The 144,179-nt window shown below is 31.6% G+C and overlaps 3 protein-coding genes across 3 annotated transcripts in view; 2 read left to right on the top strand and 1 right to left on the bottom strand.

Annotated features, from left to right (window-relative positions):
* Nucleotides 1-12,201: 12,201 nt before the first annotated feature.
* LOC112685615 (alpha-tocopherol transfer protein-like) lies at nucleotides 12,202-45,168 on the top strand. The gene is made up of 7 exons (XM_025557578.1): nucleotides 12,202-12,817; nucleotides 38,561-38,661; nucleotides 39,134-39,287; nucleotides 39,855-40,048; nucleotides 42,517-42,627; nucleotides 44,636-44,786; nucleotides 44,868-45,168. The coding sequence occupies exons 1-7, from the start codon at nucleotides 12,646-12,648 to the stop codon at nucleotides 44,900-44,902; spliced, it is 918 nt and encodes a 305-aa protein (XP_025413363.1). The 5' UTR covers nucleotides 12,202-12,645; the 3' UTR covers nucleotides 44,903-45,168.
* A 22,254-nt stretch (nucleotides 45,169-67,422) lies between these two features.
* Nucleotides 67,423-120,511, top strand: LOC112694138 (nephrin-like). The gene is made up of 20 exons (XM_025569561.1): nucleotides 67,423-67,654; nucleotides 90,184-90,321; nucleotides 90,574-90,759; nucleotides 95,223-95,375; nucleotides 96,117-96,299; nucleotides 100,354-100,507; nucleotides 101,292-101,428; nucleotides 106,041-106,340; nucleotides 107,235-107,371; nucleotides 108,206-108,359; nucleotides 110,535-110,840; nucleotides 112,591-112,860; nucleotides 113,243-113,524; nucleotides 113,870-114,042; nucleotides 115,049-115,265; nucleotides 116,141-116,335; nucleotides 117,507-117,686; nucleotides 117,880-118,016; nucleotides 118,187-118,376; nucleotides 119,356-120,511. Exons 1-20 carry the CDS (start codon nucleotides 67,570-67,572, stop codon nucleotides 119,592-119,594), a joined length of 3,816 nt encoding a protein of 1,271 aa, XP_025425346.1. The 5' UTR covers nucleotides 67,423-67,569; the 3' UTR covers nucleotides 119,595-120,511.
* A 21,878-nt stretch (nucleotides 120,512-142,389) lies between these two features.
* LOC112693946 (adenylosuccinate synthetase) overlaps nucleotides 142,390-144,179 on the bottom strand; it is a 10,194-nt gene continuing 8,404 nt past the window's right edge. Inside the window, exons 7-10 of the mRNA XM_025569229.1 lie at nucleotides 144,175-144,179; nucleotides 142,909-143,035; nucleotides 142,695-142,815; nucleotides 142,390-142,501 (exon numbers count right to left, since the gene is read on the bottom strand). The exon at nucleotides 144,175-144,179 is cut by the window's right edge and continues 120 nt beyond it. Of these exons, the coding sequence (XP_025425014.1) occupies nucleotides 142,446-142,501; nucleotides 142,695-142,815; nucleotides 142,909-143,035; nucleotides 144,175-144,179 (309 nt within the window). The 3' untranslated portion in view covers nucleotides 142,390-142,445. The remainder of the gene's footprint in view (nucleotides 142,502-142,694; nucleotides 142,816-142,908; nucleotides 143,036-144,174) is intronic.

Genomic DNA, 144,179 nt, shown 5'->3' on the forward strand with positions numbered 1-144,179 from the left:
GGTCTGAAACGTCATAAATAATACACACGTGTGCAATACGTATGAATATAATATTCTATGATATTATTATATTCCATGATAGTATATCGTCGAAAAGCGTTTTTCTCGAGATTTAATAACACATTCATATGTTATTCGTGTTTATGAAGGTACTCCCAAACCACCTGCAGCTGTACGTTCGCAATCAATTGAAATGTGTTGCCTGCCGTAAACCGTCTGCTGACGATCTATATATTATTACGATATGTTATAATATAAAATTATCGTTTAACGGTCACCTGGGAGTCTATTTGTTCTCGAGCGGGTAAAAAAAAAAAAAAAAATGTGCAGCTACTATGTACGTATACATATATAATCGAAGGGCTACGGGGTGAAACGACAATAGTCAATAATCCTAAAACGGTGTTTAATATTTCAGTTTTAAAGTTTCAGAACTCAAATACTACGAGATAAAGCACGAAAAAATTCAAAAAAAATTCACAATGGTAAGTAATAGAACTAATTGTTGATAAAATCGATAAAAAAAAAAAAAAAAAAAAATTTAATTTACTTTTTAAAACAAACGATAAGATGATATGATTGTCAGACTGTTGTTAGGTACTATTATCGTTTCTCCGCGTAGCCGTTCAATCGTTTCGACGGAGAACGAAGAGGAGACGGATAAGCGATGCGACAGTAGAAAGAACTGAAAACATAAATCAAACGATTTGCAAATCATGATACATAATTTAGCCGCGGGGCTAAAAGTTCATTATGTCGTTGGCCGGGAAACAATGTCGTATCCGTAATAATAGTAATCATAATAATCATAATAATATAACCCGCCAAACCTAACCTGCGTGTACGTGCACACGATAATGTAATCCACGAACGCTGGTGCGATGTTATTATGTATGCGCGTCGTACTTTTCGATTCGGAAAACGACTGGCGCACAACGGTACGTATGCTAAACCGAACGGGGTTATTAAACTTTTCCGACGGTCGGTTTACAGAAGACCGCGGGTTAAACGTGCACCGCGTCATCGGTGACATGTGTTTACCATTCGCCACCCTTCACCCGTCGATCGTTCCCTTTCTTTCTCCGGGCTTCTTAATTTCCATACGTATATCCGATCATTATCGTTTCACTTGCCGCGTGTTACGAACGTTTAACAAGTAAAGTTTCATCACCCTTGCCCCCTTTATTCGTCACGGCCGAAACGCGTCGTACCCCGCTAAGAATGCGTGAACACTGTCTGGGAAATCCCTGAATAAACATCCCATCTGTGCACAGGGAATATCCTGCCTGTAGCCGCGATAGCAATAATAAATAATCATAAAGTGTTACACCGCGGTCGGAGTTAAGTCGTACAACGGAGCTACGCAACGACTGAAATGCACGTAAAAAATATTCAATGATACGCACGTTGACGATCATCACCGCGTTCGTTTGTTCACACACACAGGCCCGGCTCAAGGGGTAGGCGGCATAGGCCCACGCCTATGGCGGCATTTAACATTTAACCTACTCGCATCGAACCATGTGCAGTAAAAATCAAGACCCGAAAAAAATTGTATTGTTTTATTTAAACTACCAGTGGTTTTGCTCGTCTGCAAATGTATTACATCTAATAGATTGTTGACTTTACACAGATAAACATAATGAAGTCGGGATTCAGTCTATTCCAGTATTGTTTGCGTAAAAATAATATTTGATGTAGTATTTGTACATGTAAGGGGCGGCAAAACTTAAGTTTGCCTAGGCGTGAGCAAACGTTCGGACCGGGTGTGTGTACACGTACGAGAATACATTTATTTATTTTTCTACCGCGCGACCCCGATACCGTTCGCAGGGTCCGCGTCTAAATAATGGGTAACCGCGTTACGTTTATGATTATCGCCGGTGACGCGCCGCGCCGGGAACGTTCTCGCGCACCGCACGCAACCGATTATTAATTAATCGTTAACAATTATTACTACGTGCGACCGCGCGTATTGTACCTACACGAATTAATAAAAATAATAATAACAGTAATTGTTTACTCCGCTGTTGCCGGCGGGCAAGGCTGCACGAACCGCACATGCGAAACGGAAAAAAAAAAAAAAAAGCTTTTGTACCAGCGCGAACGTTTCAAAATCGAGTTTTGCAACGTTTCTCGACCTATTCTGCAGCACGCTCGATCGGGCGATCAATCGAGAACTTCGGGTTATTTTTCTTGCCGCGCACACCGGTGTCGTCGTCGCTCATGACCGATCGCTCTCCGATCGCGGACGCAACGCAGTCATTACGAAACGTATAATGTATACGCGATGACTAATGACAACCAAACGGGCATGATATAATATCACGTCGTACACTTGGCAAGCGGTGGTGCCGCGGTAAATACTTTCTTAATTCGTATCTGGAGGTCGTTGGCGATTTGAAACGCCGGAAACGACGCCGGGGGGAAGAAAAAATGTCTTGCCGTCGCGGTGCGGTGAAATAGGCGAATTTCGTTTGTAGTGTGTCTGATAATGCGATGCGTGTAAGACAAACTTATTCTACAACTCATCTGATGAAACCATCAACACAGAGTAAGTCTTGACACGTGGTACCGAAATTAGACGTACTCGTACAGGGATCAATGTCTGTGGCAGATTATGGTTATGATAACATGTTTTGGATTTTCCATAAACGAAAACTACCGTCATTACTTCGACGAACAGCGTTTGATTAATATTTAAAGCGAAGACTACGTTATTATACTACGGGTATTATTTGGTTTAGTGTTATTATTTTCGTTAACAATACGTGAACATTTTTGGACTTGACCTGTACTTCGCAATTTTAAATTGCGCTTTATCCCTCGTGTTTCTGGAAGTGTATACCGCTTACGTGGTATATACGAAAGTACATAAAAAGTCACTTGCGAACGACTAAATCTCGACAAAGAACGGATTTTTTCTATTCCACTCGGTAAATACGAGAGAATGTATTTTATTAAAACTGTGATTTATAATTTTTTTTTTTTTTTATATAAACCATAACCATCGATTTATTTTATCCAGTAAAGTGCATAATGACGGAAAATAAACAAGAACATATTTTTTCTACGAGCACGATCCATTACCGTGTTTCATTAACAACGAAAATACCGGTGTCATATAATTATGTTTTTATCATTACGATGATCTCGACGTAAATGGTTTCTGGTGACGTGCAGTCAAAAATATATATTACACACCGTGACATATTTTTTAATTCAAGACTTAATATTCTTCGTAAACGTTCGCGGTGTATGTACAAAATACATATAAATGATTATTTTTACATTAATACTACCTACGGTAAAAACTAAGTATTGCAGCGCAATAATTATAAAAATTCGTCTACAATTAAGTTCAACTATCAATGATCATAATGTATTCAGAACGCATTTTGAAATCGCCATTAATTTAACTGTGTATGTTAGTAAGTACGTCTAGTACAATATCGCGCGCCCGATGCTAATTGGCTAGCTGCGCGTGTGAAAATAAAAAAGTTAACGCTGGAAACAAACAAGTGGACTAGGTACAGTAGATGAAACGATAACGATCAAAAAAAAAAAAACCTCTCTTTCAATTAAAACATAAAAGTGCCAATAATAATTACCCACGGTAACCGTACCTGGTAATATGAAACCCGGCGAGTTGAAGGTATAAAGTGGCACCAACTATATAGGTATTACACGTTAACATAATTATTATGTACATAATATTATGTATCGTACAGGTACAATAAAATGAATAATGATATTAAATGTTTGTGTACAATTTGTAGTTGCTGCCTAAATAGATTGTACATGATCAAAGAACTAACTTTGTTTCGCAATGATTCCAATTAAACGACAAGGCCTATAAATTGTTTTGTAATTACGTTTTCGATAACGACGCCGTGGAAATTCTCGACGGTAGATACTCGTCGTGTCGTGTAATAACCGTTATTATGAATTCATAATATGCTTTAAGCAATGTATGATCCACGCTGATAGCCGGGCGCGCAAAGCTGTGATATTTATATAGGTACCGCATACTATACGCGTATATATATTTTTTGTACGATGTACCCGGTATTATAATTATATTGTTCCACTAGACGCACCGAAGTCGCGGTGCACGGAATATTAATCAGTTTCCTCGAACGTTTCTAATATTTTCCCAAAGTTGGCTGATACGACATCCTGACAAGCATCGGAAACCGTTTTTGTGGTGTACACACCGTTTTAGGTACATCCGTATTCCGTACGGCTGCAGTGGCCACCGGGGTGACAAAGTTGACACGGATTCGTCGGTTTCGGGTACCAACGTACTTTTTTTTTTCTTTTTTTTTTTTTTATTTGTGAAAATTTTTTCCAGAACTGTAGTGTTGAGTGTATTTTATTTTTATTTTTAGCAAACACGTTAAGGTCTTATGCCGAGAATAATCGAGCGACCGGATTAGAGGACAACTCACCCTTATCTGCGTGACGTGATGATAAAAAAAAAATATATATATATATAAAGGGTTTAAAAATATTTTGCTTATAAATTAATTATAGTTATTTTTCCTAGTCGGTTAAAAGATTACAGTCCGGGACGGTAACGCGTTTATTGAGGTATATGTATATTTTTCCCTACCGTCCACCCTATCACGGTTTTTTCCGCTTCGAGATTGATATACATATATACGTATAGAGCACGTAGGCACGTCAAAGGAAACCAACAAAACGGAAAATCATTATTCCTCTGAAATCCAGTCGAGTTTGTTGCGTCCGACTAGAAAAATAAAAATAAAATAAATTCGAACGCGAACGCGGTATAATTAATAATGTTGATGGAGTTCGGATGTTAAGCGATATTATATAATATGTAATGTGATGGCCATTAACACTGCAAGACGTTCCTTAAACACGGGCTATTATAGATCAATCTATTTATCTCGAGGTTATGATCGACGCCCCGCGAGAGTATATAGGTACGGTCGTAAACAGTTGTATTATATTAATACTTTCAAGTTTTCGACACCTGGACGCGGTTTCCTTTCACGCGATAAATCCACTCCTGGCACAGAGTACTGAACGCTTCTGTACGCGAGAAGAGTTAAGAAGAGATTCACAGTGTAGCTATAATATGTACGTACGTACACATTAAGCCCGACCATTTATAGATAATCGTAATACATGATGTATCATGCTTGCAGGTACGATGTTACGATTATTATTGAAGTGTTTTGATCAATTCGACCATGACCACCGCCGCCGCGCGTTAAATGTTATTATAACATACAGCTGTATCCTGCGTTGTGCTCATTCCGAAAAACAGTTTTCGAGTCGGTCAATCGAAGACCTTGGGTCAACAACCAGATACGCGAATCATCTAACGCTGAACGTTGCTTTATTTTCAACATTGACGAATTTGATGCGGCCAATTTTTTTTTTTTTTTTTTTGCATGACCTTCGTATCGATCATAAACATTTAAATACAATTACACGGGGGACAGGGCATATATATTATTGCATATACGTAATTTTATCGTTTAATACGAGTACTGTATGAGAATATTCGATCGCTGTCTCTGCTCCGTGGGTTTCAATTGATAATACTTATATTTTTTATTTCTCGGTTACACGTATGGTACCTACTACGTAAATCTAAGTTGACAAGAAAACAAAATACAGTCAGAGAGTATTATACATAGTACTTGTAAATGCGACATGTATATATTAATGGAACATATATTTCGATACAGTGTGCAATAAATAATGGTAGACCAAAGTTTGGATATGCTTAAAACGTTATGTAATCAAAAACAAAACAAATACAAAAATCCAAGTAATTATTGATATTGCTTATCATCGATAAATACTTATCGATGAATAATTTCAGCCGTCTTCGATCAACAATGCAACGTAATATTCATTGCCCAATATAAAATCAATTGTTTTCAGATGTTAAAAGGAATATTATTTGATCGACTGTTGTGTTACATAACTGTTAAACAATAGTATAATGTACACATTGATACGAAAATGTTGGAATCGGAAAAATACTAACGACTGTATTTGTATTGTGTCACCTAAGCTCATTAAAATAAAAATATATAAACGTTGAAAAATATTAAACCTGGCACGGAATACAGTAATGCCGGGTGGAGAACAACGACTTTTCTTTGATCTAGACCGCTCGAATCCGAAATCTTGCTGCGGCAAATTAATTTATGACGTCATATTATTACGCTTGCGTCTCCGTCTGAAATCACGGGCTTAACAAGACTGCAGATTTATTTTCTAAAGTTTGAGTAAAACGACGACGAAGGATGAATTATAAAAAAACTATTTTTCGATCATTGTTGCTCTCATTACGTTCATTACCATTTCGTCGTTTCTGAATAACATAAATTGTAAGAAACAAAGTATAAAAAGTCTACGTGTTTTTACCCGTGAACTTGTAATAATAAATAACTGTTGACGTTGAAATTTTTTCTTTACTTTTAGGCTTTGAGCATTGTTAACCTTTTCAAGTGGATTGTAATTATATAAAATATTTATTTTAAATAATAATTTGTATAATACACTTAACCGTAGTCGTCTACCAAGTGATGTGTTATGCTAGTCGTAATATAGCGTAATATTACTTTATTATCAGAGTTTTATACTTTATATATACATTTCTTTCAAGGTTCGTTGATATAATTAATACGTCGTATAGTGATCCCATCGATTACTCTTACATTAAGTACCAGCACTTGGAATGTTAGTTAATCGATTACGCGTTTCAGTTTCAGTGACATATTGAATTACAATTAAAATAGAACGTCTTAACTGCCGGGGGAAAAACCCCATGACAATCATAGGATCTGTGTATCTGTGATATGTATATGTATATGTATCTGTGTATCTGTAATCTGATCTAAACATTTTGGCATTCCAAATAGTGCAAAATCAAAAACTATAAAATAATATTCAACAGGTTTCAAATGGGACTGAAATCCCCGCACCAAAAACTGGTTGAATGTTCTAAAAAACTTGCTAAATTCTTTTCATCATTAAAACATCTCAACCTTCTTAATTTAATTATTGTTTTATAGATTATAAATGATATCGTACACTTTTATCAAGAACATCGTTTTGTATTAATAACGGCGGTACTACCCCACGGCTAGAATTAAATAAAGCAGGTGAAAAAGAACATGCGGAGAACCAAAGCTGCCAAAACGTACAAAAATACCCAAAACTTTACGAGTATTTTTTTTTTTTACCAACCACGTATTACTAATTAAACTAGGGACTGCTATATTTATGGCTTATTGTATTCATTGTTGTATAATATACTACAATGATTTATATTATATTCAGGGTTTAGAACTTATAGTACTTAAAACACAATAAGCGCTAAAATATGCACGGAAAAAATGGTAAAATACGCGTAAAAAATCTAAAAATATGCATTTAATATATTTATTATTAATAATTATTGATTACTAATAACTACAATAAAAGTTTAAAAATAACAAATAAATATTAAATTGTTTAAAAAATTTCTTGAAATAAGTATCTTCCCCGTTTTTTTGAATTTATTTCGAAATAATTTTTCTTTTTTATTATGAAAAAAATGTAACATTTACAATAAGCAAATTTTCAAAACAATAACATAGAATATAACAAACATAAACACATAATAAAGGAGACCATCCAGTGATAGAACCCTTTATTAAATATATTTTTGGGTTGAGTGCGTAGATCAGAATATGACGGCATAAGCGTCTTTTGAGACGACGTGGAGAGTCCTTCGGAAGTGTAAAAGAGTATTGATCTAAAACGATTGAGTTGGAATAGAGAGATAATCTGGAGTGGAATTTATTATAGTATAGTATGATATGGTCAAGTTATCGACTGTCTCAATATTTAGATCCTTATGAAGATAGTGATTGCTGACGAACCAAGGAGCAGAAGTTATTGGATGTAGGCAGATTGATTAGAATGATTGGATATTTTTTTATTTAGGTTGACTTGACATAACTTTAGGTGGATCCAGGGGAGGGCCACTAGAAGCAAGTGCTACCTCCGTTGAAAAAATATAATATTAAAAATAAACTATATTTAGAAGAACAATAAATAATACATTTTAAAAATAAATATTGACAGTTTTAGTAAAATATTGTCACATTATTTCTTGGGGAGTGAATGCCCCCCAAGACACTCCTACATACGTCAGTGATGAGCTATATTGTATTATTATTCTTATAAAGTGCTCCAACCGTAAATAGATGCTGGATCCACCCTTGGGCACAACCTCAAATTTAGCATCATATGCCCAAACGAGTCTTAATCATAGATTTATAAATTAATAATTTATAATTTAGTAGAAGTATAGATATGAGTATTGGACGCAATAGGTGTAGTCTCGATTTATAATTAAATTATTAAATATCCTTACTACTGTCGATCGCCGGCCATTCGAACTATGTTTATCGGGGATCCTTTAGTTTGACATGAACGTTTTATAATTACCTTTGACAATACGGCTGATACAGGCCATCGTATTTTATAAGAATAAAGTTATATTTCAAACACAAAAATTATAACAAGCTGTAAGTTGTATTCTTTAAATAGGTACGATTGAATCGATATTTTATTTTTTCGATCGGTTGAAATTTGTAAAATTTTAATTTTTAAATTTGAATAATTTGTCAAAATATGTGAAATAAGCAGCAAAAAAAAAAAAACAAATTGTACAAATTAGCACTTTCCTGCAAAGTTTATGAAATGTACAAAAATTATTGCAAATAGATTTGAAATCGTATGTATAGATTATGTCTATTATATCTATAATCTATACCTAAATATACCTATCCAGCGATTCAAGAGACTGGTACAATCTTAAAAAAATTATACGTACAATGTGATACAACATCAAATAAATCACAGGTAAGGTTGACTATTTTATCAGAGTAGTATTTACAAGTAATATTAAGCAATGTTTAGACATAATTTATTGAGATTTCGTATTTAATGCAAACATTTGTTATTTATTAGTAATTAATACTTAATTGTCTGATTTTTACTCAAAACCGTTGTATTTTGAAAACGGAAAACGGAGATGAGTATTTTGGACAGGAATACACAGACTAGCTACACGAGAAGATTTATTCATTAAAAAGAAAATATAATTATAACAAATACACTAACAGCAGGTGAAGACGGCGTTTTGTGCCGCGATTCTTGGTAAATATTCCCACATGCACGAAATACCCATCTTTGCATAACTAACTGTATTCTCTGGGTTATCATTTTTTCTTATTATTTTAATTCTTGTTTTAATGTTTTTATAAGCTCATAATGGTCGTTTCTTGTTGATATTTTCATATAAAAGTGATAGATTCAGATCTACTAAAAAATTACGCCCTAGACAGCTGTTTTGTTCATCTCTTTCGAAAAACGCCTTTACAATAAATTATACGAATGGTAATTGATAAAAATGCATTATTTATTTAATTTTCTCATTTTTAAATAGAAGCCGGATGTTTATTAATTTACATATATCTTGTGGAAGGTTAGACTAATCATTGATTCATTAACACTGAATTTAAATTAGAAAATTTAAGTAACACGTTATATCCGCCTCTTTTGACGTTACTTAGCATACAAACTACTTTTAATTTACATAACATTAAACTAGTAAACCCATCAATAATGTGTTTTATTGGTTCAATCATTTCCTTTTGATATTTATGTTTTATTTTCCCAAAATAGATTACCCGTTTTATATATTATTATGAATAATATTATTTCAAGTTTTTAATCAGTTGTACAATAACTAAACGTCAATTATAGCCTATGTAGTTGCGCAAATATTCATTGGAACTATAATACTAAGCACAATAATACATTAGAACGTTGATTAGGTATATAATAATATTTTCAATATTTGTTTAAATAATCCATGTCTCAAATCAATAACACTTTGCGAACGTGATAACAATTTAAGTCAATAGATTTAAACAGACAGTAGAAACGGGCGTATACCGTTTGAGCAAATCGATTCAAAATATAGTCTGTTTGGGCGATTAGTTACATATCGTTTGAGTAAAATGTAAAACAATTGTTTTGTGTAACGTTTTTTACAATTCGTATGAGTACTTTTTATAGAAATTGGTATTGTTTCATCGGTTGGATCTTACACTAAGTAATGCAGTTTTCCGCACGGACTTACCTTAAGTAGGAAAATAATTGTTTGTTTGATCGTTTGATTAATACAGAATATATACCCATAAAATAATTAATAAAAAAATACACAAATATAAATTATGTTCAAGTGAGGGTTGAAATACCACCAAACGATTACCAAATGTTTGATAGATATGCATATTTCTCTTCTTATAGTCGTTAAAATATATTTAAAATTTCTAAATCCATGAGAAATATTGAAATAAATGTTTAAAATGAACGGTCAATTAATTAATTTTTTTCACGAACGACGAACCAGGCAGTGCTATAAAGCGTTATGATGAAAAATTTGTACAATATATATCTGTAATCTTGTTTTTGATAATAATGGTTAATAATTATTAGTGACGATATCGTCAATGTCAAGTCCGAAAACCGTCATCAGGTCCTTACCTCATACGAGTAAAAATAATTTCACTCACTCAAACAGTATAAATAATATTTGCCCGAAAGGACTATTTATTTTTCTGTCAAAATGATAACCTTCGCCCGAACGACCATCGCCCGCAGAAATTCATCCTAAACCAACAATAAAACTTATTAATAATCAGAAAAATGTTTTCAATTTTTATAAAATAAATTTGTTGTTTAACTATATTTGAACACGGGCATTTTATAGTGTTATTCATAGTGTATTTTACTTTAAATCGCTGTATAAAAATATGATAAAATAAGTACACAACAATACATCAGAGTTAATACTAAGATATAATAGCCATTACGTTTCAAAAGCTTTATTTTTTTATATAATTTCTGAAACGCTAATATTTGCATTGTAGTCTTATGGTTAAATTTTAAAGAAAAAAATATGCTTGAATAAAATGTATTATAATAAGTATATATTTCTGTATCGTATATTTAATAATTTAATAATAATAATAAAAACTTTATCTTCATCAAAACGCACTTTGGTTTATAATAATGAAAAGATTATTGTTTTTTTTTTATATTTTTGAAATTTAGGTATTAATATTATAATAAAGAATTAGACTTGTTCTGAAAAAATATCAGAGAAATTTTACAATGCACCATTGTGTACTTGAGAGAATTAAACATATTTTTTTTTTATGTAATATTTTATTATTTGACATTTTTTGAACAAGAGAACAACGATTTACTGTTCGAAGCAAGGATTCGTAAATAAAATCGTTGCATATACAATTTGTGGCCTTAAAAATACATGATGAAACTTAAATTATGTGTATACAGTTATGAAAAATCTTCTTTGAATAACTGCAGTTACACACATTTAATTGCTTTCGAACGATGCGGAATTTTTAATGACATCGTAAAAACTAACGATAAATTTTACAATGCGTTTCGGTTTTTCACGGTGCAGCGATAAAGAGAGCTCTAAGAGTAGTCACGTGCAGCGAAACCTAAATGAAACGCGGGAAAAATGATATCCTTGCCAGAAAGTCCGTGTAAAAGCGCTCGTTTCCAACGAAAACTCATCCGTTGTAGGACGAGCCGACAACGGCACCCGGAACCCTCACCCAGGACGCGGACTTGGTAGGTCTTAGCAGGGCCGGGCGCTTCGAACGTTTGTCCTGCGCTCTCGAAACACCGGTGCCGAGCACCGGAATCCCTTCTCGTCACCCGTACGGCGTTGTTAACGGTTCACTGGGATCGCGGGAAATACCAGGACACGTTATCCGACGGGGCTGCCGTGAACCCCGTTTTACGAAACCGCGTTGTGAGCGGTTGACAGAGTGTTAACAGAGAGCGCGTACAGAGGAGCTCGGCGCACGAACAGAAAGAGAAGGGAAAAACGATTTGAAAACCACGTTCGTTCAAAGGATCACTGTGGACGCGGGCTACGCGCGGTTACCAGCGAAAAACGAACCGTGTTCGTGCACCGGCCGACCGTTAACCCGTCGTCGATCGGTCTCGGGCGACGGAAGAAACCGGTCCGCGCGGCACCCGCAGGCGCTTAGTAGATATATAAGTAAGGCAGGTGAGCTCGGTTAAACGTGTGCGCGTGTGTGCGTTTGTAAGCAAGTGCGTGCGCGCGCGTGTGTGCGCGCGCTCGCGCGTATATATATACGTATTATCACGTTGCGCACAGGTCGTCGGCGTGTCGCAACTATTATTACTACCGTTGTATTCGAACGTTTGCGTGTCGATTCGCTCGAGTCGAAGCAGCAGCGTTCACGCGCGTACACGCAGCACACCGGTTCGTCGATCGATCACCGGGACCGCCGATCGCGTCGCCACAACCGTCGTCGGTTCTGCTCGCAACCGCGTGAACAACCGTCAGTCGTCGTCGAGTTTGCACGCGGCCAGAGACCAGTGGTGGATCTCGGGCGAGCGACGGAAATAAATACGTTTCGAATTCGACCGTCGAACGCCGTCGGGTCCGTTCAGCAGCCGGGACGGGTACGGGACGGAAACAAACGCGTATTACTACGTTTGGACAATCGCCCGCGGAGACGACGTGCGATGGAAGTCGACGCCGAAGGGCCCGTACTGAGAATGGGATCCGGATACGCGCTCCGGTTCGAGGACGATTCGGATTTCGAGGAAGCGTTCTTGGAGCGCGCGAAAAACGACTTGGGCGAGACGCCGGAGCGGCGGGCCGAAGGTCTCGAGGAACTCCGCAGGCTCATCAGAGGTAATACGTAACGGTACACAAGCGTTGGCGAAACGTCGACTTTGCTACGGAGACCGTACAACGGTACAACGGGAATGGGTTCTCGTCGGCCGGTCGGTAAGTTGAAACGCCTAGTGCGCAACAGCATCAACTGCCGGCCGGTCACCCATCCGAGGGCTCCGGACGCGGTTTAACCGCGACGGCGGGATATATAGCTGGCACCCGCTTTGTGCCGCTCGCATTACGAATTACTGTTCGACGCGTGGAATCCGATCACGCGCGATTTTTCCTCCCCTCGCAGTTCCAACATAATAGTATATAATACTCGTACGAGCGACGATATCGTGTACGAGATCCGCGACGATTACGAAATATAATAATAAGTTCGAGTCTGAGAAGAATTTTTCTTTCTCGCCTTCTAATCCTATTAAAATAAATTGGCGTTCTCGGCGAGCGCGACCTTATGGCATCCCGTGTAAGAGTATGCGTTCTAGAACGAATAATATACGCGCGCTTTTACATTCGTTTAACGAACCTGTATCGAGTAAGAAAAAACTTTAAAACGACATATACTTATAATGATAATAATAATAATAATAATGATACAATTTATATTCTAAAAACCTTTGGATATTTCGCACGAGTTTATTTTAATTTTTTTTTTATTTCGTCTAAAACTTTGTCGAAACATTTTTTTTTTTCAACAGTTCTTCTAAGGACACACTACAGTTCACATACAAATATATCACGAGCACCTATATATAATACATTCACACACACACACACACCACAAGAGAACGAATGGTGTTATATATTTATAATATATTATACATGTTTATAAAATTAATTAATTACATTTCGCGCAGGTTTTTAAGTGCGCGAGTAGAACAGTGTCTTAACAACTCTATTAGAATTCATGCCTCGTATACATTTTCTTCAAATGGTAATTCGTATGATTATTAGTATGACGTTTTCGTTTGGGTAAATGTACAAACACACTTTCAACAAGTTTTCAACAACAGTCCATTAAATGTGTATCAAAAGAAAACGCGTTGTATCGGTATGCGTACATACACATATACTCGTACGTACAAGCACACGCACACACACACACCTAATTACGAACAGTGTATAATGTTTCGTGAAGTCTTAATAATAAAGAAGTACAAATTAATTCCGTTTGTTTGTGCGATACAGAACGACTCAACGGCTAATGCTAATTTCAAATATCGTCCGCACGCACAAATGTAATAATTATAATAATACCATCGCAATAGATGTACGCGCAGTCAAGCGTTTCTTGCAGAACGAGCTCGCGACTCGTCAATAATATATTTGTAGTAATCCTAATTACACCTGTATTTTTTGATTTTGTCGCAACAATATAAATATTATTATTGTTAGTTATTACTGTTATTCGAATAAGGTCTTCGACTCCACTTCGTATGTGTTATTTAATGATTTACACACGCGCACGCACACACAGACCCACACACCCACGGTCCAAAGCGATTTCGATTGGCTTTAATTACTTACGCGTACAACCGTATCTTTACATATAGATGTTGGGTGTTCAAACGAAATCCTTCGCAGTTTTCCTACGGTGTTTATAAATAATCCGATGTATAAATATTATACGTGTCAGACGAGTTCTTATTACTCGAACGCGAAAACTTTTCGCGAATCACGCGACCAGAAACGATTGTGTGAATTATTCAATGCGAAAACCGGGACGTTATAAATAATTTAGCGAGCGTATTACTTTTAACAGTCACCGATGTTCGAACGCCCCTGTTCGGAGGCGGCGCGCGGCTGTGCGCACAGATCCCGTGACGATATTGTTTTCTTTTTGGATATTTGTATATTTGAAATTGTTTGATTATCTTTTAAAAAGCGGTGTGTACGGAATAATAGAAATAAAAATGATAATTACACCCCGTCGCAGCCGCGGGGCGAATTTACATTTCGCCATTTTGTTCTCTGCGAACAAGACCATCGTCGTCGGGACGTGACTTACATACGATAGCGGCGGCGGCGGCAGTTGAACTTAGTATTCCGGACTGTTAATGTCGTCGCGATGTAATGTACACTTGACCTTTGTCACGGTTACCTATTTTCGTTCTTCGATTTCCGTATCTGAGCTATTATACGGTCGTTACGTTCGCGTTTTATGCTCTTCGAATTAATTACTATCGAATTCGCAGCACTACCTACATGGACGCGTCGAAACGCACACGTAATATTGTAAGCCGCGGATTAACTTTACGGTCGTCAATAATTCATGTACCGTACGAAATAGGAGAGAATAAAACAAAAAAAAAAAAAATAAAATAAAATAAAATAAAAATAAAACCGCGGGTCACGGCGAATTTACATCATCGGTGCCACACAGGTACTTATGGGTCGTCGGCCAAGTCCACTCGTAACTGCACTCGTCGCGTGCAACGTGTCAATGCACTTGGACCTTTCGTGTGCTGGTCGTTCCTTGTTTCCGGACCGCGGTCGACAGGTATTGACAAAAAATCCCTGCAGTGTAATACACATGCAAATAATATCTGGTACGGTCGACCATAACGTCCGCCAACGGCCGTGGTGCGGGACCCGCCACTTGTCTTTAGAGTGCACGCAACACTTGAACCCGTCAAACGAATCGACCGTCGCGACCGTAACATTACACGCGGCGTTGTATATTTTTAATTTAATTTTTATTATTCCACAGCTTTCCCGACGTTAAATCATCTAAACTCAGGTACATAGATTTAGACATTCGCGTATCATATATCATTGGTCGACTAGTAAAGGCACTAGGTTTAAATTAACAATTTACATTTACAGAGTGCAATAATACGTTTATACATAATACAATTAGGCTAAACAATATTTACAAAATAAATTAACTTATTAATAAACTACAATTATGAGTAAAGTCGACTAGTTTAAAACGTCGTAGGGACGATCGCGTTGGAGTCTGCGCGTTCGGCCCGAAATGTTGGGCACCGTTATGTGTACTGGAGGAGCTAACTGATATAATTGATATAGTTTTTAATTCGCATATATATATATATACATTTTTAACAAATCATTGAGGATTCGAGATCATATGAAGGATTTTAGATCGTAAGACTTGTATTTTATTTGTGTGAGATGTAGCACGCTGAGTCCGGTTCGGTACAACGTATGGAAGTAGAGGACGTAAAATTTGTTTACATAATAGTAATGAACACTTCCAGCATAATTTGAAGGATATGTTAGGGTACCACCAGTGTTTATTTCCCCAGTATTACACTCAGATATTTAATATTATGTGGCCATGTTATGCTTTGTCCGTCGAGTAAAAAAATACGTATTATATATACAAATCGTAATTATATGTAAATATAAAAATGTTATGTATTTTTGTTTGTTCGTACGAACGTTTTTAAATGTAATCGATTTAATGTCGTCAAAACATGATCATCTAGATACTAATCTATTGCCTAGATGTATCGTAAATATAACAGTTATAATAATAATAATGATGATAATAATGGCGACAGTATTTGAACATATAATTTTTTAGTAATTTAAAAAAAAAATATTATTACAATTTTTATAATGGTAACTTTTAGTGAAAAGATTTTTTTTTTTTTCTAAAAACAGGATACGGGAAATTGCACGGGTGCAAAAACTACAAACGCGCAAGTATGTTATAGGTTAATTAATAATCCGATTACTTTAGCCGACGGTTTTAAATCAACGGTCAGGTCGGCTGATAAATATTTTTCGAAACGAATTATGTATGACGCGTATACATAATGTGTATGTACATATCCGATACGATAATTATATACGAATATAATATTTATGCATGTATGTTTCGGATGATGCTAAATTATAAAAAAAACAGACGAATACCATTAAGAATAGTTTATAATAATATAATGTGTCGTCCATATCATTTCGAAACTGCGCAAAGTTTAATGGATCGTGTTCGTGCATCATTGTTATTTATTTATTAATATCGTTATCATACACATTTATTGTTTTGATCTTCCAATACATACCTGCGCATGGACCCAATATACACCCAATATTCATTATTTCGTCCGTGTACTCAATGAATGGAAACTGTTCACAATGTAAAATATATATACACGCGCGCACGTGAAAAAATAATAGAACAATTTGATTTGGTTTACATTACGGTTTATTAATTATTGCGGTTCGACCGACGGAATAACGCAAACGGTGTAACATATATAATAGTATTATGGTTGGTAAACGTTAGAACACTTTCAGGTATTGGATTTTGGATGTACAGGACCGACCGCAATTATTGTAACTGTCGGGGAAGAGTAAAAAGGAAAAGAGAAAAATATGATGATGGAAATCAATTGTTTCCGATTAATACGCCACCGTATTACTATACAACGTGTATTAATGTATGTATTGTTATGTATCCGAGTATTTTTATAGTAAAAATTTTATGTAATAAATCATTGGCCGTGAAATATACCTTAACGTTGTGTACACAATTATAAGGTTTCTACTTCGCTGTAGTCATAAATCGAAAACTCAATTTCAAACAAATTCTCCGAACGTCGACTAAAATGTTTAATTAAATGTTTACACTGTGTTACGGAAACTAGGAGAAGTAACGCGTAGTTCGACCGATCTGCGTACGTGGGTACAATAAGATATCAAACATAAAATTATCGAACTGAAGTAACTAAACTTGAGTCCTGTGCGACTATATACACAGTCTATTATCGTCTATCCGTGTCGCGATCGATTAGAAAAATCTATGATGTTAATTCGACTGTATTGAAATAATTACTTAAAGAAACCGACTAGGAAAAACTCTGAACGCTCAAATAGTTCAATATTATGTAACTTATTTTTAGTGGATGATTTTTCACTTCTGAGGACATACAACTACGATGATTCATTGTAACCTAACCAGCAGTCAACACGTAAGAAAAACGTGCTGTTTTATGTAAAACGAATGCAAACTATATATTGTACATCATAGTTAAAGATTGAACATATTTTATTATTGTATACATTTAAAATTTAATAGATGTTTTATAATTCGAAACTTATATTTAAATTCTTCAAAAATTAAAGGCATTAAATGTAATTCGTAGAATAAGTTATATCGATATGTTTTTCAATTCACCTCACGTCATTACGTGAGCACAAATCACAATACGTATCAACCAAGTATAAATACGAATATAAAATTTTAACAAAATGTGCATGAACTGTTTATACATATATGTTAATATGTGTTAAACTATTAAATTATACACATGATAAAAACCGTATTTATAATATTTGTCATACATCATTAATTAATCAGTTATAACTCGGCCAATAACCGATAAGAAGATACCTGTACACTTATCATTATACTATAATGAGTTCGAAGATTAATGACTATATTTTTGTACTTAAAAAAAAAAATGTAATGATGACCTTATTATAAATGTGTACCAGTAGTTTATACTTTTCGCGCGGTTTTTATTTTTTTTTTTAATCTAACTTTACACAATATCGCTGCATTCTATTTAATATTTATTACGCCTAATTGCAAACCGCGGCGTACTCCTGAAAATAGATGTTAACAAGTTTCGATAAAATAAGTTTATAAAAATACGAAATGTTTATACTTCATAAATTAAGAATGAACTGAAGACAATATTTAAAACAATCCTCCGAACATAATCTGATCGTGAAAATTCGCTCACGTCGGTGACGTGTTTAACATACATTTTTAAAATTATTTCTTAAAATGTTGGTTTACTCGGGAGAAAATAAGACAAGAAATGTATACTACTATGGTTGATTCACCTTCGTTACATTCTTTCTGACCCTGTAATGAGCTTAGCCGAACGTCTGTTATCAAATCAAAGTCGAATGTCTAATCAAAAAATTATAATCGATAAATATGTGACATAAATAATATGTTGAAAGAGTAATTTAAAAGCCAAAAAAGGTTTCACGATGGAGAAAACTGAGCAAATTTCAATGGCAGCCTGGGATGGATGGGGAAATCAAAATCGTTTGCATTTATATTTGTGCTGACCACACCATAGCGCCATAAGTATTGCAGTGGAAACCAAAACTGAAAGATTTCGAACCGCACTCAGACAATTAGAAGTACTATGTAATTGTAATTTATTGTTCTCAGATTATATTCTAAATTAATTATTACGAATTAATATTAATATATTTTAAACGAGTTAATTGTGTTACATTCGAAAAGCTCTTGTGAAAAATAATATTTTTTCAACTAAAATATACTGCGTGTTGACCGTGGCATGAGCGGTATTGATCAGACATGCCATTGATTTGAATAAACCAAATGTCAACTAACGATTTGTTACAAACTGAGTGGGTGTGTTGAGGCTGCAATATTGTATAGCCGAATTACGTCTACAAAACGATTTCAATCAGACATTTTTCCTATAAAAGCACATCGGAAAATAAATAAAATATAGCTGAATGTATTTATAAAGAATTTCCGTACACGGGACTGCACTTATTGCGTTGAGTGGATAGTTTATTCTGAAACCGTTATTATTTTTCATTTATCTCGATGGTTATTATTTTTTATATGATTATTAAGTTTGCGATTGTTTATCGTTCGTGCATAATTTAAACATAATGTAATGTAATCATTTAATTGCAATTATTACACGATCCGCACGCACAAGTAGCGGTAATGTTCGGACAGGAAACAAAAAACGATTTTATCATAAGATGACTATAATAATACTGTAATACTGCATTGACCATGCGTTTCATAATATTATAGTCGGGGACGTTTTTTCAAATTTTTACCAGAATGAGTAGTAGTAAGTTCGTACTATATAATTAAATATCGACTTATTATAAAATAACAATTACAACGATAACACGTAAAAACTCTTTTAACAATAATTTTTCTATTACAAGTTACAATATATTGTAGTATATATATATATATATATCAGGGATGGGCAACTGGCGGCCCGCGGGCCGCATTCGGCCCGTGAGCTTTTTTTATCTGGCCCGTAATATATTTTAAAATTACATCATACAATTTTAAAGTTTATCGTCTATGCTCTAACTTATCAATGTAATAATTGTTATCTAGTATTAAACATCGTTAAATGTCTAAATGTCATATGTATGTATAAGTATGACTTTCAACCATAGCTGTTACCAAACTATTCAACTATATCAGTTTCTTCATACCATTCGGATTATGCTATCGTGTGTGTTGAATTTATTATTTCCATATATATAAATTCTAATTAAAATTCATATTTTGAATAACCTTTTATTTATTTTTTTCTCTATGCTTTGGCCCGCTAGATTTAAATTTTCTAAAAATTGGCCCTCTAGTAACTTCGAATTGCCCATCCCTGATATATATGAACAGTATGCACATAATATAAAATATAAATTAATATTTTCTTTCCCTACGTAGCAAGTAACTTATGACTTTCAAAGGCAATTTCTTAATATTTTTTTTGTGCTGAAATCTTGTAAATGTAAATATTATACTGTTATAAATTTTAATTAATTTTAATTTAATTTATATTAGTTCGATTGTGATTGGGGGGATAAAGTATTCCCTCCCGTTGTAACATCTGATTGTGGCAGTGCTCGAACGGAACGGGTTAACACGGTGAGTGCACCATCGGTTGTGGAAACGGCAGTAGAACACGTCGCAGAACAAATACGTTGTCTGTATATGGGTAAAGGAACGTGTAAAATAATTTATGAACAATATAATTATAACCGAACGATTCCGCGAGAGGACGAAAAAACGCGTAAAAGCAGTCGCACAATCGACGTTATTCCCTTCTCGCGGTGCAATTAGTAGCCATACCAACGACGGTGAAAAGTAGGCTACTACCCACACGCTGGCCGCGATAAGACGTACACACACGTCGTGCGCTCTGTTACATTGTACACTAGTATATTTACACTGTAAACAGTGTCAAACATCTGTCTCTGTCTAACGAAATTGTGTTTGACGAAATCCTCTACTCGATAGGAATTATTTTTTATGAAACCGAATAATTGTAATTTAAAACGTTTCCATTGTACGAATTAATTTTTTGTCGTTATTCTACAACACGTTTTAAACGATTACAATTTATTAAAAAACACTCGCTTAACTTTTCTTAGGTTAAAAGAAAATAACTAGCTTTTCGATACGGACACGCATCACGATCATCAGGTTCTAACATATTCGTATTGCCAATACTATTTTTTTTTTTTTTTTAAGTTATTTTAACATATTAATTATTTGAATACACTTCGTACAGTGAAAACAAACGATTTATTCAGAGAAAAAAAAATATTATTTCTTTTTAACGACATTTAAATTGAACGCATTTTTTAAAAAGAACCGTCAGAGCTTCGACTGTAGATTACACCTAATGTATATGTTTCGCACTCCGGAAAGAAAATAAAAGTTATTGGTCCACGGTGCACACCCATCGTACTGCAAGTGTGTGTTTGTGGGTCAAGGCAACCTTGTGTGGCCGGTTAGGATACAAGACCAGAGCAAACGTAAGTGCACGTATGAGTATGTTTATAGTGCGTATGTGTGTGTAACAATAATCAAAAGTTATATAACGATAAGATATAGTATTACTCGTAACAGCGTAAAGAAACCTTAAGGTATATATCATCATATCGTGCTGGTCGTTGGCACTGCGTTCTACACCGGTTTTATCATAAAACACGTCGCATTTATTGATCTCAATCATTTTTTATTATTAATTCTAATATCTTTGTAAGGTTATGTATTCTGTCCGAATCTGGTACGATTTTTCCGTGAACCCCTGGGGTAACAAGACAACATAATGATAAAAAATAGATAATTTACAACAAATTATTGTGAAACTTTCCCACTGTGGACACTCGTCGTGTGAGCGAGAAAACGGATAAGTTTCGAAAAAAATTTAAAAAGAATTTAAAACAAAGTCATCTGAGAAAAAAAATTGAAAATTATCGAAACGCATTTTGAACGTTTATATACAGTGAGGAAACTGGACAGTCTAAATGTGGCACTTGTAACACCACATCTAAAATATGGTGGAGCAAAGATATGTTTTTGCACCACCAGAAAATTATTGAAATTTGTATAACTATAATATTATTTTCGAGAACTAAGGAAATCAGCATACTAAAAAAAACAATTTGATTGTTTTTTATTGATATTATATTAATAAAGATTTTACTGCTAAAATAATTCAAAATTTATTTGTTATTTAAAGAAATATATGGAAAAATATTTAGCTCATTGAAAAGGATTTCACTTAAAAAATTGGAAAATTGGTGTGTTAAAAATTATAAGTTGAGAATATGTCTCTGCACCTCCAGAAATTGGATCCAATTTACGCCACTGTTTATATGTATAAGTATTTTCAGGAGAAGAGTGTAATGTCATATTGACGAATATGTTTTATTTCGATTCTTCGAAGATTTCAAATAACGCGCCCACTGTACAATGCACAATATACATAATTGATAAGTGCTAGAAATCATATACATTTTTCATTAATTGTTTTCGTTTTTTCACTTTGCAATATTTATATATTTTCTATGAAGTTTTCCTATTATTTTTCTTTTTTCTTCTTTTCGTTTTTACGATCAGGGTTCCTTTGTCAGTTAGTGTAATATAATATATTTCATAGTTTTTCATACCGGCATTGTAAACAGTAATGGGACAACAAATAAAAACGCTTGTATTTTCCTATTATCTTTCTTATTATTCGGGAAAATATTCGAATACAGTCCACCTGTGTTTCGAGATATGACCTACAATTAACAAATGATTGTGATAAATGTGTTGAATTCGTCGACATATGTGTCGTAAGAAAACTATATCTACCGCTAATCGTTTGTTGTCATAATATGCTGTTTACGTGATTGACTAATGCTCTATTAATTTATGTATTTTTTGAACTTTTAACTGTGTTCGGTACTGAACAGCAATTGATTATTTAGTGCATATTCGATTCGTCTTATTTGATGTGTGTGCAAGCCCGGCTCAAATGTTTGGTAACTTGGCAAACTTAAGTTTTGCGCCTCCCCTTATATGTAAATTGTACATCAAATACATTTTTTTTACATAAGTAATACTAAAATAAACCTAATTTTGAGTTAATAATAAGTTAACTATTGATTAGGTCAATACATCTGTAGATAATTAAACCACTACTAATTTAAATAAAAACAAAAAAATGTATAGTTTCATTTTTTACTACACATAATTTCATATGAGTAGGTATAAGGAATTTTAAACTTGTTTTTAAAAATTATCTATAGTATAAAAATATTAAATGCCGTTCTAGGCGTGGGCCTATGTCACCTAACCCTTGAATCAGACCTGCGTGTGTGTCAACAAGGTTTTTTTTCAAATGAGAGTAACGATTTAAAGTAAAATTTTCATAGATTAATGAAATGGTATAAACAAACGTAAACAATTGAAAATCAATGGGAATACATAATATTTGTATGGTGGTGATCAGTCAATCTAACTGACCTGTTAGAACATTTTTAAGGGAAAGAAATATTTTGTCGCATAAATGTTTGTACAAGTTCGTGAAAATCAACAAATAACAACTGTTTCGAATAACTGCATCATACGAATCGGGCGGAATAAGAAAATTTAAACTAGCTTTTGGACGACCATAGAATAAATTAGGAAGGGCAGTGCCCTCTCTGACATTTAACATACCTTGTTTTAAAATAAATAAAAAAAAGCTGATTTAGCTATTACTATACAGTGTTTTTTTTTTAAATCTTATTTTCAATTTTAGCTTATCTAAAATAATGTTAGATAATGAATAATTAATAATTTTTTATAATATTATGTAGGAAGTAAAGCGGCGTTTTTGTTTATAAGTTATAAATATTAAAAATTTCCGTTTTTAATGTATTTAAGTATATTTATTAGTAATTTGATTTACTTCATTACTTAATATTATTGATCACCTTATGCTACTATAAATACAACAAAAGATTATTTTTACATTTATTTATTAACAAGTAATTAATGTAAGGTCAACTATAAAGACTAGTTGATATGTAACTATATATTTACCCCCTCCCCCTAATACATTTCCAAGTTATGCTCATGTATGTTATTATCTATGTTATCTTATAACTAGGGCCCGGATTTCAATGCAAAGTGCGTATTTTTTTGATTGATCATATATAATGCTCTCTAAAAACATAATTCGTTTCATGTAATAAGGGTTTCAAAACTACGAATTTTATTTTGCATTTTTTTGCATACTTCGGCGTTTTTTCATTTTTAGAGTATTTTTAGTATTATTGGGTCATTTTGTTGGGTTTTAATGCATATTTGTTCGATATACTAAACAAATTTAGTCTATTCAAAATAAAATCAAAAGACAAATTATTTTCTTGATATTTAAGTAGGTTTATCGGGGTTTTCCATACACATTATCAATCTTTCATCAACTGTCAATTGTTTCATTTTTCACAATTCATAAATTGTCAATCTATTTTTCGATTCAGTTTTTATCTTATCTTAATTTATTATTGATTATGGAACGTCATTAGTATTCGATCAAATAACAAATAATCAGCTAGTTCGTATTACCATTGATTATAAATACTATTTATAATCAATGGTATTACCTTGTAGATGCTGCTCGTATTGCGTGTGTTTGTGATTTTAATGTATAAAATAGTGTGTTAAATAATGCCCAATATAAAAAAAAATGATGTAATTTTTTCATTTTTAAGGTCATTTTTGTGGTAAAATGCATTTTTTAAGGACATTTTTGGCTATTTTTCAGAGCATATTTGAATGGTTTCAAGTGCATTTTAATTCGGGCCCTAATTATGACTCTTGTATAGCAAACAATATTGTATAAGGACAATGTCCGTTTAATATATATGTGAATAAATTAATAATGGGTCAATTATGGGAGATGATACACGGAATTTACATAATAGCAAATCTCTAATATCTTCGATCACTTTTGGTTTCTCCAGTTCCCAATCGCGTTGAAACCGTAAATTCTATGATAATGATATGTAAATAGATGCGTCGTACGGGGCGCGTCGAATCGGGGGTGTGCGGCTACGTCGGACACTAGGGTACCGTCCGATCGTAATAACACGAGGCCGTGCGCGGGGAAACAACGATGAGCCCCCGGTGGTGCGTACTTATACACCAAAGACTCGCCAGAGATGAAAACGTTCGCACCCACGGCCATCTTTTCTCGAAACCGCCAGTGGCGGTCGCGCACGAAGCATACCTGCCGTATCGCCTGTGCTCAGCAATTATTAGCTGTTATTAAAATATGTAAACACAGACGTCGGTGACGCCCCCGCAACAGTATATCTATACACGCGCGCGCGCGTGTGTGTGTGTGTATTTGTGAATATTGCGTATCGTTATCAAGTGTTGCGATAGCTTGAACTCGATGTACGAAAGAAGTATACAAAAACTGTACTACATCTGAAGAGATCTACAATTTACTTGGATTTATTGCACCATGACTGCGCTCTCTACGTTCTTATTTATACATATAATAATACTCGATGTGCACATTTTCAATTAGGTATTTAAATCTACATCGTCTCGAGAAGAAATTATCAGTGATCAAACGACGGAAAAAAGCGCTCGCAACCGCCACGGTCAGTGGCGTACATACGGGGGAGGGGGTTCGGGTAATATATTCGTAGTTTCATTATTACGCTTTGAACTTAAAATATACAACTATACAAATATTATGATAATTAAATAATTATACTGATAGGTGTTTGAAAAGTTTTGTTAACTATGCTGTTTTTATATTCCAATAGCTATTAATTTCTGTAATGTAAAAGTAAACTGCATATTGGTAAAAAAGTTGTATAAAATAATATTTATTTATAGCAGTTATTTATCTTATTTATCTGTGCAACGAAAAAAAAAAAAAGATAACGATTATTTTTGTTAACCCCCCCCCCCAGAGCAGGATTGAATGTATGCCATTGGCCACGGTACACGTGAGTGGTATACGTGCTGTATAGTGTGCAATTGTCGTTCGTCGAACGCTGAAAACCGTGAAAAATCTCACACCGGATTAAGCGCGCGAATACACCGAGTTCGGGTGCTTGACGACCGACGTGGTCGACAAGGGATACGCGCGTGATCCTGGTATGTCCTGCACCACTTCCGCCCGTCGATGGTTCCGCGTAACACAGTTTTCTTGTGCACACGTGTAGCGTTTTCCTGGGGTACGATTTTTATCCCGGAAAGGGACTACGTCGCGTTCCGCGCGGGCGGTAAACTACGTTACCGATCGGTTGTCGCGCGGCACTCACACGACGGCAACGAGTAATAATTATCACGTCGGCGTTTGCGAGTGCGAAACGTTGAGCGTCACGTGGGCGAAATTCGACGCTTGTAGAGAAGTAAAGAAATCAATATTATTATTTTTTTTTCCTTCCTACTGCCGACGGTGCGAATGTACGCGATTACTGACCATGCTGGAATGAGGGGTGTTCAGTAGAACCAGTGCACTGTATCGCGAAGTAAACTCTTGTCGCAATCGGTCCACCAATCGCTTGATTCGAACACATTTGACGATATTCGCCTAAATGATTCAAGTCAGTTTTCTGACCCTTAAGTCCAGCACTTTATTACTATTACGTTAAGGTCTAGAACTAAGTCGCATTTAATACCTGACTACTTACTTTGATTTCCATTTTTTTTTTTTTTTTTTTTTTTTTATAGTTCTTTGGATTTCAAAAAAGTATGCAATAACGACTTGTACGATAAAGTAACATAATTAAATATCCAGTGTGCACGCGAATAAATAAATATTGTTAATTATTTTTTTTAATTCATTGCGGTTATATTATAAATTAAATGCTGATTTCTTCATAAATTACTCTGTATAATTTTGGATCAGTGCTGTAACGAACAAATGACACGCATGTCGAATGAGGCACGTTGATAATCTATATATCTATATATTATACATTTTTCAATCGATTTACGTGATTTTCCTGAATTAAACATGCTAAAATTATTTTTAATGAACTGTACAGGATATTTAATGATAGGCGAGTTTGTTGAATGACCGCAGTGTGCATATCTGGTCACTACAGCGCCGAAAAAATGTCGCCGACTCTGCTGTACGTAAAACGAAACAACAATGTAACGAGCAGTTAACTCGCGCAGGGAAAACAATTCATATTTTTATACCGCACGAGTTCAAGGCTAGTGAACCAAAACTTGATAGTTTACGCGCACAGCTCTCGGCTCTATTGTTTTCCGGCAAAACGATACACTTAACATATTGTACCAAAAAAATCTACACGGACAATATTATCATATCGATCGATAAATCATAAAAGACGACCGGGTCTTGTGACGCCGTCAACACGTCCTGTCCTTTCTGAATAGTTCTGCTCCAGAAACTTTATTACAGCGTATACTAAGTAGTGGCAACATAAAAAACACGTTTTCCATATGAGCGCAGTGTGTAATAATAATATGTATACCTAAATCTATTCGGCTGTCCGTGCTGAATTCTGTTTTCAACTTTGCTCTAAAAACGCCTTCATCGAATAAGTTCGAATCAGTTGTACACGTTTTATACCTATATTATCGGAACACTATTTTTATCTGCGCATTCAAATTTTTCAACCGTGTACAAGTATATATTCCATATCGTACTAAAATCGTTCAGCCTTCTCGAGAGAGTGAAAGGGTTGGTAAAGAAAAAAAAAATAAAATATTATATTTTTATTTATTACAATTCGCTTTCGTCTCCAGATAAAATGTCTAATTCTGAACCGCACTCGTTTCAATAAAGTAAAATTTTTCGGACCCCTGTCCAAACAAAACTTTACCAATGATAAATATAAAATGTATTATATTTAGTAAATATTTACAGAACGCGCTTATGAATACCATATCCGTTAATAAAAAAAAATAAAAAAAAAACCCGGTTCATAAATTAAACTGTAATGCAGGTATATGCGGAGTTTTCTTAATAATGCCTCAGTGTTTTAACTATATTTTGGCTTAAATTAAATTTAACTCGAGCAAAATCCACAGTCACGATAATCACCTATACCTACATGTACAACGTGATGATGTTGATTTATTTGATGATATTATATAAAATATTAGTTATAAAATATAATTAATCTCTTATTAACTTTCTTCCTAGAGTTGCAAGTTAAAATAATTATACATAACATACTATTAAAATTATTATTATTATCTGTAGGTAGGTATATGATTTTTTTCTTGTTTATTTTTTTGTGTGTACTAAAAGCTTTAAAAATTGTATAATATTCTTCATTATAGATAAAAATTTCACATTATTTATACCATTAAAAGCCTTTAAAAACACCAGAAAGCTGATGGAAATTAATCCTATACCACAGTTTAACGTTTAAAGAAATTTTTTTTTTTTTTACCAACGCATAAATTGACTGCACGGTGAATATGAAAATGATTTTAAACCATCAACAAATTTACTAAATTTGAACCATAATAATATAATATAGCGGAATAGTTTTAAACTATATAAAATGTTCGTAGCACGTCAATGCACATCGGTTTCACATATATGATAATGATTATCGTTGACGTGAATATCTGGTGTGGCTGATGAGGACCTACGCACAGAGAAAACTTAATATTACCTCATTATACCCGATGGCGTTTATCATGTTGGAAATAAAAGCGAAATAACATCGAAACCGCTATTATTTTAGCGTTTTTGAATACAATCAGTGTTCGAACCACATAATGGTGATTTGTGTCTGTGGAAAAACAACTAGAATAGATGATGTGAATCCTTTAACGGAAACGGTGCCTATGATGTATCCGAATACACAATTTTTTTGATTCGTATGACAACAGTTGGTACGGAAAACAAGCAGCGAACGTTCGTATAGTTTGATGTACGTTTGATATACCTAGTTTTATTGTTTTATGGTCTATAAATTAGATCTAATCGGGATCGTAGTGGTGCACTCATTTGCGGTCAAATATCTGACAACTGACGCTACAACATAATACACGTAATAATAATAATAATAATAATAATAATAATAATAATAATAATAACATTGTACGGTTTGCAGTTTGTGGTTTGAAATTACTTTTATCTGACTATCCGAAGGTTAAGATCAATAAGAACCTGTGATACCCGATGGTTTATTTTATTTTCGGTGCATGTATGTTGATAACTATTTAAACATATATTATTTTTATAACATAACGTTCACATACAATTTGTAAAAAAAAAAAAAAAATAATGATTTTCTGTAAAAACACATTGACTATGCTAATATTTTAATATTTTTACAATATTTGTGCATGGATAATAGATATATTTATTGTATAGAAATTTATTTATTTATAATGCTAGAAAAAATATTTCCATATAACTAATGTTATCGTAGTTTTATTTACAAAAATTAATTCACGTTTCGTTTTAAATTTATAATTTTTATTTGCTCTTTTTGTTATAATCTGTCGCCTCATTATTCAGTTTTATTGAAATGTAAAATGTATAAAAGTTTTAATTGATAAAACATCAACCATATTGATTCATTGATACCATCACATTCTAAAATTACATCGTTGTCGTTAAACTATTATTTTTTCGTGAAATATGACACAAACTATTATGTTTAAATTGTGAATTAGAGTTATAACATTATACACAAAGTGGTCTGTAAAATAATAACCCATGCCGGGAGCAAAAATTATTTATGAAGCTTGTGCAGTCTATCTTTCGAATACAACTCCTTTTCCAATCTCTATTAAAAGTTTTAAAAATCGTACGTGTGTGGGTGCGTGTGTGCTTGTGTGTCATATTATAACTTAAATTCTAATAAATATTTTTTACACATTATACTCATTGTTAACGCGGAGCAAAGTGCAGATTTTTGCTCAGTATTTTGCTTTTACTTTTACTAAAAACGCCACGACTGCGTTTCTTTGAGTTTGTTCTACTACAAACACACACACACATACACACACACACACATATATATATATAATAAATTCAAAATAATTAACTTTAAACGATTAACCTTTATTTATTATTATAATATCATAATATCATGGGGGTCTTATAATCATGATTTTCACCGTAGCAGTTATAGCAATCCGTACAATTATGCATTGTAAATCTTAGATATTTAAAAGCGTATACAACATATATTACGGTTAATTTTGTACATATATATTAGGAAAATATCTTACACAGGAAATAATAAGCTTTGTATTCAACCTTATAGACGATCGTATAAAATAAGTAAAAATGCAATTGGTATATTATCTTGTGTATAATATTATGTATTATAAAATAATAATATTGATATCGCGTGTAAAACAACTTTGCTATTAGGTCGTTTTGGTCCGATAAAATAATACAGTATTATAATCAGGGCTCGTAAGTTCATGCATTTGTAAGTTTTTTTGCTACATCTGAAAATATGGTGAGATCGAAAAAATAAAACATTACTTTTAAAATTATGAATGATAATTTTTATTATTTTGCTTGTACATTTTTTTTTTCGTACTAAAACAGGCTAAAACTACTCGCTTGACGTTATCTATAACGTGTCAATGATGTTGTCATTGTCATTAGATTTCATATTTAATGAATGCATCCATCTAAATACACCAAAAAAGTTCGTCTGTTCAAATGGAATTTTTTCATCAGGATTAATCATCAGCAATCGTGTTGTGTTTTCCAAGTCATTGAAAGCATGGATTTTACATGAAATAATTTATTTATTTATTTATTTATTTATTTATTTATTAAGAATTTACGGGCTGAGCACTTTTTAATTAAAATATATATGTGCAGAAAAGATATTACAATTATTATATGATGATAGTAAATTGATGTATTGAATAAAAAAAAATAATTGAATGTATTCAGTAAAAATAATATACCTTTGACAGAAAATAAAGAGCAGTATATAGTTTACGGTAAAAAACTCGCTGGCGATATTTCTTACATTTCTAATTACAACATTACGCCTAGTAATATATAATGCGTTATAGATGTACAGATTTGATTTAAAAATGAACGAATTAATTTATTTGATAATTAATGTATCAAAGCATCTTGGTTTCTTATAATTCCAGAATTTCAAATCTATATAATAATATCGAACGATCACAGGAAATATGTTTAACCAGAAGTAGATCATCCCAGTTCTATCAATACTTAATATTTCATGAATAATTTAATATCTATGGTACATTCTTAAGATTAAATATATTTTTAGCAAAAATTATGAAACATTGAAACTAACTTATTGTACTGATGAACATCGATATATGTTTTTGTGTTAAATTAAATTGTATCATGCAATATAATATTGTTAAAGTTGAATTAAAATAACAAGAGAGAAAAAAACGAATTTTCAAATCGGAAAATGAACACCCAAAAATAGTAAAAAATTACTTCGGGTATTTTCTATCGAACGTGCTGCATTAGATTATGCTTTTGACTAAATTATTCAACTCATTTTAAACTTTCTTACGTATTACGCTTATCATTTGATGAATTAAACGAAACTCACTTACTTACTAAGTGGTGACCTCGATTTCCAATATTTCACATTTTTGGGGGTCACATATAATTATCGTTTTAATCGATACGCACATACGAATTGGCCATACATTCTACAACAGCAGGTAGTTGTTGTGTTCACATTTCAGTGTAGTACAGGTGTAATGTATACAATTATTATTTGTTGGGTGCGATTTGATGTAAAACGTTTCTAACGTTGGAGCTGCATTAATTATTCAAAACGTACTGCGTTACGAAAAGATACGCACAAGTCCTTCTGGTTCTATTAAATCAAGTGATATAAGTTAAAAACCTTTTACCAGAAAGCAAGATTGCACCGAGTGTACTTAAAAATTTTGTTTACCTCACGTAATTACGTTATTTTGTTTATATATTTTTTCTTTTTTGAAAAGCCTGGAAAGTTTCTTAGAAAAATACTAGTATCTCGCTTATATAATTACGCCAATGTTATTGTTGTACAAAATTGTATTGTTAAGTTTGATTCTTCTTGATGTAATTAAATTTTGTAGCTCCGAGTTGCAAAATAATATTTCCATCGACACTTTGAAAATCATTCTTAACGGACGAAAATATTAGATATGATATTGACTTTCAAAAGTCATCGATACACATAATGTAACATATTATACATATAATTATTATATTACTGATCGATGTGTTGCTACAACGTTCGGCTGAGGGATAGAACAATTGTTTTTAGTCGGTGCGCGTTAGGGTCCCGTAAGATTATGAAACGGCCCGGAGGTGAAAACAAAACGAGTTCGGAATTGTAAATTATCCTATCCCCTGCAATTAAAACAGTTTCGATATCGCGACGGTGCACAATTCGTTCATTCATTCATTTCGCTCGTGGAATTCAAACGTATACAAGTGTTGTATTAAAATGCAAAACGCGCGAATCTTTTTTCTCCAATTAAATTACAATGCGATGACACAGACGAGTTTTGCCAATCAATCGAATTCGGAGATATCGAACAAACATCGGTAATTACCGGTGCACGCGCATCGGAGTTTACTGACCGGTTTAATTGTACCCATAACGTACATAATATACTATTTTTATTATTATGTCAACAATAGTGTATTTTTCTCCGCAGCACAAAGGCATGTTTAACGGGGGCTAAATAAGGTATTTTGTCTGTTGAAAATAATATTTTGGAAGACATTTTAAAAATAATGGTCTTAATTCCGAAAGGCGTAACTTATGCGCACCTACGTGTTATTATTTATTTCTGCGATTCATGATTGCAATCGTTTTTCGGAATAACGTTTAATAATTTGTTGTTTTCGTATCTCATGAACTGATCACAAATGCCAACACCTCCGTCCGACACACCTATATATTGTCCGAGGACCGATGCGACGAAGTGTTTATTTTTTATTGTACTCCTTTGATCACAGCATATTGTAGCAGTTTTTTTTTTCTCGTTGCTTTTTGTAATTATCGGTATTTTGGACGGCGGAGGGGGGAGGGGGAGGAACTAACCGGTGGTTGCGAGGCGGCAAAATACGTGCGCCTCCGGCGGCATTGACACCGCACAAAGGTAATTGGGTGTCGGTGTTGTTTACCGAAGCGATCGGCGCGCGCCTAACCCACTCGTGGCGAAAAGTTACGTAAAACGTAATCGCGGCGCGACCACACGAAGCGGTTTTCCGTACGATTATTGTGTTTTCTCCGCGTTTCCCGTCCTCCGTTAAATGCTCGCGACGGATACGCACGTGCCGCGTTAGTAGTGTGTTATTTTTTACCGGATGCGTTCGATCGTTTCGTGCGAATCCCTGCTTTCGATCACTCCGAGAGCACACCGCCGAATCAGTAAACGCGATTGCCGGTGATCCCCAATGGAGAAATTCCGGTTTCGACTCTTACGGTGTACTCATGGTTTCCCCCTTCCCCGGCCACCCGCCGAAGTGGCGGATCTAGGATGTTCTCATAAGGGGGGGGGGATATAAAATATTTTCGTACATATGTATAGGCATATTTATTCTACTAAACTTACTAAACAATTTCTTAACATCAATTTCTTGATGACCGTACCATAAACTGTATGGCGCTGTATCCCGAGTCACGATATAAGTACGAGATGTGTATCCGTAATCTGAAGTTAGACACTAATATTATACTAATGTATCCTTCTTGGTTACGAAATAATAAAAAAATGGTTTTTGTTTAAATTTTGCATGCGAAAATTGAATTGGTTGCAAAAATTTTTTTTTTAACCCACGGCCCCCACGAGGAGGAATCTATCTTCCATATCCCCATCCCGTAGATCCACTACTGAACCACCGATGAACCGCGACGTCGGAACGTGGGACCGTGCGAAACGTGCGGAAACGGAGGAGATACGGCGACGGTTATCCGGGGAACCCTTATCCTCGCCGGTTTCCCGGTTCCGGCCCCGGGAGTGATTGCGGGAACGCGCGCGCACCTATTCGCACGACGGGCGGTCGGAAATCAATGGAAACGTCGAAACGTTCGTCTCCGGGCGCTCGCTTCGCACCCTCGACCATCCCTTGCAACGTATCGCGCACCCGGTTCGGCGTAACGCTACGCGCGTTGAGCGTACCGAAAACTATAACAACAACAACGAGAGCTACACGCACGCGCGATGTCAAACGCAGCAGCAACAACGACAACAACAATAAAAATAATATTAACAAAATCACGGTTTGCAGGATTTTAACGTTCATGGTTTCCACCCCCGCCCGTACTAACCCTTTACCGTTGCGACGGGAGATTAAACGACTACCGGCGTTTTTGACGGCGCTCAACGTCAGGCATACGTAGTACATCTATTACGCGCGGTATGTTTTATTATGTGTTCCCGCGCGCGTGCTAATGCGAAACGATTCGCACCCGTTTTTCGACTACCGTTACGGCGGCGCGCTCGAAACAATAATATTTCAACACGTGTTGAACCGAAATTACGTTCATCCGTCGGCCATTATTCTTACTAGGGGGGGAGGAGGAAAAATCCGAGTACGCAAATAGCTTGGATTTTTCCTCCCCTCCCCTCAGTTTTGCGTTTCGTTCGATGACGGAGCCGTTGAAATGGTTCCAAGATCAAAACCCACGGCGGTACGTATGATGAATGATACGATTTCCATTATTTCTCGACGACGACCAACATCTACAGTTATATTACCCGCGTTATCACGATAAATATTTTTAAATTGTTTTTCACTATAAATTCGAATTATGAACCTGTCGGTATTGAAAACGTCGAATACGTTTCGATAACATTGCACAATACATCAATTGTCGCAAATTATGACTGCGTAGTTCTCGAACGAAATCAATTCGTTTTTAAAATACGATACGACGCGCGTGTCGATGAGATTTGCACAGTTCTTAAATATTTCCGTTTTGTTCGTCAACTATTTTCTTAAACATATAATACCTACATGTGTTGTATACTGGTCGACTTCCAAACATACGTACAAGTATATTTATATATACGCTTAGTCGTGTGTTTTAAAAGTATCTCACTATAGACGCTAATGCGCTCATTATTAACTCGTAAATCGGATTTATCACCAGATTTTTACACGCGCATATCCGTGCGCGGAACATCTTTCAATGATGCCAAAACTATTTTTGATGGGTTGACCATTTAACAACGTGTCGTTAACTTTTAACGAACATCCGTGAGTTCTGACATAATATTGCACTAAAATTGCACTGTTGATTTTATTACCAGTGCGGCGTAATAACACCCCCTCCCCCCCCCCCCCGACCGCAATATGTATATTCTTTATGGTCTATTAAACGGCTCCATGAGGGTTATTTTGAAGAACGTAACTCGTCTATTTTTCAGATGTTTATAAAACGAGCGATTTGTCATATTTGAATGCGAGCGATTTAAAAAATTGAAAAATAAAAGCTATAGTAATAAATATTTATAATATGTTAAACATTTCGGTGTTCATCAATTGGGCCAATTTTGGGACACTATCTATATCAATTTCACTGGAGAATTTTTATCACCTGACCGAGAAGTCGTATAGATAAGTTTATTACAAGAAAATTTATAATTTCGGTAAATAACAATTTCTTTATCACGTTCACTTAAAACAGTTTCCATTATAAATTTAAGCACGAGCCACGACGAATATACGTACAACGCGTAGAGTTATACTAAACAACACTACGAATTTATTTTACAAACATGTAGTATTTATCGACATTTTTTTTCCATCTTCAAATAATAAAGTAATAGTTTTTCAAACGTACCAACGAGTATAACGACGTAAGCCCATGTATTACCGAATTACAACACTGTTAATCTGTAAGTTTTAAAATCAGTAGTAAAATTATACACGTTCGTATTTATATATGTATATATGTAGGAACGATTAGCGCAATTGACGTACAGCATTAGACTACATTCCTTTTGCCTATCCCATAATTTTTCTTTCTTTACTGGCGGTTTTTGGCGCAATTAATACATGGTCAAATATTTACCGATAACGTAAAAAAAATAATTTCAATTAATGAAATTATGTACGATATTATTTTCACTCTTTCTCTCTCTATTTGCGATTAATTTGTTTGTCTTGTTTGAATCGATTATGATTGCGATTTGAAATCAGAAATTCTTCGAATGAGACAAACATTATACAAAAACGTATGCATATAAATACTATTTAATAAACGTTTATAAATGTATAGTATGTTAAAATAAATATTTATAAAATACTAAACAAGTGTTTACATTATGGAGGAAAATGTTTTCTTATATGAAAACCAAAAGAGCGTGTATATTTTTTTGTTGTAAATTAATGATGCAAGATAATAATATTGCATATAATGTTGTATTTTATTTGTTGAATTGTTTTACTTGTTTCTAAAAAATGAAAGAAATAGTTATTATTATTATTATTATTATTATTGGTATTGGGGAGCGTTTGTCAATTAAAAAAAAAAAAAAAAATTATACCTACAAAAAAAAATTATTTATTTATTTGGATAGTTCAGTACATCTGATAAAAACTGTTCAAGTAATATCATTTAAAAATGTAGAAACAAGAACTATTGAAAATAATGTTAATATATAAATAATATAATGGGAATACTTGTAACTTTGGTTAATATATATAATATATATGATAATCAATATGATTAGCTAATTTAAGTATGTTTGAAACTCATTAACTGGTTCACTTTTGGATAATTTTCTTGTTAAATATTTCAACAACATTTAATCTTTATAATATATCGTGTTTAAAAATCTTATTATTTTTCTCTTTGGAATATAATATAAAACAGTGAGAATTTGTTAAGTATGTTCTATAGAAAGTTTGGACAGTTTATTTTAATATATGTTTTTCAAAACCATGTTCTTGTATTTAAAATGTACATTCATATTTTTATTTGGCAAATGGAGCATTCATACCTGATTTTAAAGGGGGCCAAAATTTGTCGTCAATATATAGTTAAGATAAGTTATTGAAAAAAAATTAAATCGAAAATAAAACAAATTAAATTACAAAATTAAATGAATTTTTAAATTTAATTTCTTGTAGTTAACATTTGATCATAACATAAATGAAAAAATGTAATGTATTCTTATTATTAGAGAACGGATTTATATGTAAATGCATATTTTTATTAAAACGAGATATTTAAGATTCGATAAGAAATGTTCATGATTTAAATCATTCCTATTAATATGATGCTACTTTAATTTTACATATTTTTACATATTTCACTAATATGTAAATATTTTTAAACATATTTTATCATTTTATCATTCATACGTCTTCTTCATACGAAAATATAAGAAATTATTTCAAATTTAGACCCAGTAACTTTTATCGCTATTAGAAAAGCTCAAAATATTATGCAAAATGAAACATTGAAAACTAATATAATTTTTATCTCAGTGAATTTTAGTTTTATTGCATATACATTTACAAAATTAGAAACAAAAATATGTCCTTAAATGATAGTATGCAAATTGTCGAATTAACGATTGAAAAATTAAAACTCGTAAGCATACCAATAGGAGATATTGTAAAAAAAAAAATTCATGCTGTTACAGAAAAAAATTCTAGGCTATATTGATTTTAAGTCAATCAATGACATAATGAGTGGCAGACACCCTTCTAAACATTTGGAATTATCGCCTTCTGATATTATGCGTTTCAAATACACTTCAATCAATCGATGTAGGTTGATGTGAAACGATCATTTAGTCGTTTTAAAAATATTTTTAGATCTAATAGGTGTCATTTAATATTTGATAATTTAAAATATTTTTATTTTATTTTTTTTCTACATATTTGGATGGTTTTAGCACATAATTAATAAATTATACTTACATATTTCTGTATTTTTATTACATATTATCCGTTCCCTACTTATTATTAAGTATTTTTATTGTTATAACTATAATTTTCATAATAATAAAATATTTATTTAATATATATGTTATATTGTATTAGATTATATTTGTTTATCTTATAATTGGAAGTCATTTTGTATAACACGCGAGTACTGATTTGTTACAACGCAACAGACGGATAAATAAATAGAAAGAGTATAATAAATAAACAATTGTTTTGATCTTTGGTCGGTCTCATAGCTGCCAGAAGAAAAAACAATTTGTACACAACCGTACATAATACAAATGCATAATAACAATATTATTTTGGATCATTTTCCATGTTAAAAATAAAATATATTAAATCATCATATCCGTTATATATTACTATCCGTAAATCGTCTTCGTGTAATATTCTATGAATATTTTTATATTAATTGAGAATTTACCATGTATAAAAAATAATATAGAATAATAATAAAAAAAAAAGGTAAATCTGATAATCATTCGTACATACACATAATATAGAATTAGATATTGGTTTGACGAGGAAACCAATTGATGCTGAACAACATGCAAATTACTAAACTAAGAGATCTTGATACTAGTGTCATTCAAGAAGATGTGAAGAGTTGTCTCGAGCAGTACGAGCGAGGATAAACGGGATATGAAATGATTTTGATGGATCTGTATTTTGGTTTGAAATTATATATCATATTCTAGAGATATTTTAAGTGCGTCGATTACCACTACTTTTACCATATTTTTATCCAATGTTTTGAAATCAACGAATCTATACATTTGAATAGATTTCTAACAAATGCCTTCATTATTTTATGTTCTAGAAGAGAAAAACCTCTACTTGCCCACTGACGAATCCACAGAACTGTATTTGTTAGCCTATTTGAGAGTCTGCAAATTCTTCCCAGAGAGTGCGTTCAAAAGAGTGAGTATAATTTATTATTATTATGATTATTATTTGCTTATAGAGGCCTATTCAGAGAATATTTTTCCATGCGGACACAGGCAATTATCGATAATATATTAAATTTGTGTTCTCAAGGAAAGTGTTTCGTGGTATTAATTTTCATAAAGCAATTTTTATTAAATCACACGGTTTTAAAAATTGTTTTTGAGGATTTTTCTCGGAATCGGTATTATTATGATCCGTATAAAAAGGATCAATATATACAAACATAAAAAACCGAAAGTTTCTTAATTCGGGGAAAACGTAAGACCTAACACGTCGTTTTTTTCTCCACTTTTTTCCGTGTACACGACAGTTGCACTTTGCCGAAAAATATACACCGACGTAATGGATATTTTAATTTAACGCGAATGCGTTTGAGTCCATATTGTTAATTGTTTATAACTGTACACTATTTCATCTGTATGTTTATGTAACAATATTGTTTTAGGTGAAAAATTTATACAAATTGCGTCAGAAAAATCCTAAGTACTGTAACGACCTTCTACCGAGCTTGGAGCGAAATGTCTTTGCACAAAATATTCTGACCGTTTTGCCAAACCGTGACCAATACGGAAGGCGAATACTTCTCACAGAAATTGGACGTACGTGTGAACCATTTTTAATATTTCGTATTCACTACAGATGGTTTTTTTGTACGTCATAATGCCGATTTGTTTAACTTATCTTGTAGGTTATCAATAGTAGTACGAATGGATTGTAAGTGACGTTTTTAAACATTTTATATAAACACACTGTTCTCAATAATCTGTACCCCCAACGAGGGCGAGAAGGGACTCAGGCAATGAACGATACTTTGGTATTTTTCCTTTTACATTTAAAACAATACCGTGCCCATATTGCAATTACTGGTACTGCAGAAACTTAAATTACATTAGCAGAACTGCGATCTTGAGTTGGGAATGAATTATTATGTATAGCAGAGAGGCCCTTTGTGTTGTGTTTTACTATATCACATATATACAGTATAATTGTTCTTTAAAATAAACATAAAATTCTGTTATCCCGCTTTCGTTTACGTTTGTCAAAAAAATGTGACGAGGGGTCATGAAAAATACAATATACCACACCCGTCCCTTTGCCTAAAAAAAAAAAAAAATATTATTATTTTGGTGGCTTTTAATTTTTATTTTTGCGTTTCCTTTCTCCAGAGAGATGGAAAGTGAAAAACTGCTCGCTAGTCGAAATATTCCGAGGTATCGAGCTAGTGATGGAAGCGGCCATTCTTGAGCCAAGAACTCAAATATCGGGCACTGTACTGTTGGTGGACTTTGTTGGGCTGTCCATCAACCAAGTGTGGCAGTTTACGCCGAATTTCGCCAAAATGGTTCTGGATTGGATACAGGTAATACAACTGTGTACTTCCCATTCTGCAGCACCGTCTACCCGTCTGAGCTGTATTAAGTACACACTATACATTATTAGAATAATTATCCTTTTCAAATACATAATATAACACCGAGTTTTTAATTTTCTCTTTTTTTTTTTTCATTAAGAATTAGCTCTCTGAGTACCAGTCTAAGGTTTTTGTACCATATTAAAAACAAGGAATTAATAATAATCCACGTAAATATTTTTTTATGCTCTCCGCATGGTAATATTTTTCCATTAGTCTAAATTAATTACAATTTTAGTTACACGCGTTTCCCACGGTGATTCTATTATGCGTTTATAAATATTTGCTTCGCTTAAATCGGTAATTATATTACATTACAAGTTGTTGTACGCGGACATTGTACTTCAGTTATTTTACATTATAATAAATTTAATTAAATTCGGCTTAAGTGTTAAAATATAAAAACTATAAGGTACCAGTTACATATTATAATTAATATGGAAAACTAAAAAAAAAAAAAAAAACCAAGTGGAATAGTATTTTCATTCAGAAAATTTCTTCTTTGCCAACAGTCGTCAGAAATCATGTCGTAGTAATTCATTTTTCTTAAATTTTTTTTTTTCGAAAACCTATATTCATATCACACCGCACCATAATTCAATTTTAGTGGTACTTCAGTACCTCGGTATTGTCGAATGGCAGTGATCTGAAGTGAGAATCAGTAAATGATAATCCACCATAGGTACAAAACAAATAGCGGTCAGTAAAAATAATAATATTAATAATAATAATACTCATAATATTTACAATTCAGAATCACGTTCTGCGCATAAAATATTCATAACTTTTGTCAACGTTACAAATGTACTATTATTATAAAGCAGCTTTGGATCCCGATTTCTCGGCAAACAAGAAGCAATAAATAACAGTAATACGGTAAAATTCGTTTAGGTGGGTTTTTTATTCGTATCGTACAACAATCTAATTAGGCTATAAAATCTAATGATTTCGTTTGTCCGTACGAACAATGGACGTGGAATAAAACGTCTTAAACAAATTTTCTCACCACCAAAAAAAAAAAAAATTACATTTATATCTATCCAAAAGTTACGGTCGAAAAATTATTTCCATTGGGTTCATTATGTAATAATTAAATACGGAATAACAAATATCCCATTCAAATACTGTTGAACTATAATAATAAAATACTACATCAACGTGAAATTATTATGGTGGTTGCAAAACGACTAATGCAGTCGTAGGTAGAAACTATATCGTGTTCAGTAACATCATAATCGTATAATATTGTTATTGGCTGTAAACATTTTTTGTCCGTCTGCATACGGATACTATACTACACTGCACTACACTACGGATACTCCATGGAGAGTAGTATCCGTCGACACATTTTGAAAATTAGTATAGTTTCAAAATACAGTTCACATATATGTTATACTGATTAACTATGTAAAAGAAAATATAAGAATATCACGTTAAATACAATCTGCCGTTAACTATTTATTATACAAGTAAATCGAACAACGAAAACGATAGAATGGTCTAATCTTTTTCCATAAATTTTGGTATAATATTTATTTTGAACAACACTATATTGACACGCATCAATAAGTTTTCGAAATATTAACATTAGACTGTTTGAGTGTAATTTTTATGCATGCTGAGAAAACATTTCTTTGGAATTGTGGAGTATATGGTCGTCAACATAAAGAACAACATTTTAAAAACTAATCTAAACAGTGGAATTTTACTTTTACAAATACATTGACATTTCAAAAAAAAAAAAAAAAAAAAAAAAACAATGGTTTATTTTTGTACCCAACCCAATTGTTGTATTGTTATATTATTGATTTATACTAAAGTAATACATAAAAGTTAACAATGAACTAATTATTTCGTGCATTTTTAAAATGATTTTAAATGAATTAATTTTAACCATTCTATTACAATAAATAATTTAAAAAAAATGTCTTAAAATCAACCTACTCAACTAACGGGAAAAATATTAAAAATGTTTTAAGAATACGGTTTACTTTTTGTGCTTATCTTAGGAGTTTAACATAAACTAAACGATGTAAAAATTTTAACAACAATAAACAAACGGAAAACTGATAATAACCTATCGAGTTATCAGAAATGACCTTTCGTTTTTTTCGTTTTATTTTTATCATTGCTCCACATTTTTATATTTTGCTCAGTGTTAAAGGCTAATGATCTCTTAAAAGAAATGCTCATAAATATTACAAGTAATCGTTTACGATAGATATTGTTATTCCAATTTTCACTCGATTCGACATTCCACGGATATAAAAGCATTCTGTTACACATCCTTAATGATGTAGATTGTGAAGGCTTATCTCCAGTAGAGAGTGTATTGTTTAAATAAAACATGAACAACAAATATGAAAAAATAACTGAATTAATGATACGAACAATTTTTTTAAACGAATGTGTTTCAGTACTCGATGCCGGCTAGACTTAAGGAAGTCCATATCATAAATCAACCATACATATTCAATATGGTATTTGGAATGTTTAAACCATTTATGCAAGAGAAGTTGAGAAATCGAGTATGTATAAAAATATAATTTTATTAGAATAATTATCAACATAATGAAAACGTCGTATTTGACAGTATAAAATCTTTAAATCAATATTTTTTAAATGTAATCAGAGCTGATCAAACGAGGAAGACATTAAGGGATTTTTTCTGTATCAAAATATGTTGTTCTTTGTTTTGTACTACTTACCAACACCTTTATATTATTAATTAATTCAGTGATATCGAGTTATGTAAAAATTAGGTTTTCAAAGATCATAGTTTATCAACGTTATTTCTATCTACACACTGAACTCATTTTGTTCATCACTGTAATACTGTATATAATGTTTGCATACGATGTATCTTACGTAAACATAGATTATGTGTACCGTCCATAGTAAATAATTATGGATACATTATACTCTGATATAGGCTGTTCGCATTTAAATCAATTTTGAAATGGATGTAATAAGTTTTAGTAAAATACGAGTTTAAATAGTTAAAAATATTATGATTGACAGCCAGTTAAATACAAACAATTTTGTCAGATTAATATTAAAATCACATTCGTTGTCTTGTGCAACTCTAATATGAGCTATAAAAGTATGTTTTGAACTTTTCAATTTTAACTTAAACGTTTTTTATTGTTCAAGACGTGTATTTATTATTTTACTTTTCAGTTGGAGTAGTAAATTCTATCGAAACAAAGTTTAAGTAATTTCAAATAGAACTTAAAAACAAAAATAATGTGAAACAAACAAGTCAATAATGTTATTTATTGATAATTGTTATCTATTTCTTTTAAATCATGTTACACATCTATGTTGAAGCTCCAAGTATTATAATTTCATAATCGCTTTATATATATAAAAATAAAATATAACAAATATATATATCAAAAGGGAAATCGAATTGTTTTATTTAGCGGTTTTCTCTAACTGTAAAATCTCCCTTGAGAGGTACATGCACTTATTAAAAGTGGTGCAAGATAAATATTTTTATTGTACATTAAATTTTAATATATTTATTATTAGATCGATAGTAATTTGCTTATATTTAAGTATTGAAAATGTTGTTTTATTTATTCATGGGAGTCGCGATTAATTTATTTTTGTTTTAGGGATGTGTGACCCAAAAAAGTTTGGGAATCGCTAGTTTGATTAATACAATATTTTGTCCAGACTCATCTTATGATAGTGGGCTAAAAAAATACATTTGACATAATAATATATTGTTATCACTGCTATTGTTCAGTGTGACTAAACGTGAAAAGTTATAGCTGTTTGTTCTCGTTCGAACGGTCATTATTTTATTATATTATTGGTCATTGGTAGATTATGATGTTCAAAACATTATATAGTTTTTAGTTGTAGTCTTAATCACTGTATATCAAAAAATCAAAATAACACGGCTGGAAATGAATATCACCGTCATAGTGTTAGCTTAATTTACATAAAAATTAAAAATCTGTTAAATATGTAATCATGTTTTTGATAAGGGAAGTCAAAATATGTGCTTACCTTAATAATAATGATTTGTAACTACTGTAATTAAACGTGTCGAAAATCAAAATTTGGTGTTTCGTTGATCATGCAGGATAAATCGTGAAAACTAGTAGCACGTTAATTGCGTCAGTAACGATTTTAATTGAAATTAGCATATTATTATTATGCAAATAATTATACTTAACTAACTTGAATTGTAACTCAATTCAAATGTTTCGAACATTTGAAATAATCACTTTTAACTATTGATAATATAGACATTTAATTTTTATAACCAAAAACAAAATAATTATTAGTAAGAAATTTTAAGTTTGAAGACATTTAAATTATTTCTAAATTATTTTATCAATAATTACAATCATATTACAAGCATTAAAATTAAACGGCGTACTTTTCACTATGGCATTGTATGTATGTATATATAATTTTTCATTTATTTATACATGTATTATACTGCAATGTTCTTTTCTTTTCTTTTTTTTTTAAAAAAAAAAACACTGTTGTATAATTGTAACATTTTTTTTTTTGCAGATGTTTTTGCACGGTTATGATAATTCGTCGTTGCTAGAGCATTTGGATGCCAAATGTTTACCAACTAAATACGGTGGTCTCATGGACATTGAAACCAACCAAGGCATAGATTTATGGAATTTACTGTGTTATTACGAGGGAAACTATCAAGGTATGGTGGTGTACAATATAAAACGATGGATATTATTTTTTTATCATAACAACTAATTCGGTCCGTTTATTTCTGTTTTAGTTTCAAATGAATTTGGTTACAAAAAGAAGAAATAAATCGGAACTCGTGAATATCTGTTGACTGTTGTACAAGCACACGTTTTTTATTTTATTTCATGTTATTCATACTAATTAAATATTAATATTTTAATAATTCGTTATTGGGTTATGATCCAAAAAGTATACAGTAATTTTGTGAATATCTAATTCGATTGTTATGTGTTTATTTAAATAGTATATATATTATATTTATTATATCATAGTTATATACATCCATCTAAACACCCAGGCAATGAATAAATGAACTCATTAAAATTATCATCTGATTGATGGTCGTTGTTATTTATTTGATTAAACTGTTTGTAATTGATTACGTATTTTATAGCGTATACTGTATGCAAACAGTACTTATACATTTTGCGACGCAATTGTAATAAATTTGAATCAGTATGATAATACTAATGTCTAAATTCTGATCAAATATCTAATTCAGAGTATAATATTTTTCCCTCGATTCGCCCTGGTTGCGTTAATTAAACGAATCTCGAAAGCCGTACACACTGTCCATGAACCTAATGATTTTAAATCGATCACTTTGTACCGTACTTAAAAGAAGTTGATATTTCCATTAAAATGTTCAAGAAAACTACGACAATTATCAGGTCATAAGTACAAATTATAAGCCAAATCTTTACTATTTCTGATGAGGTCTGTTCAGAATCGTTTTCAAGATGGGTCAATATCACGTTTAAATTAAAAATAACAATATATTAATATATACATTTAACGTCCACGCAGCCCTAAAACAAATTAATTGAGACAAGTATTCGATCTTATAGTAACGAATGATCCACTGCACTACTATAATTTTGTTTTTCTTAATTTTATTTTCTTTTTTATAAATTAACTATTCGCTAACATCATTCTGCAATTTCTTGGGCATACTTCATCATCCTGCTTAATATGTAATCTACTTATCTACCATAATTATATACGCATATAAACATTTTTTATTATGAACCGTTAGAATTGATATTTCTGTTTTGTACATTTTTCCGGGAAACTCATCAAGATTAAATTTAAAACGAAACCTGCAAAGTTTAAATTTTAATTTAAACGTACTTTTAAACGTATTAAAATTGATACGTCATCGATGCGTACCGTTTTCCGCCATTTCTAATATTCGTTTTGGTCGTTTATTATTTTGAAATGAATTATAACTAATAATAACTGATTTGGATATATACTCATATAGGAATAAGAACAGATTACCGTTCTCATCGAATATTATCTTCTCTGCACTGTTTCGAACGTACCGGTATTTTTCATTATAGATACGTTGAATAACATTTTTATTACGCGTATAACACGCGTGGACTCACAAACGAACTGCCGTAAATAAATAATTTTTCTCGATCATGTTAATTATGAGCTTATGAATATGCATGTTTTGTGAACAGTGGACGCAAACGAAAGTGTTTAAAAAACTGAAACCTGAATTTCTACAATATAAAACACGGACACACGCAATTTGTTATTAGTAAATTTATAACGACACAACGGGGTTCACATATATTTACATTAATAATGCACATGTATGTACACATTATACAGATCCAATGTTTGCCGAACATGATAACACGACTCTTTCCGATGTACACCTCTATGAGAGGCTACAAACACACCTTCTGCCGGGCTATTAAGCAAATATTATTTCGAAATAATAAATTTAGCATACACTTTTCCGATCGTTTTTGGCGGTACCCTCCCGCTACCCGGCCGGTCGGATCGAGCAAATAATTCAAAAATTTCAGTGGAATTATGATCCATCGACAAATACAGCTCGCGTTACCCCCGCAGCCCAGATCAAACAAACGATAAGTTATGTTATAACGTTCTGTCGGCGGTGTATACGGCAACAAACGTGCGCAACGATATAACACATCAAATAAAGGATTAGCTTCGACGTTTTTAGACTATAAGTAAAACACACCGAACGGTTATTCGAACCAAATTATACTCGGTGGGCCCCGTACGTGTCGCTCGTGTTTGCTCGTACTCGTCATAATAATAATATCTCCTGTACGGGATTAACGTCGATGCGCGTACCGTATCGTACTGTGACGTGCGCGCCCGTCTAATTCTTACCACTCCTAAACGCGCACTAAACTACCGTCTATTAGGCCCGTCCATCGTTCGGCGTACGCACTACGACTACCCGACGGACAACAATGAAAACGCAACGCGATATTATTCGGGGGCTGTTAATCCGGGGTCAACACCCCCACGTGTACATTTCAAAAACGAGTCATACCAATACGTACCGCGTACGCACTCTCGTCATTGTGCTGTTGCCTACCAAGTATCGGTTACGTATCAATTATTATTATTATTGTTTAACCGTAACATTGGTACACCCAGACCTAAGCCTAGACGTAACGCCGCGGTTCGGTCGAGCCGATCGGAGACGCGATTCTTCGGTGATGCAATAGCCGTTATTTAATAGGGGGGGGGAGGCCACAACGAGGCTCTTGAACCAAATTCAGACTAAAATCAATAATTGTAAAATTTTGTCAGAATCGTTAGACATATTAGACAATGGTTATTTGGTATAGATCGGCAAGGCGGCGGTGCTTTTAGTATGCGTAGCCGAGATGTGTGTTAATTTTACAAACGTCGCTTTACAATGTGGCTCGCCTCGAACGAGCTTTATAAATTTGCGGCTCCCGAAGTTAAGGTCAGTGGGCCGCCCCTGCGTTATTGCAAATGTTATTACTAGTCGTCGTGACTGTACGGTTCGCGTGGACGACGGAAATAGTCGTGCGATACCAACAAATACGCGTCTGACACCACGTGTTGCCTAGCGCCGAAGCCGCGAACCGTCGCGTACGCGTGATCATTTTGCCGTTACGCAGCAATACTTTTTATTTATTTATTGAAATATTGTACGGGTTAGGACCCAATTAAACGAATTAAATTTAAATACTGTTCTACTACACGGTAAAGGTGTTCGCCGGGCCCCGTAGTCGAATGAAACGCGACGTTTCGATCGGACGCAGTTGCCGCTGAACGGAATCTTACGAACACTAATTCTTAGTCGTAAATTCCGTGTTTTGTGTTTCTTCCGATGTACACACATTTTCGGGTAACCGATAGTGAGCGATTCGAGTATGGAATAAAAGCGATGAAGCCTAAACAACAGTTGACAATGTTCAAATGTATGACGGGACGGAAAATTTTAAAATATTCGTCGTACGACACGTTTACAGGTAAAGCAAAACTCTCGGATCGTTAACGAAAGATGAGTCACGGTATAAAAATCATCCTACGGTCGACAAAAGATTACGTTCACCCGTACGCGGGACTGGAATGCTCAACAAGTCGTCGCGTAAATCGATAAACTTAATATTAAACTGTTGTACTTTAAATAAAAATACGCAAAATAGTACACGAGGTTTTTTTCTCGAAACTTTTTTTCGATAATACCGCTGTAACGTAAAATGCCATTGCGACTTGATGTTTTCAACCGTTGGCGTCAAACCATGGACTGACATGCAATGTTTTTAAAACGCTTCGTTACATTATTTCAGGTTTTAATTGTAAAACCAAAGTACGCATTAAATTATTTTAAATTAATTTGCATGTTGTTCTACCGCTATTGAACCACTCCAATACTTAATTGTCAATGTACAGTCGTATAATATATAATACGGTAGAATTATTTATCATACATTCTTGAATGTCAATTAAAATAATTCTTTTATATTATATTATATAACTTCAATGCGTTAACATTTAAGAGTATTAAGAGTTGTATCTCGAGATTTTTTTTTAACATTATAATTAATTCTCAGTATTTATATCGTTTTTAATATTTCTGAACATACATTTTTTTTTTTTTTTTTAGTGTATTGATCTTTTAATATCGCCAAATGGGTAGTGATTAAAATAAAAAATAATTAAAATATCAGTTATAATATTATAATATATTGCTTTCACGACCTAAACTTACTACCAATTTCCTCACTTGCCTCTCATTATTATAACAAATTACATAAAAACACTTTTAACCACTCTAACCCGCTCATATCTAAACTCTTTTCTTGCACAATAGCTGACAACCCTCTCCGTTGTCTTAAACGTAAATGGCCGCGAGATTTATTAAATAATATTTAGTACCTATTGTATATTATATAGAACAATTTACCTCCCTCTTAAGTTCATAATTTGGTAGTAATGTCAATGGACGCTTCCTTCCCTTACGCTTGTCACGTCTAATACTAATGTCGTCATATTTACTAATTTTTTTCTTATGTATGCAGATTGTAAATGTCTTTAAAAATAAAAATAAAAAATACAAAATAAAAACAATATTACTTATAATGTTAACACACTATATTCATTTTAAAATTATTTATACATTTAATAGTAATAGTATTGTTATAAAAAATAACAATAATTTAAAGTATTATTAATCATAGTCATTCACAATAATATTGATGTAATTTTTGTTTTTATACACCGAGAATTTCAAATCGTCAATTATTGAAAATGAACTAGGGAATAATAGTTCAAACCAAACAAATTTGTCGATAAAAAAAAAACGGCATAATGTAAACTTATGAGAAAAACACCGCATCTTACGAAATATCTTAATAAAATATAATTTTCAAAAATCTTGAGGACGAAAACAATATTTGTTTAATAGATGGATACTATCGAGAAACAAATAAGCTTAAGAGGCTCTCCTAGTCATGTGTGATATCAGATTTCACGAAGAAATTACTGACATTCTCGCGAAAACCCTCAAGTCTAGAAAATATGTTTTACCCTTTCTTAAATATGGTACTACGCTACATGACGGCAGTGGAGTATTATTTAGGGGATTTTGCACGTTGAAAAGCATTATAGTGTATAGAATATTCGTCATTGTTGGTTAATGCGTCACGAGGTATTTTATAAAATTAATACTAATGTAATACATTTTTGAATTTTAAAAATTCTGAAACGAAATACTGACATTCTCGTACTCTCAAAGCTAATATTTTCTAGGAAATAATAATCCGGGTATATTTCGTTAGTTGTGGCATAGTGATATTGTACTTGTTTCTCAAAAGACGAATTATAAAATGTATAACGTTATTACGTAACCTTTATCTGTTATAATAATGTTGAACAACTTAACGTCTAGCCACAGGTATATCGTTTGTGTATTGTATGCGTAAACATATATATGTATATAAAATAATATATACAGTCACTCTTGATTTTGATCACACAAATAAAACTTTACGGCTAATTTCCGTGTGAAAAAAAACCACTAAAAATAGTTGTGTATTATCTGACCAGTTGCGCCAACTTGAAAAAAAAATAAATTAAAATAGAATGTATTATTTAAATCATACTTATCTTACTGAAGACCGTGCGTACATTGCTTTATGCCTCTAATAATGTTTAATTACAAAGAAGACATTAAATATAAGCTCGACTTATTTAATTTTCCAACCATTAAACTTTGAGTAAGCATGAAATTAATTACATTGAACGTTGTGAAGATTTCAAGTGGAATTACTTTTTTCTTTATTTTTACTTCCAGACACTATGCGATAATTGAATTAAATTGTATTACTTTAAAAAAAAAAAAAAAACTCATAACTACAGCCGTTTCGCTACTGTGCAAAAGTTTTTTTGTATACTTATAGTAACACTACAACTTGTTACCGATCAACCATATGTGTGCAGTAGTCCAATTAAAAGTTGGGCAAAAGCGTGTTATTAGTTTGACATTTTGATTTATCATAATTTTTTGGATGCCACACATTTTTAACCGACCATTTTGTATGAATTTGTTTATTTATTTATTTATTATTTTTCCAATCTGTTTGAGTATACTATTGCTTGCGCAATGAAACCCGAATTTACCGATCTATATTCCACCTCGTAAGCTTATACGATATAATAATAAGTATCTAATAATTGTTACTAAACAATGTTAATTTTATAATTTGGATTATTCGAGTGAAGTTTGAACACACAACTTGTCAGTTTCAGATATTATATACCCGTTAAGTTTTAATAAGCTTTTCAAAATGGAACAATATTTCGCTAGAGGTTAAACTGAAAATGTAACCTACCTTATATAAGTATAAGGTAGTTACTACACTTATAAGTAGTGGTATAAATCTATAAGTGATACGTTATAATGTAAGCCATGTATTTTATGCTGGAAGAGTTATTTTTCAGGTGTAATGACTAAAATTATTTACCGAATATTCTACAATGAGGTTCAATAAACAAATCAAAATATGAGAAAAAAAATTTTTTAGTGTTTACTATTATGAACCCAGGCAATTGTTACTTAGTTTATACGTAGATAATATATATGAGAGTTTTTTTTTATATACTTAGTGTTATAACCACTCCATTGTCACAATGCTAGTAAAAATATGTTCATTTCCTGTTCCGGTAGATGTCTAGTCTGCAAACTCATTTTACACCCTTATTATGGGCCTCTAAGAAAATGTGTACTAATTTATTTGACTGTACGACTCACGAAAATAATAACAACATATAAGTATTATTTTAAATAATTAATTTCATACGAGACGAAAATATATTTCACCTCACAGCGTTTGAAATTTAAAAGGAATTACCGATAGTTAGTTTCTATTCAAGTGTTCATTCCGACGCTCAGTTCACTAAATCATACTCAAATGGATTTATGATCATAGTTTTACTTAAAAACTTTTTTAATGTATAAATAGATACAGTTATACAAATCAAGAGTAATCTTGTTATAGCGAATGGGTGGAAAGACGAACATTTGTTGTGAATGCGTAGTATTATCATCATACTCAGGGCTTGATTAACTAATAGGCAGAGTAGGCTACAGTCTAGGGTGTCAATCAGTCAATGTTAATCTGGGGGTGCCACAAAATAATTTTTTTATGAAAGTAGAAGCCGTGATTGAACAATATATGCTTCAAAAATAAATTAGATTAATTCGTTTTTTTTAACTGTCCAAAAGTATCAGTATTTGGCACACAACATTATTATAATAGTATAATATAATCTTGTTATTCTTATACGGATCATGAGGAAAAATACAATAAAATATAAAATGTTCACTAAAATAATAGCGTTTATAACGTTTTATTACAACTAGGTAGGTACATAAACATAATAAATAGTTGTAGTAACTGTGTTATATCGTTGTTTATTAAAAGTGAGTTCATGGAAAATATTTCTTTCGGTTTTGTAGTGGAATCTTTTACATCCTCAAAATCAAGAAAGAAAAACTTTTTATAAATGGTTTAAACCAATGTTTGGCGCAAATTGTTTAAAAAATATCTGTGTAAATCAAGATAATCTTTTTTCACATATTTGACGAATCATAAATTTCAAAATGTTTATTTCTTTTGTATAATATTCTATATTATTATTTCTCTGTAATATTCTTATGAAATACTTTTTATTTTAAACACTAAAAGTTTGATGTCTATATGTTTTTTTATGAACTTTCTCCTGGAACCTTTTCTTTTCGAATGCATCGTACAGGCACCAAATGAACTCAAGACTTCTAACGACAAACTCCTTAATCAGACTATGATCAAATTGCAATTTTAAAGCTTAATTTTTGTCTCGTACAAAGTATTATTATTATAAATGGAACTTAATTAAGTTGCGTGTTTATAATGTTTCTCACTAAAAATATTCGAGAAGAAATATTTTGACCTCAACAACTTTTAAATAAAAATGGCTAGTTAAAGTAGTATGCTATAATTACGGCTGGTAGTACTTAGAACTAAAAAAAAATATACTCAATTAAAATAATAAATAAAGCAAAATCATGTAATGAAATTAGTTTTTAATTTTATTCAAACCTAACGCAAATCCACAATATTTTTCAATACGGTATCAAAATTGTAGTCGTTGAGTGTTGAGCTGTAGTAGGGTTTGCATATCGAACATTGGTTTCTCTAATCTGTATCATTATTAATCTCGTATAGACTAATAATTACTTCTAATAAAAATAATTATAATAATTAGTTTATAGTTATTAATGGCGGTCAAACATATGATAATAATATATGTCAGATGATAAACCAACAAAAGACGGGCTATTGAAATAACTATTTTTGACTGCACGACCGGTTTCCAGATAAGTTTTAATTTAACTGTAGTCTATACGATATAGTTTTATAATATTCAAAAATGAAAACTATATCATATTATTCACATTGATCACTAATACAATTATATTATATGTTACATGAATGTATACTCAAGTGCCTACGTTTGCGTGTTGTGTTGTCCTGAAAACTCTTAAACGAAATAAGAATAATAGTATATAATGTCGCAGATTTTAGTAACTAATAATTTCGATATCGCTCATAATTTAAAATTATAAAAAAAATTTAATGTATCCATTATTGAAATTCAAATTAACGCTAAAAAAAACCAATTTTGTAAAGCTCATTAATATTAATAATTATACTTAATTAAATTATAGTAATTATTAATGTAGTAGAATTAAAAAATATAATTTTTTTCAGATTGTGTGTAATAATGTGATTATGTATTGAAAACAAAAGAGTAAAACATGATTTTCTTAAATTAATCAATCAAATTTAACAATCGATAACATTTTTGTTCCGGTGAACATAAGTAACCTAACGCTATATTCTGTAATTTTAACAAACATAACTAACCGATTTCCAAATGAAGATGAATAATTTTATCAGTATATTTATTCGAATATTATATATCCTGTACGAAATGTTTATATTAATCACGCGACTTGATTTTTTAGGACTTGATCTCAAGGTTATGGGTTTTAGACAATCGCTAATTTTTAATTGGTACTATTGTGACTTTTAATTTATTCATATTAAATTTTACTATTTTGCGTGTTTAAGAAATTTAAATATATGTATAAGATTAGTTATTTTGCAGTTGGCTAAGACGTTTTATCGAAGATGGTTGATACGTAAGCTAACCCAACCGAATCCGAAGTGGTATTCAGAGAATAAGATATATTAAACTTAACATTTTGTAAACGTGATTCATGTGTTTAATCGTCAATATAGAAGAGACGAACGTTAACGTTGAAGTATGAATATATTCATAAAATACAACTAAAGTATTAAATAAGATTTCAATTGACTTTTGAATTGTATAAGAATAAAACATAAATCGAATTGACCAAATATATTATAAATTATAGTCATTGAAAATAGAAATGCATCAAATATAACGTACATTTCATTTTTATAAGTTTTTTTTTAAATTTCTCTATATTAAAAATATGTAAAAATTAACTTTCTTCTAAATCAATATCATCAAACGTAGCACTAATTTTTAAATCTTATATCCAGTCTTTCATTCAATATTAAAATCAATTGATTTAAGTATTGAAAGTCTTTTGGACTAAACATAAATTTATAAATGAAAAATAATAAACCCGGCCGAAAATAATATGTATTCACTATATTCAATGCACAACACGGATCAGTTAACCGTTTCATTACCGTATTAGCATTTATCATACTGAAGTACTTCCTGTGAATCATTAAAACGTCGAACAAGTTTTCTTCTGTTATATCTCCTTAAACACTTCAGTAAGATTAAGGATATTATAATATTAAGACTCCGTTCTTTTCAAATAAATGTCTACTAAAAAAAGGTTATTTGGTTCCCGAACATTTTTCTAGTAGAACTGATTATCTGATAAAGGCAGAGTAATATTAAGGTTATTATTATACATACTTATATAAATATTAATTTATAGTAATTTCATAGTAATGATGTACACATGTTTTAGATACATTATTTAACTAATCAAAAGAATATTTTTAATATTTTTAAATTTTAATCCCGTTTAGGAACGTAATATCCCGCCTGTATTTTAAAATGCTGTCAATTTCTATGTTTATAATATATTTTTTATATTATTTATACAATGTGATTACGATTTTAGGTCCCAATAAATTTCTCAGCTAGATGACCTTGTATTGAAGCGAATATTTTAGAGGGCTAAGGGGGTACTTAAATACACATTGCTTTTTGATATTCGCATTTTTAACACTTTTGGTGTGCGCAGGTGCAGTAAAATTTAGTTCTTTTTAAACACTATTTTTTCTACAAATTCAGATAGTTTATTTTTTGTATAAAAAGTTTTTTCTATTTAAAAACTGACCAAGTTATAGTAAGTCAAAATTTGAATTCGTGTTTGATGAAATTTTCATTTATAAACCACTGGAAATAATAAAAAATGAAAATCAAATATTATGTACAATCATACAAAAATGTCAAAATATAAACTATATAAGTTTGATACATCCAAATTTAAAATGTTTTTCGTCGTGTTTTTTAGAAGCTAAGTCATCTGTTATGTTATCAAACGATATCTGCCGAGTTATTTTGTTTTCAATATGAAGTTGAAGTATGAATAGTGATTAATTTTTTTTTTTTTTTTTGATACATAAGAGATCGTAAGCAATTTTTTTCTCTCTTCAAGCATGAAAAATATTGTTCTACTGAACAATTGGTAAAAACCTTTGATGTAAAAATACGCAATATAATTTCAATATTTGAATACATTTCTGTGAGGATTTTCTTGTACAAAAATGTTTGTAAGTCAAGTCGATTAGATTTTTTATGAAAATAATTAATGTTAGTAACAACAGGTAGTTGATGATCTGATCCCCACAGCATAATAGGAACGACGCAAATGTCGAGATTGTTGATTTTTAAATTATTATTTACTGAAAGTCAGTTTTTGACAAAATAAAAAAAAAAAATTAAAACAAAAGTACTAAAACAAAAATAAAAAAAGGCAGAGGAAAATGTTTGCACCTTTTTCACATTTTACGCTAAAGGCAACTGCCTATATTACCTATCCAAATATCCGACACTGGCGGTATCCATTCATTATAAGGATTCAATACGGAAATTCAACATCATTTATTAACGTCAAGCATAGATAACTGTTAAAATCCAGAGCCAAGATTAAATTAATAATCCAACTATATCGAAGAAAACCAAAAGTTGTAAGATTTGGTAATAAAATATTTTTTCAAGTTAAAATTATTGAATAGTGGTCAATTGTCTATGTTAACCACGACCATCGACAAATGTATTATATCCAACGCCGGCCCTGCCTACGACAAAACCACAACTAATACCAAGGCATAATCAAAATAGACTGCCGTTCGAAATAATTTAGTTCAAAATGTATTTAAATAATAGTGTATGACGTGTGGACCCTAATATGTATACACTTATGAAGTTGAACACGTATCTCGGTATCCACCACTGTATCGAATGTGTTACGCCATAACAGATAATTCTGATCGATAGCCGTGAATCTCTTAAACTCGTTGTGGGTACTACGTGAGCGAACGATCTACAGTAAAGTCATTATGGATGAATTAAACTTTCCCAGAGTGATTTGGGACGTTTAACATTCTTGGTTCCATCTAGTTTTGACACACTGGAGAGATAATTTTGACGTTGCTTTTAGTACCAAATACATGTGAATTGAATCGTGACTAAATTAACAATAATAATATTAATAATCTATATTTAATCATGTAAACGATTTCCGAGATTTTCTATGTTCGTTCGGTTTCATTAGTTGGAAGTAATTGTTTAAGCAGTTGACTCGTTTATAAATATAATTTTTCATCAATTAAAATAATTGGTTTACTACGAAATCGGCAGTATTAAACAATATTATATTATTCATCAGTTATCACTATAGGCTCGTGTACACAGTAAAACATATTTACAATGTAAACATATTACATATTATTATCATTGATTTTAAAATATACAGACACGTCATCCTAATGTTGCAACTGGTAGGACGCTGCCTCTAAACATCGCTATAATCGTTTGCATTGAAGAGGATTTCCCACACCAACCATACAATGAAATCAAGTTTTGGTTGGGGCATAAGCAGATCAATGAATCCATATCATAATTATATATTATTAATTTTTATCGTGAGATTAACAAGTAATAATGATACAACAATATATGTTCCACAGAGGCGTATTTAGAAGGAGGTGATGAAGGGCGATTGCCCCTGGGCGCCAAATGCTGAGTCCCTTAAAGGGGTGCCGTCGCTAGGGATTAAATTGTTTTCGAAGTGAAATTAGAATAAAATAATATTTATTTTTTGGATTTATTGAAAAATTAATAATTATATTATTGATAACGAATAAGTGATAACCTGTATAATAAATTGTTTATTATCGTAGAATTATTATCATATAGAGCTCGGTTATAATAGACAGGGGCGGAACTAGGACATAGAAGACGCGGATTCATCCCCGGGCGTAAAATTTTAGAGGATGTAATTTTTGTAATTATTGACAGCTAATTTGATATTTTTTACTATGTTAAATACTGTTATTAAGTTAAAACTCAATAAGTATGATTGTATATTAATTATTAGAAAAAGTTCTCGAGAAGAGTATTTGATTATTGGTCTATGATAGGGTACAATTTTAACATTTTCCCCTGGCGTAAAAATGCCTATAAAAAAAAGTATATTTATTTTTATAGTTGATAATCTATAAGTTAGATCTTTAAACGTGATTGTGATACTGAGTCAGAGCGGATCCAGAGGGGGCGAATGAGGTGATCCCCCCTCCCCGTTCACCGTAGAAGACTTTAGTTTTTGACGTAATTACTTCAAGGTTAAATAGGGAAATCTTAAACTATTTTTTTTATACCAAACTTATGCTGATACTATATTATCACATATATTTATTATTTGGTGATATACTGATATCACAGTTATGTATTATTATCATGATGTTAAATATTCGTAATCAAGTTTTGTGTTTGTCGGTGTTTGCGAAATGTAACTGATAACGACCAACGTAAAAATCGTTCGATACCTCCATAATCAACAAATTTGTAATTATAAATTCTATTGTTATGACTCATATTGATATAAAATTGGATGAAGAAAAATCTGGTGTAGATAAGTACAAAATTGAACGAAAAAGAAAAAGAAAAATGACTTATGAGGAATCAAATCAAAATAATTCAACATTTCAACAAAGCGATTCATTTAGAATAAATATTTTTACAGTTATATTAGATTCATCACTTACAGAGCTAAACAAAAGAAAGAGATATTATGATACAGTTAATATCATATTTGATTTTTTATTCAATCTTACTAAATTTCCAATATCCAAGGTAAAAGAACAAGCCATGCAATTGCAAGTAGAATATCCAGAGGATATAGGTTCATCATCACTAATGAATGTATTCATTTTCAGTTATTTATCTGGATTAGAAGATAATAATTTGATGATAACTGTTTTAGACTTGTACAAAATATTTAAAGATCCTAATATTTCTAGTTCGTATTCATATATTGAAATAGCATTACGTATGTATAGTATTTATCTAGCCCGGTATTAAATTGTTCAGCGGAAAGTGTATTAAATATAATTAAATCCTATTTAAGATCAACAATTGATAATGACAGATTAAATTCGTTGGTTATACAGAGTATTGAATCAGAAATTACCAGTTCCTGATACCAAATATAAAAAGTAATTGAAGAATTTTCTCTACAAAAAGCTTGTCGTAAAAATATATAATCGTAATTTAAAATCTTGTTTATTTTTATTTTCTTATTTAACCTTTACATATTACACTCCTATATACATACATATATACATAATTAAATTTATTTTATTTTCATATAATGTTGAGAAAAAATTAAAAGCTAAAAATATGTATATATTGAGGTATCATTTTTAATGGCAAAAAGTAAATTTATAATTAGAGGTGACTCAAAGATTTTTTGAGGCTAAACATCTTAAAGGACGCCAAAATGTTTGTACTTAGGGCGTCAAAATCGTAAATACTTCTCTGATGTTTCACCACTATTAGATATTGTCCCGTGGAAATCTAAACAGTTTTAGATTTTAAACATTTTTCTTTGATGTATCGAATTTTATTATAAATAAATTATTTTTTTTACAAATTTTAAATTACAAATGTTGTATTCCTAGATATTATAATATACTTATTAGTTGTACAGAAAATAAAAATCAAACTATTTTTGAATATATATATATATATATATTTTTAATACATTTAATTTTTAAATCTGCAGTGCCGCATCTAAAAAATTTGCTGGGAAAATTGTTATTAACAAAAATGCAGCGTCCATACGTAGGTGGAAGTACTGGGTATGATTATGACTTTTTTATTTTTCATATACTTTAGAGTACCCTTATATCAACAGCGTCTGAGGCAAGTATACCAGTTTGTCCTCCCTCCCCATTCAATGCAGCTTTACGAATATGTATAATATTTTAAAATCCATGTTTTTATTCATAAAATTAATTAGAAACTGGAGTATAATTATATTGAAACATTAAAATATATACACATGAAATATTTTTTAAATGAAAACGTATACTTCGATCGTTTAGATTTATAATCTCAAAGCTGTGTTCATGTTACATGAAATAGTTTCAAAAACGAAACGTATTTTAACGCTCTGACCGCATTGTGTTTGCAATGTTACCCGATTTAACAACGAACGATTTGTTTGGTGTATGATTATTTTCAAACTTACAACTTTAAAAATTAAAAAAAATAATAATTAAAATTGTAAATAAGTGCTATTAAATAATAATCCAGTAGTTTTAATTGCAACAGCATACGTAGCACAACATATGTACGCATTACGCGCATGATACACCTACTTATTAATATATTATTTTTCTTTTCCAACCGTAAACAGTAATACGTACATTTTACTTTCATTCGAGACATTTGAATAATTTACAATATTTTATATTATTGCTGTGCGACACAGGTTGGTTCTTATAATTTATTATACTTAATTTTGAATTTTGGTCAAACTACTGTTTTGTGTACTCTTCGAAATTGATTGTTTCCACTTAAACAGGATTTCCACCTGAAGGTTCTTTTAAAACTTCATTTTGGTCGCCTACACTAGCGTGTACCTACGAGAAAATAATAATTTACGATGATTGCGATCCATTTATATAGCCATTGGTTTACACACATATCCGTCTATAATCAGTTATAATCTATACATATAATCATTATTTTGTAACGCCGATTTTAAATAAAACTAAATACATTAATACTTGCGTTACGATTTTAGTTTATTGAACATATTTTGTATTTTTCTTCGCCACTAAAACACGGTTAGTCAGTTTATTTATGAATCGTTACGCTTACCGAATTGTTGGTATTAATTTCATTGGAGTTGTGAGTATTAATTGAGATTTTTATGAACAATTACAAGATAGATATTATTTAAATCGTATTTATTATATGGCTAATTACACCTGGTCCACGCGATCAATTATTCCTAAAAGGAGAAAGTAACTTTGATAATAAACTGTGTATTAAAATATAACGTTCGCTGCAGCTATTCATCGAGCATAATATAACCTATCTGATATCCAAACAAATTAATATGTAAACAGTATAATAAATGCAAATATATATTAAAATAATTAAATTAATATTGAAATGAAAAAACTATAATTAATTTTACATTCAACTCCATTTGTGATCCGTCGAAGCAATTAAATAATTATACAACCGAATTTCAGTATATTATTACGCATATATAAAATATCAGACAACAAAGAGCTCAAGTACTCGTCCGTGTGCTCGTCGATTCGAAACTAAAAGCAAAATCTTGAAATTAAATGGATTCAGTTTACCGACTGTATAGAAATCATTATCGTAGCAATCCAGTCTTGGTCGGACGTCATCGCTTTAATATCTCGCGGCAGCTCGAGGGCATCCCGGCATGAAAGCGGGGTTCTATCCCGTTTTGATTTATCGAATCATTTTCAATTCAATTTTAATCAAAGACTTGTACAAAAAGACGTGTCATAAATACGATGGTGAAACAAACGGACCGTCGATAAACACTTGTAATAATGTGTATAGGTAGAATAATTTTCATAATTATATTAAAACCGTAGAAAAACGAATCGTTTACGACGGAATTCTACTCGCCGCTGTTGACAAGTATACTACTACACTATAATATGTATCGCATCACACCGTCACATGCGGCCATATCACATGCGGCCATTCTTAATCCGAACTGGACATTTACGTTTCCCGTATTTGAAAATACTAAAATCCACGCCAACGGTTCTTAACCGGTCCCGGAGCCATAGGTGTGCCCGAGAAAATTAACCGATTAGGCGAATGAGGGGAGGAAATCGTAACCCCCCCACCAAATCAAATTTTATAACCGTTTAATGTTAGACAATCAGAGGTGTATTGGTACGTATACCCTCCAGCAGGATTTCAATTTTCGACGTATACTTAATGTAAAATATTATTTCACGGGTATACGGTTCTAAAATAACTCGAAAACTAAAATTCAATACTAGTTAATTGGAAAAAATGTTTACAAACTATGAAGTTTGAATGACATATTTATCTATTTAGGATTACAGTGTACGCCAGAAGTCCCCAAACTTCTTATAGTAGGACCCATTTTGGAAAATATTTCAATTTTGACGACCCACAATAATATCAATGACTTTTTTTTTTTTTTGCTGTTTTCATCATTTTAAATTAAATAAAAGTATTATATTTTTATAAAAAAAAGTTTATACTATGTAATTTAATTAATAAGTATATAATTTTAATGTGAAGGGTGTAATTGTTTCCTGTTTTTCATAACTGCATTGATATCAATTTTTTTATTTTAATTGGAAAGAACTTGTTGTAAGCTCATCATCAATTTTTTTTCTTTTTTTAACCGTTGACACAGATATTATCTCTGTTTTTCAGTTTTCGTAGAACTTTGAGTCATTGACTTTTTATTTAACCATTTATCCATAGTAATTGTACAACATTTTTTGAAAAATATTAAAATTTAAACTGTGTGCTTGTATTGTATTCAATATACCGTGTGTTACTGAAAAAAATCATTTTATTCGAACGTCATACAGCTATTGATTTATTTTAAATATATTGTTATATTTTCAATAATCATTAATCTGATTGCTTCATGTTGACACAGTCGAGCATAGACTTATAAAGAAATATTATTATGCCTATTGGTCGTAGTAAATTTGTAATTGTCACAAACGCAGATAACAAATTATGATAAAACTAACTAAATAACTAAACATCAACCAAAAGTAATAGAAACACATGAAAAATATAACGCGATCCACTAAATGTATTATTGCGACCCACTTTTAGGTCGCGACCCATAATTTGGGAACCTCTGGTATACGCTGTGTTTAATGTATTTTAAGTTCAATTTAGTAAACAACATTTTGAATAATAGATATTATTAAATACAATATGGAGGACTATGGACATTCTGCCCGTGGTTCATAAATCTGCATCATGCAATTTATAACGCGTGGCAAATGTATACCTTGTGGTGTTGTATTTTATAGTCTTATTAGAAGTTATAAACATGCTAGGGATTAATTTAATTCATTCGAACGTAGAAAGAAAATTTTGCTGAGGTTAATATCAGTTTATTAGGTTATTACCAATAGAAAATATTATGTAATTCTAAACACAGTCCATAAATTATTTTTCATAATTATACCAATCAATTAAATACCGTACATTCCGAAAATTGTATGGAACCATTTCGTCGATAACTTTCTTACATCATGCTTTTTAGCAGATCAATTACAACAGAGAAAAAATAATAACAATATATAGGTATTATTTATTATCGGTACATGCTCATCACGTTATTTTTTACGGGTTGCGGTTCAATAAAAATTGGCGTTGCTGGTGTTCGGTGGCGCGGTGAAAGGGTTTTTATGACGCCCAGGCATCATGGTGAAAATTTTATGGATGGGTGGGATTGTGTGGTTGGATTTAGATGTGTAAAGATTTTGGACGAATACACACTTAGTCAATTTCGATATTTAAACACATCATCAACGCGAAAAACGAATGCAGCGGAATACACGATAGTCGATAAAAATATAACACACGATAATTAGATCGAAAATTCTATACTGTTTAAATTAATTTGAGTTGATTTCAACATAGAAGAAAGAAAAGCCTTTTAGATTTTGATAATCTGAAATTCGAGTTGGCAAAATGTAAGCAGGTAAGCAATTCAATTATTAATAATTTTTAGTCTTTTTCAATGTATATTTTTAAAAAAAAACGTCATGGATGGTGTGCTAAAAGGAAGGAAGTGGGTGGGTAGGTACTGAAATATACATATGTTGTGCATCATGGTTTATAAATGTTCACCACGTTACTGCCGGTGCTTGGGGTAGCGCACCGCGGATTTTTCGTAGCATAACTCGGCGAACTAAAACATTCCGTGAACTGCACACCGTCGTACGGTGTCCGGAGAGTGCACCGGGTATAATTACAATACGATGCTTAGCGGTCGAAAACTTTTTGTTACAGCCTCGTTTTCGCGCCGCCTCGGCCATCGTAATGTCCTTCGCAGTAGCGCCGACGCGGACTTTTAATTAAATGCAATACCGTTTCGATAAACACCGACGATTGTGCGACACGTACGTGGGTGCAAAATGTACCCTTATGCGAACAACGACTTGTACCCGTCACAATGATGATAATGTGTCGGCCGTGTCGAAATCACCAGACTTTGCTTGCTGTCAGCTCTGCGCTGCGCGTCGAAATAACGTCTAGTGCAGCGTTTCCCAAACTTTTTTCTGCCGGATCCTTAGAGATAATAAAAATGATCGTGGACCTATTAGTACAAATACAAATGAAAAAACAATAATAAATAATAATACTTTGTACATTTTAAATTTTCGTTCGTAGACCCCCTCCAGTATACGTGCGGACCCTTAAGGGTCCCCGGATCACAGTTTGGGAAACGCTGGTCTATTGCACCGTATTGCATTTGAAAAGAAAACTGTGACATTTCGCGATGCACGCATTTCAACAAACGACCCTGCCACAAGCACACCCCTCACGACGAGGGGATGTTTTGTTATTAGATTATGTTATTACACCGATGGACGGACGATAATGGATAAACGGCCATTACACATAATGCGGTTATCACATATCAATGAACCACTACACCGTGGAGTGGTGTATTATTATTGTTCGTATAATATTATACGGTGAGCCGCGGGATCCGGTAGGTTTTCGGAAAAAGTAAAATAAAAATAAAAACACCGCTGGCCAAAGTCATTAATATTGACAATTATTTATTATGCAACAATCCGTTGAGCCATAATGTTTTTGAATCGCATAATATTTGTTTTAATTTACTCGATAACACTCATATTGGATCGTTACACATTTAGCTATACTACAACGGCAAAATGAAAATCCCTGACAGACAATAAGTGAATTAAATGAACTTATAAGTGTTTGAGCTGCAATATTATACTGTTTGTGAGATACATTCTTGTTGCGAAAACGAAACTTTCCTTGCACTCGGGAATTCGTATATTGTCTCGAGTACACAGTACAACGAACGAAGCACATCATTTAATTTTCCGATTTCTTACAACCCATCAACATTGTTATTATCAGAAGTATACTTAACTACGTTGTAGTCAATTATAAAAGGTTTTAGTATTACAGAAATTGCTAAAATATTGTTTCAACGATTCGAATGTAACCAATTCCTATATTTTTAAAACCATAACGATTGTGGTTTTATCCTCATTATTTACACGGTCAACCGATCATTTCAGTCCAAAGTACATAATAGTGATTTATCAAAGATTTAATACCGACGACACACTTTAAGATAGTCCCCCATTTACTTTACCCCTTTTCATATTATCTTCTTCGTCCCTAATATACCAACCCACATCTTAATACCTTAACTCTTGTCCCTCGGTCTTGTCATCAAAGAAAATGTATTCGTTATAGATTCTTTATCGTCATTATGATTCTCATCTCGTACAATATTTGGTATAAGCAGTCGGTTGATTTTCACGGCTAACGTCACATTATTATTATAATATACATTGATCCATAGTGTATACGAAAAGCATAATAATGTTAAAATGCATTTTCTATTTTAATTAAGTACACATAATGTACACCAAATAAACAAAAAAAAACTAAATATTAGTCAAAAGTAAATTTAAACAACTTCACGTTTAGTATTATTATTACTACCATAGTGAATTGTGATTTCGTTAACAATCATATAAAGGATTTACTATACCGTGAACAAAACAATTTATCGGAAACACTTAATCATAAAATCCGCTCAGATTCTGAGATAAATGAAGATGATAAAAGAAATAAACCACTGTACTAAAAATATCGCAAAAGAACGTGTTACTATATATATAATAAAATATTCTTAAGCACACGCATGTAAATATACCTGTCATAAGAAAACAATGCATTTACTGATTCCAAACATACGCTACTATATATTATGAATTGCGTTTTAATCAATATATAATTGGATATAATTCTACGTCTCGTACAACCTTCTATACGTATAATTAAAAGAGTACAACGAGTTCCGGAGGAAAAATCAATCGCTATTTATTATTAACATTATTATTTAATTTACACTCGTTTCCGGTAAACCGATTTAACCGCAATGGAAAAAAAAATTATGAGGTAGAAAGAGAGAGGAAAAGAGAGGGATTTTCCGCTGGTTAAACACGTAAGAGTTGAATATTTTTCCGTTCAACGCGCGCGTAATGCGTGTACGCGTATATACGTATGTATAATATAATATATTTATATATAAAGCATAATTTGCTATTTCCATACGTGTGAGATATTTCGCTCATCAAGTATTGAAATATAAAATCTCACCACAGGTGTATAATTATTAATTATAATAATACGGTGTTAATAACAATATAATATTTATCCGGACAATCACGACAAAACACGTATTATCTGGACACAATACGAGCAGCTTATAATACAATTCGTCGGGATCACCCTTTAAAGTGCGTACACGAAAGGAAGAAAAACGTTGTAATAATGGCAAATATTCAAAACCGATTATTACCTATCGGAAGTCCTTTTCGACGAAACGAATTACATAAAAGCAATAATATAACATATTATTTTCTCCGTCTACCCAATATTGTTTCGTGCCGTCAGGACCACGGCTGCGTGTTGTAATTTTTTTTTTAACATTTATTCGAAACATCACGGGTGCAAAAACGAAAAACTAGTATTTCTCAAAGCGTGTACCAAAATGCTGCTTGTATATACATGTGTACGTCTGTACTTTGTGACGTGAACGTAACTATAGATAGAAAGCCGAGAAGTTTTGAGTACCTCCAATATCTTCTACAGCTCCTCCGAAACTATAAGTATGCACGTTTGTGGACAACTTTTGCTTTGATATTGCATAATATTATACACAAAATCATTGTCAAAAATATTATGATTGTTATTAGTATTATTAGACTGTTGTGTACCGTAAACACGAAACGCATCCGGCAGTACGAGGGAAAACCGTCGTCTTTTGAAATCTTATTTCTTACATAACTTGTATGTAAACATCTACCTGGATAATAAGAAGTCTATTAATAAAACCGTGTCCTCGATAGTATTTCCCGAAGATAATATGCAATAAACGTTATGTCTGAACATTAAATATATACGAGGCTTAAATTAAAAACGGTATGAGACCTATACGTAGCCCTAGGAAGCGATGACGGATTGCTGATTGCATTAGATTTAATTAAAAAAGTTGTAGGCCCGATATGCGATAACTATAACTTCTGGACGTTTGATTAATATTTGTTTATTCGATTCGCTGTCAACGAACTTGCGTCGGAAAAGCAAAGTTTAAATGAAAAATATAAATACATTACACGTTTATCGTGAACGACAGCTAGAGTCCGGTTGGCGATCGGCGCGAGGGTTTCGCCCGTGAAAACGCTCCGGTGTCCGGTGTACCCGAGACGCACCGCGAAACCACGGGCGCGATATTGAAACCGCGTGTACGTCTGGACGGTGTCTCCAAACCCGGTCCCGGGAAACGGCCGACCGATCGGTCGCGCGCACGGGCCCAATGGCGACAACCGTTTTTTTTATTTCCCGTCGTCAATCAGGACCCGTTATCAGTCCCCGTGCCGCGTCCGGGAACCAGAAGCCCCGGGGGCTACCGCCGTGGCCCGTCCTACCCTGCCGCGCACGCGTTTGTGTATTTTTAACGTACGCAATACGTGTATAATATTATCGTTATTATAATAACGATTATTATTAAGACTATCCGCCGCCGCCGCCGCCGCCGCCGCCGTCGACGCCGACGCCGCCGCCGTGTATATGTGGACGGTCGCGGCAACGGATAGCAGCGGGAGCAACCGTAGGAGCCGGACGAGACAAGGCGAGACCGGCTGCGGTGGTAAACGCGCTCGCACCACCACACGCGGTGTCTCGTCGTCTTCGCGCGCCCGCCACTCAGTATCGTCAGTCGCTCGGTCACGGTCGGTTATTCGCGCGCGCTCTCCGCGTCTTGTCCGCCGTCATCGCCGCCGCACACGCACACTGCTTGCCCACACGCGCTCGCGACGCCACCGCGATTCCAGTACGCACGTCGCGTCCTCCGCTAATCCGTTTTCACCCCGTCTTTCTTACTTATTTTTCTCCGCCGGTTCCGTTCCTGTTCTCGCTCCTCCCGACACACGCACCACCACCGCCACCCGTCTACATGTCGACGACTGACCGCTGCCACTGCCGTTGACCGCGATCACCACCGCCGCACGATGCACCGCCGTACCGGTCGGCCGAGTCCGGTCCGCTTGTGGCCGGAGATCGGGTTGCTGCTGCTGCTGTTCTCGTACCTGAAAGGTATGTAAAACACATTGAACTTACGTAGGAAATACAGCGGGTCTTGGACGCGGATACGTGAATAAATATATGATCTGTACGCAAGGCCGGATTAAGGGGCGTCTAGCCGGGGCGGTAGCCCCGGAGCCCTCTCGAGTGCCCAAATTAAAGGGGCCCAAACAATTTTAAGCCGATACACATTTTTTATCGTACTAAAATTACTAGTTTTTATATACCTATTAATTTTATAATTTTATAATGCAATTGACAATTTGTGTAATAGTTAAAAAAATTTATCGGCAGCGAGTGGCTTTGTAAAACATGTTTTGTCAGAAGGGCTCATATAAAATTTCAGCCCCGGGGCCCAATAGGTGCTTAATCCGGCCTTGTCTGTACGCCGCGAACACGCGACGACGAAACGGATTTCCTGTCGGAACCGTCATTATTGTGTATCACGTTCGGTTTTGTCATTAAAATCGCGGTTTTAAATATATTCCGTGAACGTCTAGAAACTTTGGACGGGTATACGTGATCGTTATAGCCGGAATAAACACTGTGACAACTCGTTCCGATTGTAATGACAAAACATCAATAATGTTTAAAATATTTGAAAAAAAGTTACAAAAGAAATAATTGTTTTTTTTTTTTTTTTTGTTTTACGTTTATGTTTATCATTCGAAATTTCTAACGCGGAATGAACGCAAAAAAATTCACAAAATACTTTTAATGATATTTTCCAATGAACTTTCTTATTTCAATTATTCCCTATTTTAGTTATTTTTTATTCATTTGTATATGATTTATTATTAACGATTGTAAAATATGTTATTCCTGATTATATTATTAATTAAGTAATACAGGTTGGGTCGAGTCCGAGAAGATTATTTTTTGGTCTGGATTTCGTATCCAAAAGTTTTACATTAAGTTAATCTTAATAATAACAATATAATAACTTTAAGTTTCATTATTTTAATATTTCTATTCGTTCTGTGATTTCTCAACACCCCATTCAATAATTTTAAGAAGTATACTTAGATATTTCATGAATAGAAACCCGTTTCCATTTTCCCTGAAAATAAATAATAAAAGTAGGTATAAGAAGTTGTTTAAGTTCAAGTAGAAAAAGTTTTCAACTCTAAAATGACTTCACTAAACACGAAAGCATAATTATTATGATTTGTTATTAATTAAATAATTTTCTGTACAAATATTGAATTGTTGTACGTAATACTGGTTTCATTATTTTGTATTTGATATTTTTGACAAAGTATTATTTTCATCAATAAATTATGTAAATTTAATCTCATAACGATCATGATATTTTTTGGTATTTGTTTATCAGCTGAAATACTAAAAAATAATTTATCCACCGCAAACAGCTAATTAAAACAGTTCAGGCATAGTTGTTTTATTTTATTCCAAAACATTCGAATGTAAAAATTAAAGAAAATCATTACGTTTACTATCCGTATAAACTTGTTTTCAATAAACATTTCCAACAGTAGAACATTTAATTTGCTTCTTCTTACGTATATTATTGCGGCACGGGAAGTTGAGATCGCTGGTGTTTTGTTAGCTTAATAATAACGTGTTGGTAACCAACACTCATTCTGAATTTAGAGTTTAGACGTGCACACCGGTAGGATCATGTTTGCTGTTCACAGTAAAAAACGGAATAGGAGGAGGAGGAGAATGGGTTACCAACAAAATCAGATCACTCAGGCTTCTACTACTTCTACAACTGCAACCGGTTTTGATAGTAATAATTATAACAGACATCGTAATTTATTCAGATTAGTCTTTTTTCGAACGACGTTTGTACGAAGACGAGAAGAAAAAAAAATTAGCTTTCACGAGATCATTTGTACGCAGCGCGATGGCAAACGAACAAACTGCACAGCGCAGTGGAAAAATATATAATGTATAAATGAATTATTTATACGTATTAGTAATTACAATTTCAAATAAAACATGGGAAAACATCGATATTGGCAAATGAAATAATTATATTATAGTTCTATAGTATTATAACGATTGAAGTCAACGCTGTTATGCTGATGTCTACTAACAGGATACATTCGGTTTGCATGTATTCTCGGTTTAATAAAGGCGTTTTTAGAGAATCTTGTCAAAATACTGTATATTTTAACGATACAATTATAATATGAGCTGACACTACTGTATTTTGGAGTTTTTAATAAAATTCGATTTATGTACCTACCGTACCGTAACGGTGTTAATTTGGAATAAAATCAAACAAAAGTCGTTCGATAAATTATTATGTACTAATCTTGATTACACATACAACACGTAATACGCAACACCGAATTATTCCCATGGTTATTTACAACATGTCTTTTATACCTCGTTAATTTAAAATAATTTTGCATATTTTGAAGTTTATTGGTACACACGAACTTGTACATTATACACATTGAGGGTGTATTCGATTAAAATATATATACATGTATAATAATTAAGCATTTAGTTTTAAACATACATAAATATATTTTGATATTGTCTTTTATAATTTATTATTAGTAATCATAAATATGTTGAACTATAAAGTATAATGTATTTTATACGTTTTCCATATACACTAAACTTAACTATTTTCAGAATTTTAAATAATCGTTTAATATAGGTTTAAAATGCATTCGTTTAGGCATAAAATATAACTAGGAGCATTCAGAATTGTACAAGATTTATTATTTTTTTTTTTTTTTTAGTATAAATTCAACTGTATTACAAATGTAATAATAATTTAATTCGATAAAGCAAGGTTAATCTGTAAAGCTTTGAATACTTAAATGAAATAAAGTTACTACTAAAATAATATTTTTACTAATTTAAAAAAAATGTATTTAAAGTCTTTGATGTTTAAACCATGAGGTATATTATTCTTTAAGCGTTATTTTATCTTGATTTTAGTTCTTAATAATAGAAGGAAAAACCAAGAATATTTTCAAAATATAATTTATTTTCTATTAATTTCGTGTTAATATGAAATCTATCCAAGAATAAAAATCAATTTAATGTTTATCATTTTTTTAGATAACCTCGCAGTTAAAAAAAATGTAGAATTGAATGAAATTCATATTAAAATAATTAATAAAATAATACCTATAGATAGGTATTGATATGCTCAGAGCAATAATGGTCTTTGAATATGGAAGTTATAATTTTAAATCTATTATTTTGTTGAAGTTAAAACACAACTAATACGGAATTTTTAGTCATTTTTCTGATAGTAAATTATTATTTTACAACTGTAATGTATTCGGGTAAATACAGTTTAATCATGGTCGCTGTTAACAGTCCAAAAATGTATAATTTTATAAAGTAGTATAAAAATAATAATAATTGAGAAGCTCGACAAAAGACATTTTTCTTAAAAGTATAAATTATGAAGTTGGGTATTTAATTTAAAGAATAGTTTTACAATTATTTTCTAAATTTCTTTTTTCTTTGTATAACAAACAGTGTTTGATATGTTCTTTTGAAATCTTAAATTAATGTTAATTATATTTGGTTATTAATTAATTAAAAGTATATAATCTAAATAATCTTATCGAAATTCAAAATAATTTATTTGTATTACAAACTAAAGTAGATTACCTAATGATTAGATGCAAAACTAATTATTGCAATTTTCCGTTAGATGCTCGAGATATATTATACTCAATACACACAGATATTGTTTTTAATTAATATAAGTTATACTTATCAACAAATAAAAACTCTTAACTTGTTGGTTCAGTATTCGTAGTCTTCGATAAGTAAGAATATATAAAAGTTAACGATAAACATTTTTATATTGTTTATTTATTTTTAACGGAACTTTTATGATAAAGTATTTAGTACATGGTATTTAATAATTATATGTATTTTGTAATTTTGACGCTGTACATAATACAGTTATTGCTCATAATCGAAACGTAGGTAATTGAATGTTAAACAAAACAGTTTAATTATATCTATCAGCAACCCTTTCAAAATCACTCGTGACCCGAAATGTGGTCGCAACCATTATAGTTTGAGAAATACAGTTTGAAACGTCGGAATCTGTTCTTGTCATCCTGTCTATTATCTGATTCATTATGGACGAATGGAACTATTATAATTATAATTTTTCTGTAACAATATTATTTTATAATTTATAATGAAAAATTTCCTAATTCAGAAAATATTTATGTAAAAACTTAAGCTACAATATAAAATAAAACATAAAATTGTTGATAGTTAAACTTACCAAAAAAAAAAAAAAAAAATGTTCTCAAAATGCTTTTTATATTTACTATTCATAATAGTAATTTAATAGTATAATTAATTATATCAGACAATATCTATAAGTATATTTTGAGCATTGTATTGGTTATAAATTAAAAATTTAACTTAATAGCTTTTATCGTGTTTCCGTTAAAATTAGATTTTTTTTTTACTTATTATAAGTATGATAATCTTTAACTATAAAATATTGGTTTATTTTTTAATAGAATCACAAAAAGAAATGGTCCCATATTTTTTTTAATAGAATACTAATTTTAAATACTTCTAATTTTTTCAAGTATATATTTCAATAATTTTGGGTTTTATGTATAAATTTATAAATTATAAAATAATTTAATTGAATCGGACATAATAAAATTGGCGAAACGCCATTTAATAATTGGAAACATTTTTATAGGTACAGTTTAATATATAATATGGTTAATATATTAAATTGAATATTTTTTAAAACACATTAAAATTAAAATAGTATTATTTCCATTTTGGTTTAATGAAATTATAATTTAAAATTATACGGCTCTTGTCTCGATTAATTCATGTCTAGTGAAATAAAATATTGTAATTTAAAATAAGATTAATTGGTACTTAGTACAATAATTTAATAACATGTTGTCAATAAAATATTTCTTCTATTCTCATAATCAACTTCCCTATTTATTCATTACTGAGACAATTTTTTTTTTTTTTCCATTTTCAAGAATCTTTATATCTTAAACGGAAAAGTGTTAAAAATATTATGATTCTCCATTTAAATTGAATAAATCAATATTATTTTGATCGAATGTCAAATTTTATAATTAATTTATTCAAAAACTTGTATAATATTCTCAATAATTAATATACATAGAATAAAGTAAGAAAGAAACTTTTAATTAAATTTTTTTTCTCCAATTTAGTATACAATCAAAACAAATTAGCAAAAATAAAAATAATAAAAATCATCAGTGCCGTCCATCTAATTTATTATATTATTATTGTAGTTTTTGTTTTCCAAATAATTATACGGCATTAATTGGGCTACGAAACCAAAGAGAATAATAATAATTGTAGATTGTAGATGAGACCTGGCCTTCTGTGTTACGGTACATTGAGTTTCCCACACGCTTAAATAGTCCTTTATTCCACAAAGACGCGGCTTTTCCGGTTTCGCACCATTCTGTGTATCCTGTCTGGGCCCCGGTAATAATACCTAACACGTAGATGTTGGCTAATACATCAACAAAACTCGGTGGCCAATAAGACTTAAACCCCTTCCTCACCACACGTGAATCTTATTATTGTATACTCTTACACACACACATTCACATATATATGTATTATAACCGTGTACCTAGACATCATTGACGGTTACAAAACCGAGGGAACCGTCATACAAACGTTACCAAAGACATAAAAAATGTAGTAAGAAAAAAATAACAATGGCACTAAAACATTTGTAATTTATGCAGTTTCAGAAAAATCTTAACTCGCTAAATATATATTTTGTTGTGTTACAAAGACTTTTTTTATTTTACTTTTTTGGGTTAAAAATAATCGCATATTTTTAATCGAAACTCGACTTTTTCAATCACTCACTAATTCATATCTAGTAAATCTGTATCCATTAAACAATGAAATTTAACGCCCTCGAGAGTTTACTGACACAATTAACATAAATCACTGTGAATTTATATTATGAATGTCCGTTAGGTTATTACAGATTACATAATCTACACTTAATGACATAAGTAACTGAAATTATGGAAAATAAATATAGTAGTAAGAAAATAATTAGATGATTTATTGTGCTGGGAAAATGGTACATATTGTTAAAATTTGATATTATTTTCATTATCAGTGTAATAATTTGATTTATCATAATTACAATTCGGTAAATAACTCTAAAACAAATATATGATATATTTTAAAATTTAAGAACAAAAAAAACTTTTGAAAAATATTATCAATATGACCCACTTAAATCACAACAACTAATTTGCATGCAGTTTAAAAAAAAAATAATAGGCAAACATAAAATCATATATATTTTTAAAATAATTATTGATTAAAGAGTATGGTTGTTACAGATTACATAATTTACACTTAATAACATAAGTAACTGAAAATACGGAAAAATAAATATTTAAATAAATATAGTTATACGAAAATAATTAGATTATTCATTATGCTGGGAAATTGGTACATGGCATTATGTTGAAATTTGATATTGTTTTCATTATCAGTGTGATAATTTGATTTATCATAATTATAATTTAGTAAATAACTCTAAAACAAATATACAGTTATGATATATTTTAAAATTTAAGAACAAACAAAACTTATCGAAAATATTAGCAATATATCATATCTACATGATGATCCACATAAATCACACAAACTAATTTGCATATAATTTAAAAAAAAATAATAGACGAATATAAAATCAAACATCTTTTAAAAAAATTATTGGTTAAATATAAAGATAGTATTTGATATAAAGAGTATGACTCAAATGAAAATGTATTTGAATTGTCTATGTAGTGTGTATTACAAATATATCTACTCGATAAGTACTTTAATTTCATTACAGTTTAATAAATTTGAAATTCAATAATACAATATAAGCTACATCTGTTAATTTTTCAATCTTGTGGTTGTTGAAATTATCTAATAATGTGATGTTTATAAATTATAACGCATCGAACAACTTTAACATGCATAATTTTACCACTAAATATGATCCTATATGTACCGTCATGTAATTCACATAGATAATATCAATTATGTAAGTACCTCTATTTGATTGTATTGTTTTTTTCCATATTTTGAACGAATATTAAGATTCATATTTTTTAAAAAATTTCTCTGTCCAATTCATTACCAAAAACTCAATATTAATCAAACGTCGATTACAAAGATTAGTGTACATGTACAATATGTATACGTATAAATATACTAATTTCCTGTCCGTCCGTCAATGGATACGCACAATTCGTCATAGACTATACACAAAAAAAACTTAATTACTTACAATAATGTGTACCATTACCACGTTTAAAAGTGAATTCCAAACGCAGAAACTATGTACATATATATTATTAATTGCCAGCCGGAACATTAGTTGTTTCAAACATTTTATAGGTCTGTGAAAATATTCTTTTTACATCAAACATTGATAGCCTTCGTCCTACAAAAATACCAACAATAAGATTAGGTACCCGCAAGTAAAAGCGAATATTATTGTCACGTGGTCCTCGTTACGCGTCTGAACTCTCCCGATCACGGTATCCGATGATGATATTATTATGGCAATATTAATAATGATGATGATGATGATGATGATGATGATGATAATGATAATAATAATAATAACATTAATAATAATTATAATAATAATAGTCAAATATAGTAAGTCACGTCCAATATTGTTCATGTAGAAAGTGACGTATTCTCACTCAAAATTAATTTTTCCCTAAAACGTCAACAGCGATTTTCACTAAAATCTAACATGTAATTTGCGAAAATGTTGATTAAGCCGAAGTTACTGTTAATTTGGGTGGTCATCGAAGTGAATTTATTCCACGTCAGATTTTTCGTCGTCTTTTTAGTTATTCATTTTTTTTCTTCCGTTCTCATTTTTAATCATCAACGTGACCAACAATTACCTCCGGAGGATGTACGCTCGAAATTCCGAGCCATGACAATACAAAATTAAAAACAAAATCTGATTGAGATTATGTACCCATATAATAATAGTAATAATAATATTATAACCATTTTAAATAGAGTGGTGTCATCGCTACTGCCGCCGCCGTTGTCATCGTATTATCTATTTGGTGGTGGTCTGCTCGGTAGTCGATAGATGAATCGATCGAAAATATCGTTTACCCAACAATGGAAAATTTACCACAATTTTTTTAATTGCCGAGTTTATTTAACGAACAAAGCATAAAATATTAAGCTCCATTACTCGTCTACATGAACATATTTCGATCTTAATTGTCTTGAAATACTTGTTAGCATTACTGCGTAACTGGTAGTTTAGAATCGCACCACTGCCACCATGCAGTTGTATGTTCTCCGAAGTTCATATTAATATCGCCTGTGTTTATAATCATTACTTTTCATCGAAAACATAACTTTGCATAAATGCGAATTGCGAATACAACGGATGACGCTCGCGTTTGAATTCATCTTCGAATTCTAGCAAGCCCCCTAAGTCGATAACGTTATTATACCGAAAACGTGATTATCCGTGTGCTTATTAATATTTTAATCACATTATGATTCAAGTAGCCAATTTAATCGATTCATTTCGCGATACATTTCGAATATATTTCTAGTTAGCTTCATTGTACTTTTTTCCCCTCGCCGTACATTATTTGGCAGTGAAATAATCAAAACAAAAAACTGTGTTGGCACACGGCCCAAACAACGGGTTGTACACTTTCGTCTCGGAATATAATTAAATATATAGTTAGTGAATTTTTGTTAATTGATTTCTGCCAATGGCAGTTAAAAATTCGTAGGTACGAAAAAAAAAAAAATAAGGGAATAAAATATAATGCAGTCGAACGCTTAATGATCTTGTTTACGGTCACACTGAACAAGCATCCGTGGGAAACATGATTTTTTTTCTTAACCTGTACTAATAAAATATACGAAACTTCTCGAGCCATTCATAAAAACGAAAGGTATAACGCGCATAAATATATTAATATAAATTAATGTAGATAAATAAATGACGTCGGTTCGTCTATTGATGTGCTTATACATATATCCGATGAACTGGAAATAAGCACGTATAATTTAAATTGAAACATTTTAATCAAACACATTTAAGACATAAACACGATTCAAATTAATAAATAGGACCTAAACGGTGTCGGTTAAAATCGCAGCCGACGCGTTGTAAAAACAAACAATATTAAAAATTTTGAAAAAATCAAAATATGGGTAAATGCAGTCGAAACACGTTTACTATGATTATTTACGCGTGTCACCTGAAGAAAACATTTATAATAATAAATTAAAGTACAATAAAATGTAATTGTTTTAACAGTAGTCGAATAAAATTGTCAGGTTTTTGTATAAAAATGTTTGCTATGGTAAAAATTATATGTGTTTGCGTTAGCGTGGCATACGTTATACGAAAACAAGAATTTACTCTAATAATATAATCAATACAAATGTACATCAGCTCGAGTGATTTGAAAACTTGTTGGTACTATTATTATTTTATAATCACACAATACAGTAAACGTAAAACCATTTGAAATGTAAGGATCACTAGAAGTCTATTTCACGAATGACCAATGTTCGTTTCAAAGCGTATAAAATACGATTCCGTTTCACCTACTAATTTTGTAATGTAAAATGTTAAATGGATTCTACAGTAGCCGAAGAAAGTTTGAAAGACATTTTTTCCAATGTTACAATTCGAATATAAATACGACCATCTCTAGCAGACCAGAACATCGATTGTGTTGTTTCTGACTTGCCCCCATAATCATTATTTTTTTTCTTCCGTTAACTGTTTTCGACTTCATGGAGACCATTTACATGATTGACCGGAATTGTAATTGAAATAAGACAACAAAAATAAATATGTTATAAATTATAAATGGGAGAAAAAATTAAAAAAAAAAAAAACAAATAGAGCTGTTATACTATTATGCTTTTAAAAATCAATTTTAAGTTCATAAAAATTGTATTTCGTTCGGACGGGAAAAAAGTATGGCGTACACAGTTGTAGTCCAACGAGACCATATATAGCTTAAAAACTAGTTTGTTGTAATGTTTTTTTAATCGCCGTGTGAAAATAATGAATTTAATTACTTATCTGTGATGGTAAAATGTATTTCTTATTCATAATAAAACGTGGTAAAAAAACGGATTCAATATATTTTAAAAAATATAACTCTCTTGGGAAAATAGTTTCCATCGAAACTTATTACGTTTTGTGAACACGTCTTACGCCGCGGTAAATATCGAATATCACACACGGTGATCGGTATCGGTTTGTACTATCTGACTGGTTTAACGAATAGGTAATTTATTATTCTTCGAGATAACATTTGCGGAAAAACTCGAATGCGCGGTCGCAATGTATTCGCTCGCGTGTACGTGTACATATGATGTAATAATTAATAATAATTATAATGTAATTGCAATTTCAAAAATACACAATAATACGCGCGGTGTAGAGAAGTAGAAACACGTGGTAGGGGTTGTGCGGCTGTCGGGGCACACACAAATGCGTTTAGATTGTTTTCGAAGGTATTTTATCGTCGCCGCGTATTTGCTTAAACTTTTTGTTTGAGATTAAATAAGGGTGTGCGCGTGGAGGGTTGGGTTTTTCGAGTATACGAATCGGTCGCGGTACACGATGTTATTGCCGTTGACTTAAGAAACGGATGGTGTGGTAGAACAAAAAAAAAAAAAAAACACATGCTCGCCGTCGACCGTATACCGTACTACCTACAAGAGAGGGATGTGCCATGTGATCGGAGGAAGAACAAAAACAGAAAAAAAAAAAACAACGAAAAAAAACTGGACTGTTGCACGCCATCATTATACAGTTTACGTCCACGGGAGTATAAGTATAGCATATATATATAGTAGTCCGTAGTAGTAGCAGTCGTATAGTAATAATAATTGGCCGACGGTGAGTGGGTCCGTTGTAAGCGGCGGCGGGGCACCTGTCGTCTCAGCACCTGCAACCTGCGGCCCAACTTCCGGTTTTTTTTTCCTTCTTCTTTTTTTCTCCTTATTTCCCCGCCCTCTTTTTTCGACCTCTACGTCACCCCGTCTCACTCTCTCTCTGTCCCGCACGGAAGACTATCTTTACCTCGGTTGTGTTATTAACCGATTGATGGCCCGTAATTCGGACGACTATTAGATCTCATCAATAGCGTCGCACACCAACCTGGCGTCTTGCCACAGGTCTGCATGGGCGCGATTGCGTTTGTGTGTTGTATATGTACGGGTGTGTGTGTGTGTGTGTGTGTGTGTGCGAACGCGTACGCTTCTACGTAAACCTTAACTTTTTTCAATATTCGTCAGCTTCTCTCGTCGATTTGTGAATGAGAGAGAGAGTGAGAGAGACAGAGAGAGGCGCGCGCGAGAAGTGGTGCCCACGCCTAATAGAGGTCAAACAACTTACGTAAACGGACACGTGAAAACACTACGTTTATTCTCGTAAGTGGGAAAAAATAAAAAAAATACTTACACGTAAACGGCAATGCGATACAACAACGGCGCACGATATTATAATATTTCGCGCAGGGGCCGGTCTTAGCTTTTTCAGCGCCCGGTGCAAGAATTATTTTGACGCCCCTCCCTCTTAAACGATCTAAACATTTAACTTGAACAGACAGAATTTGGGGAACTGGAGAGGCTCATTCATAATTTTTCGAATTACCTTACTTACCAAATATTTATTAATCGCACGGAAAAAATCAGCTAATACTCGCGTGTTGACATAATAATAAAATAATGACAACAATTAATTGATATGAAATCACATTATTATTATTCTTTCTACCTATAGTAGATAATTTGCGTCACCAAAGTGTCATGAAATTTATTTCTAATTTCAACGCCTCTCACGCGCTCTTTTGATTTTAGCGGCCTGTACTGTGGCACGCGTGGATCGTATCTAAACCCAGCACTGATATTACGCGTATGTCTGCGTGTACGCGCGACGAGCGAACGGCGTAATTCGTTTTTTACGTGTTTTAAACGTTCGCGTATCTCTCGGAAAAAATAAATGATAACGGGCCGCACACGGTCCGCGGGGACGGTTAATACGCGCGCGAACGTTACGCAGAAGGGCGTTTCATCCGTCTCGGTTATCGTCTGCGGTGCGCGTATTAGTATCGTAACAATAACACGTCCGTATCAACAACTATAGTCCAACGAAGTGTTACGATTGTACACCGTCGACGAAGTTATCATCGGGTGGTATAAAAACGGCCGCGACGACTGTTGGCGACGCGAAGCCGCCCCCGCGCATATTTTTTTAATGATTGTCATGCGTTCAATTTTACGTCCCGCGCACGTATTATTGTTTAGATAAAAAACAAAAAAAAAAAAAAATACGTTCGTTTCGAGTCAAGTTAAAAATAGGTATAATTTCTCGACTTATCTTGTACGAATCGTTTAGCGTTTCTTCTGGCTGTAATATTTCACTAAACGCGACGCGTATACATATAAAAACCTGGGTGTACAGTAGAAATCGATACTCCGCGTAAATACGAAACTTCAATAGAGTCGCCGTCGAGTTTTAATGTTTAAGAAATGACCGTAAATAAAATAAAAGAAACGCGTAATCAGTTCCTAGTACGCATGTGTTTTATGACGATAGACATATACACATAATCATAAAATAATTGTTGAACCTCAACAACGGCACGATTCTCTTCCGAAAAAAAAAAAAAAACTTTTGACTATTAAATTACATTATTGATAGATTTTTCAAAGTCATTCCACGTTGTTTTTGGTGTGCATAAGAGTGTGAACTTTTGTAACTAGTTTCACCCAGTTATGTTTATAATTATGTCGCGTTTACTTAGTGACAACGCTCATTTCACGAAGTGTACGTACACTAGCGTATACTTCATGAATTATGTCCATTCTGCGAAAATTACATTCTTTTATACTACATGAATAATTTGTTGACCTTTTCATGAAGTTTTATCCACGTTGTATAATATTTTATTTGTATGTAAATTGTTTAATTTTATATGAAATTAAATAGTATATTTAATATATATATATATATATATATATACATATTTTTTTTTAAGTGTTTTTCCCCATTCTTTAGTGTTTCTAACATTATTATGACACTCGTCTAGTGCAAAACACAAACGTGTAAAGTGTACCGTTTCTCCAACATTGATTTGACTGTCGTAAGTTCACAATGAAATCATTGTACATTTTGTATAAATGTTTTATTAAAAATGGATTTCTGTCATGTTATGATTTTGATTTTAATCAAATTTGATATTATGATGTTATGATTTTATTATAAAATAACTATGAATTTACTATGACAACAAAATTTTTGTTATCAAATGTGGTACATTTTACTTGTTTGTGTATGCTAATGTAATATGTATCGGTGTATAGCGTGAATACTCGAACCACGAAAAGTGTGACATCCGGTATGACATTTTTATTTTCCATAATTCATTTTCGTTCATTTTTTCATTACAATGTTTAGTTATTTAAAATATATGGAAATCTAAAAAAAATCTACGCATCTGAACGGTATAAAATTAGGTTATGTCTATGGTAAACGCACAGTCGCCATTTCAGACCCGGTTCCCATCGGTTTTCCGTGATCTAGCCACTAGTTAGGTAGACAAAAATAGCTCATTTGATGATATCTCTTAAATGCAGTGGTGGTTTTTAGTAGGGAGGAGGAGGGTCTGAACCTCCCCCCTGGTCACGCGTTTGGATTGTGATATATTATATTTTATATACGGATATACGCTTATAGGTATGCTTATAGGCTTAAATATAAATCTGGTGATTTCAACCGTATGTCCGTATATTTGAATGTTTGTTACAACTATTACTTATTTACTTATTTAGGTATTAGGTATTTATATTTTCCTTATGGGTTAACATTTTTTGTCTTCATTTATTATAAGATAATGTAAAAGGACCTCCTCCTCCTCCTCCTCAGAAAACATTTAAAAAAAAAACGCCACTGATTAAATAAAAAAAAATATGAAATAACCAGATAAAAAAAAAACTATTTTCAATTTCAACATTCTATCGATTAAATACAATGTATAAATTACAAATTATTTTAATACCCATTACAAAAGTTATTCAGATAGTTTTATAAAAACATGGCTCAAATCTTATCTAATTTTAAAAATAATAAAATAATCTAAATAAATTATTTAAGAAAATAAATATTTTAATTTGTCTTGTATTTTATAATTTTATAATAAGAACAACATAAAAATAAAATGTCATAAAATGTGAATGAAATTAATTTTATCCACTTAATAAAAATGTCAAAAATTGTCTATGTAGTATAGAAAAACGTATTTTTCACTAAATGGTTAAATTTTATGCAGTGGATCCATTTCATAAAATTATCGATTTCACTTAGTAGACTTATATACGTATAATTTTAATCTACAGCGAACGAATAAATTTTCAAAAATTTTAACTCGTCGCACTCAAATGTTCACATTCAGTCGTATTAATACAATGGTACGGCCGATAATATACAAGTATTTACAATAATATCGCTGTATGACAAAAAAATCATAATTTTTTTTAACCCTGAGGCCTATAGTTTAAAATTTACCATTTATTTTGTCTCTAAAACTCCATGGCTATGTATATATTAAAAGAAGTCTTTAAAATTTCCATGTTAACAATACCCGATGATATCTTTTAGTGACATATATAATTATGTAAAATAGCGATGCTATAAAAAGGTCGTTAATTTTTTTTTTTAAATTAAAATGATTTGATATTCAATTCTAGAAAAAGGGTTATGTAAAATTGCCGGTGACACTATATATTACACCAACGTAATAAAATATGTATTTAGAACAACTCACAGTAAACTGTACACAAAGAATATTACTATCCACGCACCAGGGTCACGAAATATGACCAATTTTATGGCTACACAATAAATAAATAATAGTTGTAAGCGTCGTATAATCTTTACCGTATTTGTGGAATACCATCAAATTTGGATGATATTATTCACAACATTACAAACATACGAAAAAAATTTATTTTTATGCATGGTGTTGTTTAATAAAATACTTCAACTTTTTTCCTTATCATTTCGTTAAGTTTTTAACACTGAATACGATTGTTTGACTTGTTTCGCATTTGGTGGGAATCGATAGAAAATTATGTTCGGTACTAAATAGCTACTGGATAAAATTGTTTTCTTTATGCAACTAATGTTATTTAATAACATGATAATAATAGTTTCTACAAGTTAGTGTAACAATTATTAATTTTAAATATCATACTCAAGAATATAAATTATAATCGTTATAATAATATTATATCGAAATATTTTCTGAGGATTTGGTTTTTCTAAAGAAAAATTCATATTTTTTCAACATTATAACATACGCACTGAAACATGTCCGATCCGTGCACATTTTCATAAAAGATTTCGTAAGACAACAGGTGGTCAAAAAACACCTTGCCCGCTGTTTCAAACATCATCAGTATCGAGGAAAACGCACCTGGAACTGCGACTATACCACTCTTCGTCAGGTGCTTGGCGGTTCAGTCGAAAACTATTGGGTTAAACGAATCTACATATAATAACAAAACCGACAGAATGATGATAATGCGTTTTCATAATCATATCATCTTTTTATCCACCTTTTCGTTTCATTCGGATTTCAGTGACCGGAAATTGAGTAACGAAAAAAAAAAAAACGATTCCAACTTATAACATTATCTCACGTCCAACCAATTTCTAGATCAAATATACATCGCGAAAACACATTGGTACGTTTTCCTTTCACTAATCGACGCGTGTGGTTTCACACACTCGGTAGAACATATTTCATATGCGCGCGGGGTCTTAGTGACGTATTTTTGACATTCCATCTGAGACGCAGCGGAGAAAAAAATAACACGACCCCTGTTCAAAACAAACTCCAAATTGGTCTGTGTATTATTATTAGCCATTTAAAAATAGCGCTCAAGTCGTGAGGTTTTCGCATAATAACCCCGTTAAATGTCAACAAAATTATTGGGACGTTTTTGTTTTTTTATTTTTTATTTTTAAACACCCCTCTCCCGCGTAGATATAATATGCTAGAGAGCCATTTTATGTCATGTTGTACATCTTGATGAGTACTCTCTCGGTTAGAGGTTGCTCCAGCTGCTAACCATATGTAAATTTATATTGCTCTTTTTTCGAACTGTTATAGTAATTAATAGACCGGTCTTTTTTTTTTCTTTTAATATCTTTAAACATACGTTTCGTACAGATATAGGTAGGTACATCGTAAATATGGTCAGTTTTTTCCGCTCCAAGTAATGAATTAAAGAATATTAATTATTCATTGAAATATTTTTTTAACGCGTTAAACCATTATTATTATCACACACTTTTAATTTATTGTCGAAAAAACCAAGATCTTGTAAACGAGATACATAGTTTTGTATACGGCGTAATATTTACGAATTAATAAAATTCCTTATTTTAGGCGTTTGTTCTGGTCCCCTTTGTTTTGCCTATACCGTTGATGAGTTTTAGATTAAAAACATCTATATAAATGTATATTTATTTTGACAATCGATTTTCTATTCTCGCAAAATGCTACTGCTAGTGTAAAATATTGTTTAATTACAATTGAACATTTTTCGACTTGAACATTTCAAATAATGTTTCTTAATACTACCAATAAATATGTTTTGCATAAGTAAGAAAATAATTAAAGTAGTCACTATAGGACTTGTCAGACATTTCGTATCTGATACAATGAAACGCAGCATTATATGAAATTTGTTGAAGCATTATTAAAGTACAGCAAACACGTGCACTCACACTTAAATAAATACGTATAAAGATATAGAAGTTACGTATTTGTTTTAAACAAATTTTGTGAGTACAATTTGAACATTCAATAAAATTATTATAAATACTATTAATAACTTTATAAATGTATACTGCATTGTGTCAATCTTTCATTTGTCTTAATTAATACATTTATTCGTTCCTGAAACAAATAAAAGTTGTATTTTGTTTTTCTCAGAACTCAAAAACTATGTACAGCGAATAAAAATGTAACATTATAATTCGAATGAAAAGTTTAAAAACACATTGTGTTTTTTGTATTTTAAATAAATTTTGTTTTTGCACTTTAGTGACACATCTTCTGTATTGTCTCACAATACACGTTCGAAGGAATTAAAATTCATAAAACGATTATGTTTATAGTATAATAAATGTATGTAAGTAACAATATTTATTTTTTTGAAATACTGTAATTGTATCAAATAAATTAATTTATGTACGTTTATAAATTGATAATTTAAGATTAAATTAGCTCCACTTCAAGTGAATCAAATATTTATTTATATATAAATAAATATACATACATATTATATGGTTAAAAAAAATAAGGTGGACAGGATAACGTTTTTTCGACGATTATATATTAGTATATACCTGTTTACCGTGTAATTTTTATCCACAGTTGTATTTTAATTTATTAATTATGAAAACAGCAAATCCTTATCATCTTCATACATTACTAAACAGAATACCGCGAGCTACTTAAATATAATTCATATGTTACATCCGTGCACGCATTATTCATATGGGTAAAAATTTTTTTTTAATTTTTGAAAATATAATACTCTTAATTTTAAAATCTACGTTTTCCATTGAAGCCGGATACAATTATTGTTTTTGCCTTCCAAATAATACACTATTATCAAGTTTCTCACGATTTGTTTTTGAAAATAATAGTTTTACTTTTAATTCTACAGCAGTAGATATGCATACAATATATATTATAATACGCGCGTATATACCCATTATTGAAATGAACCTTACAGTCTCAATAATCCCGACTGCGCCACCGGAAAGTACATAAATTATGCGGGTTTTAATTGTTTAATTTTTACACTTAAATTATAATGTTTTATAAGACAACAGCGACCGACTACGTTCAGTTGCCCTCCGTCCAGTGCCAGATTTAAAGAGGTACCTGGGTGACAACTCACCCGGCCCTAATTTTGAGCGGCCCTCATATTTTTTAGTAGTTTGTAATATTTTTGAATGTTAAACTTCGTAATTATTTCAATGCAACGTTAAATATTTTTTTTTATAGAATCATAAAATTTTAAAAAAAGAATGATAAAAGTTGTCATAATATTATATAATATTAAATATTATCTATAATATTGACTTCGTAAATTATTAATGTTTAATAATGTATGACATATAAATTATAAATATTAATATTACCAACAATAATTATTAATCAAGTTAAAAACAATAAAACTATTAAAGATAATTTATAGTTTTAGAGAACAATAATTATTATTGTCATTCTTTACAGTTTCTTGATAAAAACCAAGGCAATAAATACTAAAATTGCAAAAACAAATCGATCAGTTGTTTGAGTGTCTATTCTATTTATTGAACTATATGATAACATTAAATGCTATCCATTCAAATAAAATGCAATTAATGTTCGTACGAGCATAGAGCATGATCTATTTATCAGTTATTAACGTTATTTTCATCATAGACAAGAATATTTCTGCAATAACTTTGAGAGTGCTATTTCACGCTTTTATCAAGTTCACGATACATCTGGATTAAAAAGAAAATGTATGGGGGTGCCAAAAAACTTCAAATTAAAACTAACAAAAGAAAAAAAAATTGAAAATTGAAAAGGTTCACTTGACAAATGTTACGAAAAAATTATTTTTAAATTATTACAAACCTTAATAAACAATAGAAAATAATTTAAATATTAATTGTGAAACATATTGTGCCTCTGATAAGTATTTAATCTTGTAAATAATGGTAGCATGTAATTTTAATTAATGTTATTGAACATTTTTACATTTTGTAGATTTAATTATTAAAAACTTTGATATTAGTTGTACTAGTACCCAAAATGAGTTTGAATTGATCAAGTGGTTCATATAGAAAATAATATTATTAGTGTTGATAGGTGTAAAGTGTAAGGTGTAAAGTTAATTCAAGCTCATTCATAAAAGATAAATAATTAGATACTAATTAAAAAGCAATTTGGTGTGTGTACAAGTTAATTATGAATAATTTCGGTCTTTATTTCTTAATATAAAATTGTACATAAATTATAACGAATATGAAAGTATGTTGCATGTCTTTGTTGACTTAGACTCTGTCTTGATTTTAACAAATAATTTATAATTTTTGTTCTTGTGTTAAATGTTTTTGCTATGCATGTTTCAGATGCTCAAAATTGTCTAAAACTAGAATTATGTTTTATTTATTTGTGATTTCAATATTGGTCAGATTATAAATATTTTCTTAATTTTTATGTTATACTATATTATTTGCATGTATATTTGTTTATTGTGCTTTATAAAACAAATTTTAATTTAACAAAAATTAATAATATATTTCAGTGTAATTAACTACTTATATTTTTTATTATGTTAATTCAATAATCTTATATTATTGTTATAAATTGTGAGATAATTTACATTAAAATAATAATTATAGTTGGTAATAAATTTGTTGAAGATATTATAATTAAGTAAACTAACAATATTTTTTCGGTTGTTATTAATAAAATTACAAAATTATGTTATTATTAATATCATTAGGTTGTGGAAATGATGAAATAGACTACAGCAAGTCGAAGAAAAATGTTGCTTTATAGCCATTAAAGATCTCATATGAATTTTTTGTGATGAATCCCCTGATAAAAATATGGATAAAATTAATAACTTAAAACATTTTTTTATGGTCAAAACCCAAAATGGTACCAACAATTTCAAGAATTAAAAATGTAATTTTCAACGATGATAATACTTTTAATGCCCTGATAGAGACCCTCAACATCAACTTAAATATCTAAAATCGATGAATATAAAACATATGTACATTTCCCAGTATTGAAACTATGTTACAAATCTATTTGACAATGCCTTGTACAAATTGTAGCAGCGAACGATCATTAAAATGTGTAAAAACTCAATTGAAAACATGTTTATCATAAGATAGGTTTGATAATCTGACTCTGTTAACAGTAGAACACGAAATAACTAAAAAATTATCATATGATGACACATTGATTTGTTTTTGAAAGACCATAGAAAAAAAAACAATGTAATTAAGTGCAATATTTAATTATATAAAATAAAATATACATTTTTGAATAAGATAATTAATAATTTTATATGAGGCCTCTTTTTATTTGAGTTCCTGGCTCCAAAATTTGTAAATCAGACTTTGTCTCCGTTTATCATTTAATCATGTTAGTTATTACACGGTTTAGTCGGTATAATTCGATGCGAAATGTATTATCCGCAATGTTTGTCGATCGCGCGCGGTACATATGGTAAATTGAAACAAAACAGATGCGCTAATCGTCAAGTTAGATTTACGTCGTCGACAACAACTCCGTGTACAGTTATGTCAAATCGAATCGTGGTCATAATACGCACGACTCGTTTTATATTTCGTCGAATACGTTCTTGGCTTGTTATTAAAACATGTTGTACGAGTGTAATAAAATGCAAACATTGCAAAGTGTGTTTCGGAGCGTATACCTACGTTCGCAAGCGACTTATTTTGTACTTGAATACAAGTATAAACTTTATCAATCAGCGGTGATTTCTATATAATGTCATTCACCTACATCGAATATTTTGATGTCTACAATCAGGTTTTGTAAAATACGTTTAAAATTACGTATTCGTCGTTAAGCAGGTTTCGTATACGGTGTGTACTGTGTTTTAGGCGTGTGAAAATTTATTTAATGGGATTTATTTTTTTCCTTTATGTTAATTAACGTTTGTATGCTGTGGCTGACTGCGGTATTAAGGTACAACATAATATAAATTTGAAATAATTAAATATACATAAAATTCGAACTAGCCCATTTTTAATCATACACTTGGAGATAAATTATATCGAACTACGTACATATTATTTAACATAATATTTATTGTTATAATTATTTTTATAAATTTTTATCTCCAAAATACGCATGATTATGATATGATTGTAATTTAATAACTAATTGACTATACGATTTGTTAATTTTTTAATGCGTTGTTATTTCAATTTTTAGTTCTAACAAATGGAAAAAAAAACATTTTTCGTTTTCACGTAACTATTTTTTAATAAATCGCGTACTATTAAATTTTGTTATGTACGAGTATTAGGTATGTTACATATTCATTGAAGTTCCAATAAAAATTTGGTTATAAATAAATTCCTAATAATCACTTAATAAATAAAGTTTATAATGTAATATAGTGAAATGTCTACTAATGAATTAAAAATGTTTGTTGTTTTAAATATTTATATGTATTGATATGGTAAATACAATAGCGTTTAGTTTTAATGTTATGGTACTGTAAATCAATTTAAACATCATTAAACAAACCATTAAGACTACGTGTTCAATCGCTGTAAATTATAATGCTACGGGTAGGAATGGATTTTCTATTTGAGATAACAGTCAGAAATAGTAAAGGTGAATTTTACTGCGCCGCAGATTTTGTAAAAAGACATGATAAAACTCCTATGTAAATACGTAATTGATACGTTTAAACGGAATCACTGTTTTTGACGGAACGGATTTATTTTGATCAGGCGGCTAATTAAAATATTCGTCAAACCTGAAAAACAATACTCAACGCGCAACACTTGCTACACACTCCTATACACACGATTGATACATGTGATGTACGTACTGAAATTATCGTTTAAAATACGTTTGTCACAATGGTTGTAACTATATATATATATCCTAATATATTTTATACGTTAGTATTGAGCAAGAAGTAAATCAAACTTCATTCGATAAACGGTCGCGGGCATTGTATATAGTAATATTACGTCTTTAAGAAAACTTATTCGTAATGCATACACCATCATCGTCTCCGTGACGTATCCTTTGAATAATGCGTCCTTAAACACTACAGCATTTGTACGTATTTAACACTGTTTACCACTCGTGCAACGTCGGAACGCCGTGCGCGAGGATCGCACACTGACGTATCCATTGTCCCATCTGATGAACAATAACACGCATTCACGTTCGTCTTGTCGTATAAAATACACACATGAATCACATTATTAGTTCATTTGTGCATGCGCGTACATATTTTTTATTTATCTGTGTTTCTATGCACAAACCGAGTTTCGTAAGGTTTACAGTGTTTAAGCGTCACGTGTAGAACATATATTACGCGCTGACTCGACGTGAAAATAAAAATAAAAAATAAATTGTTTAATCCCGTGTTTTTCCCTCGGACGTATTATGGTAGTCTTATAAGAACTGTGTACAATAAACACTCTATGTTATACCATATTACGTATACGAAGTACTATAATACAAACCGGTTCGTTGTGTACGTATACGTTTTGGTTTGTTTAAATATTGTATTATCGTTACTGAAATAATATTATAAATATGTCAAAAACAATCGTCTTGCGTCCCATGGTGGTTTATATAGAATGTATTGATTGTACTGTGAAAAAATAATAATTCGATTTTTTTTTTCTCTTTTTGAATTTATAGTGACAGCGTTCGTGCAACAAGAGTTTAGAGTGCGGCCGAAAGACGTTAACGCTCGAGAAGGTACAAATGTGACTTTGAACTGCGAAATCAACGACGTCATTGGGGACGTCCAGTGGACTAAAGACGGCTTAGCTCTGGGTAGGTCTTAACACGTACCGATTTACGCAAAATCCGTTGCTTTTACACAAACCGTTAACCTTTTTTTTTTTTTTCTAACCACGACGTTAAAGTCGTTGTGGCAGTGGGGAGGAAAATCTGAAAGGGATAGTGACGGAAAGGGAACGAAGGAATGCATTTTAAAACATAATTAAGTGTAATACCAGCAACGTGTATACGTATATACATACAACTTATTAACAAGACTCTTATAATGATTTGTCTCAATTACAGGTTATGCGGCCGAAATACCGGGACATCCGAGGCATTCCATGGTGATCGATTCCGGAAACGGGGTGTACAATTTACTTGTCAGAAATGTGACAATAATGGATGATGCGCAGTACCAGTGTCAAGTAACCCCCGGACCGGTACCAGGGAGCAAACCAATTAGATCGTCGGCTAGGTTAACCGTCCTAAGTGAGTACATCGTCATCACATCGCTGACGATTCACGATTTTGCACAATCTTGTTTTGTCATTATGTTATATGAGAATTATCCGTGTTCCCGATGAAAACCTTAAACGACTTTATTGCATTTATTACACAATACATATATATATATACAAAAGTATTAATTTTCAACCCCTGAAATATCCGTGTTTGCCGGGGGTATTTGTTAATGAAAAAGAGACGGTGACAGTTTTAAAGCATTTTTTCGGGTGGATAAAATATGCGAGTTAAATAAAAAGTATGTGATTTATATATATGTATAGATATATTTCGAAGTACATAACTTAATATATTCATAGTTTTGAATAATGTCTACCACAGTATTATGCAACAAAAATTAAAAATATTTATTTATATTCTCTATTAATAGAATAATGTCCTTGTAATCGTTTCACAGGTGTGGGGACAAAGCCCAGTCCGTTCACCCTTGACGTTATGCTCTAACTACACCACTGGTTGGGGGTTGTTTTCCCATCATCCGAATGTCGTGCATTATTTTTCGTGTCGTTTAATATTCATACTCTTACCCGTGCCCGTATAATTATTATTACGTAATCATGAAATCGGCTGCGAGGCGCAGACGAATCGCACACGTACATACGTGGAACGCGCGTTCGTTCTGCGTTGCATTATTGGTGCGACGAAAATCGATGACATGCACTCAACACGACGATCAAAGGTCGAATTAATTGAATCAACGATTCGACTCCCGTTCAAAGTGATGCCGATTGCCATTCGACGTGCCACCGTCAGTCGAATTGAACACGTCGTATAGAATTATAATAATATATAAATAATAAGTGTATAACGCGTATCGACGGACTATCCGTGGACCAAAGCACGTACACATTTAAATACAATATTTATAATATAATTTACACGTTATGTGCAGTCTATGTCATTGGCTAGGTTTATCCGTAATGATTGTGTTTGTCGTTTCACCTACGTATTTATATATAATAACCGTACACGTATGTACCGATGAAAATCAATACAGTTTATATACGTGATAACAGTAGCGACGGAATAAAATTAATTAAGACCGCCGCTACTAGAAAAAACCACAAAACACAATCGCAGATTTCGATCGAAATCATTATAATATAATGATATTATTATTTTTTTTGTTCCCTCGACACACACTAGCGCTCGAGTTGGGCCCGATTCTTTTACGTTAAAAAAAAAACAGTATTTTCATAAATAGAGTTGTAATTCGGTGTCTTTGAAATTAACATAATCTATGACATTTTTGTCGACCAAGATACCGATCTTTTTTTTCAATACCTACTATTTTGATTTTTTTTTCATTATTACAAAACGTATATAGTATACACGTTACGAAGAGAAAATGCGCTTAATGTAATGTCCACTATATTATAATGTGTTACGACGTTTTTACTTTTGTAATTTTTTTTTTTCTTGTTAAAAAAGTTCTTGATTTGATGACATATTTGCGTACACTACTTCTGTTTGATTAAACTCGTAAAGTATGTCATGAAGGAATAATTATTATTGTACCGAATTCACATCGTTGCAGAGTTTTTTTTTTTTTTTAACTTTGAGAAAAAAAGTAATTTAATTTTGCTGACCAATAGTTCTGCGGATTCTTATTTCTATAACATTAGAAACACTATCATGCCTAAAACTCGTTTCATTTGAATGGTTATTAACGATAAAGGTGTTAACAATTAAAATGCAATAAATAGCTTCAGTGATTTAAAAAAAAAAAAAAACATATATATTCGTCCGTATGTATATATTTTATTTATTTTATTTATTTTTTTTTTTTTAGAAGTAAACACGTGTAATATGTAAGTGTCCGGAGAAATATATATTATTATATGGTGTGGGTGTGTAACGAGTCGTTTCGTTATTTTAAACAATATAATGAGTCCATCTTCGTCTAATTTACCATGCATTACTAACAACCTGATTTTTATCCAGCCGTTCACGCCGGTGTAACAAAGCTATTTGTCGGTTACTTGAATTTCGGTATTATGTATATAATTAATGACTGCACTGCGTTCACATAATTTCGTACGATCCCATCGACGTTTTTGAAGACTCATGTCGTTGCATACATTTTGCGTCATCGGAACGGACAGACGTTTTGCGACCAACTGACTGCTGTAGTGTATATATTATGTTAATCAATATTATATTATTTTTACGAAATAAAACGTCGAATGGGGGGAAAAAACCCTACCGGTGTATATGATATTAATAATCGTTAACGTAATATTATACGATAAGTAGACACGTTTCGAAAAAAGTGTTGGGCTCGTACATTAATAATTACAATTCTTTCTCTTTTCATTCGGAAGGTTGAGCCAATAAAGTTACGAATTAGGTTAGAATGGCATATTCGAATTTTTAGTGTTTCTCACACGTAATATATTTTTTTATTTTTTGTTTTTATTAATTAGCAAAATAAGCACAAACACTTTTTTTCTATTATTATTAATTTCGTAAAAAAATATTATGTAATTTATTTATGTGCGGCCATTAAATGTAATAACACGATCAACTAGTAATCGCTTATACCATATTAAATTATGATTAATTTTTACACCTACAATTTTAAATAACTGTTTCCAGGAATGTGTAATTTATGAAAACGAATAACCGACATTCATTAAATAAGGTCGGTATTTGTATATTTGTTTTTTAATAATATTAAAACTCGGTGTGATAGAAACTTATCCGAAATAACAGAATACATTATTGTACCTTATACTCATAAATGCGTACATGATTATTTCTGTTCTGTCAAATGCAATATAATACTTAAACAACATAAAAACACGAAATACGATTTAATGGGATCATTTGCGTTAAAAAATTAAAATAAAATAATTTGTGGCTTTGTCAACGAGACTGTAAATACACTTGAAATGTTATTGGAATCGCATTATATTCCGTGCCCATCAGGTGTATAATTTTATTTCGTTGTTAGTTTAATTAAATCCGATATTAACGATTCGTAACTTTAGCACAGAGCGTTGCATCCCAGAAGGCTTTACGGCTCAAACCTTCTTCAAAACTTATTTTTCACATAACATTTATTTATATTTATACGAATAGTTTTATGGAAAAGTATAACACGTTCTCTGTTTAATTCTGTTAAATGATATTTTTTTTCATTAAGACGGGGAGAATATAAGCCAATTCCAAATACTTCTATAGTTATGGATAAATTACACTAATTTATGATCAATTATTAGGCTCCAACCAATCAAAAATCCCAGGTAATCGCTGACCTAGCTTAAAAATCGATAACTTATCGAGTTGTTATGTAATATTAATTTTATTAGATACATTTTTAGTTTGTTTAGGTATTAATATTGGGCTATTGTTCTTAAAGATTTCAAATATTTTACTTTACAAGTTATGTTTTCACATTGATGTTCTTAAATATGAGAAGTTACGTATTTATTCTCTATAAAAACCATAAAAGTTTTACTTGTATAACGAAACCCCTCGTAAGATTCATTAAATTATACTATTTGAGACGTCCTGTATTAATTTACAGTTTATCGTATATGTTTACAAACATTTTTTTTTTTTTTTTGTCTTACATAGACATACCCTGTCCATTATAGGTATATAAAATAACATAATACTTGGTAATGAAACAAAAAAATTAATTCTACGTGCTATATTATTATTTTTTCGCAATTTATTATGCGATAATGTTATTTTACTTTTTACGTTTTATTATTTAAATAGTGTACAACATACAAAAAATAACTGCAGTTTTAGATCATAGCGTTTGTACCACAGTGATATTGTACAGCATACAACATTTGTTATCAATTTTTACTACAAATAAAACAGTTTCATAAAATTATTTCAGTTCAAACAATTCTTTTGCCTAATTGTGTCATATGTGTACGTATATATGTTTTTGTTCTAAATCCCAGAGGGTATAAAGCCAGATGTTGTTGGTTAGACCTCACAAAGAAGTTCTAACCTAACATATGGATTATCATAAGCCATAAATCATTAATGACGAGCTTTGCATATATATAATATTCATATATAAATACGTATGCGAACGTTTTTTTTTTTATTGTTAAAACCATTTATGCACATGTATTTATAATATTATAATAAACTCGCAATCGCTTACCGATGTTATTTTTTTTTGTTATTTATTTTTATCGTCGATTTTTTTTTTCTTTACTCGTAAAAATGTGTTAGTATTCTATGCGGTCTTCGATAAACCACTTTTCATCAAACCCATAAAACGAAATTAATTAAGATATTTCCCATTCGATACAATGCGACACTAATAACAACGATGATAGTAATAATAATAATAATAATAATAATAATGATAATGATAATGATAATGATAATAATAATAATAATAATAATAATAATAATAATAACACTAATGTCAAATATCAATTGAATTGTTTGAACAGCACCGCCATTGTCCGTGGAATTCGTCAACCAATCTCCAGATTCGGAATTAGAAGTGCAAGAAAACCACGAAGTCACTATTGAGTGTGTCGCTCGAAACTCTAAACCTCCGGCGAGAATAGTGTGGTTTCGCAGCAGAACTGAAATCAATCCCGGTGAGTACATATTATTATTAGATTTTGTACACATGGTACATGGATCGCGCGTTTTACTGTAACACTCAATAACATGTAATAGAATAAACGAATGATTGGTCTCGACGACGAACCATTGCAGTGATGGTGTACTCGTAATATACTTACAGGTATACCCATAGACGTGCGAAGACGTCGGGAAGAAGACGTCGAAGAAGTTCGGGGCGTACCTGAGAAAAATTAACTAAATAAGCTAGCGGGAAGGGAGAAATCTACCCCCCCCCGCCTAAAAAAAATCAACTTTTATTACCTATCGATACTCTTGATAACAAAAAATAATAATTCCGCACACCGTTTTCAAATTAATTTTCATATTTATATCAATTAGCTAAATATCATGCACTTCAAAAAAGTGTACGTATCCATTTTGTTGATAATCTTCTTACCTCGTTATTATTAACAGAACTATTACAACCGAATCAAATGAATAGAGAAAAAACAATAACAATATAAATGTATTATTATATTTCGGTATCACAAATGTATGTAGACCACAGTAACCATGTGTAAATTCAAATTAAAATTCGATAATAATAATATTTTCGGATGGTGCCCAGGCACAACCACCTCTGTGCATACACCCACTGCGCCCGCGTACCTACATGGGAACCTTATCTGTACTACGATCTGAGGGTCGCATCGGTCGCGTTGCGCTCGTGCCATTGTAATAATAATATGTGGTGTGTCCCTTGGTTTTTACAGAGCAGCGGGTTGATAATGTCAACGAAGAAACCGTGGGTACGACCAACCTAAAATTGTACACTGCCCGAAGCCGAATAAAAGTGACCGCTACGTCCAGGGACGACCGTGAAATGTTTAGATGTGAAGCACACCACGAAGCTCTATCGGATCCGCTTTCGTCCTCCATTCGAATACGGGTTTTATGTGAGTTTCTTCAACACAACTCTGTTATATTAAATATAATTATAATATGTTATTATAAATTTTATAATAACATAATGTAGGCGTACAGCAGTACTTTCCGATATATTTGTATCGTCCACGCAATCGTATTATTAGTGCGTCAGGTTCCGGGATAATACGAGATAGAAAAAAAAAAGTATATGCAATAAATGTATTATTATTAATTTAACGTGATGCAGCAGTATACATTATAATAAAAATATCATCGGTATGTGTGTGTATGTGTTTGTGTAATATAATCTAGAACGATGTTATTATTCACACTGTCTCGAATGAAACCGTAACGATTATAAAATATAAACATTTGACAATTTTCGATGGATCGCGTCCGAAGTACAATTATTTTTTTTCTTCTTTTATCTGGTAGTGCTCCAAGTGATATTATGTATCTGCAGCTAAAACATAAAAAATTAACATCCTATCTAAGATAAATAGCCGGTTGCGTATAATTAAAATATGGAACAGTTCCGAAATCATTAAATGCTTATTCGATTACAATGTTTCTTCTATACATAACATTTTTCAGCGCTCTATACTAATAAGCACTGCGTTGCATTCATTACATTTCATATATGTACCTAATATTATGTTATAATATTACAATTAATTAGATTTTTGTTTTATGATACGGTTCATTTTCGAATTGAGACGTATAGAATTCGGATTGCTCTGATTTTTAATCAAGTCCTAATTGTATAAATATTTGGTTAAAGCATTCGTTTTATCGAACAAAGAAAGTTTCTCAGGGTTGAAAATAATTAGCATCCAACTCGCCAATGAAATTACGGACACAGTCCGTATAAATAAATTAACTTCAATATTATTATGAGTTTGTGAAACAAGTACGAATTGTATATCGACTGTAAGTGCAATACTTGTATTTTTTTCTCTATTTACAGTTGGTCTGTTTTTTTTCCGAAAACATTGCCAGAATCTTATCATCGTTATTAATTTACCCCGTAGCCGTATCTCTTATTATACGTGCTTCGTTGTGGTCTAACCACTCAGACACTCTTGACTCAAGTAAAGCTGTAGTTATTTTTCCCTCAATTTGATCCCGTAAATATAACATAATACAGCATAGTCCAGCGTAATAATTATTTTATTTAATATATTTTCGGTAATCATTGCATGTGCTGTTGTAAACCATTATTTCAGAATATTCAATGATTATATTTTTATAACCAATCGGGATTGGAGGTTATACAAAAAATAAATATTATTTCAATATTTTTTTTTGCTGTTTTAATAACAAAATCACCATAGTTGGAAAAGCCAGTGAGAGTTGTCACAACTCTGACCTCAAACTCACCGACATGACATGTGCATCTCAGAAAAAATGACTATAGAAAATCATTTTTAGGATAAATAAACGAAATGAAAAATACAATTATAAAATGAATTATTAAATTTATTTCATTCCTACATAATATAATATACATGTGTGTGTGTGTGCTTGTAATTTGTAATTATAATTGCGTTTACGTAAACAATGTCTTAAACCTTTGAGAAATTGTTCCATTACTGTTTCTTGATTAATAATTCTATAGCAGAGATTTTAAAAATGTTCAATTGTTTTTTTTCTTTCCCATATTCACGCGATAATAGAACTATTATTTCCGTTATAAAAATTTGTGATCTAGATTTTTTGAAATTAAAATTGAACACCTAATTCATAGTTATTACCTTTTTCAATTATTGATATATTCGATGACCATAGCTGTTGGTTGACAGTTATGACGATGGAGTCTTGTAGTAGAGTAACAATAGTAATAATTTTTTTGAACTCGTAATATAAGAACAGCAATTTCGTCGCTAAAAACCGAATGGCCACCCATCCGGGTGTTAACGGTGTTTAACCGCAGCATTAGTCAATGACCATGGCTCATAAATACTATTAATCATTATTTGTTACCAAGTAAAAAGTTATGTAAAATTTATTTTTGGCAATCAGAGATTTTAATAAAAATGTTAAATTTTGATTTATAAGTATAAATTTCAATATGAATATTTTCGTATCGTGTTGAGAACAATTATGCAGTACAATACAATTGTTTTATCATAAATTAGATACTTAATTTTGACTGTAATAATCTTAGGAAATTTCCTTGCTATGGTTAATTATTATAATAGCAATAATAATTTTACGATGATTGTGGGATTATTTGCAAAATAATTTAAATTTATTGTTGCTTGACATGTATAACTGATAATACACCATATTGTTTTTTTTTTATTTTAAAAGTTGAGTTGGTATTAAATTATTTTTAAATCTCCACCCTTTAAAATTTACTATTCATAAAATCATAAATATTTACATAGAAATTATTCCGAACATTTCGTTTAAAATAATATCATTACTAACTGCATTTATGTTTAACAATCTTATCCATAGAAAAGTGTTGAAACATAATTCTTGGGTTTTCGCCAAATATATAACTAAAACATACTGTTAACAAATGCATTGCACATTAGAAGAATTTGTATGATTTTGTTCCATGTAACCTATTTTTATTTTGCATATATATATTTAATTTTTTATTATGTGTTAAACATAAAACTATTCTCCGACACTTATAGACATTTAAAGAAATAATGTCTTTCATACTCATCATAAACTCGTGAAGTAGGTATAAGGATGTTATTCATTTATTTTAAATGTAATACAAATATAATATAAATAGACGAAACTTAAACGTCTAGTAATATTAGAGTGTTGGTGTTTATTATGGATGGACTATAAAACGATTGGGATTAAGAACAAAAAAAACAACAGAAAATAAATAAAGTGAAAAAAAGCTTATGGAAAAAAAGCACGTAGAAAAAAAAGCAAATGAAAAAAAAAATTATCTTTGTATTTTTGATTTAAAATAAGAACAGTTGGAAAAAAAATTGCATTTATAATTACGTGTATGATTTATAATTATTTATTTTTAAAAAACAAAAATTAAGTACATTATGCTATTATTACAATAAGTCATATGAAATAATTGTATAATACATCATATACTCAAATTCAAATATTTTTATCGATCTATAATATTTAAATTATAATAGATCTAAATAATATATTTATTTAAGATATAGTAATCTTCAGCGATTATCTTATTTTCGATATTATTAATATTGTAATTATTGTACCTTGTACACAATAAAAATAATTTTTGTTTGCATATTTTCACAAATTTTTTTTTTTTGTAAATTACTTAAATCAAATCGCGCTTTTTTAGTGTTATCAGAATCTATTTCTAATCAAGTTTTTTAATCAGTATCCAAATAGAAGGTAGAATTATGGACTGCAGATTTCGATAACTTGAACTTAACTGCAGTCCATAACTGCTTTTTTTTTTTCTAAACTTAAAACAATACAGAAAAAATATCCATGCGCATATTAGTATTTTTAAGAAATTTTTATGATTATAAAAGACTACAAGTTCAGAATCGTCTAACCCTCCTTCCTAAATATGCCTTATGCAACATTTTTAATTATCAATTACCCAAGAAGAATTAACATTATTCAAATACGAATATAGAAAGTAATGTAAACATGCAAACCAAGAGTTGTAACAAAACCATGTTAGGTGTTTACTATATTATGTTAACTTAAATTAATTACAAACAAATTATGCTGCACATGTAAATAATAAATGTTTTTAGCAGAAAAATAAAAATAGTTAATGAAATATTTGTATTTAATCACAGTAAAAACAAATAGTTAATTACTAATTACTTCTTAAATCATTCATTTTAATAAAACTTATAATATTAAGATATTTGTCCCAAAATCATCTAAAGAAAATGTCCGTGTATTATTTTAAATTAGTTATGTCAAAATCTAATCAAATATTTTTTAATTATTTTTTGTCATTTGGAATAAAATATAATTTTTACCGAACATCAGATTATTAATACGAATTGAGTGTTTATTTTATTCACAAAATGTTCAATTACTTGTTACGATTAAATGCCCTAATATCCCCAATGTAATGTCCATGTGTAAATGTTATTTATGTAGATCCACCAGGAGTTCCTCATATCGAAGGGTACACAGAAGGCGAAAACTTGGAAAAAGGACAGCAAGTCGTCCTGCGTTGTGTGTCGAAAGTTGGAAATCCTCCAACACAGCTTACATGGTTCAGGAACGACGAGATGATTCTGAACGAATACAGGTACTCATATGTAATTTTTATTGCATCGAACAATGATTCGCCCCCCCCCCCTCCCAATTGGTGTTCGTGTGAACATGCCGCGGTCGCGTATAAAAAGTAAAACGCACACGCGACGATGCGGTACGCATCGTTTGCTCGAACGCCGTTCGCGCGGAATGAGACCTTTTTCGTTCGTGATTTTTTCGTACGATACATCATCGCGTCCCTTGTTCCTGCGTTGTTCCTGACAAACGCGTCAATCGCACGTATTATTTAAATACACGCGTCCGAGTGTAACGTAAATAAATTCGTAAATCGGACAAGATGTCCGAGTACCGCTACGGCCGCGCGCAAGCCTCTCGAATGCAATGGGCAGCGTTTACCTACCAACCTACCACCGTAGGCGCAATTAAGGGGGTCTGGGGATGTTAAGCTCTCTCTCAAAAACCATACAAAATTTTATATAGTTAAATTGATAAATAAAAAGAAAAAAAAATTTATGATTACTACTGAAAAAATGAAATTTTATAATTTATTTTTAAGTTTTACTTGCCTCCCAACAAGCACATTATTTATAGAGGGTGAAGGGTGGAAAAAGTTTCCGAGAGGCAGTGATTGAAAAATGTATGGGAGGGGCCAAATGTTTTAATCTAATTGCGCCTATGCCTACCGCCCCGAAACTACCTACTCGGCGGCGAACGTGTGCCCACCGACAACCAGCGTTGTGTTGCGTTTAACGCGTTGCGTGTGTGGTGTTTTTTTTTTCTTGAATAACGATCACGTGTGTAACACATATTATTTCCAGGACAACGGAAAAGGTGTCGGAGAGCACGTACAGATTCACGGCTAACGTCTCGGACAACAACGCGAGATTTCGCTGCGAAGCGAAAAACTCAATTAGCCCAGTTCCTCAATACGCTGACGTCGTACTCTCGGTGTCATGTAAGTGTTTTCGTTTTCGTTTTTTCGCAATTAACATTTGCATTAGCCGCGGCGTGAACTCGTTCCCGCGGTACGTTAATTATTTCAAATAATTTATTTGGTTAGTCCGAGTGGGGGGGGGGCACGTCGGTTCACCGCGAACCGAACACGCGGAAATTATTGTTTCGTGTCGAAAATATTCCGTTCGGAATGGTCGACACGGGTACGTGAGTATATTGTTTCGGGGTTTTTTTTTTTTTTTATCAGAAAACGACAGGTACCGGCGGCGTAGGTGATATTGTTTACCCGACGCCCGTCGGTAGGATTGAAAGTTCGTGTGAAACACGAATTACGTGCGCATCACTGCATCGACGATGCTGTTGTGGTGACGAACAAAAACACTGTCGTAGCCGATACGGCACACGGATGTGTACAACAATAATACATTATCGTAATCTTCAAACGCGTAGTCAAATATTGACCTCTAGTCGCCGCACACCGCCGTCAATTATTGGTCTCCCACGAGAAGTAGGTAGTAACGCACCCCATAGCAATAAATCACCGCGCGAGCACGTAGTGTGCCGGAGATAACAAATCGACGACCTCTTAACACGTCGTTTTTCCCGAAAAAAAACGAACATTATAATCGCGTTTAAAAATAAAATACACAGTACCGTGTAGGCAACTAACAAACGCTCGGGCCGATGATATCTGATAGGTTTTTGTATGACAAAAGAAGAAAAAAAATCTTCTCAACAATGTTCGCGCGCTTGACACAGCGATGTACGTGATACACGTATTGGTGATTTACTCATTCTAAGTATACACTGTACCGAAAACACGATCGTTTACACGTTGTTTAATCGGTGCATTAAAAATAATTGTTGGTGTGCTAAATACTATGAAAAATTAACAGATGTACACAATGTTGAAGTGCAAGTATCCAGTTGTTTATGTATTATAAAGCCAAAATGGGAACATGATGCATTTTTAGAGTAGCGGGTAAAGTTTACACTTGGAAAACGATTCAGTAAAAATTTCTTTGATTTCGACAGTTAATTTTCAGAAATATTGAGTCTGATGGTTTCACGATAACATAGTAATTAGACTTACGATGTAATGTTTGCGTTTTCGTCAATTTTTAATAATATTTTATAAGCACTGCTGTTATATATGCTTATACATTTACTATTTAAATACTTTTCAAGAACTGTATTGAAAATACAACGAAAAGAACGATTACAATGAGCCATGATTTTTTAATAGATTAATATATATGGGACAATATGGAATACCGGGCAATTTGAACCACGAATATATATAAATAATTACAATGTACAAAGTGTCTTGAAAAGCACGAAAACTTGACTGCTTCATCGTAAATATCAATTATTGTTCTTATATTGTTATCTGATCGTATCGGCATAGCTATTACTTTTACCAATGTAACACAGAAAAACAATAGATATAACTTGGAATAATATAAAAAGCGAGTAAGAAATATTATACTGACATTTTATACTTTGTTTTGTATTGTAATAAAAATATTTTACAGTATATTATTATAAGTTTAATAATTATTTAATACTATTTGAGAGCCAAATTGCCGAGCAATGTGTACATTGCCCAGTATTCCATACCTATTGACCGTAACATATGTATAGAATATAACCAATAAAGTAAATTTTATATTTCAATATTTTTTAAGTTGACTTTTTAAAATAGTGTACTACCGCATATACTTTTTTTTTTTTTTTGCTTGTTAGTTTGCTCCATCAATAAAACCTTGTACGGAGTAATAACTGGGTAGAGAGTTATAAAAAAAAAAAACTCAAACGAAACAAAAGTATTGATGTAAAATTAATGCCAAAAAATTGTCTTTGAAATACTTTTTTGAATATTCTCAACGAAAATTTAAGTATCAATTTAAAATAGTTATCGATACTATGAAAAGTATTTAAATACTTGTACACAAATACAGCTTATAATTAGTATAATTTATATGGAAAAATAAATACTGCAATGAATAAAAATACGTTTATAACAGCTTTTTGTTACTGCCCCAACACATAAAGGCGTTTCTATAGTCCATTAACTAAAGATGAGACGAACCAAATTTTGGCTGATCAATAATTAATTAGGCGCTAACCAATTTTGGTGGTTGTGATCACCTTGAAAATGACAGCTACCGCAAGTACCAAATTATCTTAATACTAGCGTATTTTAATCAAACGTGAGAGCCGTCTCCCAATTCAATGATACGAGCTTAACGATCATCTATATTGTGTTAATGCATAAATTATATAGAATAATTTACAGAAAGTATTTACATTTTCATTACACCACTAAATATTGGAAAAAAAAGTTTGTACCGTATCGTACGACGGAAACAATTTAAATTATATTTATAAAACAAGTCCGGAATACAATTTCGGTACAGCAATCATTTCGGTAGTTATCAGAAAATACTTCTAAACAATATCTAATATCATATTTGCAGGGACCAATCGTATGAAAGCTCTGTAATTGATTTCTATATTATACATTATATCGCTTCGTTGCGTGCATACGCTTCGATGCAGATTAGTGGTGTGAAATTATTTTAAAACGAAACGAAAAAAAAAATAAATATTATAATCAATAACACGCAACATCATCGAAAAAGTAATAATAGTTACCTTATAAAATCTAAAAATTCCCGAAAATAGTCTACAGATAATTTACCTCCTTTAACCTCCTTTACATTCTCCCCGAGGACCTTCGAGTTTTGCAATAAATAATTATACACCTACATGTATTACTTCACAACGTCTACTTCTTACAAACAGAGGGAGAGAGAATATATTTTTTTATTTTTACGTAATTTCGAAAAAAAATTTTTACAGTATAGTACATAAGAATGTTATAAGAGAGTTTTACGTTTTCAACGAGTAGAGGTTTGGTTCTTTTTATGATTTTATTAGTCTCGTAGCCAATGACTATTTCAATTACAATTTTCTATTTACGTTTTCATGGAATAATAATTAACGTTACATTTATAATAAATGTTTAGGCACACCGTTTAACTATTTGCGTTGTTCTTTATCCAGCGCATCCCAGGAAAATAATTATATTATTCATTGTTGAAAGCCCATTGAAGAAAAAAAACACTATTGCTTTAATATTAAATAAACGTTTCTTTGCAGGAGCCTATTTTGAGGGCGGAGGGGCCATCACCCCCCCCTCCTGAATCCGCATTTAAGAAATCAATTATATGTGAGAGACACATTTCAAATTTTTTTAATGTGGATCATTTTATAACGTAATCAAATAACGCGTGGCTGTGAATACCGAATTGGACTTTAAGTCGTGTCCATACTTGGTGAAAAATCAAATAAAACACAAGCATAACTTTCAAAACACAGACAGGTGTTAAAAAAGAACTACACAAAAGTCGATTGTCTAAGTGGATCCGGCATAGGATTAAAAAAAAAAAACCACAATTATAAAAAATTCACCAGATTTAAATACTACCAAAAATTTTACTTGTAAATTTAGAGCCTGAATTAAAGAAAAAAAAAATGGAATCGCCCCCCCCCCCCCACTAGAAGTAAGTTTAAATACGCGCCTGTTTCCTTGTTTGATGAATCGTGATCAGCGAGTATTTATACCCGCCGTTCCGCGGTTTCAACGTTTCTTTTTAACGGTTTCCCCCGATCAACTTGATCGGAGCTCGTTACCAAGGTGTAAAAAATATATATATAAGTACACGTGTAATTATTATAATAGATACGATACTGACGTATATCGGTATGATATATAGTTCGATTTGTGAGTATCGTGCGCGCAGCAGTTGATGTTCGTCCGTCGTTCGCCTGTTACGCGCGAGGACGACTACCGTGAATCCCGATCGATGTCGCACTCACGAGCTCGCTACACCTGCCCGTACCGATAACACCTAAGCCAGCGCGGTGCGTAATGTTATTTATGAATTTGTGTGACCGACCATAACGTGCGTACTATTTCGCACTCACTTTTCACGTTTTCACCGTAAACACGTATCCATCAGCTAGGGTATCCGTTGTGTTATTGATTTTTCATAAAAGCCTTACACTTGTATACATAAAACGCTACCGCGATAACCCGACTGTTTACAGACAAATTATGTTACGGAGGTGACGGATGGAGAAAGAGAGAGAGAGAGAGAGTGAGAGAGAAAGACCCAATGGATTTAAAAGACGCATAATATCGCTCGGATAAAAAGTATACACTTTGGTCTTTAACGGGTCTTAAATAGTATTGACAAGCAAGACTCGACGGATCTCCACGGTTTGTAAACATTAAGCGCAGCGCAAACGTATAAATTATATTACTATTATTAAGTTCGTCCCAATCGCGTTCTCTCGCGGTGTTATACTACGATGGGGTCTTACCGCGAGAAACGCGACGAATAAGTTCTGAATATAGATCAAATAATGAATAATTTGAAATGGCGCGGCGGGTACACCGTGTGATCGGCCGCGAACCACGTTTTGTACAGGGCGTAAAACCCACATTGGAAATAAATAAAATGAAATTAATAACACGTCGTTTGAACCAAAACGTATCCAAGTATAACGTACGTGAAACTAAATTTTAACGTGTATACACGCAGATGGTTCGAGTCAAGTGATTATTAAGGGTCCAACCGAAGCCAAACCTGGAGATGTGATAAACTTAAGCTGTAAAACCGACCGCAGTAATCCACCTTCCACAATAAAATGGATGGTGGCCGGCGAACCGGAAAAAAATAGTACATCCTCCGTGGTGGCCGGTCCTCAGTCCAGCTGGATTACTATTTCTAATGTGTCTTTTGTCATTCCGAACGGTCAGCGGTTAGTGGTGGTCACGTGTCAAGCCGTTAGCGACAGTGGATCCGAAAAGGTTATAACGTCTCATTCGATCAATATATTATGTGAGTACAATAATAATTTACTATCGGTGAAATAATATTTAGTTGGTGATTTTTTTTTTTTTTCGTTTTATTCGTTTTCGACTGCATATATATATATATGACATTCGGTTTTGCTTCTTCATCTTAAACAAACTATATAATTGTTGTAAAACGAACTCACGGTTTACTACTTCGATATATGTCTAATTTTTAGCATGTGTTATTTGTACGAAATGAAAATATACATTTGTTAATAATACGCGTAGTAATAATAATAGCGCTCAGATGTCAAGATATTAAAATATGTATAGCATGCATGTATATTACACACAATGCGTATTGTAAAATTTAGAGGAGCACGTCATAATAACATTAACACTAGTGAAGTCACACGTGTATTAAATTACACACCCAAATCCAGTGCAATACTCACATAGATATTAAATATCCGTTGTGACTATTTATTACAACCGTTAAAAATCGGTGCGCGCAGATCACGTATTTTTAGGTAACTGTACCACGTTTAATTAGTCGAACGTTGAAGATTATTTAAAAATATATGTACCATACATACATTTTTGGGTTTAAATATAAGCTAATTTTAAAAACAAAAGTTGCTACCGAAATCAAATTACAGGCGCGTTTATTTGCATACCGACATTTTTTAAAATGAAAAAAATAATGTATTATTCGCGGAAATCAATTTAGTAATTAAATAACATGTATATAGTTCTCATTTAGCATTTGCATAGAATTAGCATCGATGGTTGAAAAAATTAAAACGAAAAAAACATTCAGTTATTGCCAAATAAAAAGTTCTGAAAGTAGTTTTATTAATACGAGCACATAGTTTAACGGAGGTTTATACGTATTAAAAATTATAGTTATAAACTGTTATTTTCCGATCGTTTCTAGACCCGCCTGGAGCACCGATCATAATCGACCACTCGTCCGGTAATCCAATTCCGTCGGGAAATATACACAAAATATCTTGTCTGTCTACCGGCGGCCATCCTCTGGGTAAAATCCAATGGTTTAAAAACGATAAAAAGGTACAGTGTAATACTAATTAATTTTAATTAGCTTTATAACCATTAATAATTTCCGGATGGTTATTATTTGTAACATTTAAGTAGTATATTATATTATATTATTATTATTATAATCGAACAATCATCAAAGTAACTGCGAAATTTTATTCTGAAGCCAATAGTAATAAATAATTATAATTGATACCGCGAGGGGAGAATACCCGTTCGTGTTGACGGTGAAAATGTAGATTATCCGACTTGTTGAACGCAAAAGGTTTTATCGATTTAACAACAAACAATCCTATAATCTGTTTAATAATTACTAATTATTAAAACTAATTTACAATGGCAAAACAGTGTTCAATGTAGATGCCAAATTTTTATTTCTTAACGATCATAAATCGTTTAAAACATTAAAATTAAAGACGATTCAACTTATATTTCACATCAGTTTCGATAATACAGCTATTGGTAGAAATCAGTATCATAAACATTTCAATATCTATCATGAGTAGTTAGATGCTATTCAAAAAAATTAAAAAAAAAAAAAAAAACAATTTAAACCCGAGTCGAAAAAAAATAAAAATTTTCAATTGTTTATGTCCACTAAATAAATACATCAAAAAATGTACGTCGAATGAAAACATCCATTATATTAAATAAACGTAATATTACTTGTACGTTTTAAAATAAGATTATTAATTTATGGATACGTTGTTAGTACAATTTTACAGTTACTGATATGCTTCATTAGATGATAAATTACTAATCAACGATATCTACCATAATATTATATATTATACATTATTGTGATATAAACAAATATTTAAGTGTGAAACATATAATAATGTTTAGATTCGTTCAACAATAACAACTACTGATAATGCAGTAACAGCTGACCTATCATTCGTGGTCAATTATACGGACAACGACGCCACGTACAAATGTGAAGTGACCCATCCAGCATTAGAGATCCCTTTGATGGCAACTCAAAATCTCAAAGTATTATGTAAGAACAATACGATTACTAAATCATTTTAGTATACTATACATAGTTTATTATTACATTAGTATATAATACATACTATGTAATACATAGTATATTATGCATATTATTTTACCACAACAAACGCAATGTTAAATATTTACCCGTTAAAAACTTTAAATATTTTTTAATCCAAATCAGTTGTTGATTCAGTTATCCGATTAGTATACTTCAAATAAGCCAATCGATAATAGGTTGAAAATATATTCATTATATTTTTCTGCGATAAAATTGCAATATCTACTAATTAATGATTTACCATGCATTTTGGTGTATATTATTTCTATTGTTGGTAAATAAATTAAACCCGAAATCGAATATTTTTTTTAACAAAAAAAAAAAAAAAAAAAAAACTAATAAGAATAATATATCAATACGTGTGATCATTTATGAATATAAGTGTATACAAATTTAAAAGATTCGTTTATTTCACGAAGCACTGCATGCGTGGGCAATTGACACGAATGAGTGGAGAACATACGAACCGATTATATGTCAAACGGAAATCAAACGTACATACAATAATGTTGGACAATTCTCAGTAGCTTGGGTATACATTAATGGTCCAACTGAACTTGCGGATTTCGAAAAAAAAGTTTATACCGGGGGAAAATCGAACGGTCTGGCGCGACGTGAACGTTCGCCCAGAGTAACGTTCTGCTCGTCTGCGGAGTGCATTGTCGTCAACTTTCGGATCCATCGGATTACGTCGGGTTGCAAGGTGCCGTACGTCGTCGGCTGTTAAACTGCTTTCGAAAAATGTGTGGGCTCGCGTAGATCCGAGAGTGGTTGAAATCTTTTCTCCAGTCTTCCGTTACAAGGGGGAGGGGGGAGGGTTGAAGAGAAAACCAATTTCGAACCTAACGACCCCGGTAGAAAAAAAACAACCGGAGCAGAACATACCGTATTCAATAGTTCCATCCGACCACACACCGAATCGTTGACGAGAAAAAAAAAAAAAAAAACAAATCATTTAAAGCCGACCGATTAAACTGATGAGTAGGTACCCACGCGGTCCATACACGGACTCGTACGCGTGTGCGCTTACCGTGCATGAAGAGCTCCCGGACTTGTAACCTGTAGACTTCGGGTGCACTTGTAGACCCGTCGTCGTCATCGTCAATCGCGTAAAACCGACGTGGAGTTATTAGGACCGCAGTACGCAATGCTGTCGTAGGCACGTCCGCGTAAACGGAAATCGCCCACGCCCCGCGCGCGCAAACGGCTGTCCACGTGGGGGTCCGTGTTTGCCACTAATTTTCGGACGGCCCACTCGCCGCTGCACGCGACCGATTTACCGATGACGGGATATTAGTCCGCGGTAGTTGAACCATATTTATACATGATTAAACGCAGCCGCACGACGTGTGAGGCGAGAAAAAGATGAACGTCATCGTTTCCGACGACGGCACGACGGCACGTATAAACGTGAAATACGAAAAATAATAATTGTTCGTAGCCGTCGTACGTCGAAAACCTTTGAAAAAACGACTGATCTTCGGGACGCCCAAATTTCGTCGTTGTAATCATTAAGAAATAAGCCGAAACGCAACAGGGGCGGATTATAACAACAGCGTATGTCAATTGTTAAATGACACTGATCCTGACACGTTTACAAACTCGTATTTCTGTATTTTCGCCCTAAGCGTTATGCTTTGAACTGTACCGTAGCTTCTAAAGGCATTAATAACAAACATGGTCCCTAAGTCGTTCAGACAATTACAAATGTACGAAATTTTATTTAGTTTGTTCGATTCGTGCTCCTATACAGTTGGTTTTCGGTTTTCAAACTGATAATCTGATTGATGACTCTTCGTACATTACCGGATGAAAAAAAAAAAAAAAATTAAAAAAATCCTATTTTAATTAATATGAGCTCAACAATTTTCAATTTGCCTTTAAAAAATCGTATATGATTGGATTAGTGTTATTTCGTAACCGCCAGATTTTAATGTCCTCCGACTCGATGTCAAGTGAACAACAAATCCGTATTAATATAAAACCCCATGCAAAACTATTTGAAAAAAACACCTAGGTCATCACTTTGGGTGTGAGAATAATCGAATACTTCCTTATCTTTGTTACACAACTTATGGTCATGTATTCATTAGGGTTTTTTTTTTTTTTTACTTATCGCAGTCATGCCCGAACACCTGACTATCAAGCAAGACCCGGTGCACCTCAAACCTGGTGCGCAAGGCACGATCACGTGCGAGGCGGCGTCCAGCTATCCGGCGGTGAAAATGAGCTGGTGGCACGAGGGTGCACATGTCAAAGAAGGTATAAACAGTTACACCAAGCCTGGGCTTTACGGTGGAAAATTGTCCACTATACAACTGACTTTCAACGTTACGCCTGAGGTGGACGGCAAAGTGTACATGTGCCAAGCCACTAATATACCACTACTCAAAAACATGCACAAAGACGTCTCTCTTAACGTTTACAGTAAGTGTGTATAATAAATATGTACAGCGTGTGTGTGTGGAAAATTAATTTCTCGTATTTCGATAATTTAAAAAATTAGACTAAATCCTGGCTTTAAATATTATATCTCGAATTCTATTCCCCTCGAAGTGTTAACACAATATTAATCTTTAATATAATATACGTATCGGTTTGTTAAATCAAAATCGAAAGCACTGCCATGAAAATGATAATAATAAATTGGTTTTTATCAACTTATTTCGCATACAATTTTGTTTCATTTTGTTAAAATTATTATAATTCTTTTGATTTTTAGCAATCTCAACATTGTATAAGAATACCTACATATAAAATACAACTTTTATGGATTTAATAACGTTCAAGTTATTGAATTTTATTTCAGTTATAAATGCTCATCGCGGTGCCGAGAAATCAAATGTCAATACGGTTTCTAAAAAAAATTTAAACCTTATTCCTCCTTTAAAAATTTATTTTTTCAAATACAGATAATTTAGAAGCAATTACTATGCAATGAATCTGTAATGCAGTTCTTCGCATTCGGAGAACCCATTCAAATGTCACTTTTATCAATAATGACTCATGTTGTCTGTGTTCGATTAGGAAAACAATTCGGATGTTCTGACTGCACGTTTTAGTATACCTAGTAACAGAGAGAAATAAAACCGTTTTATACATGACTTATGGGGATTTCGTATGTATACGTACACGGTCGGTCGTATATGGGACACATTTTACTTATTTATATTTGCTATATTATTTGCAGTAGGATTTAAGGGAATGACGTACGTTAACGACGTCAATCGTGGTTAAAATGTACCTATTTCATTATAGATCTCTCAATTGCGGTCACTTTTTTTCGTCGGGATACGTATACGTTTAAAGACTAAATTAATATTTACTTTCGCAAAAAGGTAAAGCTGAAAAAAACAGTGAAGCTTTGAATTATACATATATATATTTGTAAATAATTGCAATATATTTTATTTTCGTACAATAGAAACGTAATTTGTAAACAATGATTTCTGCTGTTTTTTAAAAGTATTTTCTTCTCTTCAAATGTAAAATGTTTTTCTAACTGAAAATTTTTGGAAGTTCATATTTTCGAGTTCGACATTAATTACATATAATATTTAGTTTTCAAAAACCACTATATATTTATACATTTTTCACTATTCTCTAGCTTATAATATATTCATCGGATTCGATATTATTGTTACGTTTGTACCGTTTTCTCTTTTTATTATTTTCAGTCCATTTAATACACTTTACGAGTGTACATACAGCCCTGTCCTTGCCGTTAACAATTCGACATCTCATTTAATGGAAAATATGTTCGTTATATAAACGTTAATAAATGAATTGTATTTATGAAATGCTATTTTGCCAGCATCATAATTCTGAAAAATAATGTAAATACCTTGCAGTATTAATATTACCGTACAACTGTTTATCATTATTTTTATCGTAATACACAAGTATAAAATACAATTGTTTTAAAATATTTTTTATTTTTTTTTAATCTTAATCTAAATACGAGGATTACTTTATGCGTATTTCGTTTAAAAAACCAAAGCTATTATTACAAATATCGTCGATTATTTTCGTCGGCATTTTGTCGCTTTTTTGTGCGTACACCCCGTCCGATGAGAAGTAAAATAACAATAACAATAACAATAGTAATAACAATAATAATAATAATAGTAATACCTAATAGGTAGTAGTGGTATTTTCATCAATAATTTTTTTCCAGACAAACCGACATTTGATTCGTTGCCCAATTTAATGACGTACACCGAAGGGGATAATATATTCGTCACGCTTCAAGCAAAAGGACGACCTTCTCAAATCACGTACAAGTGGTTCAAAAACAACAAGCCGTTGTATACGTTCCACAACCGGCGCATACGAGATTCCATGGTGAACATTACGGGTGCGCTCCGTGACGATGCCGGCAACTACACCTGTGAGGCGAGCAATACCGAAGGGTCTTCCACCTTTTGGTTTGTTATATTAGTGAAACGTAAGCATCAATCATGATAATTATAGCGATTAATTATTGTTTCCGTCGAAAACGTATTTCAAAAATGTCGTAAAATATTTCACCGCTCGATCTGTTGAATTTAGTCGACGTTTATCTGTTTTCTCGTTGCCTTTCGTTTGCAATTATTTTACTGATCTAAAAACATCAATTAAATTAGTATCATACATCATCGGATTTCGATTTCGCATTTTCCTTTTACATTTTAAGATCACATGACTATCTCATTTCTACGACTAATTGATAATTGGAATACGTTCTGAGATTTATTGTTATTCTAAATTCATTATTAACTTTTTGGTCTGATTCAATTCTAATTCGTAAACCGTTTTTTCTTTAATTTTATATTATTTTATTTTTTTAGATCGAGCAACCATTACAAATACGTCAATTGGCGTCGTAGTAACCGAGGGCGAAGACGCTCAACTTTGGTGCAAAATAGATGGATTGCCATTAGGCCCGGAACACATAAGCTGGACTCGACCACATTTTTTCTTTGACAAACGAACATCAATATTGCTCGAAAACAGCACTTCGTACTTGACCATCATAAATGCAACGAAATTTGACAGTGGATATTTCTTTTGCGTGGTAAACAATGGTATAGGAAACGAATCATCGCATGGTGTGCTGTTAATAGTGCAACGTGAGTAACATATATTTTTTCTTTTTGAAAACTATTAAATCAAACGAAATCATTTATTAGTAAAAAATAATAATAAAAACAAATCACTTTGTAAATCAATTATATTTTACGTATACATTTTCTTTGCGTAGTTCTTTAGTACGATTTAACCAAACTATAACCAAAATCAATAATAATACTTGTATTTTGCTATCATTATCTGTTAAGAATCTAATATAACTTCAATGTTTAAAAACTTATGTTTTTATGCTACGCGCTCAAAATCTAAACTTAATACGTCTTGTACGATCAAAACGATTTTTTTAAAAACTGTCTAAAATTTGATTGCAATTCTATATGCTGCAGATAAACCCGAGATACTGAAAGTGGGAAATGAATCGAAAACTGCCGGCAACGCAGGTATGCAAGCTAAACTACATTGTCGGGCAGCAGGCGCTCCGGTGATTCGATTTTCTTGGAAGCGTGAAGGGTCGAACATAACAAGCGTGTCGGAAAAATACATCGTGGAAGAGAGACAAGTAAATAATTTATACAATAAGTTTTGTTATTATTATTTCGTGCATACAATTAGATCGTCGGACATATATACGAGCTATTATATTCGTGTCTACTTATACATTTACAATCGAAGCGTAATAATTTCGGAGGTCGTTTACAAATTCAGATTTGTCGTCCACAAAATATATAATCATGTTAGAAATGCTACCAGCTGACAACAAATGATCGGACATCATATTATTTTCTATTTGTCATTGTCCTCGCGTCCGTTCCTGGACAACACTAATGTTGAAATCAAACAAACGACGGGGTTATTCTCGCTGGGATTCGAAATCTTAACCAGCTAGTGAATAATAAATGAAAACCAACTCGTCGTTTGTTTCTTTTGTTTTGACCGTACGGGCACTGAGCGTTTAAATGTCCGGCGTATCTTTTCCGAGAGATTACTCAAAAACAATTATGTTGGAATAGAAGAAAAACCATTGTTTTACCTAAAGTGTCATAGATTGACTCGTAGAGAAATCACGAATTTTTGTGCAACATGCATCATAATCATCGTACGCGTAATATTATGCTGACTGCGGGTGGGAGACGAATATATTTCACTGTTTTCACGAAAGCCCTACGTATTATGACTAGTGAACGTTGGCGTGAGGGATCGTTGGCACGTAATCCGTCGGGTTACCCTTTAACCCTTTTTCTTTTCCGCAATCTCAACTGAAATCGTTTACAATAATGAATCGATGTGAATCAAAATATCACCGATAGGCTACACAAATTATAAATCCGGCGCCAACTTCGCCAAGGTTTACGCATAAACAGAAGGGAAGTAAGGAACTAAAAATCGTACTATCGAGAAAATATCGGTCCGTGTTTCACCGACCGATGTTGAATCCTTATCACGCCACTGATGTGTGAGCGCCAATACGAATCGCACAATGCACAGCTCGACCCATCGACGTCACCCGCGGGTACATTTCTTAGACTTATGTATGTATGTGCGTTTTTTTTTGTTTTTGCGTGCAGCTGAACGAAACGTTTTACGAGTCCACGCTGACCATACGTGAAGTGGACCAATACAATTACGGCGATTACGAGTGCACCGCGTCAAACGATCTCGGGCGGACGACTTCGGTGAACCGGTTGACCGTGTTCTCGCACCCGGACCCGCCGTTCAGTTTCCAACTGGTAAACGCCACGCACGACGAGCTGACGGTGTCGTGGTCACCCGGCTTCGACGGAGGTAATTTGAAAACGCGATGACCGCGCGCGCGTCAATGAACATGCACGTCATGTTGCACTCGGGTTGGTAAAGGAGTAACGCGCGAGTCCGTCGACGGGTCGGTGGTGTTCGAAATGTCTCCCGATCGGTAAAAATTCAATAACACCTACACAACGTTCTGCGGCGTATGTGGGCCATAATCTCACGTACGTTCGGCTTGAATACTAGTTTTTTTTTTTCACGATTATTTCGATAGACGTACACCGATGGTGGCCGAGAGCATGATTAGGTCGTAGGAACTCGAAAAACTCGCGGATTGCACAGTAACACGGAATAACGACCGGGCTTGATCTTCGACAAATTTCACTTCAACAATCGGTCCCTAAACAGTATCTTTCGGTCGAACACTTGTTATTCGACAAGAACGGGCTGCGAAACGAATTGTTTTTGTTTCCCTTATCCTTAACGACGTGATATCCCAAGACTCGCGTTGCTATATGCACCTACGTTTGCCGTCACCGGTATTATTCAAATACCTTACATACCTACTGTATAATAATACATACAACCAGTAATTCTAAACATGTGGCTTGCGACCCGAGAGGAAAATATGTGACTCGCGTCAGGATCCTTATTACTGTCGTCCTGGTTGTTCGCGCGTACAATATGTATGGATGTGATTAGTACGTAATACATGAAAAATACGAATTATCGGAATAATATTTGTTTTCTGCTCACAACCTTTGGCATCCGTTCGCTTCAAAGACTTATTCATTACTGGGGCCCCGCGAGTCACAAAATATTAAAAAACTGCTCTCTGTTGTACCTTGATTTTATTACATCACGTTCGCGCGTAACGATTACGCACTTATAATCCTTGTGTCTGTGTCCTGCAGGTGACCCGATCACGTACCGCATTCGGTACCGACCAGTCGACAAACCAACGTACCGGTACGATGACGTGGGTAATGAAACGCGGCACACAATCGTCGGGCTCCGTCCGGACACGACGTACCTGTTGAACATCATGGCCCGTAACAGATACGGCGATAGCTCGTATATGTCCCAGAGCCTTAAAGTCACCATGGAAAGTACGTATGCATAACATCGCATTCGTATGTAAATAACCGAGTGAAAATTCAGCGAGTGAGACGGAACAATTTTATATACACATAAATTATGTATTTAATACGATATTTTATCATACGCATTACATATGGGCACAAATGGTTATTATGTCACTGTGACGTGTCTAAAAGGCTTTTGGTAGCAATCTCTCTTGAACGAAACAGCCATATCGGCAAAATCTATTGTAACGTTCAGTTGTCAAAAACACGGATAAGACTTGGTCAAAATAATATACTTTTTGTATTTTAGTCTTTCTTTTTCATTATTTTCAAAAACACTTTACAAATTCATCATTATTTAAATTTTGATACTTTCAAATAAACGTAAATATGATTAAGATTTCAAAATTCTTTAATCAATCTTAGAATAATCATGTACTGAAAATCACATTCGGTTTCTGTATAAATAATAAATTAAATAAAAATTTTAAGTTAAATCCAATCTATACGATTTTTCAAATGAGTTTAGCATGTATTCACTTTCTAATGTCTTCGTACGTGACTTGACTATATTTTACAAAATTTATATTTTAAACATTTAAAAAACACAATGAAAATAATTTTGAGCTACCATTTGAATACGTAGAACTTTTAAAAAATTTCTTCTGTTTGAAAAATATGCTAAAAAAACATCTCTGCACAACCTATACATTCTTTACGTCGGTCGGAAGTACTCAGCAATCGATATTTAATGGATAACATTAATATACAATGTTATGTTATCCTCCCATTCTGCCAACGATTCCATGGAATCAAAATCTTTTTGGGGGATGTGTAGGTTATTTGTTGGGTTGTTTTTAAAAGGTTACTTATCTCTATTATTTTAATATATTTGTTTCGATGTAGTAAATTTTATATAAAATCAATCTCAAGACCGAATACGAGGGGCGTATGTCTACTATCGAGTGCAGTGCCCAACGCTTTTTTCGGAATTTGTTGCTTTTAGTAATCAATATTTTTTGTGATCCCATACCAAATACCAATAATGGTCGGTATAAATAACGCGAAAACGTCATACGATTAAACCATGTGTTCATTATAGTTTGTGGTTGTAATACTATTATTATATCATAATAATCACAAAATGTCATTTATAAATCGTACTAATCGTAGCGATTCGAAATTTACTATTTAGAAGAAAATTTGCATCACAAGTCCAATTCAAATTCAGAAAAGTCCGCTACAGTAGCCGAAGGAACGCACATTGTATTTATTTTCTTGGGACTTATTGTCGGGATATCGATTCTCGTGAGCATATTTTTGGTGACCTATTGTATACACAGACGACGCAATGTTACCAAACAAATGAATAATGGTACGTATATTTTAACATTGTACATAAAAAATCATTAATTATTGTTTTCTTTCAAATGTTTTAATTTTTGTCCCGTAAACAATTTAAATGGTCTGTACCATATTTGTAAAAAAAAATTCACATCAATATTTCAAGAATTCCAAGACTTCATCAATGCTAACATAGATTTAATTAGATTTTCGTTATTTCACAGACAACAACGACTCTAGCAGCAAGACGCCAACGATTGAAATGTACGCACCAAATACTTATAACGGTGGATACGAGGAAAACTTAAGCTCAATTTCAGCTAAATCAGAAACCTATTCTAACGTTTCTCCGGATTACAACGTGAGTATTTTATAATGATCACTATGCAATACTATAATCGAAAATTTCCTCGGAATGGCTCGAAAATCATTAAGTAGAATTGGTACACATATATATTAATTGATAAATTGGAAGAGACGAAAACTATAAGAAAAGTCGAATCCAATGAATCATTGTTATTTATTTTTTAGGACGATCAACAACCAAAGTCAGCCGAACAATCATACTTAATTGAACAGATCGATTATCCTTTCATCAACGAGTGCGATCATCCTTTGCAGCAACACGTTCAGTACGGCGGTGGCATGAGTTTGAGCTCCGATCACTCTGTGCCGCAACAACATTACATTCAAGAGAACACAAACGACAGGAGAAATATCGGTAAATTTAAAAACAAATTAAACCCTCGTAGTTGAGCAAATTACAAGAAATTTCGAATTTCTATTACAAAACTCGATGCATTTTCAAAGTTTATATTTTTGAACACATATTATAAATTCGATAGTTTAATAATTATTCTTACTGCAATACATAACACGTGAACCAATTTCAGTTAGCGCATTTATCCCTCAACTAAGCGGGTAACTAGCAACTAACCTATAATGCCCGAAAAATGATTAAATTGTGCATGTCCTAGAAAACTGTTTTAAACACTATTCATTACACACTAGACGCATATTAACTGTAATGATAAATTAAAAAACAAGCGAATTAAGTTATTTCTAAATTCTAGTATCATAGTTATTAAAATATCTCAACCGTCTAGATGTAATATGGTTTATAAAAGTAATCTCGTCATAGCACGTTTTGAACAAATTCATAACGCGAGGTCAACGGATACGACAGTCAATCGTTTTTAATAACACGTTTATAAAAACAAATGTTCATTTTCATACCGTAGCTAATTGTTATTACCTGTAAAACTGTGAGTATCCATGTCGAGGAGGGCTGTTCTCCAAATATTACAAAAGGGCTATTTTCGAATAACATTTTCGACTGCAATTAATAATTTTGTTTTCCCGTGTAATTCCATTGTTACCCGTAAGACTTGTTTAAGAAATCGTAAAACACGTAAAAAGCGTAAGGCAATAAACTGCGTCCTATAAATGTGCGATTTCGTTTCGGGCGAGCAATAGTCCCAGGAAAGTATGGAAATACGTATGGAAAAAAAAAAAAAGAACCTTTTCTGTCTGATCCCGGGTCCCGCAGTACAGCAGTACTCGGATATGCCGACCCATCCGCCGCCGGCAAGAGAAGTGCACGAGAGTAAGGGAAGAAAACATAAAAAAAAAAAACGAATACGAAAAACGAAATGACAAACACATTCGCCTAAGTGTCGCGTTTTTCGATTGTGTTGCAGATAACCGAATGTTCCACCAGCAGCCTCCGTCGGGCCTGCAGATGACCAGTCGGGCCGTGCCGCTGCCGCCCGTGTTGCGCAACCGCCCGCCGCCGGCCGTGCCGCCACCGATGGTCAAGTGCAACTTTTATTCGCCGTCATCGCCGCCACCGCCGCCGGACGTCACCGTGTTCTCATCGCAAAACTTTCTCACCACGTTCGCGCACAAGCCCGACGAGACGGAGGGACATTTGGTCTGAACCATCCGGACGTCACCGTCATCCCGTCTCAACGACGACGCGTAGTCGTACACGCGGCCATCCCCCCCTAATCCACCAACCCCGCGGGCCCTTCGACACCGCTCGAGCCACCCCGATCCTTACGGACCCGGATCCGCCGACCCGTCGCCACCTGTTCGTCAGTCACCACCCGTTTACGTCACATTATCAGTTATACGAGTACCGTCGTCGTAACGGTCCGTAAGTGAGCATAGTTGAAATCCTAATTCTCGGCGTCCGCGTCAAACCCACCGCGTTACATGTTGTACAATAATAATAATAATAATAATAATACGCATTGTCTTCGTACGACATTTTTTAACGCGCTAAACCCCGTTCGTTTATTATATATTTATTTAATTAAATGTATATGTCCGTGTACACATGTATTTGTATGTACATTCTAGTCACGAAAAAAAAAAAAAAAAAACGTTATACATATACACGTGTATGAATATATTATATACGTTTAGTTTAAATGTTTAAAATTATGTATAATATAAGTATTTGTGTGCCCGAGTGTGTGTGTGTGTGTGTGTTTACGTACATTATTTGCATTACATTGATCCGTGTACGGTTTGAAACGAATACACTTTCGTGTATTATTATAAATTATTATTAATATTATTATTATTATTATTATTATTATCATTATTATTATATACTATTATGTTTACTCAAAATTCGGGGTGCCTCAAAACCATAGTTTTCACACAGCCGATTATTAATTTGTATGTAAAGAGATAAAGATAAATATGAGAACATAGTTTAGGACTATGTCGAATTTACAGGGATATGCGACACAGGATATGTCTGACGGTAATAACCGTTATGGTTGCCACTTTATTTTCTTTTCTTAAAATTATTTATTTTGATCTCGAAAAGATATTTAACTTGTTTTATTTTAACTAGTTTGTTAAGTTTAATTGTAATATTCTATAATATTCATAAACGCACGGGACACTTAGGTTGACTGAACCATGTATATTTTTTTTTTCGTTGCTTTTAATTGTACTATTATAGTAAAACAAATTATACTTATAAGTTTGTTGAACTTATGTACAGTTCACTTTATTTCTATATAAACATTAAGCAAGACTTCAAAGTACGTGTGTATTCTTTACCTCACTTCGATTGCTATTGGATTTCGTTAAGTTTTTATTTTCATTAAACACTTAAAAATAAGTAAATAATGATGAACCTATTATTTTAAGTTCTTCACGTTATGTATATGCCTACATAACGACTATAATTTGAGCTAATTAATTAATTTGTAGAGAACATTATTATCTACTTATACCTATATATTATTATTATTATTATTATTTAATTGTACAATTTATAAGTTTAATCATTATTTGTATGTTATTTGTAGAATAAAAATTAATTTAAAAAAGTTACCGACTATAGTTTATTTTTATCGATTTTTAGACTTTTCAGAAATCAAACGCATCGGTGATAAACGTCTTAGGTCAACAACATAATAATTATATGCATACGATGTATATATCCGGCAAAGAAACAGTAAGTTGTGTAAATGGTCTCAGCGTAAATAACCTATACCGTACAGTCGTACAATACGTGCTGTTGAAATTGACAAAATTATTAGAAATCGCGTTAATAAATCAACGGGTTTTCGTGGTGTATCGCAATGTGTTGCCATGTGTTGATAAACATGAAATCGTTTGCGAAATGTATAAATTCGTAGGTACCTATAGTTATGACAAAACATAGTGCTAAACGAGCACGAACTCTTCTTAGGTTTCGTGATTTATAAACATAATACGATTAATAATTATTATAATGTACCGTCGTAATAATTCGGAGATAAATTAATGTTGGTGCTTTAAAATGTACGAACGGGAAAACATTTGATAACATCCCTTGTTTATTGGCAATAGGCAACAAAAACTGCTTAAATTATTTATGTTTTAATCGATTGTACGTACACGTGAATACGTCATTCGTAATTGATAAATCGGAAATCAATAAATGACGCACACACACGTAATCCAATTACGATTTTTGGTACGAAACCGCCGTGATAACTGAACTATATGGATATTAAATTATATGACATCAAAGATATGTTTTTAATGGCGTTTATCTTTTGTATATATCTACTTATTCAAAATTCTAAAACGTACTCGGAAAGCTATTAGCGCGCGATGAAGATTAACATTTTTAAGACCGAAGAATTGGATAGGTACTTCAAAAGTTGTATCCAGAAACGTTGAAATGTATTAAGAGGTTTATGTATTTTAAGAATTCTCGATAGTTCGAGAACATATTGCAGAACGTTGTAACGAAAGTAACGAAAAAAATAATTACGACAAATTGTCTTTATATATATATACACTTCCGTGATAACCTTGAGAATTAATTTTATTAATAAACTGTATAGAAAAAAAAAATTGTTTTCATCTTATTTTACATCAGTTAGTTTTAGTTAGTTTTACCTGGTTAATATTTTTTTTATATTTATTTTTATTTGCAATTAAACCTGCAAATTGAATTCGAAACTAATATGTCGTACTGTAACAAAAATCAAAAAATGAACGATTAAATATTTAAATATTAATAGTTTATTCTTCGAGACTATCATTTATTTTTTTCGTATAACATTCACACAATTATTTTTATCTATTGAATAGCAATATTATACTCTACTACCATATGCATTTCATAGACGTCCGACAAACGTAATTGTAAAAAGTAAAACAAATTCCATCCCACTCGTTTTCCTACTTGCAAACGGCTGTTACTTATCATATTGTTTTTGTGTTTAAAGTAATAGTACAATACTAACTTGCATTAAGGTGGACAAAGAAAAACAAGTGACCAATGCCAATACTAGTCTAATGTTTCTGTATACAGTGGCATACTTTAAAGAAGTATTAATAACGTCAAATATTACCAATTTTATTGACATTTTTACAAACTTAATTGAACTAAGTCATATGTGAATATAAGTGTATATGTATAATAATAAATAATGATAAATATTTTATTCTACAACAATTTTTTTTTACGTTTGAATTGATTTAACATCAATTGACCCTTTTCATTCGTCGCAGATAGTATTATATTTAACTTAACAATTTCATACGTAAGTAGTAATATCGCTTGAGACACGAGTACAAAGTACGAATAGTAAAACCACAAAATAAAAATAGTATATACACAAAAAATGAAAGTATTTTTTTTTATTATAATATTTATTATTAAATTTATTTTCTGTGGGTGATGATCTTAATATAATTAACTATGACAAAGTTGAGTACCAACCCATTATTTTTTATTTTGATATTATTTACAGCTAGATGACAAATATAATTGTACAATAATGGCAGTAATGTAATACACCGTATTATAAAACATAACATTGAATGTATTATTATACACTTTTATAACAGTTTGTGATTATTAAATTGTTAATGTATTTTTTTGTACATAAAATGACAAAAAAAATTTACTTCAAAAATAGTCATAATTTTTAATAATAACAAGTCATAATAAATAATACAAAAACTATTTAGAGAACCGAAGCAAAAAATATACATGAAATTAAATATGATTTCTACTATACGTACATCGAATTTCAAGAGTTGGCATTAGGTTACTTAAAAACAATGCTAATAGTTTATTAAATTAAATTTAAATTACACGTATTTGAGTTCACATCAATTTTCAAAGATAACTGATCTTAATAATTCAGTTTCTGTAGTCAATCAAGCAAATTTGATTATAAAATAACCAAATATTTGATATGGCAAAGGAAAGGCAAAGGAAGACTTAATAATATGTAGTATTATAATGATATAATGTATTGATTTATTATTAAATAACAACAACGCTCAACGATAAAGTTATCTAAGATAATTAATCATACTTAATTGCTGCACTACCCTAAAATCTAAAATTACACATTTTATTAAATCAATTACGAACAAATTAATATTAAATACCTATTGTAAAATGGGTACAATAACTACATACAATCGTGATTGAAATTACAACATATTTATCTAAGTATATTCCATTTTCAGATCATTAAACTGAAAATGTGTAATTATGTAAATTTTAAATTTAAAATAAAAAGTAAAATTTATAAAATCAATCAATTTAGGTGTCAATGAAAATAAAAATTAGATAAAAAATTTAAAAAAATTTGCTTTCAATACCTAAAATAGGAATTAAAACTTTAAATATTATACTAAGCTAAAAACCCAATATCAGTTAAAATATTTTGAATACAGTTATATGTGAATCAAAAATAGTTGATAACTTATATACATATTATAGTACTAAAATAAATATCCAGTTAATAGTTTAAAAAAAAAAATATCTCAAATAATTACGACCCTAAATTGTTGAAACAATATTTTGATACAAAAAAAAAAAAATATGTTAATAAAAATAAAGGGAATCAATATGAAGTATGTAAATTTTCAAGTGATAAGTCGTTCATCGAATTCTGTTATTCTGTGTCCGTTGTTGTAAAGAGAGAAACGCCTATATAATCGTATATTCGCCGTTTAATCGTCAACAAAAGGAATCCCAAAAAATAAACAGAACTATTACAGCTTATAGTTTTTGGTTAAATAAATTAAAATAACACAATTTTTTGTATTGTTGTACCTTTAAAATCAATTTCAGACTTTCCCCGTTCTTCTTGCAATAGAAAAAGTTTAAAAGAAAAGTACAGTGTTTATATATTATATAGAAATATATATAAGTATACTGGTTCCATCTATTATATATACTTTGTCAGTATTTATTACTATTAGATTTATACCGTAACGAGATAAAATATTCAAAGTTATAAAATGTTCTTTAAAATAGATTTCTACATTTTTTCAATCATATTTAAAGTATACGTCGTGGAAGAATATTCGTACTTTCACGATTTGACGAAAACATTATACACTCGTATTTCTTTTCAAACAAATTATAGTTTTAGTTTTAAAGACTTAGAATAATCCATATACGATTGCATTATTAAGGCTAACTATACTCTGATTTTATACATTTTATTTGAATCTCTATAAAATTATACTAATTTAATAATTCTTTTTATGAGCACTTCAAATTTTAAAAACGATATGAATCTATGTATAAAACAGTGCTTCATAGAGTGTTTTTTTTCCTTGCAATAATTTATCATTTCTTTTAAATTTATTGAAAAGATAAGTGATAAAGTGATTCAATGTATCGTTTTCGTTTATTTTACGTTTTTTTTTTTTTTTTTAATCGAGTATTAAAAATAATCTATTGTATATCTCATGGTTAATAGATTAATTGATTCGTATACGAAATAAATGGTCATCCTCGGAAATAGTTTTAGAAATGATAATACTTAATGAACTTTTAAATTAAATACCTACCAATATTTAATGTTTTCTATACGATAATAATATATAATTATAAACAATCACACTAAACGAGCATAATTAACATTTTTGACTTGTGTTATGATCAAATCAATTTGAAACATAACTGAAAATCACTGTCAGATTGCTTAATATCAAATTAAATGTGATCGTCTACTAGTACATTGACATCACTAAAATATTAAATACATCAAAATGATCACGTGACAAGTATATCAGGTTTCTGTATTCCTGCGTACTGGGCATATGTTACGTTTATAAAATGGTATTATTAACTACATTAAACTCATTTTTTTTCGATAAAACAGAGAAACATTAGCGACGTGTTTACGATAGACAAGTCTATCCAAAAGTTATCACAAAATAATATTTTTTAAAAATCAACAATGAAGGTATAGTAACGATGATAACAAAGTTGCGACGGACACACAACGAATAAAATAAAAATTCTAACTCTACTCGTAATATAGAAACTTAAAAACTACAATATAATGTATAAAAATAATGGTTATAAAATGTATTTTTTTTTTTTTTTAACATATTAATCTATTTTAAGCTTTGTGTTTTTTTATATAATAAAATATCTGAATAAAACAGAAAACTACCTTAAATGTAGTTTTCTCAGTTCTTTGTGTTCCTGTTTTAGACAGTTTTCAACGTGTATAATATAATAATATATTCTAATTCAACAAACATCTCACAATTCACGAATTATTCAAATCAAATATTTGAATGTACATTTTTATACTTTGTAAACAAAAAGCTATCATTCTGCACTTAGCGAAAGTTTTTATTTAAATGCTCTCTATTTCTAATGATAAAAATTTTTTTATTATATACACACAACTCTTTTATTTTATTATTTATTTAATAGGATAAGCTAGGAATATTTACTTTAATTATCAATAGAGTTATTATATTCAATTGACCCCAAAAATATGTTTAAATATTGTATCATATAGATAACAATATTACTGTAAATTCAGTTGAATGATAAATTTATTGAGTTATTATATGGTACGTATACATATTTATGAAAGTGTTTAATTTCAAAGAAAATTAAATATTTATTATTTTAGGATGTAAGATATGATACAAATTATTTTAGAAATATTTCTTAATATAATCAAAGTGAGGGTATTCTTATAAATATATATTAAAACAATGTTACATTTCAATATTCTATTGAATTTAGCTGTTTGATTTTAGATATAGTCAATATATTAGTATTTTACCAAATTTACCTGGGCAATAATTTTAACATTTACAAATTAATTAGGTTAAACTCCGAATGATTAAACACTGCAATCCAAGTTCTATTAAACAAGCATGGTAAATCTTAGCCTATACAGACAATCGATTTGGTAAAAATATTAATATTAGGAATCATGATTTTAACTCAGTCATAAAATCACAAAATTATTATACATTACTATTCATCACATTCAAATAATAATACCTATTATTATTTACTGTTTATAATAATTTGTATATTTTATCATATCTATGAGTATTTTGAACTGATTAAAGTATTAATTACATATTTATACATTTTTTTTTTAACATTCTTATAAAAATCTATTTTTACGTTGGATTATGTATTTTAAAGATAATGAACGTAAGATTTTAAAAATTTAAGAGCTACTGAGAAGTATAAATGTTATTTCTTTTAAGTTTAAACACAGTCACATTTTTCATGGAATAACTAAGTATATTGAATAGTACATTTATTTAATAAAAAGAAAAGAAAGTCCATTTTCGTATTTATTTGATAAATACCCGAATCAACAATATTTATACGAAACGAGTTTAGTAGAAATTATAGCTTTTTAGATTTTTTCTTTACTGTGAGCTCATTAAAATATAGCAGATAATTGGTTAAGATTATTTTCTGAAAATAATAACAATGGAATGCGATTTAATGCTCGATACAGTGATCGCTAAAATAAGAAAGAACATAAGATAACAAATGAAAAAAAAGAAACAAAAAATACGTTGCACATAAAACTGTAGTGTACCCAGTGCCGTGCCTAGCATAATTAGCACCCGGTGCCAAGAATCATTTTTGCGCCCCCACCCTGTCTACCAAATATTTTTTTATTTACAGGCTATAGACTACATAAGAATAAGGGGTTTTATATAACTACTTAGTTTGTATTTATTAAACGAATAAAAAAAATAATCAACAATTATAAAATATTAGAAGTAATATAACTCAAACTGTGTAAGTAGATCAAAACATGTTGATATGACCTATCATATTAAACCGGTATAATTTATTTATAAATCAAATGTATTTGATTGCACAAAAAATAACCAACCTTTAAATAATTTCCGATGAAATATAATACGGTACCTATGCAACTAACCTATGGTTAGTGAACAATGCTATGATCACTATTATAAATGACATATATTAGATGGGTTCAAAATAAAATTGTACAACTCGTTAAAGTCAATATTCGTTTATGTTATTAAACATGTATTAAATATAAATTAGTTATATCAAGTAACAATAATAATAGTATAATATTAATAATTAATTTGTTATCGACGACGTCGTCATTTAGGCGGAGAATAAAGACCAAAAATAAATATGAACTAGCAACACCACCGATCAGGACAATATCAATGATTTTGACTACGCGTCGAGACTATGGCGTTAAACGTGTTAATTTGTATGAATTAAATAATATGGCTAACTTTCAGTAATAATACTTTGATTATGAAAAAGCTTTTGGCACCCAACTGATCATGGCACCTGGTGCACACGCATCTCTCCCATCCCCTTAGGCACGATCCTGAGTGTACTAGTATACATAGGCGAATCTAGGAATTCATCGCAGAGTGTGCCTTTACCTCAAAGAGACCCTCTGTAGTTCAAAATACCTCTCAGTTATCTTACGTTTAAGAAATATTTCCCATCGGAAATAAGAATATTATTAACATTAAATAATATTATAAAAATGATATAATAATATAATAATACTAATAAAATTAAATTACACAATATAACTATGACTATAAATAAATAGGAATGTTCTCTAAATAATATTACTGATCCCTTATCAACTATTCATATCACTATAGTATTTATTGACAATATATGTACCCATACAAATGTATTAAAATGTATAAATTGTTTAATGTTTAGACTCAATACCGTTGTAACAGAAATTAGTATTATAGACCCTACGTAGGATTACATGATTCACAGGGTGTGCCCTAGTACACCCTGTAGATTCGCCTATGCTCGTATAAACAGTGAATAGACTATACACGATTACTATACACATTATATTATTATACGCATTACATGATCAGATACGGCTTGACGGTACCCCGGTAAAAACATTTTTAGGTACATTTTAGTTAAATTACAAATTATCAGATGTACTGGTAGATTTAAGAACATATTTAGTGGTACATAATTAATGTTTTATTATTATAAAAATAGTTATATTGTAAATCGAGTGAAAACAGAACATTTTTTTTTTTTTTTGGAGTAGGTAGGTGGTTTAAACTAATCTTCCCCAGAAGATGTAAATGTTCAAAATGTCTCCACATACGTTATATGTGTCGTAGTAATTACGAAAGTACGATTACCCGAGTGGGCCCAGTTGAGCAAAAGGGTTGATCGGATGAAATATGAACGTTTATTGACACGGTCGCATGTATAGGTATATATGTAATAATGTAGTATGTGTATAAGCCCGAGCCACTGTGTCAATAATGGCTTAATAATACTCGAGATCTATCATCCACTGTGATTTATTAGTATACATTTTATGCAATATATATATATATATATATATAACTGACAAGCATATAAACTGTAATTGTATCGAAATCTTCAGTTATTTGCTCGCGTGTACGAGACAAGTTTTCAACAATAATATGTAACCGAATTTTCGATGTGTCAGTTATCATTGGAAATAGGACGCTATACACGATACCGTTTCTTAAATCTGCGAATTGCCTACTTGCCTACCACCTCTCGCAGCTTTCATCGTAAAAAAACACTACACAATACGAACTCAAAATCGTTAGAATTTGGTACTCTTAACGTTCAAAGGCTTAGAGGTCTTTTCATGGTGAATAGCGAGTGTATACATATATATATATATAAACAATAGTTGCATTTTAGATTCCGATTAAAACGAGTCAATGTTATTGATTTTGCGTGCATTCGTGTGGGTTATTTTAATTTTCCTCTCGTGCATTTTTCTCCTAGTCCAAACATTTTTATGCGGCAGAAAAGCTTAGAAATTTCATGGGGCACTTTTATTAGTTATAGAAACTTAGCTATACATACACATACACACGCAGAATCTATTTTTGATGGTTAAATATGTTTTGAATTTTTTAATTTAAAACCATAAACATGAAAGCATACTGCACTTAGAATGTAACGACAAAGAACAATAAAAATATACTGTACTGCAGATGCCTTTTTTTTTTTTTAACAATTCAAATACTGAATAATACAATTCAAATAGTTTTACGCGAGTTTAAAGATTTTTAAATTTTTATTGTTTTTAAATTTAAAATATCAATACAAAACTGGGGGTACATATATTCAAACGTCCACCCATGATAACCAGTACCACGAATATTTTTATAACTTTGTTTTTTATTTAACTACTTGTGTGATTTTTTGCATAACCGTTAAGTATAATAAAAATTGTTGTATAACCATAGTGTGAATAATTTACGGTTTTACTAATTTTGAGGAAATATAGAATGTAGGTAGAAATAAAACCTATTCAAAAAAATATGATTGAGCTAAATAGGTATTTAATTAGACTGGCTTTCTATAAAAATTAAAAATCATTGATCAATCATCGTTTAATCTGTAAACTTTTTCAAGCAAAGCTTATAATGTTAACAACTTGTAAGTGAATAAATTAGTAATTTTAAGTTACGAGTTTAGATGCATTTAAGAAATATTTAATTATTTTTAAAACAAATTATCAATTCTAAGCTATCCTATATCATTTTTTAATTTTAACCTTCATATAATCATTAACTTTTGTTCCATACATACGTATGATTGAAAGTACAGAATTAAATGTTGATCCAAGTAATTGGTAATTTAATTTATAAATATAAGTAATTGTGATCATATTACGAGAGTTTGATGCCATTCAAGTTATTTAAATACTTAAATCATTATAAGGTTTTGGAAAATAATTTAAAAAATAGAAATATTAAAATTATTGAACTAAAAAAAAATTATACTTCAAAATAGATGCCGATAGATTACCTATAAATATATTACACGAATAGGTTTTCTACGCAGTATATAATACAATTTAATAATATTAGTAACACAAAAAGTCAAAAAGTAAAACACAGTACAAAAATATGTTTACATAATAATAGATACATATAATTAATATAACCTATCGATTGACAATCACGTTCAATATTGAAATGTGTAACTAAAAACAATTTTAAGCAATTCAATGACCATGGGAGTAAAATGGACCCCACACCTGAAACTTATTTCACACAATAACTAAATTATCGAATGGCTTAAGACTTATTTAAGTCGCGGACGAACGAAAAACAAATACTCCGTATAAATGAGTCCACTACTAAATGTAGTTGGTACAACACATTCGAAATAGTTTATACACCTGTGGGCCGAGTTATATACACATAATGATATATTTAAATCGAAATATGTGCATATGCATAAAAATACGATTAAAATAATAATCTGACCGTGCATAATGTTTGCAAAACGCATTATTCACTGCATCCTTTTAATACAGAACTCCGTGTTAACACTCATCGTTTTACAAACGTCAATTAGAATATACTCATATTATCAACGCTTTCAATTTTGAGCATGTACTTTTCTGTTTTATCCTTTGTTATTACTTATTACACTCTCGTAGACCGTAAAATGGAAATCCACAACACAGAGTTGCACATCTCGTATTATTATATTAAAACCGTACGCCGCACTTGCGAATATATTATCGTATAGAAAATATCAAGTACACTCGAGTTAATTTACTTTTGCTAAAAGCTGTATTTATGTAATAAACTCAACATCCGCTGTTGTTCTTCTTTTTGTTGCAGACGAATTCGTCTTGCCATTTTTGAGCCGGCGGACAGGTCGGGAACGGGACGGTTAAACAACCGTATTTGGCGCAACAGTTCGGGTGACAACACGAGTCTTGCAGTCCGTTGAATTTGATGCATTCACACTTTGCTTCCTGCAGGATTGTCAAGTTTAAAACGTATCGCTATCAATAGGCACTGCGGCGGTGGGTCGGGGTAAGCTATATAAGCGAGACCCGATCTCGTTTGGGCCGCAGATGCTCGGTTTATTTACGGTTAAAATCGATCGCGCGCAATTATACGTTTAGCATATCAGTCGATGCAATTATTCATAAAATAATCATGACACGGTGGCATGTACTACAAAGTGAAAAAACAGTTTAACGTAAATAATGTGCTCAAATAATTTATCTGGTGCGCAGAACACAGCGAGCGCGTGTTATTACAATAGTTTTTAATGTTCACAGGTAGCCGTTTAGTTTAGCTTTAGTTTTGGTTCGCGCGGATTTAGTCGGCGAACAGTATTTTTAATTTATTCCTATACGAGAACCGTCTCAGTTGCGGGCACAGGCATACAGCATTAATAATAAAATATATTATTGAAAGATTTTTCTTCCGGTATAATAACATTACCTAAGTATTATTGCGTTTCGTTCGGCTAATCCGCGAGGAGCTTATCTACGAATCTTTTGAAAAGGAATAATCGCGCGCGCGTTCACGGAGTTCAGAGTGATACCCATACGCCTCCGAACAGACGATGCATTACGTCATATTGTGTACATATACAGTGGTGTTACCATAGGGCATACTAAATATACGCTCTAAAAATTATTTTGCACGGGTACACTACGTATAATCTCGACTTAAACGCCTCACGGATGATCGTTAAATGTAATTAGTCCTACAGGTTTTAATTTCGGCATATTTTGTAAGTGACATTCAGTTTTCCCTTAGCCCATTGCTATAAAATAATTATTCACTGTACACCATGTGTATTTACGATGATATCAATTTATTTGAATAATTTTAATTTCTGCAAAAAGTAATCAGCTAATGTAAGCGTTTAAATTTTTTGTTAACATTTACAACCCTTTCCCACCACCACCTCCACTGCTGACTACATCATAAAAATGTCCATATTCAGACACGCGACGGCTTAGTGTAATCTCAATGAAATTGATGGGAAAATCAGTGTACTACGTAACGTACCTACGTACAGACAAGACACGAATAAAGTGTATAGACAACGGTTGAATAATACAATCGATGGGAATCCGGACCAGACGGATGGTGATTAATATATAATACATGATGCGGTTCCCGACGCTGAGCATCGATCGTTTTAATATTTATACGATCCGTCGTATGGATTTGTTTTGCATGCAAACGGTATATGGGGTTTGCATGCACAACGGACACGAGAAATCGACCTCCGCTCTACCCATTAATACGCCTACCCTTTCACGCAATCAGGTCGGGTAAACGTGTTCGTTCGGGATCGAATTGCCGAAGAGACTTGGCCAAGTCAGACCCGGTTGGATTAGATTAGGGTAGGTAGGTAGAAGCTTTTGAGAACGTCGAAATCGTTCCCAGAGGTTTATTACCCGTACGATGTATTCCCCCGGGCAAGAGCGTTTCCGTGGGCCTATCTAATTATCGGAAGCCACCCGACCATCTCCGGTGCAGGTAAACCTAGCCCTGTTGCTGTAGAACGCTTTGAAGCACTAATGATCTTACCATCTTCTCCGGCACGAACGATTTTTCGGGCGCGGGCTCGTCGTCACATCCTCTGATTTTCACTGTCGCCGTCACGGGGCACAGTACACGCTCGCTGCACTGTTTCATCGGCTTCTCGCAGCCGGACGATGACGCGCAGCAACGAGACAGTTTCGCCGTTCTCTGTCCGCATTCCACTTTCTTGGGCTCGCTTTCTAATTTCTGGCAGGGACTGCGTTCGACCTTCTTGGACTCGCATTCTGATTTCTTGCAAGGATCACTATTGGCTTGCTTACAGGGATTGCATTCGACTCGCTTGCAGGGATCGACTATTTCTTGTGCACACCCGTCCTTCATGGGCGGGCATATCTTCATATCCTCTTCACGCGTGTTGAGCGATGTGTGTTTGTCACAGCACACTATTACTCGATTTTGATTCATTTTTAAAAACTGTTTTTGATTGATAATTTAGCTGTGAATTTTAGTTTGGCTCGTGCCTTAAGTGTGTTAATAAATAATAGCAGCAAGCAGTACCTTTTGGTTTCGTTGGAAACAGTTTTAGGATATATCCGTATTCATAATATATATATATATATATATATATATACACATGAGTTTATTCTTAAATTGTTTGTAAATTTAATTTAATCTATAAGAATAGTTGGGCGAAAATCTATATGCTGTGAAACCCGCCACGATTAAATACAAATGTATGATATCATTGTTTTAGAACTACTATTTAATTTTAATTTTATCGATATTTTATGTATAAAACAGACATACACGCAATATCTAATTAAGTAAAATGTATGCACGTTATAACCTAACCTAACCTAACTCGATTTTAGTGACTAGGTAAGCTATTTAAAATTAGCAGCAAATTAATGTGCGAAATAAGTTAAGTATTAAATAATGCTGGTTCACAAACATAATTTTTTTGAATCGAATGTGTATTTCCTATTTTTATTGTTTGCGGTTCTATTACAAATTTTCATGTAGTAATGTATACTTGTATAATTTATCAAATATAATGGTCGAGGTACAATAAAAACAGAAAACAAAAACAAATTACAAACACATCAAATATTTTTCTTCTGTGTGAATAATTTTCATTTTAAAAGTTAAAATATACAAATGCAACACAAAATAGTGTTTTATTAATTAGTGATCTTGTAATTCATTAAGTTACAAATTAAAATATAAGAATTCAATATTTTCCTATTGAGTAACTCGTTATTGCAACTCTCGCACAGATTTGAATCAATCATCCAAAATTTAATATTATATACGTAATATTTCTCTTTAAATTTGTGAGTATAACTGATCAGGATGTTCTATTTCTGAGATGTTTACATGATTTTTTTTTTTTCATAATTCGTAAGATAAATATTTCGTAAGTTATTTAAATAGTTCGTCAGCATCGCTAAACAACAAGCATTATAATTTGTGGTTTAGTTAAAACACGTAAGCTGATATTAATATTTTTAATGTATCTTTTATTTATGCTACTCCAAGTATATAAGTTTCAAATATGTTTCGATACTTATAAAAAATAAATTGTTAACTCAGTCTTAGTCTTTCATCTACTCCGTATTTATATATTAAATTAAAATATTAATAGAAAAATCTTACCACGTTCTAATGTTGCAATCAAAGATCTTGGGATATATATATAATCAGAAATATAATTAAAATTATTATTGCTAATTTTTATTTAACTCAAATTAATTTTTTATATTAATGAACAAAATGAGAGGTGCGAAATCAAAAGTTCGTAAGTTAAAAAATAAGGATCACCCTAATATACATTGTCCTGACTTACTACGCCAACTTGATTTCCATTTTTATTTTTTATTTCGTGTACGCTTTAAAATCGACATAACCTATTCATAATACACCAATGATTAGAATAAAATGAATATAATAAAAATCGTAAATTAACTTTTAATAGATATTATTCATCAAACTTATATATTTTTTATCATAAAATATTTAAACGGTGTTCTTTCTAATGATAACACTAGCTATTTTTAAGCTAATATTTTTTAATAGATAATTGTATTATAATATGATCGTTGACTGCTTTATTAATATATGTTTTCATAAGAATATACGTCTGTTCAGATAAATAAAAAATGATATAATCTATAATGATTGACCATAGTATAAACATAATATGTGTAATAATAATATATTATAACAAGTATAATGAGCAATATATATTTACGTTTTTCTTGCCAATTTGGCTGGTTAAATAACCCATTCCGTTTTTCGAAATACTCAAATACCAACAGCCCTAGACCTCAATAAACGTTTGCTTTTTTGTTGTTTTTGTTTTAACTATGTAATTTAATAATGTTGAAAGGGTCGTGATATGCGTCTTGTATGGCTGTGTCTGTATACCATCCAAAAGCGGATGTCCCGCATTATGGTCGTCAGTCGAGTCACTACCGATGAATTTCAGTCGGGTACCAGCTATATTGTGTCCTATAGATCACGGTAAGAATATCATCGGGCTTCATCGCTTTCCGGTTTTGGGATTCTCATGGCGGCCGTCTGCTAGGATTTCTACTTCCAGACAGCTGTAAGCAATTATTTAACGTACCTAATACTATATTGTTTCCATTACAAACGCGACGTTTTTTTTTTTTTTTTATTAAAAAATCGCGTCATTTTTCGTTCGAATGTTGTTCTTTGTACGATTGGTTTTATGTATATACATATTGCGTTTTCTATTCAGATTTTTCGTTTGGACGCTTAAAGTGTCATTTATACATTTTATTGAAATAGCCAAATAATACGAATCAATCGCCAACTTAATACAATATATATTATTTATATATGAAGTTCCGTTATTTTAACAATTGAGTGAAAGACCTTTTTATTATTGCTACACTCATATGTTGATATATCGGTTATATATTATATCCACATGTATCAGAAGGGAAGTTTAAGAGTAAATAATTTTATTTCAGTTAATTATGCACAGTAATATTCTTTTACTTTAAGTATTTATTTAAAACTCGAATCGTAATAACTTTAAAGATCTTATGTTCAGTGAAATTACGAATCTCGACGAATTCGTTTTGTTGATAAATTATGAAAATATGACTATTGACTGTAATGTTACTCTACTGAAAATACTTTCTAAAAGTATACGTGTTGAATTTCTATTAACTGAGAAGTTTAATTAACATTAGCAGCATTATTTTTCACTGTTCGAATGCAGTAGCGTCTCGTAACAAATATTCTGGGGAGACTTAAATTACTCAACATACAACTCCGTACAGCAACGAACAAGAAACACCCTTTTATTGGAAAATTAATTTTATTTAATACTTGATTTAATATTTAGTGAATAATTTTAATACTAATTTTTTTTTTATCAATTAATTAAATTCTGCAATCTTTTTTATCTTTGAACTCGCAGATAACGGTGTACAGCGACTAACGACGGCGTGGTGGCACAGAAATTATTGTCATGAGACCTATTTAACGTTTCATTAGCGTCTATAATACGCGGCTTAATCTCCCCGGTTTCTTCCGTCCTAATCATTACATGTTACGATTGAACCTATTAGGCGTCAGTTTCACTGAAACTAACGGCGATCGTTGTCAAAATGACCAAAATAGTATTTCCGTCGGAATAATTATTTATAATTATTTTAGGTCTTAGATTTTGTGGCCTTCAATTTATAATAATATATAATGAAAACGATACAATATATTTTTAAATAGTTATTATTAATAAGTATCAATTTTTTTTTTTATGGGGAGACGCAGTTTCAAAGTCTCCCCTGACGAACCGCTCCTGTTTAAATGTATGTACGCAAATAAATTTACATTTCAACGGTCACATTTTTCACATGAACATGAAAAATGCTTCTTGAGAATTGAATTTGGGTTTAATATTCGTAAATTATTCGGAAATAATAATTTTCGTAAGATCCCAACAGCTACTTTAACTTTAAAGTACCTGTTTCTCGAATATTCTACTTCCAAGATCTATGTTAAAACGGTAGGTATTTACAAAAATCATCGTGCGTATGGAAATTCAAATATAAAATAAGCTCCCTAACCAAAAATTTAAATGATCTCAAAAGTACCCGACTTTCTCCCCTCTCGTAAGGTAATCAAAATTATTTCATTGATAATAATTTTATAAAATTAAAAATAACTCTATAATATTACTTTTTTGAAATATACTTAAATTCTGAAGTTAAAATCATATTATTTCTAGAGCTCTTTGTAAAATATTATCTACAAATTGCTCAGCTTATGCTTAATAACTGTTAATAGTAACCGTATCTGCAACACAACTTTCCTATTCATCGGCTATGGCCTGTCGAGCTATTCTTGGCCCCGATTTATTATTTAGTCAAGTTTATGATTTTATAATATTATTAAATCAATAATTCGTATTATAATATACTCTATAAGATATTAAAAATAATAACTATATAAATATATATAATTATTACATTTAAAGTTGTACGAGTGTTAATTCGGTGTATAAAATCATATTACGTTTGGTCAAAATCTTTGACCAGTTGACACTGGGAATGCAATTGATATGGGAAAAATGAAATTTAACTTTCATGGGCCGGCATCAGATTATTACGACTTGAACGTTTGCTTTGATATCATTATTTAAATTATAAAGAATTCATCAAATGCGAGAGTATTTTATTTCGTAAGAGATACAATAATGCAATCTTTTATACTCGTAGCACAACCGTTGTCCGTGTTTGCGTAACTGTTGTATCAGAAAAATGATTACAATTCGACATCAATGACAATACTGATGGGACTGTGGTGACACAGCTACCTGGTTTATTACGTAGGTAGATTTTTTTATAGTTTCACAAGACGCGTAATTGTTCGAGCGCGTAAATACGTTCGTGCCGAGCTCAGAAATCGTCCAATGAGGAGGGGAGGGGATAAAATTATATGTGTTGCGTTAGGTAAAAAGTCGATAAAAACAAACACGTTAAAATAACCATGATCAAAAAAACCAGGATCGAAAATTAATAAATGCCAACAGGCGTCTGCAAAACTAATTTGTCAGTGAAAATGTGTTCTATCGATGGTCACAATTACAACGATCATCGGTAGTAGATGGAAAATTCAGTAGAAAAAGGCGTAAAATCGAGGAAATTGGCACTGTCAGAACAAAATTATACAACTATATATGCATTTTCAAGTCAGTATAACTTTTATGGAATGAGGACTAGATATTTTCTTAGTAAAGATGTATGTAAATACATCTTAATTAGGGGGAGAGTTAACCCCCCCCACCTTGCGAGCCTGGCAGAACATTACACATTTTCGTCAATTTATTTGTTACCTCAGCGTGGGTACGTCAAAATATTTTCTAATCTCAACATTTGTTTAAAAACTTGGTAACTATATTCCGTCCGCTTCAAACATGTATTCGTCGTGCACGGTACTTACGACGGGGTGTCATTTGAGGGGGGGACAGACTATGGCAAATGCCCCACTCTAAGAAATTTTAAAAAGTCAGCAATTCTTTATCCGATGATCAAGTGCTAAAATCGGTAAATCGTAAATTTTTATTTACTATTTTGCACTCAGATAATGTTCTCCTTAAAATACACGTTCACGGTTTATTAAAAGTTAGGAAACACTGACTCTTCCCCAGTTTATGACAATCATTGTTACGCGAACCTTATTTTTGGTATATTATATATTTCTATATGTGTAATCTTTATAAAACAGTTTTCATGATATCGATACCATAAAAATTGAGCTCATACAGGCGAGTACTGGCCACCGGGATACTGAGAAAATCCCGGTAGGCCCTCTCAAAAATTATAAGACTTGGGCCCCTTACCAAATAGGTACCTGTAGTTTCAGTTAAATTCAGTAATTTTATTATTTTTAACAATTACAATACAATACTGATGGACAGTATAAGTCAACTTCTTAATTTAGTACCTAATAGGGAATGAGTAAAACACGCAATTTTTCGAATAATTTAATTGATTTGCTTTTGGTAAATATGTCTGTTACCATTATTTTGAGTATTAAAATCATTCGATTATTCCTTTTGATTATTCCCGTCACTATTTGCAACATCAACAGCAGAATCGGTAAGTAATGTTGCTAAAGTTCGGCCGAAAAAACGACCTGTATCGACTCGGGAACACGGTAAATTTAAATATATTGCAATTCCTTTAGGCATATTTCCAATTTTGTTTTTTCCAATAACCTACTTGATGCATTAACCGTTTTTGCAACTAAAAAAAAATCCATCTGACGTTACATTTGTGGGTCATAAATCCATGTATTTCTTAAAAATATCACATAACTCCCATTTAATATTAAACGATCGTGTACAATTTGTTTTTGGGTAGAGAAGTTTAGTGTGTAAATCAAGGGTGGATCCAGAGTCGAGGAACTGTGGGTCAAGCCATTTCAAGAGGCCATTTATTAGGGGTAAACAGAATTAGAAATGAATACCTTGAAAAAAAAACACAATATGCTCATAAAAGTGCATAAGTATATTTATATTACATTTTAGAATTAATGATACCACCGATAATGACTTATTTACGATTAATAAATACAATCTAATTTTATCAGCGCAAAAAACGTACGGAATAAAATATGATTTACTTAACTTTCTACTAAAACAATATAATTTAAAATATAAATTATGAATTGAAAAATTTTAAATTTTGAATATACATGGCATTCATTTTTCAAGTAACTCCGATGGGCCAACTGTCCAAGATTCCAAATCAAGGTCTAAAAAGAGAAAAAAATTTCCAAGAGGCCAATTTTGTCAACAAATATTAACTGTGAGTCAGCTGACTCCCTGAACTAGGGGGGGCCCTTAGATCCGCCACTGTGGAACATATATTTCACTAATGAATATTACATGTATCGTAATAAATGAACGGAGAATGAATAGCCAAAAACAATTTTATCTCACCTACCTTTTTACTAAATATTAAATATCAGGAGCTTCGTCAATGAATTTTTTATATAGGTTGAAGTCAAAACTTTGAAATTTTTACTTTTAATCCACTTGATTTTCTCTTTAAAAAAACTTTTAATTTTAAATAAGTACCAACGTTAATAATTTGTATCGTAGTTTTCACGCTTTTAAGCATTAAATAAATAGACCATAGAGTTGACGGTTTAATTTCTATTGATAATTTAATAAAATTTGTTAGAAACACATTTTCCGACAACGATTTGGTTTTATTTATTTTTCTCCATTTTAAAAGTTTTTCATAAGCCATTATATATCTATCGATTTTTCAGGCAATAGATTTAGTGAAACAGCATTTGCCGTTTTAACCATGTATGGTGAAGTTTATGGTTCACCACAACTATTGTACTGATTGTCATCTTTCGTATTTATGCTTGTTTTATAAACTACTAAATGGTTCGATTGTGTGACGTACTCGAGTCGTTTGCAATAAAAAAGAACACTTAACAAGGGGATAAGTAATGAAATTACAACGAATTCGGGATGAACGGGCTAAAAGCGCCACGGTAATATTAACAAAAAAAGTAATAATAAACATGATAGGTAAGTATAAGAATAACAACAAAATCACGTATGCCCCAAACGCGTTGTGATAATATAACAAGACAAATCGCATAAAAACAAATATATTATTTTTAAAAAATATAACGAGAAATGCCTTTGGACGGTTTGACGTTCGAGTGGTTACGCCCACGCGACCGTGTTCACACGTGCGACGAACGCCAAAACCGGCAGATGAATCGGTTGATCAGTGGCGTCGGTCTCGATTTACATTGACTGGCTTCTACGCGCACGACGATTACCGATAGAAAATTTCGCGGACACGGGTCAGCTACGGTTCTTTCACATATGTGTACACGAAACTGTCCCCGGAGATGGCGACTCCAGCAAGTTATGTCGCAACCAAAAAAACACACGGCCGGTGGCACGGGAAAAACGACGAGTCGGACGTCCGCGGAGAAAGTTTTGGCGGAAAAAAGTCCCGGAGTCATGTCGTCCACGGACCGGTGATGATCGTACCGCGATAACGCGCCGATCGAAAATTCTCTCGACCATTGCAACGCCGACACCGTTATCGGGTGCTCCGGTTAACACGAAATGGGATGATTTGAACGGCGACGTGACACTTGCGCGAAAACATAATTTTTATTTCTACAATTTCACTATTTTTTTTTTTTTATTATATTAGTTTTATTATTTTTAAACATTATTAATGAATATATTTAATGTTTATTTATATTGCCTATGCAGGTGTATAGACGTATATTAATATATGCATATCCTAATTATTATGTTTTCTAATTGACAAATGGATCTTAAGTATAAAAACGAAAATGACAGTCACATAGCAATATATGTATAGCATTGAATGTAAATGAGCTACATAAAACACTTAAATATTTAAGAAAATGCTGATGAAAATTTTGCTCGATCATATTTATTAGTTAGCAAATAGCATCCACGTATGAACTTTTCTTAAAATGATAAATGAATTTAGCCTTTTATACTTTGTAACTATCATTATATCTGTTAACAGTAGGAATAAGGAATTCACTTAATACCATATTATAAGATTAAAACGTATGTAAGAATTATGAAAACTACCATTTTTCAATCCACCATGAAAATCTAGGTTCAAGAGTATTATTGGCCATTAATTATACTATTAGTTAAAGATAGCTAATTACTTATTTACGAAATGCATGAAATTATTTTTGCATTTTCTCTTTACTCATTATTTTAGTATCTTGAATATAATATCTTTACATTATAAATAAGACATTTTAATAATAGACAACCATAATACATATTACAAAATAATAATTATTTTCTATTTGTTATGTTCTGAATAGTAATACCAGGAAAACCACTTCATTATAAACTAGATGTGTATTCTAATTGTAATAATATTAATTATATTATTGTAATAATATTGTTTTAATAATATTAAAACAAATAAATAAAAAAAATAGAACAATATTTTACGTCATACAGTGTGGTAAATATTTTATTGTGTATTTAAGTATTATACATTATAACCAAATATTATTTTTAAATTAACATGTTAAGCAATATAATAACATGAAAAAAGACAGATCTATTTACAATTAAAAAATGTTAAAAATCAATAAATATTTTTACTTTACTTTCACAGAGCGAACAAAAGTGGAACGTTATTCGTTTAAAACAATAACAATTATAATTAATTCAAAAATAAAAACAGAAACATTGAGTTTTTTTGTAAATAATACCAATACTATAAGTGTTTAAACCATTCTATAATTGTCTTTTAAATTTATTGTAAAACTGTATATATAAAAATGTTTTTCAAATACACAGTCAACATACAAACAATATTAAATTCATAATATGTATCATTGAACAGATAGTTTCATGAGCGATAAGTTTAATAAAGAAAAAAATAAAAAAAAATAATTAAAATCAAATAAAAGTAGTTAAAATATACATGTATGCATATTTTAATTTTGAATAGCTCCTAATATGAAATATTTGTACTTTATGAGCGTGTAAAATATTTATTTTGTTTGAAACATTTACCAAAATTCATAATCATTTGGAAAAATTAAATTAGCATTTTTTCATTAAATAATTAAAAATCAAATCAAATCAATAATCAACATTTATTATAGATTCTCTTCCTTGACCAACTCCAACCCATTTAACTGAAAAAAAAAACAAAATAACCATTTAAATAAGATAATTCATTTATAAAAATAAAATAAAAAATGTTTATAACCTAGACTTAAGTTTAATGTAAATTCAATTCAGTATCACTAAACTGTTTAATCTATTAAGATATAGTTACATCAAATAATTTAATATAAATAAAAATTTAAAATAAAATAAATAAATTACCAGGTACTTCAAGAAGTTCAGTAATGGCAAAAACAAATTTTCTAGCATTCTCTGGCAAATCATCAAAATGCCTTATACCACTAATGTTTGTTTTCCAACCAGGCAAAGTTAAATATTTAACCTAAATAAACAAATTCATAAAAGGGGATATAATACACAATTTCACTCATGGCACTATCTACTATAATAGTAATTGTGGTAATTTGATATGTACCTCAGCCAACGATAGTTCAGACAAACTGGACGGATAATAATTGAGTGTTTTTCCATTTAACTGATATTCAATTCCAATTTTAACTTCATCAAAAGTATCTAATATGTCAAGTTTGGTCAAACAAATTCTAAAAAAAAATAATTTTTATTAATATTTTGTTATTTCAGGTTTGGTAAAAAAGTACTATGTACTGGCATATTTAAAATTATGATAAAACATTTGATTAATAATAAATGTAATGCAGATTCAATAAAAATGCACTCAATGTTTGAGGCATAAAAATATAAATTTATCCTATAGATTTTTATCTCAAAATATTATAATCTTAAATGTAAAACCACATGTGTGCAAACTTCAGAACAATTGTGAACCAATAAAGAAATTTAATAAACTGTTGCATATTACAAAAAAACAATAGAGCAATTTATATCTTACACACATTTAAACACCATAATATAAAACAATATTGCTATTAGTATGGTTTAAATTTGTTATATTGGTTTAAAAACTAACACATATAAATCTTACCAATGGTTAAAAATATTTATAAATGTTTTATACACATTTTTAATTTTTCTATTGAATTCTAAGCTTGAAAGTTAATTTTAGTTGGTATGAAACATTTAAGTAAATAAAAAATAAATTGCTTAACTATTGCCAAATGCTCTCAATGGAAAATATATTTTTAATTTGTCTATTATACATTAAAGAATATACAACTTTAAATCTAACCAGACACACATAAACAGTATATTATGCGTAATGTACATACATAATATTCAGCAATAATATATATTTTACTAAAGATTTTTGAATATTCATAACTTTCTATTAATATTCCACTCATTTTACTCATTAGTTTAATGCATAATTTTGGTGAGAAAATAAGAAACTTCAGTTAAATGTTGTTTTTTTAATAAATGTTAATATATTCAAATCAACTATAAGTAAAAAAAAATATAGTTAAGATGCTTTATTTTAGATTCAGATATTGAACATTTTTAATTTACTAATATTTTATATGACAAATTTGATGCCTAGAAGTTATACTTATATGAGATTTAAGATTAAATTATTCAAATTATTATGAAGACGTTTATAACTGCATTTATAACAGTACTTTGCCAATTGTAAAAATATCTAAATATGTTAAAATTAAAAAGTGTCTCTGAATAATAAAATATGTATATATATAATATATTATAATAAATAATTATTAATTATACATATATATTTAATTTTTATATTATTTAGAAAAATACATACTTAGT

Source organism: Sipha flava, unplaced genomic scaffold (assembly GCF_003268045.1).
Source record: "Sipha flava isolate LNK unplaced genomic scaffold, YSA_version1 0_pilon_pilon, whole genome shotgun sequence".
In the NCBI taxonomy this organism is placed as follows: Eukaryota; Metazoa; Arthropoda; class Insecta; order Hemiptera; family Aphididae; genus Sipha; species Sipha flava.

Bases quoted from the DNA above. Each gene is read 5' to 3' on its own strand.
- LOC112685615 (XM_025557578.1), top strand. From the start codon at position 12,646: ATGGAAGTCGACGCCGAAGGGCCCGTACTGAGAATGGGATCCGGATAC. The intron at 40,049-42,516 runs GTAATACAACTG...AATGTGTTTCAG, and splicing joins TGGTTCTGGATTGGATACAG to TACTCGATGCCGGCTAGACT. The intron at 44,787-44,867 runs GTATGGTGGTGT...TTTCTGTTTTAG, and splicing joins TTACGAGGGAAACTATCAAG to TTTCAAATGAATTTGGTTAC.
- LOC112694138 (XM_025569561.1), top strand. From the start codon at position 67,570: ATGCACCGCCGTACCGGTCGGCCGAGTCCGGTCCGCTTGTGGCCGGAG. The intron at 95,376-96,116 runs GTGAGTACATAT...TGGTTTTTACAG, and splicing joins CAGAACTGAAATCAATCCCG to AGCAGCGGGTTGATAATGTC. The intron at 96,300-100,353 runs GTGAGTTTCTTC...TTATTTATGTAG, and splicing joins CATTCGAATACGGGTTTTAT to ATCCACCAGGAGTTCCTCAT.